The sequence below is a fragment of the Athene cunicularia genome (genome assembly GCF_003259725.1).
Source record: "Athene cunicularia isolate RWA chromosome 12 unlocalized genomic scaffold, athCun1 chr12_part1, whole genome shotgun sequence".
NCBI classification, from domain to species: domain Eukaryota; kingdom Metazoa; phylum Chordata; class Aves; order Strigiformes; family Strigidae; genus Athene; species Athene cunicularia.
Genome location: NW_020799116.1, coordinates 2,457,541 through 2,601,719, shown reverse-complemented (window position 1 = coordinate 2,601,719; position 144,179 = coordinate 2,457,541). Strand labels below are relative to the sequence as shown.

At 43.1% G+C, this 144,179-nt stretch overlaps 1 long non-coding RNA gene across 2 annotated transcripts in view; it reads left to right on the top strand.

Moving 5' to 3' along the window:
- The window catches only part of LOC113484762, a 3,752-nt gene extending 352 nt beyond the window's left edge, over positions 1–3,400 (top strand). Inside the window, exons 2-3 of one of the 2 annotated variants that reach the window (XR_003399285.1) lie at positions 489–1,883; positions 1,992–3,400. This is a non-coding gene — a long non-coding RNA (uncharacterized LOC113484762). Of the gene's footprint in view, positions 1–488; positions 1,885–1,991 lie in introns of those variants that run through there. The other variant, XR_003399284.1, reaches the window with a different exon arrangement.
- Positions 3,401–144,179: the final 140,779 nt, after the last annotated feature.

Below are 144,179 nucleotides of genomic sequence, written 5' to 3'. Positions count from 1 at the left end.
AAGCAGAGCAGCCAGCCCCCACTGCCCTGCTCCCCTCCCAGGCTTTCCCAGACACAAGACCCCACCTCGACCCCACAAACTAGAACGGCAGTCCCTGGGCAACCCACCTGTGGGGCCCATCACCTATGCAGAGGCTGCCGGGGGCTCAAATTCCATCACTGCAGCTTCCAGGGAGGTCTCTAGAAAAGGCTGATTTTCCGGAGCTGCACCTCGTCTGCACACTCCTTGCTGGCAGGACACTGTGCCAAATACAGGGTGCCACAGTCACGCAATTAATTCTCCCTGACTCCAGTGTACCCTGTGATTTTCCAGTACCCCAGCTGATCTGGAAATTGAGTGAGTCTCCTAACTGAAAAGAAGATAGAGGTACAGGGTCTATGCAGCTCATTGATGACATATCTCCACTAAACAGCCTGGTTAAACTAATAACACGATGTAGTGCGTGCTGCCACCTACGTCTTCTGATTCAGGTTTCTTGTGTACTGCAGCTTCGGATTCGTACTCATCCTCTGAAGGCAGCCGGCAGCGTGTGGGACTCCACCATGGACCACAAGATCCAGTGGCTCTGGCCACGCTAGGGAACAAAACAAAACACTCCTCACCGGCGCAGCCACTTGTTCAGCTGCAGTTGAAGATGCCTCGGTGCAGATTTAAACCCGGCAGAAATGGAACCGGTGAAATGGAAGTAGCGGCTGGAGCCTCATCTGTGCGAAGGATCCTGCCAGCACAGCTGTACCACTGACAGCAGTGGAATATTTTGCTCAAGTTCTCTAGAGGAATCAAAGCCTGTATTTTCTGTCTCTGGCTCTCCCTTGTTCTGTTGCTCCTCGCTCATTAAAAGAAAAGTCAGCCACACAAAGCACATGGTTGGTCTCTGTGTTTAGGAAAAAAAAAAAAGTTTTGGGGAAAAAACCAACAGCCAAAGCTGTTTTGAAGTCAGAGGCATGTAAACAGTACCTGGAACTAAGTGGAATAATAATCATAATAATAATAATTAGTCCTTTTGTGTCATAAATATCGCTGTCTGCTGTTTCATTATGAGACAGCACAACTTCTGAGAATGTGCCCGATGAATATTTGGGGGAACTCTGCCTCCAGCTGCAGCAGCGTAGGGCAGCACTAATGCCTCTGGCTCCTCTGGCTTGCTTATGTAACTGAAATCACAAATTAGAGCCCAAATTACAAAGCATAAGCATGTGTACAATATTAAGCATATAAATGGTGCCTGAAATTACTATCGTTTTCCTTTAGGTCTGGCTTTCATCTATTTGTCTTTTTACTTCTGCAGTTCTACTGATTTCAATGGGTGCTGGTGCCATGCATAGGATAACCAAGCCTAACCCAAACTTAACTAAGACAGACCAAAATCACTCTGGTTACAGGTAGGTGTAGTTTAAATGACTCGTATACCAGATCTTGGGTGTATCCAGCATTATGATGCTATAGAAAGCAGAACATAATGTCCCTGTGGCTGCTTTGCCAGGCAGAGCAGCAGGCTTTGGCACCCCAGCCCAATCCCCTTCCTTTGTGTTTTCTCTCTTTCTTAGAGACTATTTTTGCCATTAACATGCTGAGCTGCTTTCTGGAGTTTTAAGGTGTTGCGTGCTGATACAGTGAGCACCTCTTGTATCTGTTTAATCCAATAACAACTCTTGTTTAATCTCCACGTCTGGGTCACAGGGTTTAAAAAAGACACTGGGCCAAATCCCCAGCTTGGCTACAACGTGTGGAAATCTACCAAGAAGACACAAAAGTCAGAAGAGATTCGCTGTATTTGCACTGTGTAAAAGAGCTCTCAAGGGGCAGGGATGCGAGTGCCTCATTTTGCAGATGGATGCATATTAACACAAGTGTATGGCAGAGTCAGATCACATTTCTGTCAGGTGAGGTGGATGGAGAGAGGGATATCACACCAAGGTCTGAAATATGCTCATCAGCAATTCTCATTCATTTTGAAATCAACATGGATTTAATATTTCTTGCTTTTTCAGGAAAAAACCCCAACTCTTTTCTTTTCCCATGTCTGGCTGCTAAAAGGAATATGATGTTTCACAGACTCAAGACCAAGGCAGGGCAAGAACAAGGAGAAGGTTTTGCAGGGACTGGAAAGATTTTACATGTAAACATTAAAATTTAAAAAGCAAAATTTATCCAGGCACAAAGTCCAGCAGAAATCTAGGGGACAAAGTAAACAGTACTGTCTGTAAAGAAGGGTATAAACAGGAATGGTGAAAAGATGGTCTGAATAAGTCAATCACATCAACAACTCTCCAAACACAATTTTCTATGCAAAACTATATGGGGGCAATCTTCATGGTTCCCCTCTAAGGCAAAGGATCCTGAGCATGAAAAAGGGAGGCAGATTTTGTGAGGGATTTGCACATCATGCAGTGACTCTGGATTGCAGATTTTAAGCATTACTAAACCCGGGAATAGAATTGTTGCTATTGCTATTACATACCAGGATATCTCACTAATCCACTCAATCCACTAAGTTGGTGTAGTTTTAGTCTGTGTTTATTTTAGACGAAATTATGGCCCGGACAGTTAATTTTTCTTAGTTTATCCATTTAATTCATTTATAAATAAGATATCAAACAGAAATCAAAACATGACCTGTGTTTTTGGTACACTCTCCATCATGTGAACCTGCTGGTTTACAAGTCAAACACAAAGACAACTAAAACCCACAGGTCTTCTTGAAAAGTAGCCCCACAGTCTTTAAATTCTATGATCAATGTGATTTTAATGCTACAGGTGGCCTATTTTACTTGTATTCGAGACTGCCTAGCCATTATGGGATTGACTCCACTGGTCCTCTTCTTACTTCAAGTTAATTACATATTAATGTGAAGCATGTCTGAAAGGCTGGACCTGGCCCTTTCTGGACAGCAGTTGAGTTTAGAAATGCCTGTTCCTTGACAGGAGCTGATTCCTAAAGTGAGGGGCAAATTCAGAGGAGCTAAACAGTCTGGAACCAAAGTGGTCACGCTGGCTTTTGGAAGAAGTGGAGCGTCTCAAGTTAATTGATGCTCAGCTACCTGGAAATAAAAAACTCTCATATAGCCCAAGGTTTTCACCATGATTTTCAAGAGCTCCTGAGCAACTTGAAGTCCTTGAAAGGAATCCACTATAGAATGACAAATATAGGTATTATTAAAGAATATCTCCAAACTGAAAGCCAGCCAGTTTCATAAAAATGAGCTAAAACCCAATAACAGATACTCTGTCTTCTGCTGGATGCTGTATGAACCGTATGTTTTGCATTTTTGAAGTCACTTCTAAAACAATGTTTTTTTTTCTTCACTATTGCTATTGGGAAGAACAGTAAAAGAACTGTGCATAAATGAGGTTAAAGTAATCTAATTAAAAAAAAAAACCAACCCCAAAACAAAACCCAAACACATGCTTTCATCTTCAATTCATATCCAGTCACTTGGGATCGAACTTTGAAAAAAACATAAAAATTCAGAAGGGATTTTGAAGGACGACTGTTTCCCTTTAAGATTAATGATAAACACACTTGTGCGTTCAAGGGAGAATAGATCCAGTGTTATGTAACAGGATAAAGAAACAAAATCCTTTTTCCTTAAATTAAAATAACCAGTATGTGTGTGGATTTTAGTCAATCACTGAAAATTCAGGAAACCCATTTTCTTTCACAATTGCATTCCACATGCTAAAATTGTTGTCTTGTAGCTTTTAAACAGAATCACAATTAAAAACAAAAAAGATTTGTTTGTTCTGTTTGACTATGCTTTGCCAATAGAGGATTGTTCCCCAAAGAAAATTCTGCAGCACTTGCCCTGTGCAAAAATCCAAATTTGTGCTCATCTTTTTATTCTATGCGGCATTAGTAAATCCAGTTATTGAAGTTCCCAGTTTTTAATCCGCTTACCTAGTACTAGATGTATGGTAACTTATCTCTTTTAATCATTTTTTGCCTGAACTATTACATAACAGTTCTTATCAAATCTTGCAATGCCTGCCTAAATTTGCCAAAAATGGGACAAAATCAACAAGTATTGGATTTTTTAAAATGTTGGCATTGTTCCTTGCTGGCTCAATCATATAAAATTTGAAAAAAACCTCAAACCCAAATACAAAAGGAAATAATTTTCTACCATATAACCTGCATTTTCCACTTCTGTATTTCACAAAAAAACTCATACCAGAATTTCTGCATCAGAATTTGATACATAAAGTTCCTTTTTATCACATGAATTCAATTTTCCAAAAGAAGGCAAATGATACTATTAATAACCAAGATACAAGCCCTGAAAAGGCTAAGTCTCTGAATGTACTTGTTGAAAAAAAAAAAAAAAGCCATCTTGTTGGATCTAATTCTGGAGTTGTTGTTCGATACAATGCAGAACAGTTTGAGATTTGCACAGAAAGGCACTGCTGAGTTAAGGTGATAGTCACTCTTGCATGAAAGAAGCACGTATGTGTTTTGCTGAGCTACTCGGAGCTTTGTCTGTAGAGCAAAGTAAATCCTGCTTATGTTGGCATGTCCTTGCACACGTCCACACTTAATGTTTTCAGTCCTGAAAGTAAAGCTTCAAGTCTGGGCAGTTTAAGTGTCGTTCCCTCAGTGGAGTAAATCTTCTGTTAGGGCTACTCCAGTAGCACAAGGTGTGCTTGGAGACAATGCACCGTCTGAACATGCCTCTTTCCCTGCTAACAGCATACCCACCGTGCTGCAGCTAAATATTCTGCTGCTGCATGGCCTGCAGAGAGGTTTCCTTGGCTTCATGAGCAGGACAGTTCCTGCAAAGCCCAGATGGGCACCACAAAGGTGACATGAACGCTGGGAAACCGTAGGAAATGTAGGCTAGCAGTTAGGGAAGAAGTTGTGGCAGACTCACGGAAAGCAATAAAAGGCCAGTGGGGTGCTGTGCAGAACCACTTCCATTTATACTTGGAGCTGGTCACCAGGCTGGGCAGGCTTGGCCTGATCGTATCTCAGGTGACAGCGGGCAGCACAGTGGAAAATAGTCCAGAAATTTATGGTGGTGAGCTCACTGATGCAGTCGAGCCCTCTCGACTTACGTGACTGATCCAAGCAAGCCAATGGATTAAACTCACTGAACAGGAAGAAGAGTGATCACTCGAGTGAATTCATACATGCTCATATTTCTTTTTATTTGCTTATGGGTCCCCTGTGCTCCCTTCCTTCTCAATGAGATGGCAAAACACTTATGAAGAATGTGTAAAAAATCACTTTAAGGTACCTAGTTTATTCTGACAAATTATATTGGCAGGTATAGGCAAACAGAGAAAATACTGGAAGAAACAAAACCATTCCCAAATGCATGCTTTTACCAGTTCAAGCAGATAGAATTTCCAGCTAGGTGAATTAATGCACTGCAAGCAGAGAGAGAAAGGGCATCAAATGCTTGAATGTCCAGAAAAAACAGAAAATTTCAAATAAACCCTGCAAGCTATCCAGTAACTGCTTATCCAGTTACATGATTTTAATTAACAGAACTGGAAAGCAAACATGTAATATAAACTTAAAAGCACAGCGCTTCGGTTTTCCGGACTACCGATCCAAATGCAAAACAAACCGCTTGCATCTGGTGGCAGGAGAGGCAGAGGAGGCTTTGGGAGCTTTTCACCGCTGGAGCGACGTAGCAGCATCCACTGTACTACCCACTTACGGCGGCTCAGACAGCTCTTGGCACGTCCGTGCCCGCTGCCCTTTGGCCCAGCCTGGGCACAAACCCTTCCCGCATTGCCCGCATACTCTGAGGAGGATGCCTCGGCTTTCACCTCCGTGGCAGCACGTCGCTGCGTAGGGCAGCAATGTCACTGAGGGCAGGCCAGCGGCTTGCAGGCTTGGGTGACCTTGAGCCTCCCTAAGCAGTTACCTTTTCTGGGCCTTTGGCACACTCTCAAGTGATCTTTCAGCCAGAATCTCCGCTGCCTAAAATAAATTCAGCAATATTCACTGCGGCATCCCTGCACTTTTCTTTCGGGATTCCTGACTCTTCTCTTCCAACCTGGGCAGATACAGGTTTTGGAAAGTTTACCCGGATGCTTCTGGGGCAGTGAGCTCCTGACCTGTCCCAAGGCCGGGGTATCTCACTTGGTGTTTTTATGAGGAAAGGTAGAATTCTAGGGAGTTTAGTGGAGCTTGTACCTATATGTTAATGGTGTGCCTATCTGCCATGTTGTTTAGAGACAGCTTTGACAACGATATCTTTACAAGGCGTTTCCTCCCCACCTCCTGAAAGACTGACCCATTTAGGAAGAAGAGAAGCTGGCGCAAGGGGCATTTCTTTGACATTTTCCAAGCCTTTGGCATGTGGCAGAAGAGGCTGGTGGCAAAGGATGGAGCTGTGAGGCTGCACACCCCTGGGAGCCACACAGCTCCAGAGCTAAGGAGGCAAAAATGCCCCAAACCCCATGAGTTGGCAGCGTGACCCTGCCTGGGCAGGCAGCAACACATGTACACCTTGTGTTCCCAGTCTTCATCTTAAAGGCCCAGAATATCTTCATCGAGTCTCTCCTTTGTATAAACCCAGACAGCAATAAGATGACTTGACAGGACTGATGGACACAACCCCAGGATTCAGGAGCAGTTTGTGTTTGGCTCCTTATTGGTTTTAGAAGTACCTTTCTTTCTGAAAGCTGTGAGTTATTTAGTGTTCCTTAGGGGGAAAAAAAAAAAAAAAGTCTCATCTTCCCTTCACATGAAATTAATACAATTTGCTAACAGTTTACTTAAAATGTCCAGCTAAGCAGAGTAGCATTCAATCACCAAGCTGCATTGATGTACAGCAATACACAACAGGAGCTTGTAAGGTCTGTCTCAAGCTACTCAGGACTCTCTCAATTACCTCGGGCTTAGGTTTATGAGGTGTGCAGGAGCCCCTCTGCCATACTTGGCCCTGCAGCTACTATGTCAAACACAACACAAACCAGCAATGATGGGGGTGTTTGCCCCACTGAGATCCACCAGCACAAGAGATTGCGCCAGGATTCTTCCAGTCTGGCAATTATGCATTCAGATAGGACTGTCCCTGTCACGGGCGTGTTTTCCCTGCCAGGTACCCACCATTGTGCCATGAATCAAGAAAGCGGAGCACCAGCCGGGTCCAGGTGGCCTTACCCTGCCCACCGGGCAATACCAACCCAGCCTTGCATCGCTGCAGAGAGCAGCTGCTACCTGTCTCTCCCAGCCAGAGCAATCCCAATTTGTTGTCTCTACATGGGAAAGGGAGGGGGTGGAATAGGCTTAGTGTGAAGCACCACAAATCCAGATTTGTGCCTCTAAAGCTCTTTGGCCAGTGCTAGTCAGCTCTGATTTGTATCAAAGCCCAATCTTATCACTTGATGATTGTTAAACGGGCCACAAAGGGTCAATATTTTGTGCACAGTTGGTCACAGGCTGCCTGTAGCACAGCATTTTTTTCTTACTGTCTCAGTCAAAGACCTGAAGTTTTCTTATTTTTACTCCTGCATGTTCGCCTGTTGGGCTCCTTAAGTTCATGGAGAGAAGTGTGAAAACTTGCCCCCAAGCTCCCACATTTCCTTGGGAAGCACATCCCAGCCACATCCCAGGGGAGCAGATTTGGGATGCCCTCAGCGCTCACAAAGACACTCTTAGTCTGTGTTTCCCCACAGCAAATGCCAGCGGGGGGGGCACATGGGTGGCATGGCTGGGGAGGAGCTGGCAGAGGAGCTGTGTGGCCAGGCTGGGTTGTAGCAGCTACCGGGCATCATCCGGAGCAGAGAGGCCCTGGGACTGCCTGAGACAGCGCTGATTAAATCACTGAGCAGAGGCACAGAGTGGAGGGTGTGGTGGACCCCTGGGAACTTTTCCATCCAATTCCTCCGGTGCGGTGTTTACAGAGGCACATCCAGTGGCCTGCTGGAGCTCCAGGCACAGGCACCATCTCCAGCCGAAGCAGCGGACGCTGCCACGTGCCCACTCCACCTGGCTTAAGCTCAGTTTCCCCTCAAGCTGAATTCAAGCCACCCCAGAGCTCTTGGAGTCTTTGGAAATGCTGCTGCCTGAATTTCACTTCTCGACTGGGACAGTGAGCTCCCCAGTTCTCCCAGTAAGATACAGGTTCAAATCCAGTTCATATTTCTGCTGTTCTCCACCAGCATCACAGCTGTTTGGTCCAAACATGAAGATATTTTTGTAAGAGCAAAAGCATGAATTATTTCAAACTTGCCTCAGGATGAATATTCAAGGGTACTGCGGAGACTGTTTCCACAACAAAACAGGAGCTATTCTCCTGCTGAATTGTTCATGTTACTTTCATGAATGCTAGAAAAGAAGCTGGCTTTTTTAAAATGTCAGCAGATACCTGGAATGGGAATTTGTTTCAGTTAAGTCCTTTGGAAGCTATTGTTGTTGTTGATGTTGTCTAACCTGACTGAAAGTTCAATTTGGCAATTTTTATTAGATCTGGCTTTTAGGCATAGGCAATTAGCTTAACAAAATATCAGATAGGATCTCTGCTGTGTTTGCAGTGCCTGTTGCTCTGATTCTTACCTGGTGGGAAATGGCTTTGGAGAAGCACAGCCACGTCTATACAGCTGTTTACATCACATTTCTGACAGAGCTCCACCCTGCTTTCCCCATTTATACTTTGTTTTGCATGAATAAAGGTCATGGCATTGGCATCACAAAAAATATTGTTGCTGTAGAAGGAATTCAGCTGTCCCCTCTGGGTTATAAAACAAATCACATGACGGGACAGTAATGCAGTCAAAAGTTGGCAGGGCAGAAATCAGAGATGAAAGAGAAGCCTAAGACCCACGGAGATTTCTGCAGACTTCCAGCACCTCACAAGTCAGCTGTCTCCCTGCCTGTGCTGGGCTGCTGCGTACTGCGTCATCTCTAATATTTTGCACAATCTAGTTTTAAACCTCCCCCAGCTGTTAGCAGTGGGTCTGTCGTGGGTACCTGCCTCCCAGCCTAACAGGTCACACTGCTGGAATTTGCTTTCTAATAGACAAAGGGCATTTTTTTTGCATTAATATCATACCATCAGTCCAACACTTTCCTGCAACCGTTGTTGGGCCAGGGGATGTGGTTACAAGACACCTGGCCCCACTGTGGTGTGATGTACAAGGACGTGCTGTGGCGAGGGCACCCTGGTGCCAGCAACTAGTTTAAGTCCTTGGCTCGCGTGGGACCCTGACCTGGTTGTACCTCAGCTACACAATACATCTTTTTGGCCGTGTTGTACCTACATCAGGTATAAATGTACTGTAACTACATCCCTTGACTCAGCTATAAAGTAAATGAGATCTTTCTGGTGGTTTTGTATAAATATCCACACTGTCCTTCGTGTTTGTGCTTGTGTCAAAATCACCACTTGCCTTTTGGTTCAAAAGCCATTCTTCTGATCTTTCGTTGTGGGTGAGTCTCCCAAGCTTTCTGATGTTTTCCCTTCAGTCTGCTGATACTTCCCAGCAAGGTGGTATTTTAACTAGCTTTAATATTCCAGGAGTAATTCCATCACCAGTGCTTGCAGAAACACAGCCCCAAACTTATGGTCCATGTTTTTATGATTCTCTTGGCATATATCAAAATGTGAATTGTTCTGAGGGGAAGCCAGCAGAAGTTGCTGTATTATTGTCATAGCCAAGGACACCCGACAGCCAGTGAGGAAAAGCTCAGCATCAAAGCACTGGGAGCACTTTTAGCAGGAACACTACTCAAGCAATCCTCAATTCACAGGATTTAGTAGGAAGTGTATTGGAAAATAAATTCCAGGTTAAACAAGTCTTCACCTTTCCTTCCCATCATCACACCGATACAAGTGAGTAGTAAATCCAAATTCTACAGAAATAGTTGGGGATTTTATTAGTAAAGAGCCTAGATGTGAACTCCTCGGGGTTTTTTTTTTTTGCTACAGTGTCATGGAAGATATGTTTGAAACTGAGAACTGTCAGAATAATAATAATAAATACTAGTTTTTACACAGTATTTTAGTGTAATCCCAGAAAATATAACTTAAGGAATACAGATCTTCCTTGCTGCAAAGCCCTCAGGATTCATGTGGCAATAGCCAGCAATCAGATAAAATAGAAGCAATTAATAAAGTATTTCATCATTAGAAAAATTTCCAACACCGGAAGATTTTGCAAATCACCCAGCAGGTTTTGCACATCCTCTGGCATTTGAGATTTTGTCAGTAATGAAAACTAAATGAATGGTGAATACAAGTATAAGGCTTAAATCAATGTCACACAGGCTCAGTGTGCACAGAAATAATGTTTTAAGGGAGTTGTTAAATTTTAAACAAAAGTGTTTCTTTTCTTTATAAAGCAGTCTCCTCTTGATTATTAACAGAATAAAAGTTGCCTCAAAAACAAGTTTTTTAATATAAAACCATCACACTCCTATTTTCCTTAGCATTGGCTAAGAAGTGGTTGAAGTTACATCTCCATTTAAGGTTTCCACACCTCTTAGTACTTTGCATTGTATTTCCTCCATGAAGTTTCATAACTTCTGCTAACTATGTAGGTCTGGGAGGCCTGCAGAGCATATCTACACTCTATAGGAAGTGGTTTTAGTGTTGCTCTAGCAACCTTAAATCAGTACTGAGTAAGCAGAGAAATAACATCAAACTCTTGTCCGTACATCCTCATAATTATTAAGAATGGAGGCAGCAGTTACAACGATCAAGCCTAATACCCTGCAAGGAAATTGCAGTTCTGTCTCTTTTAATCCTCCCCTACGTTTTAATTGGATGAAATTTCTAGTCCTGGTGCTGCCTGTTGCAGTACACTCTCGATGACTGGGGAACTGTTCTTTCCTTTGCTCACAGTGTCCCCAGACATGAACTAAGTGGATAATAAATCCTTTGTGACTTTGTGGGTAACGTAAAGGGAGAAGGATCTCACCCACTGAACAATCCAGGTCCTCTTTTACTTTACTCCAGAGCTAACTGCATTTTGGGGGAAAGAAATTAATCCTTTTTTTTTGTTTGTTTGGTTTTGTTTTGTTTTTAGCTTTTTGAAGCTCCTTTAATTCACCCTTGTAAAGCATTGAGGGATCATCTGATGAAGAGTCCTAAAGAAACCCACGCTGCTTGGGTTGCAAAGCGAAGGCTCAAGCTCTGAAAAAAAGAAGTGTGCTTAGAACAAAAAAGTTTTGAACACAAAACCAAACCATGGCAATGCACACTGACAAACACTTCATCTGCCTGCTGCCAGTAACATTTTTCAAAAACACAGAGTATTGTTGAGGACCTTGGCTACCTTGGTCTGTCACCGATCCAAGTCTATTTAAGCTTTCTTCAAAAACAGTTCCTGTTGCTACTCAGGTATTTTTTGCTTTTGCTTTTGTTTGCCATTCATCTTTCTGGTATCAGAATTGAACAGAATATTTCAGGCAGTCTTCTAAGGGCACTGAAAGAATGTCTAAAGCTTCCTCCTCCACGACTCTTACATAGTCAACCCATATCCTCTTGATGCCAGACCTTGGTTTAGGTCTATACAAGAAAGGCTTTGCCATCTTTGATCAGGTTTGGTTGGGTTTCTTCCCTTTGGTTTTGATTTTTTCCAGTTTTCTGGATAGATTTCATACAGCTTGCCACCACAGCTCTAGTGGACAATAAAAAAATGTACGGGAACTCCTCCAAAGTACGTGTTTGCAAGAAGTGCTATGCCAGGAACATCATTACTGCAGTCCCAGTAACTAATCCAGAACTGATGCCATAACTTTTATGTGTACCAGGGGCACTGAAACCCATGCTGAAATACTTGGCAAGTCTGCTCTTAAATTAGGATATATTCTATTGATATTGGCTATGATCGACCACAACATTCCTTGGTTTTGAGGTAGTATTTCGGAAGGGGGAGGGTTTGCGATGCCAGTTCTTGTCATATGTTTTCCTGTCTCACCCTATCTCCAAGCCCAGATAATCTGATGATATCCAACTGTCCTAATGAGCTGCATCTACTTCTAGACTGAAGCGTTGACAGCTGCCTGTCCTACTGCCAACAAAAACTTCTGAGACAACTGCATCTCATTCCTGCAAGTACGCAAATTGCTTAGTTTCCAGCCCAAATATGAGACATAATGATACTTCTTTTCATTGATCCAGGTCTAAAAAAAGGTGTGTCAAGAATGCACTTGATCATTTCCTCACGTGCAATTTAATCCCTCAGCTGGAAATAAGGTTTCTGTCTACTGGTTACAGAGGAGAAATCAAGGGCTCGTGTCCCTTACAGCAGAGGTACAGTCACACGGGCTAAGGTCAGTGAGAAGGACATGTTCCTCCAATTAATGTTGGCATGTGTTTACTTATATTTTTATACATTGGTAATTCTTCCATTTGCTGCTCTTGGATTCAGAGCACATGGCAAGAGTTCATCTTGTTCTCATTCAGGTAGGATTTAACACCCTTAAATCTTCACCAGAGCCTAGCCCATCTCATTCACACAGGATTTGCTTTCTTCCCCACAGATAAGGCCCGAAGCTGATGGACCCAAGGGCTCATCAGCCCTTCCTTCCCCCTGACCACAGGTCCAGAGCACCAAAATTGGGTAACAGGCGAGCAGACAAGACCAGGCTCCCAACAAGCCATTAAAAACTAGTCACAGCCTTCTAGAGGAAAAAAAGCTACCTAAACCAGAGACTGAATTTGCAGGATAAATTTTTTCTTGGGTGACTTCAGTGTCCACAGGAACAGTATACAACAATCCCCAGACAAAGACAGAGAAGAGACACACAGAAATGCTGATCCAAATGTGGTCAGAATAAAGAGAAGTAACACCTCCACTGACAGCTGATCAGGGCAACTCGTCTCCAGGCAGAAATACTAGTTTTCCTTGTCAAGAGAAAAACCCACATCTACCCTCTGCCCCTCATAAATTTTACAACTTGCCAGATAGCAGGAATCATGGAAAACACTACTGAGCCAGGGGCCAAGGAGCAGAAAAACTAGGGGAAACACTTCTAGTCCCGGCAGACTCCTTCAGCAGCCCAGGTCACCGTTGCGGCCTCTCGCGTGCCAACCTTTCACATGCTGTTTTCGCAGCTGAAGGTAGGACCCGCTTCTTCAATTCAGGTTTTGCTCAGCCTCAGCAAAGTTCCTCACACACATACAAGCAGAAACACTCAAGGCTTTTATTAAGACCAGTCTGGGAAGGATGAAAGAGAGAGTTTTGATTGTTCTAGGGGTTTTTCTTTTTTTTTTTTAATTCTTGGGATGTGCTCAAACATTATGATGGTGGAGACCATATAAGTAGCTAGATTAGAGCAACAGACATAACAGTGGTATTGGATACAGAAATAGCAGCCATTGCCAGTTCCATGGAAAGAGAGGACAAATGAATAAACATTGATCATAACATCGGAAACCACCAGGCTTGGAAAAGCCTCTTTATTTTAGGAATAATCCACTGAAAGATGCCAGGGCTAGATCTGACCAGCTCTGACTTTTTCTCAGGAGCATAACTGCCATTGAGGAAGAAAAGGATGTTTGAGGATGGATAAATCCAGGAACCTTCTATGCCATCATCTTTTAGTCACTAAGCTCTAGGGACAAATACAAGGGCTTGTTTGTTTGGTAGGGCTTATTTTTGTTTTTATTTTAAATCTGTAGTTTTTCCTAAGCATCTTTTCCAGATGTTTTTTCATGCTGAAAAACTGCATGCAGTCCCAGGATGATGTACAAGTTGAATGCAAAGGCAAGCAAAAAATCCAAATAGTTCTCAACGTCTCTTGAGTACAAGATGGTCTCACCTCTACAGGACCTTCACCCCACTAGCAGAGCTAATACACCGTCAAGAGTAAGGCAGGGAAGAATCCAGAAGGAAACGGTAAGCATGCTGAATGAATGTCAGTGCAACTATACTCTAAGTCCTATCCCAGCCTATGGGGCTGGAAAGGTATTTTCAGTGTCTGGTGTTATTTAGGAAGATGTTTCTGAAGGAACACAGGCTGTGCCATTCCGAGGAGGAAGGAACTGGCTTCCTTAGGGTTACTGAAAACTTACTAAAAAAGCAGCTTTCTGTATTTCCTCACAGCTGGAGACCAATCATTGCAACACAATTAGAAAAGCTGGAGGCTGAAAGAAGATAAATTCTCTGATTTGACCCGAGTTCCTTACGTTATAGCTGGTGTGTGCAAAACGCATCTGGGTTCTGTGAAGTGCAGGATACTGAGTATCTCTGTCTGCCTCAGCAATATTTTGAGCTTCACATTGAGCTGAGTGCTCAAATCCTGGAAGGTGGCATTGTGAGGCCAATCCCTTGGGACATCCTTGATGTCAAATTCTTTGAGGATACTTGAGTAGGCTATGCAAAGAGATCACTTAATGCATTATAGGGAGGTGATATTTACCTGCTATAGAGCACCAAGAAGGCCACACATTATAAACCTGTGCCCAGTTTTGGTTTCCCCAGCAAAAGACAAGTACTGAAAAATAAATCCAAGCATTTAAAACTGCAATACAGTTTTAAGAGTCTTAAGATACCGATTCAAGATGGGGATGCCAAAAATATACATTATGGGTGAAGCGCCAGCACCACGAAAATCAGCAAGAAAATCTCCTAGTGACTGCATTGGGACTGTATCCATACAGTTTGTCCAGACAAAGACAGTATAAACACCAGACGCTCAATTGTCCCTGAGCTAACAGCGCTCAGTTGTTTAAGCACAGGAAATGGCCCACCCTCTTCCCACCTTTGTACACCCAGGCAGGGGTCAGACACAGTGTAGCTGCCGTAAGGGCAAGGCTGATCCAAGGTGACCAAGGCAGGGAGATGGCCCAGCCGCTGCCCTGGAGCTCTGTGAATGATTGCAGGGGCAGCCACAAATGGGGCAAATGTACAGTCAATCTGTGAAACTGCCCCGTGGCCGAGCAGATGCATTCCACCAGTTGTCCTGGAGAAACTGGTTTAAACCCCTGCTCAAGACACAGTTTGCTCTTTTAGAGTATAAAGTCAATACTCAGGTGAAAGAAAGGTTTCAACAGTTGCTTTTACAAGGGGAAAAAGCCCAACAAAGCAGAAGTACCACTGCCATCGACACAACACATCCCACTGCCTTCCAGTACTTTTTGCCACCATAACAGGATCCTGAAGTAGTTGTTTTTAATTCAGGATTGAGGTGATTTCATCCTTCACGTTCATTATCTGAGTAAGCAAGTACATACTTCTCTCATTCTTCATATTTCTCTTGATTATTCACCTTTGGTAATGGAACATGTAACAGGAGAGGGAACGTGTGAGTTCACTGCCAGGGAGTGCCTCTGCAGGCAAAATGAAATGCAGGTACAAAAATCAAAAAGTGCGATGAAAGAGAAAACTATTTTTTCATTTTTCTTAACTTAAAAACTCAAGGCAACATAGTTGCCCAGCCCTCTCCAGGAGCTCTCCACAGGTTAAGTGTCATGAAGCCCTCATGTTGGGAGTAGCAACAGAGAGCTGAATTTTCATGCTACACAGACATGCACACATTTAATCCGGTTGTGGTTTTCTTAATATGCAAAGATCCTAAAGTCAGCTCTGATTCAACTCATCAGTTCCAGCTAATTTCCAAGCTAAGGGCTCTAATAAGCAGATTCAAGAGCATCTGGGCAAATTTAGCTCCAACCAATTTGCCTCTGGAACATCCTTTGAATACATTTGCATCGTCTGCGTTCACAGAGCCCCATAAAACACGCCTTGCCAGATGCTGGCTGGGCCTCGCAGCCTGGCATGCTGCTGTCGCTGCTGAATAGCCGCTAAAGCCTTGACTAAGTGCTTTCAGTCATTCACCTTTCCTTCAGCTGATATTAAACGTATAATGGTGTGCCACAAATGTCTGGAATAATGATGATTTAACCGCTAGACAGGCAGTATGCAGGCAGAGGGCTCACCGCCCCACGTCACTGGGCCACAACCTTGACCTAACGATAGGATATCTGAGGGTTAGAATGTAGAGCAATCGCTACCAACTGGACTTGGCTTTCCCACTGCAGCTCGGTGCCAAATTTGATAGTCTCTTTGGTGATCCAGGCACATGCCCATTAAGACAAGTGTATTTTAAAGAGGTCAGGTAGCAGCTGATGGGTGGTGGGAATCTTTTAGCATTCCCAAAACAGGCAGCGTTTGAATGAACAATCTACAGATGCAAATGTCAGCAGATGTATTGGCAATACCCTGTGCTAGAGCCTTCATGAACTTTGAGTACTTGCTGTTTGGTGCCTAATTATAGACCCTATAGCAGCTCGTTACTTACGGCACGTTGGGATCTAGGGATCCCGGTCAGATTTGGAGTCCCTTTGTGCCAGGTGCTGCACAAGCACAAATGCCAGTTCTGGTAGATCCTATGAGCTGAGGCCCTGCAAACTCTTTCCCATGTACTGAACTTTCTGTACAGCTGTAACTTCACTTGGTTCAGTCTGATCTGTGCAGATATGCAGTTCTATTGTGTTCCAGTTCATTATCTATTTAACACCTATTGAACTCTCTGCAACTGCTTAAAAGCATAAAGTAAATCATGCGCATAAATGTTTGTAGAATGTGGGGCTTAATAAAGACCAGCAGCAATATAGGCAGAGGAAAGCTTGAGAAGGAGGGCAGATAAAAGTAACCATAAAGGGAACTTGTGATTACATAGACTAGCTACATACATAATTTGTGGGCTTTGCGGTTTGGGAATTCTGTTTATTTGCTTAATGTAAATGAGCAAGAGAATTTAAAGAATCTCTGCCACCTACTGAAGCTGAGAACTGAAATGTTGTAGGCCTCATCCAGAGCATTTATAAGTCCTTCCTTGTTCAGCAAAACACTTGGCCATGTTTTGCACTCTAAGAGAATACCAAATAGCGTGTTTTCTGCAGGAACTGGGGGCTGCTTGCCCACAAAGTGCAAACCCAAATAAACATGTTGTCCCCCAAATACTCCTGCACAAGGAACATAAGGAGGGAGCACTCCTGGGAGGTTTGGGGTGTTTTTTCTTTCAATATTTGTGAAGTCTTTTCTGCGTTACTTGACTAGCTCTAACCAAAAGCCACCTTTGGGAATGTTCTGCATTCAGAGTCTAATTTAGACGTACCCAATTTAGATGCAAGTTCTCACCATGCATCACTTTCAGAACAAGTTTCTTTGTAAGTTGTTGACAGAAAATGTTTATAGTCCTATTATACTCAAGTAAAAAATGTGAACTGAGTAATGGATGTAATATCTTTTCCTTCAGTTTACTGGAGTTTATTTCCCTGTTGTGCAAAGTTTTGCCCAGATTTTTAAAACAAATTCACTTTGTCTTGAGTCATGCTTTTTATTCTCCATGAACAGTGTAACAAGCTGAAGTTTGGAGAGTTTGCAGAGTGCATCTGTTCTGGAGTGACAATATTTCCAGGGAACCAGGATTCCTAAAACCAATTATGTTAAGCAGAAATGTGTTGTAACTCCTCTGCTTTGGGGAACATTGAGATAACAGGTCACCTTTAACTTACTGACACACTTTGAATTTTGACTACTGAATACTACCAACAATCTACACATTGATATCAGCTATTCGTAGCACTCGGTAAACAGAACAAAAAAGGTGAAACTCGGAATGATTTTTTTTATCAGCTCTCTGCAGGTCTAAAAGTCTTATTTAACAAAGAGTTTCTATACTTGCTGAAGTTAAGCATACACTGAAGATAAGCATAAGCCTGAAAGGTTTGCTGAATTCATACTCAGGTACATTTTCACAGTTTTTGCTTAATCTGGGCCACAGTTAACAGAAGAGCAGCGATACTGAGTGTAAGACCGAGACTCCAGGGAGGGTGTGGATGCTATTTTTGACCCACTTAAATTGATTGCTGTTCAAGTTTTGTGTCAGTTACAACATGTTACAAAGATACAGAGACTCTACAAACAGGCCCAAGTTATCTTCTGGGTTTGACACCACACTTTCTTATAGGTCTCCAGAGCCCTTTAGCTTTTTACCTTCTCTGGTGGCTTTCTTTTCACTCCAGTGTCCCAAGTTGGCTGATCTCATGGAATATTGATACACTAAAGGAACAGGCCTTCCCCTTATTTAACATGGGACTTGTTTGCTCGTCCTGGCATTGGATCATCATTACGTCTGCAGGGAGGGTTAGCTTTTAATTTGTGTGTTATTCTAACGTGTCTCCATCAAGATAGAGGCATGTCCCAGCAGGACAAGGTGCTGTGAAAGTTCAGGTTGTTGCCGTTAGCTTCCAGTAAAGGAAATTATTTTTCAGCCACCCATGTTGAATTGCCAGTGGCCAACACAGAAACTTTTGTTGAACCAAAGCTACCGGACCATTGACATTTACAATGCCCAAGATGCAGCCCAGCCAGACCAGCAAATCAAAGGCAGAGAATCTTGAATTTCCTACTGAAGGCTTGATCCTGTTAAGCTTGACTTGCCTAAGAAATCTTCCTTCATGATATTAATCCTATTGATTTAAACATGAACCTAATCCTTTTCCTACTGAAATGCCCCATGAATAGGGTGAGGAGAAGCCAAAACTTGTGGATTACACCAGTGAAAGAATATGCTATGAGTGGGCATTATGGGCTCTGGGAGGAACAGAACAAAACACAGTGCACGATTATGAAACACAGGATCATGCTCTTAAACCAAACACAGGGTCCTTACAAGCTTTGCTCTGAAATGAGTGGGAGGGAGGCTGTTGAGGAGAAGTCAATGCTGTATTGCAACACACCTTTGTCATAACTCTGGTTGATGGTTCCCCCAGTGGACCTGCCTGTGGACAAACCACACTTTCTGAAGGCTTTTATGACCTTCACATAGAGACCTTTCTCTTTCTAACAAAAGCAAATCAAGCTCCCAGCTCATGAGGAAAGACACTTAGATTATGACAACCTGCTGACACACATGATAAAAGTGCTTTTTTCAACCCAAAATAGCCAGAATATCCCTATGAAATATTCTTTCTCACACAACATGCTGTTTTCTCATTATGTGTGTTGACATTTTTCAGACTGACCTCAGCTAGATATTTTGTTCCGGAGTCCCCATTTAGTGGAACATTTAAACAATAACACTTTGAAGCATGCTCAGTCTCTCTTTTGAAGTCCATTCAGGCTCTGCCCTAGGGTCAGCAGGCGCATTCCAGCAATGATGCACGGACCATCTGCTGTACAAGTTTAAATCCCACTGGTCCTATACCTAGAGGTACTAACATGTTGCATAACTCGCACTGAAAAACAGCCTGTCAGTTCAGACAGGGTTTGGATTTATTCCTATAGTTCTCTTCTCCTCCCGCTGGAGGGCCTGTGCACAGTAACCTTTGAGTGTGGTTTCTGGGGACTACAAATTAATGAGATAAATAATAAGAAATGACATTAAGTTCTTGCATTCAAAACTTTTATTTTCTTTGCCCATCTACACCTGGCACTGTGATTCTCAGAGCTCACTGTTTGGCATCTCCTTTAAGTGCCTTCCCATTCCAGGCTTTTCACTTAGGTGGGTTCTGGCAAAGTTACCCTAAATAGTGGTCCTTGATTTCGTGTCAATTGCTGAACAGGGGAAAACCAGGATGGTGCAATATGAAGCGTGATTTTCCAAGACAATGTCAATGATTCAGATGACCAATGACCATTTACTTGGGTAGGAAACTGGCATCAAAAACATGACAGAAATCTCTGCCAAAATATGTCTTTGTCTATATATTTTATCCATTGTGCTTTAATGTTAACCAGTCATTATTAAACTTAACAATGCATTGGCTAAGGTTAATGTATTTCAGACCCAAGCACTGTTGGTCTTATTGATGCTATGTAAACATAGAGGAAGGAGTGGTCCCTGCCCTTGGGAGTTTAAAATCTAAACTTGGACAATACACTTCAAACATATGGTATATCCTGCAGTCTGAATTACCAAACTTCAATCAGCATTAGCCTTAACAATTAATTTATGTCGCACATATGTTCTGCATTTGGGAGCATTAGCCCCGATGGGCCCCTTGAAGGAAATGTGAGTGTATGTACAAGCTGACCTGTTAATGATGGCAGAAGGATACAGCAACAGCCGAGAGAAGGCCAGTTGAGACCTGTGGGATGGAGCATGTCACAAGGGTAAGCATGGCAGAGGGATATAAACAGGGTACAAAAGAGAGATTTACAAGTCTTGTAGCATAAGCAAAGGAGAACAGCCATAGCACAGCAAGTATTTCAAAGCAGCTCTAGCACTAGTTAAGCACCAAAATAAGTGGGCACATTTTCACTTTTGACTATCTGTCACTTATTTAGATGCCTCCTTGGAAACTGAGCTCTCCGGAAAAATCTGTCCTCAACGGTGGGTGCTGAGCACTAGACAATCTGGCTTGTTCGTTTTCTCAGTATGTGGTTCATCTGTTCTAAGGAACAAGTCCTTCTGGAAACGTAAAAAAAAAAAAAGGCAGAAAGCAGCGTTGGATACAGAAAAGCACACAAGCTGCCTCGTGGGCTAATGATCAAGAAAGGCAGAACAAGCAAAATTCCATAAACCAGATGAAGTCAAGTGTCTAGTCACCAGGACCCCTCACAAACATTGCAGTAGTCCAGGAAAGATGGCGGACACGGGTTAAAGCACTGAGTAGGAGTCAGAAGATGTGAATTGACTGATTTGCTTCATCTCCCTGCTCAAAATGTTCTCATCTGTCCAAAAAAAGAAGTAGAACAGGAATATCTGCCCCACTACCCTACAGGAGAAAACTGTAAACATTAGTTAGGATCAAAATACAGCCTCAGACAGAAGCAGCAGCCCATGGGATTGAAGGGAGGTCCTCTGAGGCTTTCTGCTCCCACAAAACCGAGTTGAAAACAGCATAAGGGAGCATGAAGGGACATAAAGCTGAAGAGCATAATGTAGGACACGCTCCCACGAGTGCAGAAATCCAGCCCCCGGCTGTGGAGGGACATAAATCCCCCGTCTGTTAGCCATGCCTTGTGACACAGCACTAGTGGCAGCCAGTCAACCTTTACGTTAGACCTCCTCAGACCTTGCTGTCACCACTGGTCCCCGTGAACCAAAGCGGTTGCCTTTTGCATAATGCACCTCTCTCTTTTGTCACCTCTGAACTTGCCCTTGCATCTCCCTGGTGGGATCCTCTAAGAGGATTGGGTGGGCCAGGAGGGATCAACTCTATTGTTTGAGCACAAAAAGCCACGTTCATGAATAGGCAGGCATCTTAGAACCAGGAAAAGAAAAAGAGTGGATTTGCCATTAAATCGGATATTCTTGGAGGTTTTCCTCAGCACAACTCCCTCTGTTAAGCTAACAGAAGCAACTGAGAGACCTGCCCAGTAATTCCTGAGTTCCAGTCCCAGCTCTGACGCCAACATAATCCTCTTGTTCCTTACAACAAGGCCTGAATCCTCTACTGCCATAAATCAGCCTAACTCCTTCCACACAAATTAGTGTTACCCCTTTTGAAGATTTGATTCAGAAATTAGGGCACAGAGCAGGATCCTGCAGAAATATCCAGGAAAGTCTGGTCCCCAGAGCAGTTTACACTCCAAACCAGCAAGACGTGTACCTCTGAGCTGTTCTCATGACATTTTAGGCCCACAGAGTGGTTACCTCCTGACAGGACATGTTCCTCTGAGATCCAGGCTCACGAGTGATGGATATCTCACAGGATAATTAACCATCTTCAGTTGTTGCTGCCAGAGAAGGGAGAGAGCTTTGCAGGTCCCACTGCACAACCATAGGTTAACTCTACAAAGGAGCTGCCGGAGACTTGCTTGGTTCTTGATCCAGTTCAAAGGGGCTGGATCAGGATCTGGTAATTACCCAAAATTTAAACAAGGTTCCTAGTTCACATCCATTGCCATTTTCTACTTACATTTGCCCTCCTCTTGGTAAATAGCAAATATTTTCTTGGAAACAGTCTCATTTCTTATGCCAATGGCAAAATAAACCCCAGCTCATCATGGGTATGTCCTTTCCAAAGAATTACCACAAAAATGTCTGAAACCCTATAAAGGCTGTTAATGACTAAATCTCCATAGGGCTTTTTTTCCCCCGCCTTCCTCTTCCCTCTTTTCTCCTTGCTCTGACAAGCTGGTGAGTTGGGAATGGTTTAAAATACCACAATAGCCATGGCAGGACATCAAGAAAGAAAAAGAAACGGGGTTTTGAAATACTTTGTGTAAGGCTGCAAACACTTGAGTTGGTGCTTAAGTGACTGGACTTTACCACGCAGCAGTCAGATGATCTCTGCAGCTTTGGGAAATAGGAGAAACTCTGGAGAAGGGTGGGGGGGAAACGGTCTCTGCCACATTGGTCTTTATTGTCTTATGGATTTTATCACAGTATTGTTCTTTATTTCCTGCTATTTATAGGCTCTCATGTTTTGTGCTGCTTTCATGTTTGTGTTATCTGCCTTCCCACGACATGTTTCACCCCAGCCCTTGCCTACAGCTGGATCCATAAAGGCCAGACCGATGGTTTTGAATGGCACATCAGGGCTCATCTTCTTTCTCTGGGAGATGCAAACTGCCCTTTTCTGAAGCACTAAACAACCCAAGATGGGTGATTTAAACACCGGTGGTTGCCTGCACACTCCTGCATAAAGGAGCCAAGGAGTCTGCCACTGAGCTTTTGAGTATCAAGCAATGACATTCTTTAAGAGCCCCAGCCAGTGATGCTGGAGCTGTTTCCTCCGAAATCCATGTTTTACAATGGATTTAAACCATCAGCCCATCAGTGCATAACTTGATAACCACTCCGGAAACTTCACCTGAATTATTTTATAAATCTTGTCTTTGTGCAAGGTACTGTACTGCAGAGAGAACGTGCTACAGGGGCTATTCTCATCCTAATTCCTCATGGTTTAGGGATGTAACTCCACTATCTGAACTAGCAAATATGAAGTTAGCTCTGGTTTGAAACAAATGATGAGGTTTATAGAAGTCAGATCCCTGCCCTAGTAAACTTACTGCCTAAAAGTTTACTGCCTAAACTACTATCCCTCAGGCCATGGGGATAGAAATAAAAATGAGAGAGGTGCAAAATAATGATGAAATCACTGAAGTCTGTGATTTAATCCTATCAACATACTTGTACCTCACCCCACAGCAGTTTCCAGGCAGCCAAAACACTTAACGGCAGGTACAAAGCAGAAACCAGGCTGCTGGTTAGGTGGGCTGGAACTGAGGGATTTACCCCAACAACGGCCCCTTCCTGTACTTGGTGAGTGACAGCAAGGCTCTCGCATCAATCCACAGCTTGCATCACTTCTCGTGTACGGAACAGCCTGCCTTGGAAGCAACCACAATGCCAGTAACAACAGGGAAAAACCCTTCACCTAATCAGAGAGGAACAGCAAGCCCAGCTTTAGGACCCTTTCAGAATACACATCCAGCACCAGCACCTGCTATAGGCTGCTGGAGAACTATGAAGAGAATTAAACTCCCGCTTAGGGATGGAGCCAGACTTGGCGAGCTTTTGCTTATGGGATTTTTGGGCAAGTTACTCCCCTGTTTTAGCTGAGTGCGTGCAAAAGGGCTGTGGAACATCATTCTTCAGTGCTGCAGGGCAGCATAAAGGCACCTGTTTGTCAGTGAGAGTCATTCTGTTTTGCCTGAAATTGTGCCTATTCTGGGAACATCCCCTGGAAAAGAAGAATTTTTCTGTAAGCAGTGTGAAGCACAGGTTTCTGTGGTTATCCTTCACTCCCTATAGCAGCCAGACTGAAAGAGGATACATGATGGAAACAGAAAGCCTCTATGATGTACCAGACTAAGCAAAGATAGAGCACAGTTCAAGGAGAATTAAGAGGTGGCAAAGCGCAAGCTCATGTTGGCGAGTCCCAGGATTCTTTCTAAGGTGATGCTAAGAAGCAAATTTACATCAAGCCATAAACATCGCTAAAGCAAAGGCCTTGTCTCCCAGGCACCAACCAGTCCCAAAAGCTGCCATTTAAAATTTTTAGCGGCCATTACAGTGAAATAATCCATTTCGCCACATGCAAACAATGTGGGGAAAAGCTATGTGGCAATCTTTTTTCAGGGTGGGAGAAAATGAATTGCAACTAGGAACTCCATAACACTGGAAACCAAAGACCAGACCAATTCTCATCCCATCTGAAAGACAATTAAAAGTGTGAAACAAAAGGTTTCCAGCAGAGACTGCTGCAGAGGCTTAAAAGATAGTTGCTCTGGAGCAACTGCTGTAAAAACACAGCCCCAGCCCTCCCAACCAGTGCCTTGGTGTCCATGGGGATCAGCATGGATGGGGGGTGTCACCTCTCCCAAGCCCAGCAGTTACATTTTCCTTCTGCCCTTTGTTTCAGCTGATGAAAATCTGACTGTTTTCAGCTCAGTGGCTGGTACGAGCCAAGTCCTGTTTATCTCCCGAGACATGCTTTTCAGCGTGTCATCAGATGCCCTCTCAGCCACCATCTAAGGCGCATTGACAGGTTGCGGTAGTTTTCCAGTCAGACTCTGAAATGGTTCTTCACACTTTTATCGTGGCGAGATTAGATTATTGTAATTCTTTATTGGCCGACTTCCCAAAGCGGGCTCTGCACAAACTCCAGATGGTGTGAAATGTGGCCGGCAGGATCTGAGTTAAGAAGGGACAATATCATCCATTCTGTTAAAACCTCCACCTTGGCAACTGGTTAGACAGCAAATTGATTTCAAAACTGTCCTTTTTCCCTCTGTGCATGGCTGAGGTCAGGTCTCTGTCAGCAATCTTATGATTCGTTACGTCTTGAGTACGTTACCTGGGCTCACACTACCTGGTGAATAATTCTCTGAGGAGTGATTTCAAGAAGGTGAAGGTAGTTTAAACCTGATTTCCATCTGCTTGTTCTCCTCTAAAGCCTGTGCAAAAGCTGGGCGGGATACTGCAATTACACCCTTTGCAAACATTAGCCAAGGGTGTCAGGGAGTGGTGGGCTCTCCTGCTTTTACTGCACCAAAGCTGCAGCCTGAAGTTTTGGTTTCCCTTCCTCTGTGAGCAACTGCCTAGAGGTTTAACGAAGAAAACCACAGCCCTCCTCCGAGCATCGCTGGGGAGAAATGGTGATGCTAGCCTGATCCCACAGCAGTAGCCATCTAAACGCAGCACATCTCTAAAGGTCTAAACTACAGGTGGTTAACCTTGTCCCTTCTAACCCCCGAGTGAGCCGCCACGGGGACACTAGAACAGCAGCCAGGCTCCCTGCTTCTGCTTTTAGCACTGCAAAGCCTCATCAGAAAACACAGACTGCTGATACGTGTTCTTATGTGCCATCTTTCACTTGTATAAACAGTGGCTACACAGACAATTGATAGGATAACAATTGGCTTCATACAGACCACTACAAATAAAACCTTCCGGTGTTTTGGGCTTTTGTCTTCTTCAAACTTTCTTTTTCTGGAAGAGCACAGTATGGAAGGTCTATTCCTTCATATTTGATTTGGTTTTGTATTGAGCCCAAGAGTTAAAACCTTCCCTGATTTAGCTCGTGGTGGTTAAATTCCTACAGGCCTTTGGTGCAAAGGAAAAGTTTTGGGCAGGCTGTAATAAGAATCTAGTAAGAACGATCATTTGGCTTCTTTTTATTAACTGCTATTTACAAAGCAGTATGTGATTTGCTGCATAAGAGGGAGAAAGGCTGGGGACAGCTTTTGCTATGCAGTGGAATGGCATGGCAAACACGGTGTGCTCTGAGCTGTTTACCTTCCCTGTCACTTCTGAAGGGAACCTGTGACCTGCCACTCATGGATGTGAATATAAAAGCTCATGCTGTTTTGGTTGGTTTGTTTTTTTTGTTAGTGGGAGACAGCTGACACAGACTGTTTGCTTTGGGAAAACAACCAAACCCTTTTGTTTTGCATGAAGGGGGTGAAAAAAACCTGTATATAAAGAATTGCACTGACTCTGCAAACAGCTACTGCATAAGGAAGAGAGAGTGGTGGTCAGCTCTGGGGTCACGCTGACTGTCATTTCAAACCTACAGTGTCACCATCATTTTAGAAATTCAGAAGCCCAAGCTGTTGAAGACACAAAATACTTCCCCAGATGGATAAAAATACATTATTAAGAAAAAAGCAGTGTGAAAGAACAAAGTCAGGATGGTTTACTTGAAATTGTAAGAATTTTGAGTTCAGATAAAGTCAGATGCTGGTCTCTGATCCTTAAGTGTAGCTGATCTGCACTTGCCATGGGACTGGGAAGTATATAGGGACCTTTTGTATGACATGCACCCACCATGCCAGGCTGGACCAGATGTCTGGACATCTTAATACAAGAGAGCTACCAGGAATGGCTTCAGGATTACTGCAGCTTGTATCACCCTAAGGGAACAGCTTCTGCAATTTAAAACCAGCACTTTCATACAGACCTGCCTCCGTGCTTCCTCGAGCACAATGTCACCTATGAGAGCTGCTGACACACACCTGGCAGCTGCAGGTATCCATTCATCCCATTCTCAGGTTTCCCCAAATCAGGAGACGGCTCAGCTGCCGAGTGAAGGTGCTGATGGTACAGCCTTAGCTTTAAACTGGAATGAAAATGCTACTAATTTTACGAAGGATCTTTTACTTTCCGACATCTCATTTTAAAGACAAATTGTACTGGTATTTGTTCAGCTGAATCTTTTCACCAGCTGGTGGATTTGAGATGTCTGGATATAGGCATCTAGAGTTATTTTTAAAGTTTGTGACCACTTAAGGCACCTGCATGGGCCTGGCAGGTAAAATCCAAGACCTACAGGAGACCCACATCCTTTTTTAAGGACAGAGCTCGTGTAGGACACACAGAGGCACTGTAGTATATCACAGTATCTTATATAGTGCCAGAGGCATATGCATGGGCAACTCCACTGCCTCCTATGCGAGTCAACCAGATGTTTGCAGAGAATCTGCTCCCTGCTTCTTTCATTGCTGAGTACTGAGCCACGAATGCATTTTCTGCCTTTTAGAAAACTGTCCAACATGAGTGCTGGGAAAGGCAACGCCTGATTATGCAGAAAATCACAGACACTTGTACCTCAGCACGTGGGCCTTATTCTAGTGGGAGGTCACTAGAAAGGTCTCCGCGATGCCAGCTACCATGGCCTTGAGTGGCTGAGCCATGCACGGTACGCTCAAGTGTCCATGCACCCAAACACCCATCCATCAAGGGTGAGAACCATCTGATGGGCCACAGGATAGACTAGAGAATCGGACAGCAGACCTCACCCCACTGTGTGTCCCACAGCCCTCCAGCCCAAACACATGCCATTGCAAGCCAAGTTTTTTACCAGATGAAAGGAAGGCTCTCTTAATCAGATCAAGAGCATAGTAAGTGCTGTGGCCCTCAGCTGTGAACATTAATGTTCAATATGCCAGGTGGCTTAAGCTGCAAGTATGTAATCTCCTGTTGCTGTGTAGCTTTCAGGCATCCTTCCACATTCTTAATTCTCCTGATAAATGTGTAGATATTTGTATCCAAAGAACACATTTTCCAGCAATTCATAACATAGAACGTCACACATTATGAACTCTATCTACCTGACTACAGCCAAGAGCTCAGATATCCCTATAGAGCCACTTCTAAGTAGCTGGGAGAAAGCACATTAAAGAGCTGCATGCTGTATTCTCTATATACCAGCACTGTGACCAAAAGTGTAAGTGACTACTTGAACCTCAGGTTATTTGCAACCTAGCTGGAGAAAGAGTAGAAAAATAAATAGATCATGAGCATTCATACAGAGCCTTTAATTAGAGAGAGGAACATGGCACTCTGTGAAGGAAGGCCATACCTTCACCTGGTGCAAATCAACGCAGCTCCATTATGGAATTACATCAGTTTGTGCCAATAAGGAATTGGTCCAGGTACATACGAGGATGTCTGCCTTTACCATGGAAACACAACACCTAAGCAAGGGACCACACGAGCAGCTTAACAGCAACTGTATTAATACTTGACAGGGCAGGAAAGAAAAATGAAAACAATTGCTCTAATTGAAACTACGGGGGGTGTGTAAGCAGGGCAGAATGCACAGTAATTACCTGATTTGGAGTGGAGCCAGAACACCAACACTAATGCTCCTGCTCTACGGGACTGCAAAGGAGCCTAAGTAAACAGGATTTTGGTTTTCCATCTTTGGCTAAAATGGTTGTTTATACAGAAACAGAGAACTGTGTAAAAAGACAGGGTGCATGCTCAAATCCGAGGAATGAAGCGGGGCTGCAAGCTGAGGAGCTGAATATTCCACCCACAGTTCCACCAAATGGCAAAGAGATGTGATGCTCCCTGCCTGGACAGTGGATGTGTGCATAGACTCAGCTTTGTCCAGCTACAAAAAGGAAATGTCAGGTTACTGCACATGAAATCAAGGCTCTCTTTACATCGAGTGTTAACATGAACCTCTTGGAAATCCTCAGGCTGAAGGTGCTACCACCTCCCAGCTCTGCAGCAAACACCTCCGCCTGGCTCACCTCCCTGCAGTCCACTTGCCACGTGCCCACCCCTGTCCCTTCCTCACCGCCATCCCCAGCAGCCCCCAGGCCCTGCTCCTCACTCCTCACCCTCTCCACGTGCCCTGCAAAGAGAGGCAAAGCTGTACAGAAAGCTTCCCAGAGATCAGTTACTAGAAAGGTCACTTCCAGCTCCACGGTGGATTCCCAGGCATGAGGTGCACAAGAAGCACGGAGACAACAGTTAATAGCCAAATGAGGCTCCACTAGTAGAAGGGATGGGGGATAACCTGGCCTGGTGTGACCTAGGAGTCAGCTTGAACTATTGGTTGAGAAGCAGCTATAGTGTCTATGGGAAAGACTAGATGAAGGTCTGGAGGAACCAAGCTCCTTTTCTGAGGAAAAAACAACGAGCAACGGCTTACCCAGCGATTCCCCATTCGTGGTCCAACAAGCATGTCTTAGCCACACAACAACTTCAAGCATCTGGCCCATCATCAGTCATTGCTTCAGGACTGCGCCAGCTCTGCCAGCGAGTAGCAACCGCCCCGGTGCCAAGGCGGCGTGACAGAGCCACAAGTCCTGCCCGCTACCAACACACGCTTCTGACCCTCGGCCCCACAGGTTCTGCAGACCATCGCAAATCCCCCGAGACATACAGTTCCCCCACAGCCTTACAGGTTGTTTTTAGTTAGACAAACCCAAATGGCTGCCACAAAAGCTTAATCTCTTTCCAGCCACACTCATGCTGAGTGTCAAGAGGAAAAAGTCCTATGAATACGCTTGATAATTACAGAGCCGTGGCTGTAGCAAAGAACAAAGTATAATGCAGGCTTGAATACTCAGGAAATTGACTGCTGATATGTTTCCATTCATTGTTTTGTTCTCTGTTCTCAATGTTATATTAAAATCTCCTACCAAGAATGAGCTTTCTTGTTTAATGGAACTTGTCAGTTAGAGGAAATCTGCTTGAGCTGTTTGATCTATTCTTTAAAATAATATTAATTGCAAATTTAGCACACGTCCCTATCTTAGTTAGCAAGTCATTTGAAAACTAAAGCTGATATTTTTCCAACTTTATTTGTTACCCACAAAAAATCATGGCCCATCACTTTCTAACTCGAAGGCATTCACCATCCCTCTGCTCCGACTATTCAGCCCTGGCTATTCATTAGATATGTTGGATCGATCGTACCAGTCACCTGACATTGTTTGCCTGACTCTATTAGTGAAAAGTGATAGTAGTGAATAGCAAATAGTAAACACGGTGTGAATCTCTGGTCATGAGAAAATTCATGAAACTTTGCAGTTTGTGAGCATTTTCATAAAGTCCTGACAACCATATCAACTTATTCAAGTGTGACCTCGCGTCTATAGGAACTCACACTCAGTGCTTCTGTCTGCCTCTCCATTAATGGAACTAGCTGTCTATTTTGATTCCATGTGACTCGTAGTTAAATACTGAATTGGCATGTTTGCTATTCATTCTGATTCCCAGCATGTGCACTCACAATAACAAATCTTAACTTCAGGCTCCGAAGCTGATGTACAGCTGAATGTGGATTTCCAAAGTCCTACAGTTCAATGATATTTAAATCTGGAGGTTTCACTTGATTCCTTGCAGACACAAAAGAACCATTTAGTAAAATCAGATGCAGTGGCCAGTTTAGACTCTCTAAGTCTGTAAGATTATTTCAATTTGCTGGTGCTGAACCTTCAACGAAAATCTGCAAAAATGGGTTGCATTGGGTAACTCACAGAAACAATATTTCTTTTGTGAATGTCTTCCTGCTTCCAATTATATCAGAATGACGGAAGAAAGGGGAAATAGCCGATTCCAGGGTTCATATAATTAGACATAATACGCTCTATCATCATCAGTACTTGATGCTTTTCTTCAGGCAATCTCAAAGACTTTCGGAAATGCTCAGAAACCACTGTTCATGTCAGCATGATCACAAGTGCCATCACTCTGAGGAATTTGACTTTATAGACAGAGAAGCACAAGCCCCTTCCCCAAGAGGCAGCAGCATCATCTCTGCACACAGACCGTGAGCATCCTCCCTTCCCCTCTGTTTTAGCCACTCTGGCAGGCAACAGGAGATGCCTCCCTTCTCTGGCAACAGTAGATTTGATCGTATATGTGCTTATTCATGTAATTTGCTCCACCTTGACCTTGCTAAAAACATGGCCCTGGTGCTGTGCACCTCCATCAGCCCTGCAACACTGTTTGCTGATGCAGAACAGCTGACTACAGATTAGGGGCAGCAAGACACCCCTACAGAGGTTCCTTAATGTCAGGACATGCCTTGGCCACGACTGTTCATGCTGTTGAGGGAGCCTGAGCTCCCTGCCTATGTATTTTTTTTGGACACGTACCATCCTCCTCTGCTCCATCTCCCTGGCTCCTGACTAATTCAGGCAGCTCAAGTCACAGGGAATTCCTCTAACATAAAACCATTCTCCCCCACCCTGATCTTTTCTTAAAACACGGGCAGAATTGTTCAGAACAACCCAAGGGAAGAAAGCCAAATAGGAGGCGACCTCCTTCCAACCCTCAGTGCTGGGGGCCGAGGTGTGGCCCGCACCCCAAGCTCCCAGGGTCATTCCAGCACCTTTGTCTCATTCCCTCCTGGAGCGACGCCCTCCCGCGCTGCCTCCCACATGCTCGTGTTTTCCTGCGGCCCATGAAGAGCTCTCTGTTCCCCCACATGAGTCATGCCTGCGGGCTGTGGGCCAGCGACATCAGCCCCTCCGCGGCCCTCGGTGGGGCCGAGCACGCTGGCTGCCCCTCGGCGTTTGTTTGGAGCTTTGTGCTGAGTATAACAGCCGGGACTGTTTGTCGGGGAGAGTGAGGAGCAGAGAGCGTGGCTCGGCACAGCACATGGCTACAGCCAGCGATCTGTTGCGGGGGATGCCAGCCGGCCAGGAGGAGGAGGAGGAGGAGCAGCCCTGCTTTCACACCTAGTAGCAGGCAACCCCTCTCCCGGCATCCCCGGAGTGGTGGCGCATGCTAAAGGCTTGCCAGCTGTCGCTACCTGTGCCAGCCACCCTGGGACACTGGCACATGCTGCAAACACCTCATGATTTGACCGTGTTGGCACTTCATCTGAGACTAGGACAGAGAGGGTGCGGCTGGTTCTCAAGACTGCTTTAAGACTACAATAAGATCTCTTTATGGGCATAAAATTACCACTCTGCAATACTGGCAAACCATTCCCTTTTCCAGGAAAGCTGCTTTGTAGTACCGCGGGAAAGTTATCCCTCCGGTGTTGCTTGCAAGCTAACCCAGCAGCAGTGCAGTCCTTAGCTCTGACAAGAGGCTACTACAGGTATTTCGGTCAAGGGATTGAATGACTTTATGACCTTGATGGATGCGGAGTCAGCTCAAGAGTGCTCAGCTGTGCAAACAAAATGTTGCCACCCCAGTGATAAGACGGGAGGGTGCCCATGCCAGGGCAGAGGAGGGGAGACGAAAGGATGAAGCAGATAATGATGACCTGGGAAGACTGCTCCAGCCCTGGGCTTGCCGTTTCAGGGAGATAGGCACCCCACGTGCTTCAAGCCAGTCCCCTTCCCTCTGTGGCAGGACCAGCCAGCCCAGTTTGCCAGGCCTGTGCTATAACCAAAATGCGTAATGAAGCATTTTTCTACCCGTTTGCTTCTGCTAACATTGCTGGAGATTAGAGCCATGCCGGAGTGGTTTGCTCACCTATGGACTTGGTTTAAGTTACACCATGTCTAGTGGGAAAGGGTGCTGGGTGAGCTCCCCCAGTCTAACATTGTTTTAAAATGTCAATAAGGCAATTACACAGAGACACACAGAGCAAACTTCTCCATTCCAGTGCAAGGAGAGTTCTGCTTTTGCTCTGAATCACTGATCTGTGCTCGCTATTTAGTTCCTGTCTGAGGGTTAGACTACAGCTCCAACCTGCAGTTCTGTTTTAGATTTGACTGAACTTCCATGAAAAGGTCAGCTACGCTTATGAGATTCTAGCACAAGAGATGGGAAACACCTGATGGCTGCTATTGCTTTCTGAGGCCTTTTTTGCCCATGAGACTTCAGTGCCCTGATCCCAAATCCTTCCCCCAGTTTGTCCTCCAACCCTGGCTACACACTCTGTAGCCAAATAACACATCCCCCCACTTTCCCCCCCCCTTTTTTTTTTTTTTTTCCTTCTGGAGGCACAGCAGCTGTTCTGTTTTGCTGCTGAATGAAGCAATGTTTTACCGGCTACGGTTTACTGATTTGCAGATTTTGGTGGCAACGCTGTTACGGAGTTCCCACCATCAGCCCCTGCCAGCATTTCCCGCCTGCCACACAACACTCGGGCCTTTCAGCCGGCCGGTGCAGTTGTTCCCGGGGGCCATGCTGATCAGGGAACTGATCTAGCTGAAATAAATTGCAAAAGCAAAAACCAAAACAAACAAAAAAGAGGAACATAAAATCCTTACTATTTTTACAGGGCGCTTTGTTCGTTGTTTTTAACCCCCATCAGTTCCTGATGCAACTCACTGCAGAGTCACAGGAAAAGTTATTTGGGCACAACCAGGGCTGAGCTGGAGTAAAATGGTGGGAAAAATGCCCGGGATGGGAACACCCCGAGGCAGCATTACTACTGAAGCTTCCTTGTCCTTAAACCACGGCCAGGGTTTCTTATCTCAGACTGACATTATCCACGAGATCACCATAACTTCCCAGTAAACAGCCAATTCATTTCACAATTTATACATCATTACATACCCTGCACACACCAGAGAATGAGTTCTACAGATTCCTTTAGGGCCTTAAAAGGATCCTTAGGCTTCAGTTTTTATTTTTAAATGAATACAAGCATTCAACTGAGCTGTAAACTATTAAAGCAAGACACTACTTCAGTGATAAACAAAATATTTTCCTAATAATTCACTTAATTGTCCCATTCATGGACCTATGCCTTTGGAACAGGACATGCTTTGGGATTCCAAATGACACAAATAATAACAACAGCAGCAGCACATTCCATTTTACTGAACGAAACAGTGATATACCAAAAGGCTCATGATACATTATCACTGGCTGTGCAGGAGTGTGGGTGGGAAGCAGGAGGCTGCAAGAAGAGACAGATAGAACAGCTCCTACATGCGACTTTTTCCTCCATGCTGCTATTTGCCTTTTTGCTCAAGAAGTGCAGCAAATATATTAACACCCGCATGAAAAATGAGCTGAGGTAATTCCATCTATGAGCATGTGATCAGTCCTGCTGCCACAAATGTTTTCCCTCTAGGTCTGTATCTGAATCTCACACAGACTGACTCACGCTGCACTCGTGTACGTCACTACTACCCGGCAGCGTCAGACTGTCATTTGTTTCCTTTTGGAACGGGATGTTCTATAAAAGCTTCAACTCCCACTCCACAGTTTATGAAATTGCAGTTCTTTCACATACCTCCTTTGTTCCTGAGCAGCGAGGAGTTTTCGATTTGTTTCTAAGGTGCTAAAACAGGAGCAAAGAGTGGCCTGAGCTCAGAGATACCTCACCCAAAGCTCTAACAGGATGTGTCCTTCATAGCATGAAGGTGTGATGGTTCTCAGTGTGCTGTAGAGTTTGTTCTTGAGGGAGACAAATGAGGCACAGAGCAGAACTGTTGCTTCCAGAGTTGCTGCTTGTCATACAGCCCCACATCTCATTCACAAGGATCCTTCTCCCAGAGCCAGGGAGAGATTGTCAACAGAAGCTGAAGCTCTGGATGTCCTAACGGAACGATCAAAGCAGAACCAGCTCTGCTTCAGAGTGCCTCATCACGATGCTCAAACACCCCACAGTTGCTTTTCAGTACTGGCTAGTTTGATCCTCTGCTCCTAAAACGCTAATCTACATCTGTAGCTTAGTCTGGATCAGGTGTGTGCTTCAGAAGTGAATCCCTGACTGATTGTGCTTCGATTCATACCAAGGCACAGCTTCAGAGCTCAGTCTACAGGACTAAGCTAGTGCTAAACCCCAAGTGTCAACAGTATAGACATGGAGTCCTCAGCACCAACTGGTTTGTTCTGGTTTGGTGCTCCTGCTACATCAAACTACCTGCTACTTACCTTTTAGAGCCAAAAGTCCCGGAGTTGTTAGACCCCAGCACAAAACTGCAAAAGAGGAAGGTGATGCGGTTCTAGGGGTGCAGCAGAAGAGAATAGGCTACAATTCCCCAGGGATCCCTGCCCACGTAAAGTTCACCAGGATACACCCATAATGCTGCCAAATTTCCTGCTGGGAGCATCCAGACAGGCAGCTGATACAGGACAGAACCCAGGGAGTGGGGAGCCAAAGAATGAAAGGATGCAAAAGATGATGGCGTTTCTCCTGATTACTTTTGGGATGCTGCTATGATTTAAGGCAGGCTAAAATGGATTTGTCTTCACACTGGGTGCACTGTAAAATGGATGCACCGCTATGCAGAACCCAGTGTCCCCTGCTTACCAAAGAGCTTTAACCAAATCGAGATCTTGGATTACTTCCTAAGGGTGTCACCATTCCTAATGAGGCAGTCAATAACAACTCTGTGTAGTAATAAGAGTATTCCTAGCATTCTTCCTAGAAAAACATTATTACTTACTATCTGCCACTGGGAATAAAATGGGAAGCTTAAAGTTGATCTAGAGAAAATTTGGACATGCGAAGCTTCTATTGTATGTGCAAATTGCGCATAGTCTTTCTCTAAGAAGCAGAAAAGTTCCTGAGGCTAGTGCCTGCAAGAAGATGCCCTAGGAGTCTCTCAAGTTGTTTATTCTGACCTCTTGGACCTTTGTCCAAGGTACATTCATTGGGGTTAAATAAATAAGCATTAACAAACCCAAAGTTCCGGACCTTCTACTATCCTGCATTGAGCCCAGACCTTAAGTAAAGAGGCTTAAGGCACATGTATATTTCCTTTGACCTGAAGACCAAGCACAGTTCAGTTCACCCCAATCACTGAGTGAAAAGACCTTTATGGCTGCGCTACCTTGCATTCAGTTGCCCGAGAAATCTTTACAAGCCACTGTAAAGGCAGATCGTTGCAGCCTGGCACTCCCTGCTCGCTGCAGACACCTTCACATGCAGCACAGGCTGGGGAGAGTAGGCAGCATCCCAGCCCTGACTTACTCTCACAGCAGCCCTCAGGAATCCTCCTGGTACTGTCCAGCCAGCTTTAGGTAATGCTGCACTGCAGGAAAAACATTGCTCAGGCTCTCAGTGCCGGCCCTCAAGCTTTGGCAACCATCAGGACAAAAGACAATCTATAAATGCAAGTCATTATAATCTTACAGCCATCACTTATAACTTTACCTGGACTTACCTGGGTTGATGTGGAGGACAGTGTTTCTCCTGACATTCAAAATGAACGCATGCACTAAAGAATACGAGGCTTCTCGTGCACAGGGTATTGTTCTGGATTTCGTATTTCTTCAGGGTTGTCTTGGCAACGAAGAGGGTTTGCCGCTAGAGGTGTGTGAAACACTGGGCAACAAAAAGCAAAACGACTCCCACTTGTTTCATTCCATCACCCAGTTAAACCAGAGTCTTTTTTAGCCTTCTGGGATGTTATTAGTGTGCTGTGTGTCGGGAGGGGCAGCACTAATCAGCACAGACTCCTCCACCCCCGGCAACACTGTGATTTTGAAAATAGCAAAAAAATGACATTTTTCATTGGAAAATGATGTCTATCCAGACATGCTTACAAGCTCTGTTCCCTTTCTCCCTTCTGCTTTAGGAGTAGCTCCCTGGAAGGCAACGGAACTGATTATGAAGGGTTTATAAGCAAAATTAGTTTGGGTTTTTATTTTTCAGTTTCAATTATGGAAATTTTAAGTGACTTCAGTGAAGTCAATGGGGTTACTGTGGACTGATTCCAATATAACTGTGTTTGCCAATTTGCCCTGATCTAAATGAGTCTTTCCTTGGTGAAGAGAAGAGATGCTGGACAGCTAATGCTACACCTGGTCAGTGGAAATGCCCCACTTGCCCTTCTGGCTCAGCTCCTTCCGCAGACAACAGCCCTTTATTTGCTGTGGATGACGAACAGGAATTATTCTGGAAAGTTTTTAAAACATCTTTGGAAGCAGTTTCACATTGCTTATTCATGTCATTTGCCTTTATTTTTACTTACTGAAGGCATTAAAAAAATTAACCCAAACAGCTGTTCAGATTCCTCTATTTTTTTATGTAGCAAAGGGAAAAAAAGTCTGAACAGCTGTGTCAGTAAAACACAAGCCAGGTGGCCTCCCTAAGGCAAAGTTTGTATGAAATCTATAAGATAATGTTTTTATTATCTGAGTTATTGTATTTCTTTTTTATTACTTTGCTCTTGTGGATTCTTAAAGAGGTACTGGCCGTTTATTTCTTATCTTCATCCTCCTCCCTCAGTATTTGAGCTGTAGCGTAACTCAACACAGATGTTATGGTGATTCAGCCATGAAGGGTGAAAATCGCCCTTTCAGCACAATCCTCCTGAATCTATTTTGAGAACTTGAATGGGATTTAAGGCTGGCTAAGGAGCAGCTTTACAGATCTGGCCTTTCTGTGCGGAGAAACTCAGGTCATGGCACCAAACATCTCCCTAGGGATGTGCAAGGGACTGCCCATGAAATGCTGGAGAAGGGAATTTGTTTTCCATGTTGTGTAACTAAGTCACCTGAGATGCACAGTTCTGTTCCAGTTCCTTGACAAGGTACCTAGATCACCCTCAAGCAGAGGCTAATGACTCACGATTACACAACAGCCTGAAAGAACGGTTGTTTTGTACGCCAGTGTGTGAAGCATTGGGGATTTGTAAGCTGCTAGCCAAATTCTCAGCCGGGTGGTGCTGAAATCCATATAGCCAGATGGATTTACCACGGTTGCTCCACTGCTGTCATCTCAGAGCATATCCCTACCCACAAAGGCTCATGAACTTCTCCTACTAAGGTTCTGACTTCCTCAACCAATCTCCCATCCTGCACGGAGAAAATTTTAGCCTTCAAATCTCTGGCGCTCCTCCATGCCCTCGCTATCGCCATGAGAAGGTTCCAGCTGCCTGCTCCAAGCCCTGTTTCATGGCACCATGCTCCAAACGTGCTCCAGGCCATTGCGCCACGGTCCCAACCCTAAGCCTTGTCCATCCACCCAGTGCTCAGCTACTAAGTCCCTTCATATAAACCCACCTAAGAGCACACTTCTATTGCTACAAGGAAGCTTCCTGATTTACAGACACATTTTCCATAAACTGCTTATCGGTATTTTCTTCCCCGACCTCTGTCCTTGATTATGAACTCTGCAGAACAAAGTAAAAGCACTGAAGTGTCTGAAAACTGCCAGTCACATTGCAGGTCTTACAGCAAGTGATTTTCTTAAGAACAGCAATGATAATTGTAGTCATAATGAAATAATTTGTTGATGTTATTATAGGAATGGGAGAAGTAATAACATTTGATATATACAGGCACCAAATAGTTTCTGAGCCTGAAGAAACATTTTCAGATGACAGAGCGCAAAGAAAAAAGTTTTATATTATTACAAGCACATATCTAGCTAGTATTATTACATATTATTATATAGTAATTTTATATTAAATTATTTCGCTGAACTTTCTATGTTTTAAAGTTGCTTTTCAGCTTATAGTATAGTGATAGTATATAGCTAAATACCTGAAATTTCTTTATATATCAGTAGGATTAGGATTTATTTTTTTTTGGCTTGAGAAAGAAAACATGTAAAAATGTCCATACATGAGAAGGACCATCTTCTGGGGAAAACAGAGCAGAATCATCACTGACTCTAGAGGAGAATGAATTCTCCTCTAAATCATTCCCTTTTGGTACACTTTCCTCATATTTAGTAGCTGGATGCAATTCCCTCTATATGTACTGAGCCTGTATTACTACAATTCCAGCATGATATATGTTTATTTGGAGTCTAACAAGATCATGAATCAGGAAATAGCATTTCACTTTATATTACGTATTTATTTATTGTGTTAGGATGAAATTTACCTGGGTCCAGAGAACAAAATTAGGCTGTTACAGCCCTTGGTTTCATATAAGTTATTTTCCTCTCAATGCCTATGCCCTGTGGACAGAAATTTATTTCACCAGTGCTGAATGAGAATTCTCCCATTCTCTCACTGCCTTCAGGTATGATTTCTCTACCTTTCCTCCTGCTTCCAATTTTGTATCCATTACTCGAATGCTTGAAAACATGAAATATAGTACCAACAATCACAGAGTGTGAAAGTCTGCAGTGTGTAAAGAATATTTTTTGTTCCTATTCAATCCTTTTGTAATTAAAGAAATCCTACTCAGTAATTTGATGTCTTCAGTGACATTATCATACTGATCGTAACCTTTCAGTTGAATTTTAGGGGCTGGTTGGCCATTGGAAAGTCTACTTTGCAGATAGCTTATGGGATGCAGGTTTGGAAGATCTCAGTTCTTCTCTGAAGTCTGTCACACACTGAACAATGAAATTAAGTGGAATAAATGTAAATATGAAAGTGGAAAATTACATCACAGAATATAAGAAAATCAATGTATTCAATAATAGTAATTATCTTCAATAATACTAAAAATATAAGTGAAAAACATTATGAGAACTTTGTTAATTGTCCAAACATGTTCTGCTTGCTCTATTTGATAACTTCGCAAGAACTTAAGTCTCAAAGACTTGGAGTCTCCATGAGATTAGATAGTATTCATACACAAAATGCAGGAGAGAAGTTAAATGAACAAATGGCAAGTTTATCTCACATAGAAGAGTTATAAAATCGTTAAGCAAGTAAAAGTTTATTCAGTTAGTTGGCTAAAGCCCAGCAAGGATTTCACAACACTATCAGCAGGGTGTTGAAATATTAAAAAAAACCAACAACCCCAAAACAACCCAGAAACCAAATGCTCAGTTTCAGAGAAGCATTCTCATTTTAAGAAACACTCTCAAGGATTTCTTAGATAAGGAGCTATTTATCAGCATATCTGTATGTTCTTCCTGGAATCAAGGTCTGTGCAAGTTTTTTCACATACACCAACATTCTCTCGGTGTTTTGTGATTTCTTCTTGCTCAAGCACCAGGAACAGGAAAAGTGGAAGTAACAAGCGTATACAGTTACAAAGTGGTATGACATATAAATATTATTTGCATTTACGTAGTGATTGGAGCTAAGATAGAGAGTATCACAGTGTAACTAGTTAACCAACAGTAATTTCTGTCTCTTTTTCTTGTGCACAGAGAAAAACCTCTCTTCAAACCACGGATGGATAGGCATATATCAAAGCAGGAGCACAAGGGAAAGTAGCTCATGCAACTGCTGATATAATAGAAAATTGGAAAGCTCTGAAATAACACAGAAAAAAATTGAGGTGTAAAGACAATGAAAGACATGCTCTGGACATCCAATAAAACCCCAATGTAACTGTATTGATCAGGTAGCATCCTTTGAAATGGAATGTGTCTGAATTTCTGCTCCATGATAGTCTGTGATAGTTAGGAATAGTCTGGCCATCTAGGAAACATTCACAAACAGAAGTTTAAAAACAATGTAAAGGTAAACACTTGCTGATGCCTAACACTTCATTTACCAACAAGAAATGTTGCATTTTGTATCAGGATTATGTTATAACCAAGATTAATTTTTGTATTGTCTTCGTCAATTCTTTAACAAAAACACCTCCTGAGGAAACACGCGTAACTCACAGGTTTTCTATGTTCAGGGGAACTTCTCTCAACAGCTGACTTACAAATGTTCATACAAAACAAGCTGTACTGTAACCTGCTTTTAATCTAGCTGCCAGATACTACAGAGGTAATGTCCTTGGAGATGGCACCAGGTTTTTGAAGGAGCTACCCAGTGATAAATATCTTATTGAAAACAAGAGCAATTTAACAAAACCAATCAATGAATATACCCCAAATTCTCTTAGGAGAAGCAAAACATGTCACATCATAATGTAAAGAAATCATCATCCAGTAAGAACTCAGGCCAAGCCTCAAGAGGTGCATCACAGCATGAATTATATTACAAGGTTGCTTGGTACAACTGCACAGATTGACTGATCACAAACATGCCTGCAACTTCTGTATCCAGGTCTACTCTCTTGCTTAGTAAAAGAAATCAATCTCCATTAAAAAAGCAACCACTTTAGATATCTACATTTATACACATACATTCATCAATATTCAAAACCAAACCTATAAATTCAAAGGTTAGTTCTGGAAACAAAACAGGCATCACTGAAACACAAATCTAAGAAGAAATAAAAGGGAATAGAAGAAAAAAGGGGGACAATTGACAAGTGGTAAAGAAATAGTGAGAAAATATTTGTGAATATGTTGGATCATTATCAGATGGATCTTCCCTTGCATTCAATTTTAGTTACTTTTGAGAATAGCCGCGTGACTAAACATTCACTCATGTCTGTCATTCTCAAGACATGCTCCGTGCAAGATTCAACCCTGGAAAGCAAACAAGCAGGGCATCGTGCACCATTTGAGTCTTTTTGACTCCTACCACGGCAAAACTCTTTGATTAGAAGGAAATTTCACTGACTGCGTAATGTGGCAGACTCTCCTTCCAACAACCAAATGATACTTTTCTGAGTCAAATGCAGTTTATAAGGCTTAAGTCATTAAGCGTGACTGAGCTGACCAATCACGCCACTCGAACGTGGACTCATCACCACTAAGTGATGTCAAAAAAATAACCACATCAAAAAAACCAAAAGCTTAAAATTTGGAACAGCACAGAGACTGAAAAAAATCAGTTTCTACACAAGCAATTTGCCAAAAGAAAAAACACTAAACTTGACATGGAAATTCCTTTGCTGAAAATTACAAGCTCAGTTATATGACCACATTGCTGGTGTTCCCCTGCTCCTCTTCTCCCTCCTGAGTTTCTATCTAGGAAGTATTTCCAGAACTTGCTGGTTCAGTTACCTTTTTCAGAGTCTTGGCATTCAGCAACAAAGCGTTATTATTATAAATACTTCAGCTATAACATTTCTAAGGAAATGAGACGGAGTGTCATAATCTCCTGCTGACTCTCACCTAGCAATTTGAAATCCTTTAGTGTGGGAGAAGACTCTGAGGTCAACACACTCATTTTGTTATCTCATTAAAAGCAAAGAAGGAAAATTAGGATAAAAATTCCAAAGCCTGGGAAGGGAATTCAAGAAACAGTGAGATGAGAGAGGATAAAAGCCAGCACTACATCAATGACTCTAGAAATTCTCAAGTCAAAGTACATCACAAATTTCGTTTTGGTACAGGACGATAAACAGTACACCTGGATTGTAAAGACTTTTTTAAAAACGTTTTTTTAGCCTTTCTCTTTCGTCCTTGTACTTGAATAAGAGCCCATCCTTGAGCTTATAGTCATGCAAATTCTCCTTACTCACACGTGAAGTTACACTGGCTTCCAAAAGATAACTGTTTTGAGTACAGACATCATCCTGAACATTAACTTCTGGCCTTCAAACTTGTCACGTAATATCTATTATTTAGATACTAGCTACTATCTAGAAATGCAGTTTTGACGTGACCAAGGTATTTCATCACCTTGCAGAAGTACATGCAATGAATCAGTGGTAGCATGAGAGATCCTCTGTCAACTCTCTCTTGCACTCAGTGTTGCTTTACAGAATGACATAGTATCAAAGATACTATCCAGCCTCTGAAACAAGCAAATCACAGATTAACTAATACAGAACATTTAAGCCCAAAGTAATTTTCCCTGCCCCCCTAGAGAACTGTAACCAACGCTATAGAAAAGGCTAAATGAAATCTTGCTGAGTCCTGTGTGGAGCCCAGCTGCAAGCCAAGAGTGATGTAAGATTTGCCTGGAGTTTGAACTGAGCTCTCTGCGTTGTTCTGAGAGCTCACCATTAAAAGAAGAATAAATGTTAGCAATAAAAAGTCCAAGAGAATGAACATCTGAGAGCCTAGTCTAAAGATCTGCAAGGGATCTCATAAATATATAGTAAACATCCTCACTGATGGATTCCCCAGCAGAAGAAAATTCTACATTATCCACAAAGCACATTTTTTACAAACTGCTTCTTTTTGTCTGGATACAAAGAAGTGAAGCAGAGCATTTAACATATAACTTGTAAAATTCAAAGTTCAAAGCCAAAGAAAACAACTAAGATTAGAGCTGCTCAACAAAACTGTATCTCCCCCTTCACACAGTTTCTTTTTATTTTTATAATTGTTGATGAACCAGAAAATGAGACTCTTAACTGTCAGTACTGTGAGATATCACGGCTTTGGGTACACAAAGATGAATTAAACACTATGGGCTTGAATCACGTCAACACTACAGGCAACTGCTGTGGGGTTTGCCACCCAATGTGTTGGTAAGGGATCAGGGTGCTTGCTGTCGATTTGTACTTTGGTGCCCTAAGCTCTAAAGAATGTAGTAGGTCCTGGCAATTTTTGTTGGCTCGGGTTCCTCATACATAGGCCATGTGTGACCAAGAGTAGCTTCTCATGAAGAATACAGCAAAAAGTCAAGCACGCTCTGCCAAAAAGCCCCTGGGAAGCAGGGTTTGTTGGCACATCCCTACCTTCAAGCAAGCAGCCAGCAGGGGTGCATCTTAGAGTTCTTCAGCTCCAGGCAAAAATGGCATAGGTCTCTTCTAAGGCAGACTCTGAAAGCAAAATTACAGAGGATACAACTGGTAAACACAAAAGGGAAGACAAGAGAAGCATGCACCAAAGAATATGCATACACAGAACAGGAATACTGCTCTGCTACCAACAGCATTTACACATACAGGATTCTGGTTTTCCTCCTGGCATTCAGCCCTGGTGAAACAGCGGATGCTCTAGAGTACAGTGATCCACCCTTCTTCCAGCTGGTCAGATACCAGCTGAGGGAACCCTGTAAGCACCGCGTAGCTCTGGCAACAAGGACTCGCAAGTAGAGTTTATGCCTGCACAGAGATGCTCGAGGTGGCCTTTAGCTGCTGAAATTCCCACTGCCCTCACACCTACTCCTTGTTCTCTCCTAGGTCACCGCAGAAGAGGATGTGGGTGAAACACAGCTACCCTGATCATGGACTACCTCTTGGGATCCATCATGTTTAGACCCTATATGCTGGAGCTGAAGTGAGATATTATTTGAGAAAAGGAAAAGGAAATGTGCATCTAAAAAAAAAAATAATCTGGCATAAACCACATAGAATAGCTAAAGAATAAGAAGTGACAACAAACTCTACAGTCAAGGAAAGGGTAAAATCCTGGCCCTATTGAAGTCAGTGGGATGTTTGCCAGAAAGCTCTAGACAGCTTGTTTTACCCAGGATTTTTAATTAGCGATTAAATGATTCAATGGCAAGTTTGCTGTTTTAAGAAGAAAAAAAATCATAGAATAGCTCCAGCATGCCTCTCCCTGCCCCACCTACCCCTTGGGAGGTACAGATCATACACAGCTTTTTTTATGGGAGACTTGACAGGTATTTCATTGAACCTTAGTTAAAATCTGTTGTTTCCCAGGGTTTGGGGATGCAGATAGGAAACACCTGCTAATGACACCAGAGACACAGTGAACAGCAGAGTCATGTGTCACCAGAAAGCGCGCTGGAAACCTGCCCCTCCAGTACAGACACAATCTATCTGATGGTGGATAGTATAGATGAAGAAATAGGATGCTGCATTCATTTAATTGATGTACATTTGAATGGATTTGGATTATTCTGGAATGACATACCCACAAATAAATAAAGCATCTTGCCACCTTAAGGCGTAAGTCACTTCGTTAAAAGCCCCACAACCCAAATGATCTATTCACACCACACACTTCTCTTATTCTGCCTGATTTTTCTGCTTTGCTCAGTCTCCTTCTGCTTTTCCTTCCCCAAAGTACACCGGTTTCTATGGAAACCAAACACGTCATCGGAATGGACAGAACTTGGTGACATCCCCAAGCGCAGACAGAAAATGCAATTTAAATAAGCGTTTTGCAGTTTCTAACGTGAGCTGGGGAAGGCGACGGGCGATTATCCCACACACGTGTGTGTACATGTGTTCGGGTGGGCGGCCTCCCGTGTGCTCCCTCTCGCCACGCGATTCACACGCGTGTAGTGGCACCGGCACCTCAGGACAGCGGCCGGCAGAAGGCCCGGCAGAATCCATCCCATCCGATTCTGGTTTAATATAGCTGAAAATTGCTTTGACAGCTGAATGGCTGCTTTGTTTATAACTCGTTCTTAGCTGACTCTGCTGCATTATGTAGCTTTGTAAAGAGATTACTTTGTCAAGAACTGAACATATATGGCCTGAGCATGAACAATTCGACACGATGAACTGCATTCATTTTATATGATGTATAAAGGCAGCAGGATCGCAGCCCCAATGCGTCTGCTTTTCTCTGTGGGTTTCTTTTTCTGATCTTAAGGTTTTTTAAAAATTTTCTTAGGGTCTTTAGGATTATCTTCTTTACCCTTTCCCGGACAGATGCAGAGAATTTTCAAAATATCAAATCTCAATACGTTGTATCTCACCTTAAACACTGTACCAAACCAAATTTTTTGGCCGCGTATAACAGGAGACCATCATTATCCAGTTAGCTAATTATCCACCTGCAGATATATTCCTACCCTAAATTGCTACAGTTTTGTTAATATTTGAATTAGTCTTTCAACACAGCAATGCTGCAGTAAAGGCTTAGAAAATGAACCCCGCTATAAAGAACACCATACAGAACATACACAGCTTCTTGTCTTGTCCCTTCATCCCCAGCCCTAAAAGCAATCCTAAGTAGGAAGATCTCTGTCTACATGACTTTGGTACAGCTGCACAAGCCAGTCCCTTGTTTTTTTACAAAGCCGTACAAAAAATATTGAAGGAAAACCAGCCTACACACATTACTGGCACTATCAGGGCTTTGTGCTGTGCACTGAATGAGCTTTACAGACTCTGCTGGCCATCGCCTTTAATGGTGCTTGAGTTGACTGTACTGGTGGTCTCTTATCATCGTTGCAGTTTCTACTCCTAGCCATGGCTTGCTTAGAAATGACATTATTTCAGATTCACTCTGTGCCCTGCCCGGAGACACAGCACAGACTCAGGGCATTTTTCTCTGGTTTCTCCTGGCTTTTTCTTTTCTCCCTCCCTCATTTTCTTTAAATAAACACCATTACTTCTGATGGGTATATGATATGGTCTAGTATAAAGATGACTAAGAACATTAATTGTCCTAACGGCAAAATTCCTATTGACTTTGTAGTAGGTGTTACATTGATCTTTTGCAGGCTGAAGACTGAGGGCTTTACTTAGAGACATCACTGGAGGTTTTTCTTGTGCGGGACAGAGAGCTGGGCCTTGAAGCATCTTGCATTTCAACAGTTTTTGCTCAACCCATGAACTGGCAGAACTCCAATTTACACTACACCCTGCATTTTGCACTCAGTGGTATTTTACCACTTCTGAAAATACAAACCTTCTCTAAAAACAGAGGGGAAGTTTGTCAGACAGACAAAATCCCTCCTTATCTCTTAGTCATAACCATGATCCACTTCAGATGATTTAAAGAGCTTCGTACATATTAACCTTTTTTTTTTTTTAAAAAAAAAAAAGACAAGAAAAAGACTTCTTTGCAAATCACTGTTTGAAAACAGAAGCCGCAGAAAGATTCATCACAACCTTATTTGCTCCCACGCATACTCCTAATGTGCACATATTTCACAAGAGTTGGCACACTACATGCTAATTTGTTGAATATATATATATTTTAAATTCACCATCTGTGTGGAAGTTCTTTGTACTAGAAACTAGTATCTTGACTAATGAATTTCTTATCTTCCACCCCTCCGGCAAATGATGGACTGCTGTCTATCACTGACAAAAAAATGCCACTGACCATGCAATATTCAGGTAAAGGATGAAAGGCCGTACCGGCAGTTCAGAAACAATTATTCTTGTTGTACTGGGAATTTTCAGATTTAGCAAGAAGTCATGAGATCTTCAGAGAGTCAGTAAATTTCCACAGAAGGTTTCTGTTCTTCACCCCCCCTTGTGGCAAACCTGGCTGAACCACCAAACATGTCTCAATCGGTCTGCAACCTGCTCTGCCGCAGGAGCCCTCGGAAAATCCCAGGCCAGCAAACACCAGCTGTATGGGCTTATGGCTGGTGCCAACACAGGCAGCAGCTATTTGTGCCATCATCGATTGTGCGTGGTGGTGGGAGAGGGTTGAAGTCAACTGGATGAAATACACTAAAATCACTGCGCAAAAAACGGGCACGAGAGAGAAACAAAGATAGTCATGGTTTGCAGAGGAGACGTAAATAATTTCCAAGATCAGAGGGCCTTGATACAGACAGAAAATGAGAAGTAGAGAGGGGAAGGAAAGTGTGTCATCAACTCAGAGCAGGATCTTTCTGGAGTAAATAATACAGCTTTGCATATTCTAAGTGTGCCTCGTGCTTTACTTCAAGGAGAACTCTGCACTGTTAATATCACAGGTGATGGATTTCCATGTTCATATAGCTTCTCATTTCAGTGCTGCTGGCATCTAGAAATCTGAATTTAAGTCTCAAAAATCTAAAATCCCTGCGTCTGACTCTAGTCTTAGTTGTTCCTTGCCAGTGTATGAACATGACTATCCTTCTGTAAGTTAGTAACAAGCTAAATATGTCTCACCTAGAGGAGCATCCACGGGTCACAGTGTCAGTCTACAATCATACAAGAAAACATGAGAGCTTATTAAAGGTCACTTTTCCAAAAAGCACCTTATATTTTAGACCTTGACAATGGATCAGCGCATAACTCCTTTCTGACTAAAGGCATGTAACTCAGATTAGGTGCTTCAGTTCGGAGAAACATGAATGTTTTGAGCATAGCATCAGTCAAGAAATGATGAATAAAATTTAGGGGAACATTCTGCAATTTAAGGAGGGAAGTAACAATACAGAAGAATCAGGCAAATTCAACCACCAGTGAAATGATGAGTTTTCTCCATTGGGTGTATGGTGTTTTTGTGTTTTCTCTCCAGGACTGTGCCAGGGAATACATTAGACGGTGGATTCCAGCTCATGCCACTTCTGACTCCCCGCTGGCTCACTTGATTGATTTGCATCGAGTTCCTCCCAGACATGAGACTTTATTTACCCAGAAAGGAGATCTTGTACATTCTGGTTTCCAGAAAGATACTAAAAGTGCAAGGGCTGTTGCTATTAGCAGATGGATACTTTCCTTGTTCAGAGTGCTTTAAGCCTGACAAGCGTGCATGGTGGGAGCAGACCCACAGGCCCAGCTCTGTGCCCATACACTGGTGGAGGTAAAGGTGCTGGGCATGAACATATCACCGGGAGCAGCACGTCAGACCACTATCAGGTGGACCAGAGCATTTAGGACTGCATCGACAGAGCAAGGAAGTCCAAGGCTATTGTAAATGAATTTTTACTGTCAACTACAATTTTTTCATAAGGATTTGCAAGCTTTCTGTGGACCTTAAATAGTTTCTAAAAGTAACTTTGGAAATCCTGAAACAGAAAGAATCACCCCAAAGAAGCTCTGATGTAGTTTCCTTTGATGAGAAGGGATGGGAGTAGGTGCAAGAATTTCCTCATTCTCTCATCTCCGAGACAGACAGTATGATTTTGCACAACCGCAACAGCCCAGCTCAGTCACACATGGGGTGTTCTAAGTTCTCCCTCAGCAGGGCAAAAGTCCACCTGAAAAAGAAACAATGGGGAAGGAATCCCCGACAACCCCTGCTCTAGAGTGTGGATGCAACCAGGCTCTTCCAGTCCTGCTCTGTAAGGAGGAATTGCCTTTGGACCCTTAAAAAACATGCACTATATCATTCTGGAATGGTGTTAATCTCTCTGTCAGGGAGGTCAAAGCAAGCTTTCTATTATAAGCTCTGTGAAACCCACCTCCTTCCCAGCCACTCACTTTCAGGGAACAAAATCCAGTCAGCCAAAACGGTATATGTGTAACAGGGCACCGGAGCAGCCACTTGAGGCAACATGGGTGAGGCATTTTGGAGCTGTGAGACCTCCAAGCTGGAGGCTGAGCCCTCGATACGGCAACACTGGCTCTGTGCCACAGTTGAGGAAGAAGACAAGACAGTTTTCTCTTTGCTTCCTTACAAAGGACAACGGTCTATTCATGGATAAGACCAGCTGGAGAGGGCCCTGCCTCACCTCCCATTCAAGGTCCAGAAGGGCCTTGCCGTGGTGCTCCCCAGCAGCAGCCACACTCCTCGCCTGCCCCTGCCATGCTTTCATCTTCCCCAGCATCTTTGCAAGAGTCCTTTTTAATCCATTTCAACAGGATTTATAACAGCTAGAGCCCAGGTGAGAGTGGGCCTTGTGTTTACAAACAACAACATCCCAGCCTTGCAGTCACACTGGCTGGAGCAATGACTGACACGTCCCACAGCACAGACACCGATACCCAGGGCGTGGTGAGCTGGGGGTTAGCTAAGGACCCTCAATTTCTCTTTCTTTAACACATTTTCTGTGTATTTTCCTAGGGGTCCAGAATGCACATTGGCTTTGCTGATAAACTTATCAGTAGCAGAGTGAAACATCCGTTTCGTTTGTACTGTTTACACAGAGCCTGTTTCTCCAGTTGGTAAGTCAGGATTGAGTGAACAGGGTGACCCTGTTTTTAGTTCCATCCCCCGTGAACGTTGCTCCTAGCAGTGTGTGGTAGGTGTCAGAAGATGGGGGAGAGATGCTGCATCAGGGGCCAGCCCTCCCCCACCCTTAGTCTGGAGGTCTTCTATCCTTATACATCATTCCCAGCCCCAACCCCACCCCTAAAGATGAGGAAAGGCTGTGGCACAGTGTGTGGACGCCGATTACATCTCCAAACAGGAGGAACACAATCGGTGGGATCCGCCTGCTTTCTAGCCCCTTTGTGCTCAGGGGCAGAAATACAAATAAGTCTCAATATCTTTTTCCTGCTTATATGAACCAAGATCCGTTTTTCAATAGCAGGCCCTGGCAGATAAGTATTCCCTTTTCTTGGTATTTATTTTTGGGGAGGGAAAGCCTTTCACTGGCTCCCATGGCATCCCCTCCAGCACTGGGGAGGTGCTATGGGTCAGCAGGTAGAGCTGTGATTCAGGGATGCTCCTACACCCCTCAGAAGCCGGTGTTGCCATGCCAACCCCACACACCCTGTGCACAGGCAGCCCAGGGCACAGCAGGCTGCTACGGGTCTGTGCTTTTGCAGACAGATTAGTCCCAGGACCCTCCAGAGGAGGGCTGGGTTGAAGCTTTGACTGCAGGATGGATGACAGTGTCCCAGTGCGTTCTCAGCTCACCTTCTCATCTCCTCTGCCTTGCGTTGTCTCAGGGAGAATAGGACCATAAACTTTACAAGTGAGTTTTCCTCCTAAATGAATTACATCATGCAACCATTGCTAATAGCTTGTGTTGTTTCAAAAAGACCACAGAGACAGAAATGTGTAGGAATGGCAACAATCCTCCCAACAAGCCCAGGCACCCCCTGGCAGCAGCCGCACCCACCCTTCACCCGCTCAGCAGGTAATGTCATGCGCCGCGTGAAAAATCCAGAGCCCATCTCAAGCAAAACGCACAGGACAAAAACAATTACCTTTCCTCTGCTTAGGCTCACCAAAAGGGCTATTTTAAAAACTGTTCTTTCCAAAAAGCACTAAGTGTCAAATCCAGCTCTGTGCAAAGCCAACAGAGGTGGAGGGCCCTGCAGACAGCTCATAGGATGAGAACTCAAGTTTGAACTTTATCGTCTTATTGCGCTTGGACAATTCCCTGGGTAATTTTCTGGGTATTTTCTAGGTTACTTCCTTATAGCTCTCTGGGTAAACTAGGTCACAATGCTTGCCTTGTCTAAACCTCAGTTTGCCGACATATAAAATTAAGGTGATGGGACAAGTTGACCCCTGCTTTTTCTGGAGTTCAACCTTATGCAAAAGCCATGCAGTGCCCCTCTACTTCATTAGAGCCAGAAAGACCTTTGAAATTCCCAAATTCACAACAGCTGAGAAGTGCTGCATATTGCTATAGGAAGCTCAAGACAAGCACCTGTGAAATGTGGAGAACAACTAGACTGATTAAAAAAGATGTGCTTGGGGTTGGGTACCTTTCTGTCCCCTAAGAGCAAAGAAAAGGTGCATCATTATAATTGTTTTCTCTTGATCAGCCTGCCAGCTAAAGCGAGAACACCTTTACAGATCACAATATCGGAAATCTCAAGAAGCACTATAGAACAAAGAGATTCCAACGCCCACTGTGCTGCATCCCAGAGCCGGCTGTTTCCTTCTGAGACTCTGCAGTACATCCCAGTCTCATTGGCTGCCACTCTACACACACTGCTCCTTCACCTGCACTGACCTTCTCAATCAAAAGCTGAGCATTTACAACCACCGTAATGCTTGGCGGTCCTGCAGCTGTATAGTGGGATCTGATTAAGGGAAAGCTACTGCGAGCAGACAATGCAGAGACACAGAGGCTGTCAAGTGCCTTGAAGTCTGAATTGATAGACACAGCTACCAGGTTTCCCTTAGCAAAAAGAGGAGTCTACAGCACCATAGATAGAAAATACAATTTTTTTTTGAAGGTAGACTTTTTTTTAAAATAAGATGTCTGGCAGCAACAAGGTTTTACTGCACTGTTAACATGCAGAATAAAATATACCAACTAACTGCACCCAAAGACATGAGGCTGTTCTTCAGAGAGCCTCAATATTTCAGTGTCTGCATTAAATACAGCAATAAACCTCGACCAATTTCAGTGTATGTTACACTGCATCAGCACTCTCATGCTACCTATAGCTTCCCATCCTTTCTCACATAAGATCCAGCAATCAGGACAGACTTTTTTTTTATTTGAGTGACTCCTTACTCTCTTACTGTTTCAGAATTTAGGGGTAATTTTGCCATCAAGTCTTTAAAATATATATCCACAGTATTTTCAAGGGCAGAGATAACCAAATTAACAACTGTAACTTAGCAAGACCACTACAGGGAGGCAGAGGAGGAAAGCTGTTGTCACAGCACTACTGCCATGACTTGTTTCCCACAGCATCCTTTGGCTGCCCTCCACTCTAAGTGCTCCTTGCCTGGCTTCTCCATCTCAGTTCTCACCTATGAACTATGGATTTTCTGTTCCATGGCCCTGCACGTGCTGTCTCCATTTTATGGTATCCTCACAAGTCATTACTATGACTTACGTAGCCAGGCTTGGTACACAGGTTCAATGGCGCAAGTCCTTTGAACCTCATTCCTCAAGTCCACTTTTCATCCCATTATCAGATTGGTACTGAATAAAGGCCAGGTGGAAAATTCCAGTGTGAAACACGCTCCTGTGGCTGACATTCACATAATGGCTATGTTCAGAAAAGGTTTGGTAAGAGACCTCACCATATAATGGACTGTTTTATTTATTAATGGTTTTGTGTTTAGTCTAGTTTGAACATCTCAGTGCACCTCAGGTCAAAATTTCACTTTTCACAGGTAAACTTTTTAGAGGACTCGCATGTTAATGACATATCACTAGCCACAATCAGAACTAGTTCAGCTCAGGTAGTTACCCTAGACAGGAAAAACATTCACCAGCGACTCTAAGACATGAATTGGCTCCAGGCCTTAAAATGAAGACTACGTGCCACACTGCCTAACTACAGCAATTAAACAGTCAATACAAGAAAGCTATTTGAAGACGTTAGGATGGTCCCTCACTGACTGTTGAGAAAAAAACCCAAAGAATAGCTAAATTTTGACAGTTTTAAGGCTTCTTTGCTTGCTACAGTAGAATAAAGCGCCACAGCGATGGCTGCAGTCACCTGATTATAATGATCTTTGGCCACAGCAGGTCCTTTAATGCACGTGTGTCTGGTGTTGCACTGAACAGAGCTACAGATACCTGCATCCTGAAACACCCTGCACATACAGTCCCCAGGGGGGGTTTGCAAACTGCTCATATGAACTGTTGCATTAAATTACATTTAGCTGGAGCGATCAGTAGCTCATCACTTGACCTCTGGCTCCGATTCCTAATAACTAGATGCATCTGACATAAAGAAAGCCTGTAGAGAAGACACAGGGAAAGAAAGAACTGTGCTAATTAAGCTATGCAAAGTGCCTTGGAGAAGAGTGCTCCACTTCAAGGATACCCTGACATTTCTGACCCATTACAAGTAGCAGCAGAAAAATTTCAAGAATTTAATGTGGAGTGTTTAATTGAGACAGAGGAAAAGAAATCGGTAGCATTTAAAACCTATTTCTTCCTTATAGCTAAACCATATCAGCTTGGAAGACTTAGTAAATATTCTTAGCCACTAATGTGTCTTTATTTTGATTGTACAGGAGGTAAATAATCCTCATAAACATGATAGAAAACCATGCTGGCCTGGCACATTTCTGATCAATTCTTTGCTCGCAGTATAAATGTAAATGGAATAGTCCTATTGCCACATCCTGCTTAGCACTTAAATACCATTTTTCTAATTTATTTCCATCATTTGAACCTAAGGACATGGAGGAATGTTTTGAATTTTACCTATGATAAATATTTATTTCTGAGAGTGAACCTGTAAAAATGCAGCCCATTTAATAATACACTAAGTATCTTTCACATCCAAAAAACCCCAACTTCTACAGTATCCTCATGGGAAACATATTGGTTTATCCATTTTAAAAACATTTTTAAACCGAGGCTTGAAAAAAATAAAGTGACTTATCAATGCATGTTAGGTACAGAGCTGAGGAGAGAAATCCCGATTCAGATTCCTAGTTGTCTGCTCTACTGGTGTGCCTACATTTAGGAAAAGATGATCTGGATGTCCCATTCAAATAAAAGGTGTTGAATGGGAGACAACTCTTCTTCCTAGGATGGTTTGGAAGCCCCCAGAAGAATTTCTAGTTGTTCTTCAAATGAAAAATGCGTGAATTGTTATCTGATTTGAGCAATGATTTCACTAGTAGACAAAATTCAAGCCTCCTGTATTGTAAAATACCTTCTAATCTGCTACCTGGCATCTGTACCTTCATCCAGATTCACCACATCACTGAAGAGTGTCAGAGTACCCCTTTTTATAGCTATAAAAAGGAACTCAGAGTACAGCCCAGGCTCTGAAAATGTGGGAATTCAGAGTTTAGTTCATACTCATCACAGGCATAAAACTGGGATAGCCTTTCTGTACTTTGCCATGGTGCTGAAGATTAAATGAATTGGTTGCAATTAATACAGGAAGGTCATAACTAACAGAAGTCCTTTCTATCCAGGTGTTTTTATTCAATGTTTAGAAAACACAAACACTTTCATCGAGTCTCCCTTGATTTCTCAGGTTTTCCTGTCAGCGGGAACACAGGACTGGATATGCAATCTCCTAACACTCTGGTTTGTGCCTCCAGCTATTTTTAATCTATATACCAGGGCAACAGCTTGCTACTACTACCAGCTGAAAGAATTACAGTGGAAGTGACTGATGAACCTGAGAAGAATCAGAATAACGACAGCTGACACTTTGAGCATTTTCTCCCTCTGACCCCTATCCAGAGCAATATCCTGTAGAGAGAAATCTAGATGGCATTGAATAAGAGAAGGTTGACTGGGAAGGGCAGCAGCACGCCTTTGGTGGCAGAGCCAAGGAAGAAAACGATCTAACCCTTCCATTACAAAAGTTCCCAGTGAACCAAAAACAAAACAAGCATTCAGTCTGGTTACACTTGAGACTGGCTTTTTAAACACTTATCTGGGTCTCCTGATTTTCTGGATGCAGCATGCTGTGCCTTCGTGCCTTCACTCCTCTCCAGCAGCCATGCAGCCTGGAGAAATCTCTGTGCTCTGACTCGTGCTGCTCTGCATTTCCTAATGATGCCATACACTAGTCAAAGCTGCCTTATAGGGTAATAGGTTATTTGCAGATTTAGTATGATAAAACACAAGGAAGAATATATTTTTGTCGTTTGAATTACATAAACAGCAATGTAACTGGCTCTCCCTTGTCTCAGTCTTGTGCTATTAATAAAGTCCATGTAAAGAATATACAAATTTACACCACGTGTAGAACCTGTCAACATAACTAGTCTCTAGCTAGAATACTTTCCATGCCATCTACTCCATATAGCCCATCTTTCTGGGACATGTGATGCAGAAATGTGTCATCGGGATACATGTAGGCACTGGACTGATGACAGGAATTCAATAGAAACAGAAACAACAATGCTGCTTCTTCCAACCTCCGCTCAGCTTGTAGCTGCTGCTCTCTGAAAAAGTTAGCAAGACATGAAAAAGACGTCGCCGTCCCAACTTGGCCCTGGTTTTATCTTTCATACAGCAGGCTTTTATGAAAAGCTATATTTTTCCGTAAATTATTAAGAAAAAGGGACTAAAAATCTACAGTTGTCAGTTTTTAAAAGTAATCACTCCCACGCAATGGCTGAAAGGCAAACTTGTACCTAAAGACTTGCAACTGGCATCACTGACATTTTTCATTGTTCAATCAAAATGTTAAAAATAAAAATAAACAGAGCCCACAAAGAGAAAATGGATTTTAACATTCTTTCACAATTCATAACCAAAGCTGCGGTCAGCAACATGGAGTGAGAAAGACGCTTGGTTATAAGTCATGACTTTAATCAGACAGTCTCACTGGCATCTCCCGGAAACCTTCCAAATTAAATGGATGTCCAAATTAGAGACATTCAGACTACAGATGAAATATCACAAATAAGCTCTTTTGTCTAGAATAAATAGAACCAAAACAGTCAAATGCTCAGGAAGATAACTGATACAACATTGTTCCCTTGGGCATCTTTGTTAGTGATTAACCCAGTGTGTTTTAAATGCCTAAAACAATGAAACTAGTGGACAAGCTATTCTAGTCCTCGGGGCACAAACTGTCCTTCTAATCTCTGCTCACCAGGTCTCCCCACAGCCACATCCTTCTAATGCCCTGCTTCTTCCTTTCAGCCTCCAGCTGGTGACTCACTATTTAATCAGCACAGCCATCAGGATATTCACCTACCAAATCAGAGCAACCCTTGATCTCACTGCCGTGACCTCTGCCATGCCTAGTCCCAACTTTTGTTTATTACTTTCACTTATTGCGCCAAATCTAAACTTAGACTGTCAGCACTTCAGGGCAAAGCTCCCATCATGCGTGGCACAAAGCCCTCCCATCAGTCTCCGCTCACCTTATGTAAGCGTAAGCATCTTAACTGCCCAAAGGGATAAAAGAAAGAAAGGACCACAGTCCTGAGGACTGATTAGGTTTGAAATCAAGGGTAATACTTCCACTGGCAACAATGGTGCTGGGTCATGCAGAAAGGGACTGATCCGGGAGGTACTGCCCAGTGCCTCGTGAAGGGTCTGCATCTTCTCTATGGTGAGGGATTTCATCTGGCAGATTAAAGTCCTAAAGCCAACAAACCATTTTAACGAGAACCATGAAAAACTCCTTCAGCAACTTGTTAGAAAGTTACCTGTCATGAAAAACACACAGCACTAAGGACTCTTGAGATGTAGGGGTCACCAGAGGGTATTTTATCTCTCCCTCTATATTTTCTTCAGAAAAAATGAAGCAGACAGAAGATAAAAAGTGAGATTATGCCACAGAAGGGGATGTCTCCACTTATAAGATACACCTTTTCCACTGAAGTCAGGTAATCTTCAGAAGATGACCGTGAGCTGCATTACCACGCACTACACAGTTTTGTACATTCTCTCCGCTTCCTCATTAACGTTACCCTTGTATTTCATGTAAAAACCTACATTACATATTACACTGTATAGCTCAGCTGAACTTAAATTTATCTTCAAGTCCAGTGACTAATTAGAATGAGAAAGAACGTCAATGTAAATGGCAGGACTTTTGATTATGTCAGACTGAAAAGGATACATTAACAAAGGCAACAGTCAAATCATGTCTTGGACACGGTGTCCGATTATCCACAGACAGATTACCTGGGCCATGGATTGACCCACACCCCCACGGACTTCCCCCTGCAGCTTCAACAGCCTGGACACAGACTCATACTTGCTGACAGCTTCCTGGTGCCTAAGGTTACCCCTGCGCTCTAAGGAGATACACTTACCACATTTTAAAAGATGAACACACTGACTAGTCACTGTCTTACCAGCACACGCTTTGTATTAGCTGTGGGTAATCTCCCCCCCTCCCTTTCCCTGCCCTTCTTCATTATCGGGATAAGTGGCTGCAGACCTTTTCCGAAGGAGTAGTTTTGGTATCATCACAGGGATGTATTATGAAAGAAGGAGCTCAGTCATATTAGTATCTTAACTATAAGAACAGAAAGGATGCATAACACCAAGTTTCTGCCTTCCTGACCCCCATATCTCAGCTCTCGTTCTGCATCCAGCAGTCGATGCTGACACTGCTACACAGACCTGGCTCCCTCCACCGAGTTCACCAGCCCAAGGTTTGTCTGGAGGAAATCCACACTTCAAACATGGATTTTGGTGAAGTTTGATGATGCAGAAATGTATCAAAGCAGCAGCCTGCAGAAAAGCAGGGTATGGGCAGCAGTGACCTACATTTCTTTTTGCAAACATCCTGTTGCAAAGGTCCTCTATTTCGATTTATGTTAGTAAGCGACAGAGCGGATCCAGGGTGCTAAGGCACTTTTTGAGCTCTACAGCAGCAGGAACTCCTTGCTCAGTGGGGTGGAGCTGGAAGCCTCAGGCTAAAAAATCTGGTTGGTCACTATGCAGACTGCAAGGATTTCAAAACTCACGGTACCCATGGGCTGATCTACCCACTTGCAACACACTGCTTTCCCCCTTCCAAAAATCCCACAATTGCTTTTATTGTGACTTAGCTCAGCTCCCTTCTCTGAAGGGAAAACACACAGCACTTCTGGACCACATCTGATATAATGATTCTGTTCACAGTTTCTGAACTTCCCTGTAACCATAGCCCAGGGAGTCAGGAAAAAGACAAGTCACAGCCAGCTTCACAAACACCTTCTCCACACTGCATTCATGGGTATCCTGAGAGAAAGAGAGTGCACACACCTCAGGAAGAAGGGTCTGACTCAGAGATACCTAGGAAAAGTCAGATGAGACACCAGGAACATCTCAGCCCTGAGGAATTAACCTGTTTCACTGAAGGTTTAAAAGGACCTCAGCCCATGCAGGAAAGATTATCAATGAAAGCAAATTCACAGAATCAACATTTTTGCATTATTTATCCAACACTGTAAACATATATCACATTATTTCAGAATACCTCTTCTTAGCTATCCTATCCTCTATAGGAAATGGAAGAAGCAAAACTTGTAGTCATTTGGGAATAACAGGAGGTGAAGAGTAGGTAGAAAATGCATATCTTAGAGTTATTAGCTAACAGTAGGCCCTTCCTTTTCTAGAGGCTACTTTCCTGATTCTGATAAAGTTGTTCCCTCTGTTACACAGTTATTTAGCTGAGATTTACTTACTTAGCTATTAACAGTCGGGTACACAAGGGGTTGTACTCTTCTTCCTACTGGATACAGCCGCGGTGAGCTTCCAAAGGAAAGTCACCCCTGTATCAGCTCGACACATTCAGTTTGGGACCGTGACTTCTCCGAAATATCTAGTGATATAAATTCTTGGAACAAAGGGGGAAGGAGCCTTATGCCATACATATGGGAGCATGGCTATATAGAGATAATACATGTCAGCCTCAGGAAACTTGTAACGGCAAGTTTTTTTCATTGCTTTCATCACCTAAATGTCTATATATGGGGTGTTACTGGAAATCACGTGACTTCCTGAAGTTCAGCTTCTCCTGCTTGTAAACATGTGTAAGAATTTCACTTTCTGATTGCTGGAAACTAAAAGTGAGGTAATTCTCGGTAAACATTTGCTCTACAAAAAAAATTATGTTAATGAAAATAATTCTTGTAACTTATGCTAATCTTCTAAAACTGCGATATTCAGCAACACCCCTTACAAAGCTCGGATGTGCTGGCACGAAGGTATGAGATTTCATAAATTTCATTATTTATGATGACACTGTCATCCACAACAAAAAATACCTAAGTGAAATTATAATAATTAAGTACACTCAGCTGCATCTTCTCTGAGAATTTCCACACGCTATGAGTGTGGGAGAACTGACTCATTCTTTATGAGGAAAATGCAGTATATATCCTGCTAATTATTGCTGCTGAGAGTAGTATCTACAATTCACTTATTATATGAGAGTTACAAGGCTCTGGTACTTTTTCAGTAAAGTGCCATTAATACTGCAGCTGGCTACACTACAGACACACTGCAGGATCTTGAGAAATTATGTTTCAGATTGGGTGGAAATGCTTTAAATATACTTTCATTCAATATATTTTAGTATTTCTTCCTTGAATGTACTCCCCTTGTCAAATAAAACAGTCTCAGCAACTCCAGCAGGATGAAAAAGAAAGCCTCAGCTGCAGCTGGAATTCAGAAATAGATATTATGAGCACCAAGAAATTCTGTGCGTTGTTAAAGGATTCTTTGAAGGAGTGCAGGACTGGAGGTGCCAGTCCTGCCATTTATTAATCCCCTATTATTAAAGGCCACATTCCAGGATAACTCTCAGAACTAGCTAACAGGTTGTTAATTAGTAGTCACTGTTATATAAAATTAGAAACGAGGGAATAACAACGCAACAGAAACCATGACACACGTTAGACCCCACACAGACCATTTCACAAATGGTCTCTGTGTTGAGAACACTGCCCATGCCTGGATCTGCCCTGAGCCTGCCCAGTTCCAGCACTGGGCCAGCCACAGCACAAAAATCTACATGTAGCAGTATGCGTTTGCATAAACTAAGAAAAGATGGCAACAGAGAGAGAAGAAGAAAGGAGAAGGGAGATGAGGAAAGCAACAAATGAGATGACACAAATTACATCAAACTTGAAAGAACTTGTCAAGGCCTTATCCTGCTATAGATCAGTTGCTGGATTTAGCTGAGCTGCTCCACCTTTCCGATAAACTAAAATGAATCCCACTTAATTTCAGTGCCATTTGTATCCAGGCTTATGTGTGTGGCTGGCTGTCTCTAGGATATACATTAGGAAACTAATGGAAAGTACCCGATAGCATCAGTCAGATAAGATGGCTGATGTTCCCTCTACAGCCCAAAATGTTATAAAAATACAAAATAATATTTTGGGCTGAGATGACTCAGAAATCAGCATCAACTTGCCAACTTGGAAGGCCCTAGGATGTTTGCTTCAAATAGTATCTTGGTAACAAATTTGTATGCCACATTCACATACACAAATCCATACATAAGGAGATTAAAGGTCACAGCTCCTTAGGAGAAGCCCTGTTAATACTGAAATACAAAAGTAGTCTGCTGTCTACAAACAGAAAATTTATAATCCAAAAGGTACTTCATTAAGTGAATTGATCTCTTACTACAGCTCCGCTCGTAATAGCCTATAGCAAGAAGAGCCCCTTATTTTTTCTCTTTTTCTCATGTTTTTTCATGTGGCATTTTTACCATGCCTGGCTTTCAAATGGGAGCATTACATTTGGGGTAAAGGACTTATTCTGAAGATCTAAAGACTTTTGATAGGATCAAAACTTTTTTTTTTTTTGTGTGTGTGTCCAGGAAAAATTTCCCTTTGGTATCTAGGAGCTCTGTTAGGAGAACAGGAACAAGCCCCTATATTCTGTATTGACAACTAACATGTGAACCTGGTAACAGTTTATTTCAAGGGTGCCATCAGAGACGAGCTCTAGAATCAGCAGTAACAGGAAGAATTAAGAATGGGAATAGGTAGACTGTATGTGAAAATCAAAAATTCTTATCAGTCCTCTAGAAAAATTTCCCTGCAATGAGAATGCCATACACCTGCAGATGTTTACAGATAGTCTCAAGGAGAAAACTGAAAAAAATCTTAGCAGATTTGGAGATTAAGTTTACCTAAAGCGATGGACTGGGTCAGCTATATGGCTAGTTTATTACTTACTGTACTAAAGCCACCAGGCACTTGAATCATGAAGCCAGCTGGATATCAACATCCTATAACATGCCCCTAGACCCTTTCTTTACCTTTCCCAGTCACTAGTCACATGTGAAAACGATGACAATTTCAAGCATCATGATGAGATCTGTACTTTTCTTTTCCCCCAATGGTTATTTTGTAGACCAGAAAAAGGTATTTGGGGAAATGTTTGGGAAGTTAAAGTCATGCACTTTAATATGAAAAAATAACCTGCTTGAAATTATAAATTCTGAGCTCCACATTAAACAGAATTTATCAGTTTCTTTAAAAAAACCCAACCCACGGTATGCTTTGGAAGTTAAAACAAAGTTCCACATGATTGGAACATAAACCTCATTCTTGATTTCTGTGCATTTGACATGAAATACAGAAACCTCTGATTTAGAGTTTAGCACGTTTCAGTGAATTCCAAACAGCCTTATAAGGGCAGCTCCAAAACTAAAGGTAACTGTAAAAATAAAAGCTCAAATTTCTCAAACAAAGCAAAGGCTTGGTTTAAACCCTGAAAAGAAATTTGGGAGGACTGGTCCATGCTGAATCACCAGAACTGTAGATAATCTGCTTCTGCACCAACCTGGTCACAGCTGAAGCACATCCGTGAACCATCTCTACTTGCGCTTTAGAGATGCACACATAGAAACCTTAACTGAGTCTTCCTACAAATCCATTCGGGAACACCCTGCAAAATTAGGTGTTTTCAAGAGCAAAACTCCCAGGGCCCTCAACACAGAGACATGAAGACTAGGCATCACCTGCTTGACCTATTAGCTGCTATTTGAAGATATACAGGCTTGGCATAAATTCATTTAGTCATTAAAAAGTTGACAAAGTTTTTATCTTGCTAGAAACAAGCAGCAGCAGAGAGTTTGCTTGCTCAGAAATCCCTAAGTCTGCCCCTCCAGTGGGGCTGAAGGCTCAAGAAACCCTACCTCTCCTTGCTCTCAGGGTCTTGCTCACACCATCATCTCCCAGCTTTCTCTCTCTAACATCTATGGTTGTAGGTCAATAATTCCTATAATTGTAATTAGGGCAAACAGGCAACTTACTTTCTGCCTTTCCCTGTGGCCAGCACTGGCTCACAACACTTCGCTCAGCACTGAAGCAGGACCAGTCCCCTCCATCTTTGAGCCTGAAAGACAGCACCCAGGAAACCCACTGGCTGCAAAAACTTCCTGTCCATGAATACTTCCCAACACTATTAAGTAAATAACACATAATGGTGTTGACTTTACATTGTACCTAGCACGTAGCCACAGCTAGGTATTGCACCACACGCACCTAATGTTTGCTTTTCAATGATGGTCTGTGTTGACTTATCAACCTTCAGGCTTATTTCCCACCCCTGAATTGAACCAAATTGCTATACTCCCTCCTAATTGCCCCAAATCTATTGCTTGTCTCCTCTGTGCCCTGGGATTGTTCAAGTTATCCATTGCGTGATGCTGATGCTCCTCCCGTACTGATGCTAGTTTGGTATTATAAAAGCCCACCTGATTACAAGCACTCTGTTTAGTTTCTGTGATTTCCAGAAGAGAGTTCAGCAGGTTCCCACAAACATCAGAGGCTTGGCTACAAGTAGACTGCAGAGACCCTGGCATGGGAGGTGTGACAGCAATCCCATGCTCACAAGGTGGTTCTGCGGGGCGCTCTGAGAAACAGGGCTCCCATCAGTAACAGAGGCACTATGAATCCCTGGTCTGGGATGAACGTTCATACCATCACCAACTGCTTATTAGTGCTAGCATGAAAAATCTTCACTATTCAACATAGAGACCTTTATCAAACATTCTTAACGCTTAAATATTTTATCAATGACCAAAGTTCCAAATAACAATTAACACATGTAAATTCAGGGCCTAGCTTTAGTAGCTTTTGAAATACAAGGACAGTAAAGGAGGCCATTTAGAGACTCAACTCAAAGACCACTACCTTATTTCTACATATACATTAGCTGTACAGACCTTACTCTGGCCACATATTAGTTTCCCTAAAACCTATGTTACCTTCCACACCAAGGTACCCAGGCTCAGCACCCAGGGGCTTTTTACAAACACAAGCACATCCCTCACTCCTCTTGGAAGAGGAATCTGACCTTCCAAGTTAGATTAAAAATTCACTACAACGTTAAAAAGCCTCTATTTCTTCCCATCAACAGTGTTGAACCTTACTTTTGCTTGGCAGCTCCTGTTTCCCACAGACCTGCCTCTCCTCCCCTTCTCCTCATTCCACATCCTTTCCTCCAGAGCCTTCCTTGCTCCCATCTCCCTAATCATCTTGGGCTCATTTCCAGAGATCTGCTTTTGAAAATACAGCAGCGTGCTATAAACAGGCTAGTCTTGTCAGCTTTAAAACTTGCTCAAGTTACTGTTTGTGAGGCAGAAGAGGGGAAAAAGGGTATTCCAAGGGGACTCCTTTGACATGACCATTCATCTGTCTACATCAGCAGTTCCCAAGCTTGTCAGCCTGCAACTTCATTTCCGGGCTCGTGACTTCTCCTCCATCAGCGCTTCTCGGGGTCGTGACCCTAGCTTTGGAAACTTCTTGTCTGATCAGTCAAAAGTGACACCTCAAGAATAATTTCCCAGTTGGTGCCATGTTTGTTTATGCTCCTGAGTGGCACGATTACACTGAAGTTCAGGTTCAAACTTGTCTCTTTGCTTGTTTGTAAGTCTGGAAAGAATTTCTGGGTGTCACTCAGACAGCAGATAGTGAACTCTAACTTTTGACTGTTCTGGTTAAGGACAATTGTATCCCAAACTGACCTGGCATGGCATTAAGCACTTGGCTGCAAAGTTTAGCTGTGTCTAAATGAAGTAGAGATTTTGCTTCTCTTCAGACTGGAAACGTCATTGTTTTCTCTACTTGCATGTCATGATCATTCAGATATAAATGTTATTATACCCAAATCACTTCTTATACAGTAATATGTTTTCATCTACCCCACCATGCATCCTCACTGCCTCACACACATGCAATTGGATGAACTCTCAGAGCTGCTTTTCTGCACATCAGTTCGTCTTTCTCTTTAAGGTCACTGAGATTGTGGGGTTAGTGAAAATTTTAATATTCAGATTTTTAACTCTGCTTTGTCATCTTTGCTCACTGGTAAAAGGGTAGTGGAGGGGAAAACAACGGTAAAGTGGCTTGAAAAGATCTTGAAAACACAACTGAAAATTCTAACCTTTCAGAAAATTTGCAGCTTGGACGTGCTACAGCTAGTCATGCTTTGGAATTTCCCTGAATTAAAATCATCGGGAATTTTTCACCTACTGTTTCTCCTATTTTCACATCATTTCCCTACTCAGTCTACAGGTCTCTGTAGAGGTGGTTCTGCTCCTGCATTAAAGACCAGTTCCTTTAACTTTGCTGCCCAGAGAATATTTCTCACATGGTACTCTCTTACTCTAAGCCTAAGGCAGTTGTTTGACTTTCTATTTGACCCCAGTGTATTTCAGTGTTACTGTTTTTCAATTTAAAGAGCCAAGTGATATCTGCCTAGACACACCAGGCTGGAATTTGGGGAATGTAAAGTGGAAGCTGGAAACTTAGCAGCAGTGGCAGCACCTGGGAGTAGCCAGCTTCATACCTGCCTTGGGAAAACACAGAATATCAATCTCATGTCCAAGGGGAACCAAGTAATGTAAGTGCAAGAAAGGACCCACCACCACCACCATCCATGAAGCTGAGGGCAATTGAGTTACTGAAGGCCAGTAGAGGAGACGGAGAGGAGTAAGACACTTGGGGTCTGTGGCTTTGCACTGCTCAGGCACGCGTGAGGCAGTTGGGTACAACCCCTTTTCAGTTATTCAGTCTCCATGTGAGGTTTAAACATCTGACTGGTGCTGCCAATAAAAGTGATTAGGCTGAAAACATTTCAGCATGAAAGGCAACCAATGAAGCCAACATCAGGGCTTCTCTTTCCCTCAAATATGAGGGCAAAGCCCCATGGCCTGGCAGTGCAGGCCAGCAAATGAGGAAAACGATGTCGTACTTTGTTAGAATGAAACTTGGTGAGTGCCAGAGCACATCATCAGCGAGATCATCTGCCTTGAGCCTGTAACAATTTGCACAAGACCATCACTTGTTTGCTACTGTACACCACCTCCAGGAGGGTTGCTGATCCCTACTGAATTGCAAATGGTTTTCTCTTTCTTCCTGTCTTTCGTTGACACATTGTGCTTATAAGAGTGCACCAAGGTCAGGTTGGCCTCCCATTTTCTCTTGTGTCATTATGAAATGGAAAACTGGTGGAGATGTCAAAGTGATCAGGCTCAAGAAGCTGGTGTGGTTATTGTTACAGAGTTGAACACACTCTGAAAAATCCCTGCCTGAGACTTCTCCAATTTCAGGGGCTCAGACAGACAGGAGATTTCAGGTTTGTAGGGAGTTGTCTGATTGTGGGAGGGCTTTTTTGGTTGTATTTTTGTTTTGTTTGTTGTGGTTTGGTGTTTGGGTTTTTTTCCACATATTTGGACTTGCTTCAACTAGGACAGAATTTAAAATTTTTCCACAGAGGATGGAGCATTGGACAGATCCCAAATCTGCAGATACTAATACAACCTCATGGTTAAAAAACTGTGCATCTTCATTAATAATGATCTACATAAAGAAAAAACCCTGTATTGTTAAATGGAAAAACAATACCAAAATTAAAATAACATTCATCCTGGTAATGCACATTAAAGGAGGATTGGTGGTCCCCAACTCCGCATAGGCTAGATAGAATTTAGGGAAAAAAAAGCAGATGGACAACTGAAAAGATTTTGTTCAGTATGGAGATAATCCCTCTTTAAGAAAAGGCCTGCTATCAAAGGTTCATGGCTGAAAAACTGAATCATAGCTGTTATAGCTATGTGGTGTCTGCATAATCAGGTTAGACTCCCATTTGATTTATTAAATGCACAAGCCCCTGGTTCAGTGGTGTATAGAAGCACACTTTGAAGTGCATATTTCATATCTGGATGAAGTTCTCACGTACAGGTGCAACATTTGTAAAACGTCCAAGAAAATACAAAGGGGCCTTTTAAGAAAGACACTCCTGCAGCTTGGAACAGAGGTTCTTCTCTTGAAGATTACAAGACCGTTGTAATGTTTAGGCTCTTCCCACTGATTCAAAGAAACCAAACAGCAAGTGGAAGTGTTGAAAAGTAGTAGAGATACATTCAGGATTTTTTTTCAGTAGCAACTTTATATGCTTTATTGATCCACTAGAGTATGACACTAGCAAATATTTTTTTAAAAAGGTGGATGTCAAAGGATAAGGGAGTGGCATTCAGCCAGGTCTCCATCACAGCTTTCAAAACCACATATAACCATAGTAGTTCATGTCATTAAATGCCCAAGGTCTCTCCTACCACTGTCAGTACAAACAAGACTCCAGAAGACACCTTTAATCTATGTGTTTTACATTTCAGGGTACAGAAGGCCTTTCCTAAACAGAATAATCTGGGGAAGGGTGGGTGGAGGTTGGAGAGATATGTAAAAGATGGAAGTGCTTTTGAAAAAAGGAAAAACCTTGCATGCAATCATGTAGCAGCTGCAAAGGAAAAGATGAAGAGAAAGTCTAAAAAGAACTCTGCTGGCCAATCTGACAGCCCTCCCAGAGGAACGAGAGTTGAGCTGGCACATCTTGGTAAGGCTCCCACTGCCAAGGGCTGTAGACAGAATGATTCTAAGGGACCCATTCTGCTCAATTTATTACAAGAAAGATAACGTTTGCTCACCTTACTCGTATATCAGTTCTGAATCTGGGCCCATTAACCATATAAACTATAGAGAAAGGAAAAAACAGTGGTGCAAGAATCTTGCAAAGTGGCAAGGGAATTCACTCAATCTCTAGTTTTGAGTAAATACATGACTGTCAAAGTTCACAGCTCCTCCTGTATCTGTCAAAGGGAAAGGATCTAGACAAAATAAGATCTTATTTGTGAAACTGAAAAATCCACATAGTCCTTGAAAGGAAGAGCTGAACTCTCTGAAACAATAACAAAGATGCAAAAAGAATAATTCATCAGTTTGTTATTACTTGCCCTTTGTTGGCATATTATTCCCTAAACCAGCACAGCAAAAAAGAGACCTGGAAAATGAGGGCAACTAGGTATTGCCGTAAGAGTAGTGAGACTTACTCCATCAGGTCTCAAAGTAAGAAGCTTAACTACATTATATGATGATAACAGATCACATCTGAGACACCAAATCTTCAACTCCAAAGACAAACATTTTAGCCACATCTGGGAAATGACAATGATCCTACAAAGTTGAAATTAAAACAACTTTTTTTGAACATGCTAAAAGGTATGAATGCTGAAACTAGTAGTGGATGAGACAATATGAATCAATGGAACAGCCCAGTGATGCTGGGGTCAAGCAGCTGGGAAGGGGAGGGAAGACCTCACAGGCCATAGGTATTTGAATATGTACCTGAACACGTTTACATTCGGTGGAGCATTATCCATGTGTCATGTACAAAAGCAGAACTGTGCTCTACCCTTGAGGAATGCTGCAATACTGCCTCATGACATGATCCTCACAAGATGGGCACTTCTCTAAATTAAGTGCTTTCTAACACCAGATAGTCTTTCAGACTTGCTTTTTTTAAATAGCTTGCTGTCCAGTGACTTGGAGTCACATGTTTGTGCCACTGATCATTCAGAGAGTATTTCATAAATTCTTTGGGAAAATTCTCTGACTTGCCCAGATAAATAACAGAACTATGCCTGTCACAAACTCCCTTCTCTGCCTGGAACAAACTGAAGACAGGGGGAGATGTTTCCACAGTCAGCACCAGAGCTAAGACTAAGGAGTGAAAGGTGGTTCACCTGTAAGTTTGAACTCCAGGGCTATTGCTGTCAAGCAGAACAACCAGAATAAATGGTTGGATTGACATAAGATATTACCACATGATGGTGCAGAACTGAAAGGAAGGCTGGGATTGTATCTGGCAAACTCCTGTTGTTTCAAAAAAATGCATCTCTGCAGAAAAAGCAACAGAGACTGGTCAGGGGATGCAGACTGACATGCAGTCAGGAACAGGCACAGCCAGAGCTAAACCCAAGCGGGTGGCAGAGACTGCTGGGTGGGCTCAGTCACCTCCTGGGAAGAGCAGCAGGGACTCCCCTTGCCCTTGGCTAATGCCTGGCTGCGCCCAGTGTGAAACGAACTCACAGCAGTGAGATTTGGGGGAGCTGCACTGGTGTGCTTTGAGATCTTATGCTTTATTAATTTCCAGATTTATGTGTCACTGGTCTGGAAGTGTTGGTGTATCTGTGGAAAGGCAGTTCCCCGTTCTCAGCTATCCTACTGGCATACACATAGCAAGGAGAGAAAGGGGGGCACAGCAGTTTAAAGGGACAAAGTGACTTCTGGATCCTTGCAGGTCCCTTCCTTTTCTCTGGCATGAACTAGAGCACCTTGAAGATGTGCTCTGTTTCCCAGTGTCCACAACGGGCCCTGCACTGCAGTGCATTTCAGTATGGCCCATTTGCAGTGTCCCTGTGTGGCATTTCATGAGCTGGAATATACAAAATGGGTTGCTCTTGCCTCCTTCTCCTTTTCTACAGCATCTGAGAGCTGTCAAGACAGCATATGAAAGACTAAGCACAAGTAGGAATCAAGTTCTGTTGCAAAAGTGACTGAGTTTATTAAATTAACTGGCTGGTAAAGGTGACTGGAAAGTCTGAAGTGTAAATCTTACAGGACGGATCACCCTCAGAAGCTACACGCCTACAGTTATGTCTGAGATCAACACACACCTCAAGCAAATACTCCAAAATGCACCAGGAATTCACAAGTACGAATGAAAGCTGCTCTGCTGGATGCTGTGATCCACTGCACAGCAAGCTGCCACAGAACTAAACCGCAAAATGCTTTGGCAGGGCTGACCACACAACCCTCTGCAACACCACCGAGGCCCAGCAGCCTTCATCTCCACCACCTCGGGTTCACTGCATAGGTGGCCTCACACATTCTCTTAGGTATACCTGATGGGCTTAAAAGAGGATTTAGCCACCCAAAATTAGGCCTCAAAAATGCGCTGAAGTTAAAGGGCAGAAGCAAATGGTGCAAACAGCCCTTCTCCTTGTCCAAATGTAAGAGAGGATGCAACGGAGAGCAACAAGTTCTAACTCATGACCAGAAGCTGCTGTAAAACTCCTTGAGGAAACAAGAGATCTATTATATTTATCACAAGTTTGCTAAGTAAGGTTAATACCCTAGCATTGACCCTACCTCATATGACCTTAGTAATACTACCATGCTTTGTCCTGTTAAGATTTTACAGAAGAGATAACACACGGTCAACAACCCATTATAAACAGGTACTTTTCTTCTTCTCCCCACCCCATTGCAGCAGGTAAGATAATGCTTCAGCCAGAAAACTTGTTTCCAATGTCAGCCCATAACCAGCTTATGCCTGATGAAAAAAAAAAAAAAAAGACTGATCAGCCACTGTGGGTCTTTATCCTGGCAGTTGAATAGCCTGTGCGAATATCAACATTATCATAAATCATTCAACTGCTGAAAGTCATCTTACCGTCAGAAGGAGCTGAATAGCAACCATTTCTAAATCCTTATACACATCCATTTACAGCAGCTGAGCTGTGGGAGTATGCAGACCTATTTTTTAGCTAGCATGATAATCAAGCTATTCCTCATTTAAGAGTGAATTCGTTTGCCTTGGTATTAGTCCCAAAGAACAGTTCCAGAAATTGATATATAATCTCCAACTAAAACTAAGATTGAGCTGAGGCCTCCAAACTCCCTTCTTCCTCAAAACATATTTAAAGTCCCCAGCCAGAATCAGATCTTGGTGTGAATCTGAACATACTGAATTAAATTTAAAAGCCACTGCTTTAGACTCTCAGTAGCCCCAGTGTAGCCATAAAGACCAGAATCTGTCCTTAATATCTCTGCACACTGGTACTGTGCAGAACTGGCTCCAGACTATTTATAGCTCACGCTATATATATATATATATATATATATATACACACACACACACACACACACACACACACACACACTGCAGCTTTCAAAAGCATATTTTATCTTTTAGGAGGACAATGCTTTCAGAAATGTAATAAAAGGCAAAGTTTTGTTTTAAAAAAAAAAAATCTGCTCAAACCTTTAACCTGGAAGATGGCCCCACGCTGCCAATCAGATAATAAGCTTAATTCTTACATCACACTTTATTTGTAGCTCACTGTGTAGTTAATGGTTGCAGCTTATCTAACAGGAGAAATGTGAAACCAAAGTTTTAGAACAATAGAAACAAGGCTGTCACCAGCAGGCTGCCAATGAATCATGTCCCCACAGTCAAGTTCTCCCAGAAGGTCATTTGTAACAGAAATACATCTCAGCCTGGAGCTGGCAAAATGCTGAAAAGTGTTTCTCAGTTTTACCCTAATAAAACATGGAGCAGATCAATTACCAGAACAACTTCACCTGGTAGTATTTTTAAGTTCTGCTGACTGCAAGACTTAACAGTAAAAGTTACCATGTGAGTAGGCCTGTTTGCTTCTGTGTCAGGGATTCTAGAGGAGGTTTTACCTTGAATTTAGCTTGAAGGTATCTAAAAGCAACCTTTTACAAGACGTAAAAGTGATTTACCATTCTTTCACATTTAAAAAAAAACCAAACCACTAAGTAACTTTATTCCATACCATTCAGAATTGAAACCACTGAAAGACAGTGAGCTCCGTAAAAAGGATTTGCCCAGAAACAGAAAGTAGCACTGCCAGTTTCTCTTTTGTGTCCAGAGAGATATGCAAAAAAAAGGACAAGTATAAAAAAAATATCAGGTACTACCTGTATCATAAATATGGAAGCTGTTTTTTCTCATACATAATTATTTTAAAGTAACTGCTCTGTCTGCAGCTTAAAGAGGAAAAAAATCTCATCTGCCACACTTGCAAAAGAGCTCCAGATTTTCTGCAAGAGGGAAAAGAACAGATGATGGGGGGAGCTATTCTTTTAAGAATGTCATTGGCACAAACAGCTGGCAGTTGGTGGTGTATTATTTATATGTGCAGTTGCTCATGTTTTTTAACAGATAAGCAAGCAACATCTCATTTGCAATTCAGGTGAGGAACATGAGTGGCTCTACAGCGCCACTGGCCCCTAGGCCATGTTTCTTATCATATCAGAAACATCTGTCACAGTGCAAATTAATTCATTATAAAAGCACATCAAATATGCAGTTTCAGGATGAGACAGCAGTTAGCAAAGGAACCACAAAACCAGCCTCCCCCTATAAAAGCTGAAATGGTCTGTCCCTTATTCACCAGTTGGGATGAGGGCAAACACTAGGAGGGGGAAGGGGGAGAAAAAGAGAGAGAAACCTTGGAAATGTCATGATTATAAATTATCCTTTCTCTAGGAACCAACTGTGTCTGAGAATAGGCTTGCTCGCAAGGGTCTGGCAGTTCACACGCAGAGCGTGAAGGCACGCTGCAAAATTATTATCACATCACTCCAGAGTCCTCCACTCCTCTGGGCAGCAAATAGACCTGACTGTAATCCTGGCCTTCGTGGTCCAGAGGACTTGACTCGAGAAAATACCAGTGGGCTGGGGTAGAAAAGATGTGTGGAGAGGTGGCCAGCATGGGGGTTACCATCGGAAGTGCACTCGTGGGGGCTCCACTCAAAGATGGAAATTAATCCATTTTAAGGGCAGCTGAAGATGAGATGATAGGGGAAGGCACTTCTAGGGAAGGCAAGGTGCATCTTTAGTTCTTGCTGAGGAGAAAAAACAGATCAGGTTGAAAACTGCTCACGCATCCATGTTCATCCCTGCTGTACCACTGCACCTGGCACAAATTCAGAATGCAACAATCTGTAATATGGGCCATGTCTGTCTCCGGTGTTGTTCTCCAGGGCTGGGTTTAATACCCCTGTGAGTACAAGGACATTTTTGTGCTCCTCTTTAGCAGGGACAAAGACTACCCAAGGTGACTTCAAAATCCCTCATGCCTAGAAGAGGCCTAGAAACACCTCTGCAGCTCTGGAAGCAGGCAGCTGGATTGAGACCCTCATCTGTGTCGCACTGAGTGACTGCTCCCTGCTGCGCCTTTGGGCTTTTATTTAAAAATGCAAGAGGAGAATGACTGTGCCTTTTGCCCTTGCTGAGAACCTCCTCTGAACTTCAGCTGACACACAAGGCAAAGCTACAGATGGGCCCTGGACTGCACTGTTACTTCTTCAGCCCGTGCACAGTCGCCAGGCACACACCGACTCTTCTGTCCCACCGAAGACCACCTTGGTGAGCCTATATGGATGCTGCTGCAGTTGTGGATGAAATGGAAAATATCCTTGTTTTGCCCTCAAGGAGTACTATAACCAGGCATGAAGCTTAAAATAGTATTTTTCCTCTATTTTTCTTAACTTTGCTTCTAATCACAAAACATATATTCTTAAATATGCATACATCAGCAGAAACAGTGGATAAGGGCTCCCATTCTAAAACAAACAGACACATGCACTTTGAGCCCTCATATGAAATGGCAGTAAAAGCCCAACCCAATAATTATTTTTCTTGATTTCCAGCCAGATGAGGCACAAGACAAATAAGTCATCAAGGACAAATAAAAGGAGGTTCATTCATCGTATTCAGGGCTGGAATCTTTAATGGTCACCAAATGAACTAAGATAACTAAGTAACCATTGTAAATATTAATCTTTAAAGGAAAACAATACTCCCAACAACAGGAAGCCTGATAAGACATTGGATGTTGCCATCAGTGTTATGGAGTCTCTCTAATTTCCTTAGTTTTTTCTTATGCCTGTAGAGGGATCAGGAAAGGGAACATATGGTATCTCTCAAAGGAAGTAAATTAACATTATTAATAGCTAATGTGGGAGAGGTGAAACAGTGATTGTTCGTGGTGGTTGTTATTGTGCTTTTGTTGGGGGGGAAGCCTGACTGCTAGTGAGTTTAAGCACTCAAGCCAAATTAAAAATCTTGTATTTATAAACGGAGATCTGATAAGAGTTGCCTAAGCATCCACAATGCTTTGCCAGTGCACGCACATCAAGCTGATCTGAAGGGACCATGTCTTGGGGTTTGCCCCAGGAATTAGCTAATGCAGATGAGAAGTAATGTCACAGTCCCTGCTCCCGAGTAACATCTCACATTGACCCTCACATTTTTCTTTGTGTTAGTTTGAAGCAGAAGAAACAAGGGTGGGTAGACCTGCACATCTGAGGAACAAAGGCTGTCCTCTGCCATCCACTGAGGCAGCAGATCAAGAGCCACTGAGATGGTGAGTTCTTGCAGGCAGCGGTCACTGATGTGGGGCATCTACTTTCAAAGGCACAGAGACGGCACCAGCAGGTTTGAGGGCTGTACATCAGTGTGGTACATAAATAGCAGAATTATTCTGTGGGACACAACGATAACAAAGTGCTGTATTAGGATGGATTGAATTGGTGACCTGGAAGGGTATTTTGGAGTCCTCGGAATCCCTTGCAATTTCCCCACACTAAGAAAAGATTTTACCTTTCTTAGGCCTCTGTTCTCATCTCTCTCCCAAATACTTGGTATTTAAATAACACTGACACTTACAGAACATAAGCTGTGGCTACTTGAACGGGTGGGACCTTGATCCCAACCTCAGTTCGGTTTGTCCCAGAGCACCTGAAAGCCTAAAATGCATTCCTTATTTCTTCAACAGATCATATACATCCTACTTTCTTCCCAATCATGAAAGCCTGAGGCAATTCGTAGCTGGCCTGGTAAAGGTGGACTTCATGACACCTATCACACTAAGACAACTGGCAAAATAAATTTGGCAAATGTTAGTGTAAATGAGAGGACTTGATTTAAAATTACCCAGTGAGCTTGGTAGATACAAGCAAGTTTTGGGGGAAATTAGTCAGTAAACTTCAGAAAGAAAACAGTGAATTCTGGTATAATTAACTCACTAGATCTTAATAAAAATTAAGTAGCTTAATAAGAAAACCAAATGCTTCAGGGCACACGGTGATTGCTTTATAGAGACAAAAAAAAATTCCCTCTGCCCTTGAATGCTTATAGCTCATCTGCAAGTTGACAGCTGGATTTTTGTTTCTAGGCCCGAAGAGGACACCTTAAGACAGCACAGACTTTAAATTTAGACAGGTACAACTGCTCTGTAAGAAAACTGTTTCTCTACCATACAACTCTACTTGAAGAGATAAGTCTGTAAACTCTGATTCAGCTTGTGCCTTAAAGCTGGCCTAAAATACCTCTTCCTGAGTGATGATGGGATACTTTATTTCTTAAGAAACTCATCATGTTGACCAGAAAGTTCATGAAAGGCTGACAGAGCTGTGCATTGTTTGCTGGCACTGTGGAGTTATATGACAAGGATAAATTGTTCTCTGTGCTGGAGCCTGGATGGTTTATAAAGTTGTGCAGTTTTCCACACTGCCAATTTTAGGGCCCTTTAGTATTTCAAGTTATGTAAACTTATAATAAAACTGTTCCTCCTTGGCTCTGAAGAATGGGGCTTTCTGCTCAGTCAGGACAGGGCTGAATTCCAGATGTGAAAGGGAGGATGCTTTTATGATGGCTTAGGAAAGGACAATTCCAAAACATCTATAGATGACGACAGATATTTAGCCAGGGCAGTTCTACAATCCGGCAAGACAAAGAAATTAAATGCATCAGGACAGACTCTTTAGTGACTCTAATACCTTCTAAGAAAGGTATCAAATCTGCATATCTTCATAATCTTCACTACCAATACAATGACATCACTCTGATGATTACAACTCATTACATTGTGGTCACACATTCACTCATTGCCTGTCCCCACTTTCCATCCACATCAGGCACCAAGCAGGGTTGTTTGATGGTAGCAGATGAAAATGATCCTACTCTAAAACCACCATAACCTTGAAAAGCAAGTTACAGTGCACTTCCAGGGAATTACACCATCAAGTCTAAAAGTTCAGGGATCTCAAGAGATAGGTAGGACCCTATTTTACTCTGGGTCCTGAAGGGTGTTAAGTCTGTGGCAGCTGGAGAACGTGAGCAGCACTGGGCCATGCGAAGGACACACACGTGTGCTTAACCCCTGCACAATGCTACTTCTATTCTTATCATGTAATTAATCACGTTTTGTGGAAGGAGTGAGCTGTCTGGGGGTGGCTGTGATTACTCAGTTGTAACTTGGACTCTCCACCCTGTTGGGGGAATATGGGGAAATACAGCACTCCCTCCCTCCCCACTCACCCCACCTCCGGCCAGGGTGCAGGAGACATCCCTCTTCCCCTGTGGCACACAAGAGAGAGAAGGGCAGACTTGGCTTCTGTCCTGCTCTTGACCAGAGCAGCAGCACCTGGAGTGAGACATCAGGTGATAATAACAGGTTATTTGTGGTAAAGCTCAGCAACTTGATTACTGATCTCTGGAAAAAAGGGGAAGCTGAGGAAGGATTTTGACCCTGCTGGCATGGGCACACACACTGCCTCCCAGGGCCACCCCAGGGAAGCATGCCTTCAGGGCACTCCCCCCTGCACCCCATGCCAGAGCATGCCTGCAACTGCCACAGGACAATTTATAGGACAAATATTGAGGATAATTAAGGATAATCTCTGCTTTAGGTGTCTTACAAAGAAGGTCAGGTACTCTCTTCCCTTGGCAGATGTGATGAAGTTAGGCAGCTGCCATTAATAGCAGGTACTTGTTTCTCAGAACAAATAATAATAAAACCCCCTAATTATATCCTAAACATTTCCTAGATTTAATCTTCTCAAAACTCAGACAAGATCATTATCATGAGTTTTGCCTCTAAAGAGCTGTAACAGTGAATTACATTACCAGCATCAATCTCCTGCTGGTATGCGTTTTCCTTTCTGTACCCACACTAGGCAAATGCAGAGAGGTGCTATAATGTTTATGTCCTGAGCTCAGACAGTAAGATCCTTTCAAATAACTTGGCAGGTCAGGGTAGATTAGATAGTCACATGAAAGCAAAGGAGGAATCTGCCCCAGCAACTTCTGCTATTTTTTTTGTGGTCTGTTGATTTCATAATATTTGGTCACAAGATGTTGTTTTCAATATTCACTTATTATCATGCCATGCTTCTTCCTAAATAGCCTTTGGGTAACAGACATTTGTATCGCTGGCAAAGTGGAAGAGCTGGGACTAAACAATTCCTGCTCTTGAAAGATCCCACTACCCCCCACCCAAGGAGACTTGAGAGGGCATGTGTGGCATGATCTCTTCTGCCAATGGGTATGACAGCTGACACAGGAGGAGGTCTGGTAAAACAGCACATCTGTTTCACAATCCTTCTGCACCTAAAAGTCCCATTCCCAAGGAATCAGAGCAGAAGTGATGATTCCCATCCCTGTGACAAAGGGATATTCCTTGGGAACATCTGCCCTGTGCCATCAGAGGTTGGATGCTGAGGGCGAAGGATGAGCCAGCTGGCCTGTGGTCAAGCCAAGACTGTGCTCAGGCAAGAGGTGAATTCAGTGATTTCAATGGAAAGGTTGATCTAAACCACAGGAAACACATGTGGCAACACAGACACAGAGAGATCACTATTACCGCAATGCCATTTGTAGCACTCCTGGCCTAGCCATCTCCTTTATCATGCCTTCATGTGTGTGTCTCCTCTTTTACATCTAGGCACACTGCTGCAGTACTTGAGCAGCTTCAACAACATTTCTGACATCTCAGCCTAACTATATGTTAATTAAGCTTATGGAATTGAGAGCAGCATTTGATCTTCAATGCTGCATACAGCAATTGAGCTTTCACAAATAACCATGCCTGCATAATTATGAAAATAGGAGCTGAAAGAGGCATTTCCATGCAGTCCAGGTAACTGCAGTTCTACATACTCCATAACATTAAACAAACGTGGGTTATTTATCTCTGTACTGCTCTGTGCTTTTGTGATCCTTTGAAAGCTCAAAGATAAACAAGAGTCCCCTGAAATGACCTGTCTACACTAGATCAAAGAATAGGCAAGGGAAAAACCCTTGCAGTGTTAGGTCAGTCAAACTGTCCATGGCTGCAAGAAACTTCTCACTAAAGCAGGTTCACCCCCACTTATCCTCTTCATGTGACACTTCAGCTCAGGCGGACTGGCCCTAGTGCCCTTACTGTAAGCTTTCATTAAGCCCCAGGCAGCTTTATAAATGAATGTACCAATACAAGCACCAAGGCCTGGCCACTGCCAGGTTAACAGATTAAATGGGCTATTGATCCAGCCTGGCACCTGCCACCTCCCCCGATGACTTACAGTCTGGTACAGACAGAACTGAGCAGACATGGTATCCAGCTCCAAACTCCTCTTCACCTGGGGGAAGGGAGGAGGGAAGGATCCTGGGCCTCTGGTTTAGCCCTCCCTAGAGAAGTCAGGCTTAGTGATGCGTGGCGCCTAGTGTGCATAGGCAGAGCAAACCAAGAAGCCAAGGGGTGAGCTCACTATTGTGCTAGATACAACAGCAAGGCCATCGTGTACAAAGCAGAGAGAACAACGTCACTGTCACTATTTGTGATAACACCAACTGTCTCTGCTTTGTTGATGCATTTTAAAAAAAAAAAGTGAGCAAGTCAAGCAGCGCGCTCCTTAGCTCTAGCTCAGCTGATCTTGTTGCCCACCACCAAGTTCTGTGGAAAGGCGGGTGGTGAGCTCACATGGATGCTCCTAGCAATGAACAGCAACTCACAAGCAAAGCTCAAGGAGCAAAGGTGACTTACTGCACACTAGTCTCCAGGTTTGTGGGCTTGGTTCTGGTGGATGGTGGGACTCCCTGGAACTCTAAGATGATCATTACATGATACTAGCCAAGAGCTCCCCTCAAAGCCTCACCAGCATCACGTTAAAAGCCTCTACAATTAATCTTGTATTTTGCTGGCTCCCAAAATGAGTTACATGACAGGGCAGGGGGCTGATGCTATTTTTAAACCCTAGGATGCTGATCTGAAGCTTGTCAGATTTACACTCCAGCTTTTTAATTCAACTTGATGAGCACTGAGTCCTCACACTAACTGTGCCTCATACAATAGATGCTTGTGTTCAACAGATTCACCCGATTCTGTATCTCCCATGTACCGACTACACAACAACAACTTAAACCTGCAAGCAAAAAGGCAGAGAAAGACAAGCTCTGACACCCTGTCTCCCTCTCAGGAGCCCAATTCAGCTCTGTTTACAATGAATTTTGTATTCAGGCAATAAAAGGCACTTGAGCTAAAGAGCAAGAATGGGGCTAATTTACCTCTAAACAACAGTACCACTCAAGGGCTTCTTGACTTGCAGTTAGCCCTATTGTTTGGCCAGTAATAGTTATAGATCCCCCCAGCACACATTCAGACCTTTCAACTCCTAGACCTTAAAAGAACTACTTATAAAAAGACAGATACCATCATATTACTTTACAGATTGGAAAACACAGGCTTGAGAAAAGTATCAGATAACTTGTCCAGAATCCCATGATAGGAGAACTCAGAATCACACCTACAGCTCTCTGTTCTCTAACTAATGCCCAACTGTCTGCATAATTTTCAGTCTGTCTCTGCTGAAATCTTTTGTTGTGACAAGAAACTAAATGCTTTATATCACTTCTGACTCAAACTATGAGATCACGTTAGTAAGATGTAAAACTATATGCAGTGCATCCAAATTCAAAGTTTTCTCAAAGCAGAATGGAAACGTTTTAGTCAAACTGTAAAAATGGGGTGGGCTTACACTATCAGAAAGAAAAAAACATTTTGTGTTCAACATAAGGATACATTTAGCTTGGCAACAGAACTGTCAAGTCTGACTTTTGCTTCTCACCCCATCTCTGTGATGAACCAGATTAAGTATTTTGTGTTGCATCTCTTCCTCACAGGGCACTAGAGATAGCTAATAACCCAGTGCCAGTAACAAGGCATGCTCATACAGTAAGTCAAGTGCCTAAGCCTGAAAAAAAACACAACTATGTGCACCTGCTTGGAAGCACTACCGGAAAATTTGGCTTCTACCATGTTTCATGGCTGTGATTTTAAAAAAAGAGACAAAGAGCTGAACACCCAGTGAACATCAATGCGCAATGACTGCTGACTGCATTTTCTGAAGTCCTTCGAAAATACCAGCCCTTCAGTGCCAATTAATTTAAAATACCAGCCAAGAAGAATAGTTCTGTCCGTAATATAATCATGTAGTCATATTAATTAATGGTAACTTCACACCATTAATCCCAGAGTGAGAGGGACAGCACAGTCTATACAGTACCCTAGAAATTCACCGGATGCAATAAGGCCTTACAGCAAAAGTGCGTTCTTACCATAAGTGACTTGTGCACAAAGCTGTGTCAGGCTCGGTGCTCTTTGAACGCTCCCTCGGCACCATCGCATTTGAAATTTTGGGTTGGAGCCCTGCTTATTCATCCATAATGAGAAAGTCAGACTGATCTCTGTTATTCCATCCTGAGCCCAGCTACTTCATTAACTATCAGAACAAGGTCATGCTCTGTTAAATTTGTAGTTTCACATCCCTTAGTAACTTTGAATCATCCTAGCTGTCAATGAACTGACATTTATGGTCTTCTAGTGTCACTCCTTTGTTTATGTTCAAAGTTCATTCATTGCCTTCTTCCATTAGGGCTCTGTAACATTCTCTGCCCTAGTACCTCCTGCTACCTTCTTACTCAAACCATCAAAAGTTTCTATTTGTCACTGAAGAAGAGATAGTTTCCATGGAAACTCTGAAGAACAGGCTAAGTTAATGAGGCATAAAATGAAGAGTGTCCTCAAGCTCACCCATTTTTAAAATCTAGGTCAGCAATGTTTGCTTAAAACATTCCACTCTTCTAAAACCATGTTCACTTGACTGTTAAGGATGTAATAAAAAGAGAAGCTCCATCATACCCCAAACTTAGCATGTTTAATATAATACCATATGTCCATGTGAATAAAACATTCTTACTATTTCTTCCAGCCTGTTTTCCCTGTTTAGTTTCCTTGGATAACCAATGGGCAATTTAGTTTTATCATCCAGTTATTTATCTTCACCAAACATTTACTCTGGCCATCATAATCTGACTTTCAGGTAGTGTTCAAGTGACCCGCTATGATTTCACCAAGGGCAAGGGGTATTAGCTACGTCATCCATTATAATCTCATTTAGAGGATCTACAGGAATGAAAGGACTGCGAAAGTCAAATTCAATCTCAACCTGAACAACACACAGGCAGAAGCCAAGGAATGAAACCAATGCTGAAATTCTGAAATTTGAGTTTGCTTACAGCAGTTGATCTCAGCCACCAACTACAAGTAGCAAACACTGATCTGTTGAAGTGTAACGGACCATGCTACAGTAAATGAATTAATTACATTCAGTGGCTTTCCTTAGTGAGAATCACAGTTCCCCTCAAGAGGAGAAACAGACATACCAAGTGTTAGTGATAAAATATGCTGTCAAGTACGTAAGGTTATAGAAGGCTGCCTCAAAAAAAGATGCTGTGGAGGGAAATAACACTGATTTGTTAGTTGTTTCCTCTGCTAATTGAAAGCAGATGTAATTGGTTGCAGTCAAACACCTTAGGATGCAGCTATTTCAAAGGTACCCAAGTTCTCAGGCATGTCTCAATCTGATCTCCACTATTTCTCTGTAATTGATGCTGACTAAGGGCCTTCAGTGCTTTGGATAGCCGACTGATGACCTGTTACTCTTAAAAGGTAAGGTCCCATGCAACAGGAAATTTTGCTTTTTCCATCCACTGTTGACAGTGATGGGATTTCAGCTGTTGATGACAAACAAGAAACAAAGGTTAAAAAAAAAAACCTATAACCTTATGACTTTCTGAGAAAGCAAGGTGCACGTGATGACAGCTTACAAAAACAATCTGCTGTCCTACTAAAGTTTAGTCTATTGCAATCCTTATTATGTTCCTCATGTTATTAAATATCGAGTCTGAAGCGAATCAAGAATTTTTCTGGCCAGGCCCTTTTCCCTGCCTAAACACCTATGTAATATGTTGGTTTAGGAGTGATCTACAGTCAGGACAGTTTGAACAGCTTAGCTGAAGCAGAACAGCAGCCCCCAAACACACTTTGGTATAATCCAATTACACTAATTAAAATAATTATTTCCACTTAGCTTGCTACTGAACTGCTTGCTTGGCACATCTAGAGCCAGTGCATATAAAGGTCAAGTGCAGCCTTCTCCAAAATCTAGGGAGGACAGAAAAAAAAATATTGTGGGATACAAGTCTCTAGATGTTGGTGGTGGTTTGGTTTTGCTCAAGTATGTAAGTTAAAAACAGGCAGGTGGGGAGCCTCTGACTTGTTTCATCTTGTCTACACACATCATGCTTTCCCCCTCAGCTCTTACTCCACTCCTCAATTGTGCTGTAAACTGAATTCCCAGCCTGGGAAGTTTTCTCCAACAGTAAGTTAGGAAACAAAGCGTGCTGAAACCTTGTAATTTCTCAGCAAATCGGTACTTTGTGGTGGTGATTCTAGAATAAGAATCATAAGGTGGACAGCTTGCCCTCTAAATTTGCAATTGAAGCGTCTGCTACTCATGCCTACATCTTTTGCAGAATCTCTGGAGGAAAAAGCAATCCATTTTAGAGAAGAAACAAATAAAGACATAACTGTCAAACTTATTCTGTATTTTTTCAGCAAGTCTAAAGGAAAGTTTCCTTCAACACACTCCATGTTGCCAGTATAGCTTTGTCTCGATCACTTTATAGTTTTCTAGCATGCCTGTCTGCTGCCAAATCTTTCCCTTGACACAACCACAGAATAAAAAAAGAAATCCTTTGCCTCCCTCACTTGAACCTCCAACAAGCCACAATGGCTTTCTTAACTACAGCCTTCTACAAAGCAGCAGAGAAACAGTCCTCAGTCATTCCCACTGGACAACCATACAAAACAGCCTGATTTAATTTTTTTAACTTGTCTCAGAGCTGTAGACCTCTGATATTACCTTGAATAATGCCTCTGACTGGCTGCTCAGAACCTACTAGGTTTTTCAAAGGGCCACCATTCCTCTTCCCCACACAAGACAACAAGCCATTTTTAACTTTGCTAACCCAGGCCCATGGGATTGCTGCCTCACCATTTGCATTTGGCCAAAGCAGGTGTAAACAAAACTGGAATTCTGGAGTTCCCAAATCAACACTGACTTTGGTATAGTAGGTGCTGCTGTAAAGGAATCTGTTGGCTATAAAAATTGGGGCATCGGGGTCTTTCTCACATGACCTCATGTTCTCACGCCCTGCTCTTATCTATATCAAAAGGACAAGGCACACTATCAATATTCCCACGTGCCTCGGATTTTTATATTCTAATGACATCTGGGTCTTTATGCTGCACTTGTAAGATAACCTCACGTGCCCCCCAGTGACTACAGCAAGTGTTAACTGTCAGGGTATGTGTCTTCATTCACAAAATATATGCCCAAACTTCCAGATGAAAACCAGATGAGCTTGAGCTACTGTTTTAACTCCTGGGTGAAGTTAAGGAAATTAAAAGCATAACACAGCAAAACAAAGTAATACAGTTATCAGTCAGTTCTCCGGTTATTATGATGATGGGGAGAAAAAAATTGCCTGTTCAGTAGATCAATAGACCTATTGATCTATCTGGAGAGAACATAAATAATGGAACACATGTCAAGCACATGCGGATACAAGGCACAGAGTAATCCATCTCCAAATGGCACCTGCTGATTTGCTGCACATATAAAATATGCCCTTGCAATCTATTGATCATCATAGAATTGGATCAAAACACTGATCTCTCAGCACTGGCAGTAGTCTGGCCAGGGACCAAAAAAACCAAAATATATGACAAATCCCAACTAAGAATCTTTTAGGTTCCACCTCTTCTGTCTTTCTCTTTCAGGGGGGTTTCAGTGCATTCAATTTACGCGGCTCCAGAACCTCTGGGTTATCTTTAATCAAGGCTTATGCTTTGACGACACACTGCATTCCGTCACTCAGATGTCCTGCTTCTATCCCAGGAATGCAGCTGAATTAGAGTTTGTGTTATCCCAGGGAGATTGTGGGATGCTAATTCCATTCTTGTGTTACATCTTGGCCTCACTCCTCACACTCTTTACTGACAGCTTTAACAGGCAGGGCCATTAATTTATTGCAGCTTAATCCAAATTTATCTGCAAAAGATTCCACCTGAGACTAAGCATTCATGTATCATTTTTGCCTGGCATTAGATCCCATCAACACACCCGTCCGAAAAGAAGTGTACTGGTATTAACAATTTCTCTGTTAATGCTTATTGCCATTCATTTGTCTGATCCTCTGCATAAGCATACATTGCTCCAGGCTCATCCTTTCACTTTGCTCCTGGTGGACCCATTTAATGATCTGAATGAGAGTAGAGAACATACTAATTAAATTCAGATATCAAATCCAAATCAGGAGATGCTGCAAACAGCGCAAGCAGAGAAACAATCCAAAAGGAGTTCATAAACCAGGGATAGAATGGAAAAACCTGTGTTATCTGAGAGAATACAGACAGAAATGTTTTGAGAAAAGGGAAATAATGTGAAAAATACTTTCATAGCAGAATCCCTGCAAAATGGTAATGTTAAATGGTCTGTAGAAAGTAAATCAGACCAAGTCTTGATGTAAAATATAGCATCAATGAAAACAACACACGGCTAAAGAAACTGGAAGCTTTCTTGATCAGAAGCAGGACACATATCTATATTCAATTTAATCCTGGGGTGCTATAGGCCAGAAATACAGCCAAAAAAGCAAAAGGGCAAGAGGAAAACAAAAAGTGATTTATAAGAAGAGATAAAGGACTAAATGTGAGTGGCACAGCCAGATGGATGGGGGAGGAGTAGAAAGGCTGGCAAGAGCTTGCTAAGAAATCTACCATGGAAAAAAAGAAATCTGCAAAAGCTCCGGGGGCTCAGCTGGAAAAAATACCCAACCTGGAGTCAAGCTTTATGGAAAAACGAAAAAGAGGGTCCAGGGTTACCATCCAGAAAACGGTGACATATCTGTCAGTCTGAAATATATTGAGTAAAACTAATGGCTAATAAGTCAGGAATGGACTAAAGAGCAATTAAACCCCCCAGAAACTATCATATCTTTTTGTGCATATAATTGCTAACTTAAAGCACCAACGGGCAAATCCTCACCTGAACTAGACCACTGCAGCTTCACCAAAGCCTGTGCCAGTTTACACCAGCCAAGGTCTGGCATAGCTATCGTAACTCATACGCTGAGTTGGAAACTGTAACACATCCTGACTCCACCAGGCAGAGTCCCCTTGCCCTTTACATTTGTTACTCAATACCTGTTTAAGGAACACAGGGCCGGAAGGGCCTTCTGGATTGTCCAGTCCTGTCTTTTGTTATTACAGTGAGCAATACTCCAGGTGACAAAACTGTAAAACGACCTCAGTTTCTTGCTCACACTGCTTTTTTTCGCAAGGACCCCTCTATATCTCATATTAGGACTTTGCATAAAATAACTATATTCACTTTAAAAAGTTCCCTCTCTCCTTTAACAAGGTTCTCATCCTACCCTAGCATTTAGTGAAACAGGGAGATAGTGAAAGAGGGGTAAATGCCTCCTCTAATTACAACTGATATATTGGAGGGGAAGTGAATTTTGCTAGAGAACTAAAGATGTTACTAAATGGCTCCTTCATGATCATTTCCATGAGTGATGCTTTGAACTTGACAATACTCACAGGGCCCCAGAATGGCCATGATTGCCAGGACCAGTCATGACTTTTTTTTTTAAGAAATTCAACAGTATTGAGTGGCTGGAGATACCAGACTGAAACCCTGATCCAGATGAAGTCAGCATCAGTTCTGCCACTGGCAATGATTTTGCTGCATCTGCATGCCTCAAATGCGTACACCATCTGCCATTGCTCCTCTGCACCAAAAAAAATTCCTCCCCAATCTGAGGCTCACAAGGAAAGAGCTGTTGTCCCTCTCCATTCCAGCCTTCCCACAATTTCTGAAGGCAAAAATAAACAACCTTTCACCAGGCCAGAATATTATCCTCCACATTCAGCGGTGTCTAACTTGCCCTGGGTCATCGCCAATAGGTTTTTCACAGGGTTAATGATTTTGGGAAGCTTCAAAAAGTATTAGCACTGAGAGTGCAGCGCAGGACTAAATTCATGCCAGTGGAAGTCAGAAACTTTATGAGACTGGCCTGACCACAGCTGTTCCAGGAAAAGGGCATTCACCCCACCTCCAAGAGGAGAAAGAAATCAGACCCTGGCTTATAAAAGGTAACAAAATTAATTAGAAGAAACATTTTACATTAGGTGCAAAGAATTGCATGGACCAGTAAAAACCTTTATATGGCGGGGGAGAAGTTGACTGCAGTTAAAACTGGGGAGCAGATCCACCCTTTGACACAGCATCCTACAATGCAGGAGGAAATAAAAAGGTCAATTGAAAACCATTTTTCCTGCCAGGTATCTTCAATGACCAAGCATCAAAGAGATTATCAACACAGGTATTTCACTAGACAGTAGAAATCCAACAGATTTGTGGGGAATGATAATAACAGATCAAGTGATCTATCTGGAAAAATCAAATAAGATTTCAAATGACCTCTTCAACTCTGAAGCATAAGTCTCCAAATTAACATTAAGCAAAGGTTAGGGAAGCCACTCCGAGCTTACATTTATGCTCAGAAATTCACCTTTCTTTTCTTTCCTAGGGCAACTTTCAGCTCATTTCAAGGCCTAAGCAGCATCACATACTTTCTTCTGCACAGGCTTCCCCTTCCCCCTTCTTCTCAAAGAGAAAGTCTCTGTGAAGAATGGAGTTGAGACTTTGCTGTTCCTGTCCAACAGCTGAAGACAGGAGAAGCCAAACAGGAGAAGGTTGCTGTGTTATGAGATGTAGATTAGAGAGGAAAACCAGCATCCTTTATCAGGTCATGCAAGTTAAATAGGAAGGAACTGGCTCACAGTACTTAATATGCTGCATGTCCATGAATGCCTTGCAAATATTAACTAATCCTCACAAAACCCTTGTGAGATAGGTTAATATAAACCATTTATACGTCTGCAAGCAAACAGCGAGACTGTCCAGAGCCTGCCTGTGTGCTCTGTTAGTGATCCAGGAACTGAAGTAGTTCAGTCAACTACATCTTTTAATGCTCTCCAGTCCATCTGGCTTCTGTGTCAGCCAACATGGCCAATATCACGTTGAAGTTTCAAGCATGGCCCAACCCTCTCAGACAAGCTGGGACCTGAATTTCATGGAGATCTGTGCTGGGATCATGGGAGGAGCGCCAGTTTAAAGGATTGGGATGAAAAACTAAGAGAAAGGCTAGCCATTTCAGCTCAGCTTTGGAAATTTTGGGGTTGGTCCAGGTGTGACTCAAAAAAATTTGGGTGTGTGGCATTCCCATTCACACAGACACCAAAGACATTCTCCATTTAGAGAATTCTCACCAAGACTGACAGGCTAAAAGGCATTTTCCCATGAAAGGCATGTCCTCCTTGTGTGTCTAATCCAGGAATTTAATACAGCACTTCAATAACTAATTTTACACCCTTATGTTCTGTCTCCCCAGACTGATTTAATTTCCTTGATTACTGAGGAATTAATTCCACTCCTTATTTAAGCTAGTGAGCACAGAGAAATGGATTTTTTCTTCCTTCCTGACAGAAAAGGCTTGCACTGGCAACAAGAACCTGGCCAGATTTATCCTATTTTCCTGCCCAAACTATGAGACTGAGAAAAAGTAGCAAGAGAAGTTCTTTAGCCTCCCACCCTGCAGAATCCAGTCTCTTTCGGCTAGAGGAGTGAAGTGGGGCAGCTGTGACAGTGGGGATGGTCCAGTGCAGCAGAACTGAGTCCTCAGCCAGCTGAGATAAAACCAGAAAACTGATCTATTCTTGACTTTCAGCTGACAATTCAAATACTTTAGAAGTTACCTTAGTAAGGGAAACAATTGCTCAAAGCAAGGGCACAACTAGCGATTTGATATGGGGACAGGATCCAGAATTCCCAGGGTCTGTTCCAAGCCTTGCCACTGCATAACTGCAGGTTAGCAATCATTCAACGTCTTTTCCCTCAGTTTGTTATGTAACACCCTATAAAGAAGAATAAATGCAGGACTTCCCTGAGGATATGTTCCTACAATTCATCATGTGGGGTGCCACGAACCAGCTTGCTGCTTTGACATCATAGGCTGAATAGTGACTGAATTGCTCCATGCCTTGGTTTTCCACTGACATAAAGAGAATATTCACGTGCTTTGAGATCTTGGATGGAAGAGAGATGCAAACAGAAAAGTGCTACTCTTCTGTTGAGAGGAAGAGACAGGTTAAATTCTACCCTTTGGTTCCCTGCTCCGTTGAGAGTGGCATGAAAACAAAGATGACAGTCTGGGCCCCATTCTATTAAAATTTAAATTTAGCAAGGAACTGGAAAATTACTGGGAGCCTTAGGTCTAACCTCTGCCTCAGAAGCAAATATGCATAATTCTTGTCTCATAGCTAAATTTGAGTGAATTATAAAATGCCAGGCCAATAAAAGAACCGTCCAATGCAAACCTTATCTGTCCTAGATACACATATCTGCTTACAATATGCTTTGTTAGTTAAAACAAAATCATTGTTGCTAAGAAGTTAATATTGTTTAAGATTCACTGGCTAACACTCAGAACACTCTCCTGAGTTACCCCAAACACATTCTTATTCTATTCTTAGTTCCTTCTCTCTCTTTTTCTTTCCTTCCGACTTGGCTAATGCTGAAGTTCTCTTTAGGTGAACTTGCATGCAAGCTGATATGAAGTTTGAGGTAGGCAGATATTTCAGTTGATACAGTGGAGGGTAAACAGCTGTTCAGATCAGAGTAAACAATTAATTTGAAGAGCACAATATAACTAAAGTGACTCCCCAAGCATTTATCAAGAGCCTATTTGCTCTATCTCCTACCAGCTCACCTTTTTCATGATTATTTCCCTAACCTGCTTGTAAGCCTTTTAAATCTGTGTTGCCAGTGCCCAAAATTCCTTCATCAAGACAGTGAGTTAATGTGGAGTAAAATCAGCTATAGTGTTCCAGTGCCCCTATGAATAAACACCCTGAAATGCTTTCTGTGATGCATTTGATTTGATCGTTTTTCCTAGTGCTGGGACAGTACATGACAAACATCCATACAAATGAAAATAAAAAGCAGCACTTCATTCCCAGAGCGATATTGGTTAAAGGACCAGATATAAACCACGTCCCTGGCAGAAGGATATCACTACGCTGCAGGAGCAGAGTTGCTAACATCCATCCGATGATGCCAAAAGCTGCACTTTATGTCAATCTCCTAAAACCATCCCGTTGTCTCCCTACATTTCCATGCCCCGCAGCATTATAAGGCCTACAATTAAAAATACACTGTCAGGATAATTTCACCTGCCCTGGAGGTCTGCCAACAGAACTCTGTCTGCCCAAGAGGTTACCACTCCACCCCTCTGACTGATGGAGCGTACACCAGCAGAAATCCAGAGAATGGACTGGTCTGTAAGCTGTGATAGCCCTCCAGGATCCTCGGCTGCAGCTATCTTGCAGAAAGCTATGCAGGGTAAATGATGTCACAGCAAAACTCCATGCCACTGTAACCAGACATCCTGAGCATCTCCACATGAGGCTGCAGCCTGCAGTGTGGGCAGGCACAGATATGCTGAAGCTCTGTAGGCGAGACATACTTACAAAATCCAAGAACATCTTTCTGCTTTCACAAAGACAGCATTGATAAGAGTCACTTTTTACAGCATGTGCTTCCCTATCAGAGGTAAACATCTCAAATATTTGGCTTCCACAGACTACCAATTTTTCTAGCCTAAGGATTGATGAAAAACATTTGACAGTCTGAAAAACGAAGTCTTTCATTTTACACACAAAACAGGCAGAAAATTGGAGGCAGCAGCGGAGACTTCCTGATCTAGGGATCAGTCTGAGAGTCCATGACAGACCTTTAAAGGGTTTAATTCCAACAGGCTGGCAGTGAAAAACCCCTTAAGCCCCAAGCAGTCCTTATAACCATATAAATAGCAAACTCCTCTTCAGCAAGGGGACCAAAATCCATCTAAAATTTGTAGCCCATGCACATATTCACTCTGAATTTCTGCTGGCATCAAGTAGGCCTCATCATGAAGATAACGTTCAGACCTAAATGTATAACACTGTCAAGTGGTGACAGGTAAAGTGGACTGTCTCTGCCCTGAATGCATTTGACACCATTTGCTAACTCTTCAAGGCAGAAAGGTATGAGATATGGCCCAGCATAGTAGAAATGAATGTCAAAATATGATCATCAAATGTGTTGACTGAGTTTATCTTGCAAAGGAAGTTTAAAGTCTGGCTGTCTGGGGGCTCCTGAAATAGCATTTCACAGAGATTAGCAAAAAACTGCAATAGTCAGTGAAGATGCATCATTGCCCCATACCGGGCAGCATTAGAATACTTCACTGCATGTCATCAACCACTACAGGAAAAAAGCTCATGGTGACTCATCCTGGCTGAGGTGGTAGGGATCTGTGGCTTCAGAGCACGAGGAACTAATCTGCTGCACAGTTCTGTCCACTGTGAAATCACACATGTCTATGATAGAGCACAGGCCAATTGTGATGCTCCCACATGACCCTGAATTATTCCTCTTTTTTTAAAATGTATCAATGCTGGGAAAGTCTCAATTCTAGTATGAATTTAAGAGCTAGACAGAAGAACATGTTCCTTTTCAGACCAAGGAAGATCACTCAACAACATGAGACATTAAGTGGAACAGTTCCAAGTCCAAGAAAAGTGATGCCAAGATCAAAGAGTATCTCATCTCAGAAATACCTCCCTACCCCTCCACAGTTAGATACAATCACAGAGCACAACATAACTAAAGATTCAAAGCATCCATAAAAAAACCCCACCACCCTAGATCTAAATTGAGGAAGGACTATTCCCTCCTGCCTTCAAATCATTTCATAATCTGCATTCTCGATCGATTGAGATATCGTTTTTCAAAGCTGCAGAGCACTCTCACTCTCTGGAATCAGAAAGCAAGATAAACCTCCCAGGGACTAAGGACTGCCACAAGTCTCCCACTTGCTGATCCAAAACATAACTCTTCCAGCAGCTTTCACAGCCATAAGCACAGAGGATTATAGAAACACATCCCATGGACACATCTCAAAGGTTACAAGGATGGGACACTTCATGGCACAGCCAGCCTATCCTCACAAGGAGCACAAAGGGAGAGCAGGTGACAAGTGACAGAAGTCACTCGTGTCCCATCACTGCATGGTGCTACGCTGGTGCTTGGGGCAGAGGGAATAGCCAAGCAGGAGCAGGCAGGAGGTTTCCAAGTCCCAGTCCAGGGCAGTATGTAATTCCATGAACCCATCACAAACCCAGATCAGGAATCCTCCTTTACAAAGCCCTTCCTGCCTCGCTTCATCAGATGCTGCACTCATCCATCTGTGCTCTGCGTGCAGGTTTATCTGCCACAGACCCTTCCATGCACATCTAGTCTGGCTCTACAACAGCCCCTCTAAGTTTCTCCTTTCCTTCACCTCAGCTTGTATAAACTACTACCTACCTACCATTTTAGATTATACATAGCAACATGATTGGAAAAACAGAAACAACAAGTTTGGGGATGATTTCCCTCCCTCCCCTCTTTGTTTGGTTTTCTGGAACTGCTTCATCCCAAACATTTGTAAATAGTGCCTGGAGTTACATTCCAAGTTCCAGCAGTAAACACTAAACTAGCTAATATATATAGAAGGATTCCTGTTCTTCCAGTGTATCCAGGCAACCTTGTAATACAAAGTTAAAGCACAGCCATTTGTTCAAAAAGTGTTTTCACAGCCATTTCCTCCCCCCCCCCCCCCCCCAAAAAAAAACCTTTTTCCACTAGACACTATTTATCATTGGGAGATTCTGTTCCCCTTTTCCTTTTTAAAACCTTTACAACAGATCATTTTAAGAGCAAAGCACAGACATTTAACTTATAATAATGTTTGATTTTATTTACAAAGAATGAAAGAAAAAGAGCACCTGAATAACTCCTTCGTAACATGCCGTGGTAACTGTGGAAACAAGATTATTTCCAAATGCTAAGGAAACCAGAATGCTGTAGGAAGACACATTTACACAAACACTAAAGCAAGCTGAAAACATCCTTTACTATATCCTACCTAATACTAGTTGAAGTTTTCAGAATAAAAAAAGTTCCCTCAAAGAACATAAGTCAGACTGAACTAAAATTTCTCCAAAGGAAAAATATCAAATTATTAGATTATCCAACAGAGAGTTTTGGAGTAAAGCCAACATCTCAATAAGAAGTGGTTTTAATTTGAAAACATCAATTCAAAATGAAAACTGTTACTCTGATATATTGGGCACCTTTACTTTGCTAGGCAATGTTGACATTTTATGTTGATGTTTCTTATTTGAAAGACTCTTCAGAATGCTTTTCTACTATATAGCTCAAAATTTCAACTGCTGCTTCCTATTCTGTTTAGAAATCATTTTCCTACTATTAAAGCTGGGCTAAAGTAGTGTATTTTCTGAACATTCCCTGCTCTCAGTGCCATTCTTTTCTCATGAAGTGCTCTACAGTACATAGTTGAAATATTTTATCTGAATAACAGTCAATTAAATACTTATTTAAAAAAAAATATGGAAACATTTATTGTTTTCAGCCTTTGGGGTGAGGGTAGAGGGAGAAATAAGGAAAAATCTTTGAAGATGCTGTCGCCAAAATCCATCATTGCATTGTCATGCCATTTTTCGCAAAGCAGTCTTAGTGTTTTCCAGATATCCTAGTGTGTGCACCAAGCTAAACAGTGGGTGACACCAAAGTTAAGAAATCAACTCTCACTTCCTCTGCAGAAGCAAAACTGACTTCCTAAATGACAGTTTTTGCCTTTACAGAACCTGTGGATCTGGGGTCATGTAGACAAACGAGGAAAACCAGCCTGACATGAGGAAGAGCTGGAAATTAATTTGCCACATTTCTTAGAGTAGTTTACACATCTCAAGTGTCCAGAATGAACTCCCACTGCCTTTGCCAGGCTACTCAGCTTCCAGAAAAGTGTCTTTTTCAGATTCATTCTTCCTCAATTTACCAGAAAGGAAGCAATGGGTGCAGGAGCAGATGCTGATTTAGTAAACGCAGACTCCTATTGGGCAAGTTGCTTTTCCTGAAGTTGTTTATGCTGAGAGCTCACTTTAAGAAGCTGAGGTCAGCAAAGGAATATAGTTTATGGTTTGGCCTCAGAGTTGCTGTGTAATTTGTCTTCCAAATCCTGGTGTTCAGAGAAAACCAGCTTCACAGTCACAGCATTTTTCTTCACCTTGGCACTAAATCTTGGCTTCTTCTTGAACAGGTGAAGATCTTCAATGATTACTTACAGCTCGAGCACAAAGGGAGATATCCAAGATCAAAAGCAGCAGGTAAGGCCCACTACAAATTTCTTCTAATTTTGAAGAATTCCTTAATTCTAGCAGCTTCACTAAAGAATATGGTGAATTCCACTAAGATTGATGGGACTGGTGAAACAAAGCTGATAGTTAAAATGTAGCATCAAAGTCCTAGGGGTTCCTTTTTTTTTTTTTTTTTTTTTTTTTTTGACATACCACTGACAAATCACTATCTAGTTCCAGTGGTAACACAAGGAGAACATCACTAGTTTTTTTAATTCGGTTGTGAAGTACCAGGCAAATAAAACAATGATACAGCTAATAGTGATATAAGAAAGATGCTGTTACAACACATCAGTTTTCAGGGAACTTATTACAGCAATGATGAAGTGCTGAAAATCAATAAGAACAACCATAATCATGTGTAGGTTCCATTTTCCCATTATTTCCCAATTAAACCCAAATAAAGCAAAACATTTCTAACAAGTGAATTTCCAAAAGTCTCTAAAAGATGTCAATGGTTGTTGAGCCACTGCAACGTATTTTCTATTTCACTGCTCCCATACATCAAGGGAAACAGTGGTTAAAAGGAACAATGTTCTCATGGTTATAAAACACAGGACTGAGCCAGAAAGCTCTGTTCATGTTTCCGGTGCAACTTCTACAGAGTGCTTTCTCTTTGTTTTGATACCTCTCTTTTTCTTTTAAACAAAAATAGTCATACCAAACAGACTAGCCAGAATGGAAGGGAAACAGTTCAAAAGGTGTTTTTAAATCACTTTTCCATCTCAGCTGGACAGCATGACAGAAATTCATAGTATTATTTGCAGAAACAAGGCTGGGTGAGTACAAACTGCCTTGTGTGCTCCCAGGCACATCAGGATGGCAAGAAATATTGTTTTTGCTGGTGATGATTATAGAATCAGGGCTGAAACGTTTGCCACCTTGCTTTTAATGTAAGGTAGTTGCTCAAGCTTTGGGCACACACAAACATCACTTCCCTTAAGCTCTGTGTAAACAAATGCCTTGGCAAGAGCTCACATTTCTGGATTACCTCTGCACATAAATATTACTTCATTTCCTTAAAAGCAAAAAGCAGCTAGATGGGGGTTGGAGCTTGTTTGGTGATTAACTCTGCCTTTTCCCCCTCATGCACCAAAAGTTAATATAAACACAAAAATAATTCAGATACACAGGCAAAATAATAGCTTGGGAGAGGCAAACTTTTCCAAAAGGAAATGGAGATTCATCACCCAAGCAAGGTGTGGTTCTGTTGTGGGACAGGGTAGTGTGTTACGATCGATGCTCCTCTAGTTACCTGAACTCAGCAAGTATTACAGTCCTATGCCCCACACTGCATCACCCAGATGGGCAAGGGAGGGCAGACCAACCCTAATTTCCTATTTCTGAAAATAGGATCTGGTCCTCAAGCAAGGGCTAGTTCAAAAGCTCTGTGAAATAATGTACAACATCCAGTTATTTTGGGCCATACCTACTACAGAAGGCCAACAAAGTTCTGAAGACACTGAAAAGCCACACATATAGAAAAAGTGAAAGAGTGGGAAAGGATCTAGACTTTTTGGCAGAGGGACTGACTCCTTCCCAACTGATTTTTACAGCTGCTGCTATTAGATGCTACTAGGAGGGGCGTCAACTTGGTTGGTTCACACAGCAACACCAAGTTTTCCCAGACATGGCAGAACTGCTGCTATTATAGGATGATAGTGAAATCAAAGTCCTCCAACTCCTGAAAGTCAAGAGTAAAATCCATAGACCACTTGTAAATCAAGGATACAAACCCAAGGGGTAACCACTTAAAAGAGACGGACCAGATCTGCAGTGTGCTTGGATACCACCATGTCAATTTATACCATGTGAGGGATCCATCCTGCATATTTTAAAGCAGCAAACGGACTAGATTAGGCTGGCCTTAATCATGCAAGCATTCTCTTTAGGGAATGGCTGTCACCCAAAAGAGAATTAACAGAGCACAGCCATTGTTAGCAGGAGAACAGAGGCCAAATGCTTTTCTGGCCAGTCCCTGTGGAAGGGCTGTGAGGTCAGAAGTGAGAAAAGCCTCCTTGCTAGATCTACCAGCACTCCAGCAGGACTCCAACAGGTTGCAGAGCTACTTTTCTTCTGGACCAGACTGCACATGCTCCTTCAAAATACATACTTGGCAAACCGAAGAAAACTTGGAGAGGAAGAAAGAGAGATTCAGAGAATTGAAACTCGGACTAGGCACTGTCTTCGCACACTCAGCCAGCAATCTGGAACTAACTTATCTGCTAGAAAAATGTAATTGCTGTCATCAGCAGTCCTCATGATACACTTCAACTGCCCCAAACTACCACATAATTCCTTCCTTCCTTTTCATGTACTAAGTAGCTAACAGGTGTGCACCCACCCAGCTTTCCCCATGTGAAATAGCAGAGTGACTGCTGTTGGGAGAGTCATGCCCTCTCCAGCAAATCTTGTCTCCAGGATTCTCAGAGGTACATAATATACACCCTCAATGGTGACAGAAGCCTTTTCCACACTCCTCCATCAATAGCCACATAGGATCCAGCAATGTTGTTGAGAGACAAGGCAAACATGCAAGACAAAGAGACATCTTGCCAACTGCAGAGCAGTCTGGATCAAGACATGAGATTCATCTAACACACAACTTTGTTGCCTCCATTTGGATTATGCAAAGAATAGACTTGGCCTAGAGACCAAATCAATCCATCTGGATACAAGCTGATAGCAGCAATTAGAGCTGGTATGAACTACTGCAACTGCTGGCATCTCTCTCTCCTTGGTCCTCTGCTGCCCAGCAGTCTAGTTTAGTTCATGACTGTAGTAAATAATGAAGCTTTAGCAATAGTTTATGCTGCCCAAAATATTGTGTTCCAACCACATGGCAAACCTGGAAAGAGTCTATAAATAGACAATGAAAATGTGAGACAGATGCCTCCACACAAAGGCACGAAGGAAAGGCCTACACAGTTCAAGGTGAAGGCAAATATTGGGGGACATGACAGAGCTATATAGACTAGACAACAACATAGGGAAAGCTGGCAATGTCATGTACTCATGGGGCAAGCAAGAGCATCAAAGTCTTTATTTATACCACAAGCACTAACTACAGTCAAAAATAAAATTATCTTTTTCTCCAAAACCAGAGTTAGACACATGGATAATAATTCATAAACAAGTAAAAGATGTTGGCAAAAGTTAGAAAGTTTGGGTACTTTAGACCTATGAATAAAAACTTGATTTAGAAAGAAGATTCCACCTTTAGCCTGGTCGTTCTGTTATCATCTACAGGATTTCTTGGGTCTGTCAAGAAAAAAAGAAAAATCTGTGCTTTGGAGAAGGGATGCTGGTCTGTGGTCACCGTCTTGCCTGTCTTGTTTAGGAGTCCCTGTGCTACACCCCCATGCTGCAATGGTTGGATGTAGAGGGAAGGTAGGTCCAGAAATTCAATAAAATTAAATCTGCAGTTAGAGCATCTGAAAATTCAGGCATATTCTGACCTGGGAATCCACTGAAGTACACTTTAACCCAAGTCCTCAGCGAAGCAAAGATGTCTACTGACTTTTATGGGATTTGAATCAAGCCCTTTATGTGACTGTCTCAACTAGATTTCCCTCTCATTCAACAGTACTCTCTACTCTCCATCGCACTCTATAGCATACATCGCATACATTTCAGCTCCAGCAACTGCTCTTTATCACACTCCTTAAGCTGCTTTCAAAGCGTTCCAGACTTCAACAACTAGAGGTCCTTCCTGTGATGAGGGCTGCAATTTATTCTGCTCCTTCTTGTTAAAACCCTAAGCCAGTATCTTAAGATGAAAGACCTCCTTGCTGCTTCTCATCAGATGCACAGAGTTATTTCAGCCACAACAGGAAAAAAGTCAAGAAAATTGCTTCAAGAACCACAGTAACTATAAAACCACTGTTTATTAACTTATAAATTTGTGTCTTCATTCTAATTTTAGGCAAAACTGAATCAGCCTCCTGCAAGCACTGGCCTGCCTGAAAACTAGATCTAGTTCAAGGATCCCTAAACCATACCATTTCCAACAAGGGAAAGAATAAAGAATTTTAAAACATGAATATTTGTAAAAGAGGGAATGGGTGAGGCAAACCTATTGACTGGAAGATAAAACCACTGGGTCATGCATTGGCTTAGTTGTCCCATTTGACATGCGCTGTAACGCAAGGGGAATGGTTAAGTTCAAGTTGGAACAAATTTCCTCTGAAACACCTCCCTGCAGCAGGGAGATGAGCTGCCACCTGCTCAGGCCCCACAACAGCGCAGCCTCTCAGAGAGCAGTTGGCATGCTGAGGCCTGGCACGCTCCTTGCACACGCAGAGGTAGTAGTGCAAAATCAGAAGTGAAGCACTGGGTGTGTTCTTGCCAGCAGCAGCCTGCTGAGAAAGGACATCCAGGAAGACCTCACCACAGGGCCCTTGGTGCTTTTGCCTTCCTCAGCCCACAGAGTCACTGGCAGACCAAGGGGGTGCTCCAGTTGCTTTCAGGTGGAGCCCAGGGACTGCGGGCAGGCCAAGCAGGAGCCCCAGGGCCTTTGGTTTGTGTAAGCTCTCCATCAACTCCCAGGAGCAAGGTAAGGGGTGGCCTAACCATGCATTTGTGGTCTCCTGATGTGTTCAGTTGAGTAGGCAGCACCTCTGACCAAAAGCACTTCCAAGGAGCAGCTCTGAGTTCCCAACCGGCTTGTCACCCTGGGATTCCTTTCTCTGGTTGACAAGAGCATGCAGAGGACACCAGTCCAACCAGTGTTGCACACACAATGCAGGAGTAAACCACAGGTGTTTGAAAAGCTTAGCTTCTACTCTAGCAGAGCCACATTGCCTGATGCAGTTAATTGGGTTTGCAATTTCTTTTTGAGGGAGTGCCAAGAGATCCTAAGGCCTTATACTTTATCAGTACTGCACCTGCCAACAGCTAAAATCCAGCTTGTCTGGCCCCTTTCAGTTCCACCAAAGGTGGTATTGATAAGCCTCCAAACCCTTTTGTTTTTTCATTTCCTGCTGACCACTACAGAACCTGGAAAGTCACACATCGGTCTCTGCATACATGGCCATGGGTGTGAGTACACACATGAGTGTGCATGTACCCATCTGTGTGACCAATGCCCTCTAGAGGGAATCGATGTCCCAGCAACAGTTGCTCTAAAGCCAAGGGTGCCAGAACTGGCTACTGCTGGCCACAGCTCCTGAGACCACTCTCATCACTGATGTTCCCAGCTAAAAACCTACTGAGAAAGGTATCCCATGGGGGGGGGAAGTTAAAAGTGGGTTGGGGTTTAAAAAAACAACCAGAAATTTAAGAAGTGCCATTCTCTGGCAATTATTAAAGGCCCCCTTGGAGAATATTTGATAGAGCTGACTGCACAGTCTACAAGTTTCGTCCCCAGACACTATTCTGAACAATGGGGCCAGGGAGGCAGAAGAGATGAATCAGAAGCTAATCCTCACCTGATGACACCTTTGAAACAAAGGGATGGTTTAAGACCACCAACTGCCTTAAGGTCCTTTCCTGCCAGCAAAGCATCTTTGAAGAAGCTGGTCCACTACTCAGGATGTGTCTGCATTTGAGGAAACGTGTATCAGCTGGCCAGAGAGATGGGGAAACACTGAGTAAAACTTCAGTGAACTCATTTCCTCTACTAATGGACCCTTTCAGCCAGGTCAGAGTGGGCACACTTGTAGAAAGGAGATAAATGCTTTTGGTATTGGCATCCTCCTCTGCCAATCCAGTCCATGCATATATCATACCTCTCCACACATTTCTGAACACTAGTTAAAGAGAGGGAGTCTTATCTGATTTGGCCTTTCTGAAAGCATCTGCATAGGGAATTTTCCAAATGCAACCTTGATCTAACCTTTCTGTATATGACTTTGATCTATAGACCCTGACATGAAGACAGCTTTCACCAGGGAGATGTCATTTTGGAGGAAGGACCCAATAGAATGAGTATATTTATATCTCAAACACTTTGTAAAGCTGTTACATGCAGTACAGTCTATTCTCTTCCATTGCATATGTATAAATAGTTTCCTCCCCATCTAGGGGTCACTGGAGCCTGTATCTCAGTGCCTGCTCCAAACTCAGAAGCTCACTCAGTGTATCTGCTTGTGCCTATCAACTGCTCTAGGTACACAAGTTTCTGCTGTCACACATGCTTAAAATCCTGACACCACAGATCCAAGGAGCCTCCAAGACTCCTTAAAAACCTAAAAGGCAGGTGCTTGCCTGAAAATCCCACCTGTAAACCTCGTATACCAGATACTGTGAAAACATACTGGGTTGGGCCTGCCACAAAAACCCCAGCTAGGGACACAACAGTCAGAGCACTGACTGGCTTCTGTTCCTACTTGAGCCAGTAATTTTGTGGCCAAGAGCATATTACAGGATGTGGGAAAGCAGAATTCATCCCTGGGCTTCCCAGTTTAGGGCCAGGGGCTTGCTTCCAGCTTTCCAGTGTCTGTGCATACACTTGGCACAGTACAGCCTAGGTCCCACTGCAAACACAGCCCTTTTGGTAACAAACAGAAAACACTGAAATACCTTCCTTGACTTTATAGTCTATTCTATTTATGGATGCCAACACAGGATACTTTTTATTTAGTGCACACTTCACTAGCTCCTAAGGACCAGTATCCTTATTATGGTAGAATCTATAGTCCCGCAAGTTAAGAAGGATTCTAATGCACTCAAAAGGCCTTTAATTCATCAGGTAAGACAAAGGGCCTCCTGGCTGGTGGGCATCCCACTCACCCCAGCCTTTTACTGAGATTGAGAGAAGCTGTACCAAGGACTAGGTCCAAGGGTGATGCTAGCTTAGAAATGGAGGAACCTCTATTGGCTCCTGTACTGTTTATCTTCCCTTTAAAGGCTGCACAGTATTTATCCGCTCTCCAATACTTTGTACAGTCTGGCTTTAAATGCCTTGAGCATTGAAGCTCCTTGAATTTAGACAGACCAACAAGCCAGCAACAAGGAAACACTTTGCCAAAAGCCAGCTTACATATTGCTTTTGCCTCATTTTTATCATCTTGCTGCTCTTGTTTAAAATGTTTATCCCTCTTTTTTTTTTTTAATGCTTTCTTTTTTCTTCTCAGAGTGGGACTTTGTTTCCCAAAGACTACTGACCTTAGCTTAGCATTTGGGAAACTGAACAGAAAAATCACCCAATAATGTTTTACAGTTATCAGTAAAACTTCTAATGCTTAATTTTAGTCATTCTTCAAAAAAAAGTGCAAGGACTGATCTTTCCAAATCTCTGGCCAAGTTTGCTGGCTAGATTTATTTATACATGATCTCAAAATCCTGAAATCATAATAGTTCCAGGAAAAGAGAAAAAAGGAAAGAAATGCACTTTATGGGATCTTTGGTTGGTTAAGTCCACATCTATTTCTGCTTGATATCCAAAGCCAATTTGAGCTCCCTGACCACCATCATTCTGTTTATTAGACTTGTTTATGCCATTTCTAAAAATAGAAAAGAACTATATTTTTGTTACATTAGAACACAAGTTTTTTCTTAAAGACTGGGATGTTAAGGAAAGAAGCCACTAGGGGAAAAGGCAGGAAAAAGTTAAGAACATTTCCTTCAGCCAGCTTCTAAAACACACTGTGCATTTCCTCTCCACATGAGTTGGAGAACAGTTTTGGAAAACTGTTGTTTCTCACACGCTTTCATCTCATGGCTGGTTTCAGAGACAAGTATTCACAGCTGTATGAAACAACTGAGAATCTTCTATTTTCAATTATTGTTCTTTTCTTGATCTATAAGAATCTGGAGTGCTTACACATGACTCCTTTTGTCCTTTCAGTCCCACTCCTGTCACTGGCCTGCTGGCTTTGTGCAGGATGGCCCATGTCTCGCCCAAAGGACCCCCCCCAGATACAAAGCTGGCAGGAAACCACATCCCTACCAGTTGCTCTTGCAAAAGGGTCCTGAAGACTTTGTAGTTATAGCCAAGTCATCTCAGTCAGCTACATGGACACTATTAGCAGCTCAGTCCACAGCACTAAGATCCATTGGTACCAAAATTGCTTCCTTTTTCTACTCCTTTATTTGCTGGATACAACAGACTACTTGTAGTTACATTTGCTTTAAATCCAAGCAGAACCAAACATTTCACACATGCTCTCCTACCAAGGGACTCTGTATTTAGGAATGTGCATGGCAGTTTCCCTTCTAAGGACTTAAGAGCTTTGAAAACATAATTAAACATCATTCCTGAAGCTGGTAAATGTTAGATTATTATTTTTTTTTTTAAAGATGTGCAAACTGAGGTTCATCAGCTGGTTCAAGTTTACACACTTCCATGGCACAGGTGAGAAAACTTCCAAGACTGAGTGTAGAGCCTCTTTTCTGCTCTCTGTGAGCCACAAGGCACTTATGAACAGCCCCATTTTTCTCCCTGACTCTCTCCCAGCAGTGCTCAGTAAAAAAAAATATTATCTTATCTTTCCTGGCTTGGCCTCTCACATCTGTAGGCACCACAAATCATACCTATCAACCCCTGAAAACACAAGTTACTCCTATTTCAGAAACATGTTATTTTCCTGATAGCTGTTCACTTGGGCTGTCAATGATGTCTCCTGGTGTGTATTACGTGCAGGTTGGGAGGTCTGGCCTCTCAGACACCAGCCATCACATCCTGACCCCTTGCTCATAGCAGAGCAGGCCCTTGCCATGGTACCAAGACAAGGCAAAGCACTAAACAGTGCTCACAAGAGTATCTGGATTTGGCCCTGGATGAGTGCTAAACACCCAAGCGCTGAATATGAATGGACTAACCTCAAGGAAAACTCGTGTTCAACTCAGCTATGATTCCCATAACAAACATGAACTCACAGGTCCTCCAGCAGGCCAGATCAGGTCCCCATCTAGCAGTAACGGGTGGTACTAAAATGAGTTATCTTGCTCCTTAAACATGAATCTTCCAGTAAGAAACTAGGCTACCTTACACAACAGTAGGAACAGAACTAACATCCCAGGAGTGTGTTCTGGATGTGGTACTTACAGCCAGGAGGGGTAAATTCCACCACTAACACCAGGCAAAATTCCCATGCCTTGTTTGCCCCACAGATCTCTCTTCTGTGTAACACCAGCCTTCATGCTCTTCCCACTCACCCAGGAATTCTGAAGGCTGGGTGATGGCAGCACAGAACTGGACTGGGTGAAACAGCCTGACTTACTCCAGCATACAATAGCAGCTTATGTGGGTAGTTTATCCTACCTTCTTCCTCCAGCACCCTACAAGTGCACACATGCAAGAGAATAAAGGTATCTGTCATGAAATCTGCAGGCACAGCATTTCCCAGGTGGGACACAAACAATCACCAGACAACACTAGAGACCTTTATTTGTCTTCTGGAGAAGTACCTTCCAAGTGCCAGCAGAAGGGCACGTACTTGGTAAGTTTGCCAGGTCAGCTTTTAGCCCAAGCTGCTCTCGTTTGCCTCCTCCTCCCCTGTTCACCATGTCTTCTCTTCCTGGCATGCAGCAGCCTTGAGAGGAAAGTTACTGTGCCCAGGACGGGCTTGGCACTGCACTAATGTACATTGACAGTGTGTTTTCTTCCCTGGCACCCAGCCACACACAAATCCCTTTTCTGAGTCACTCCCAGTGAGAAAACCAACACCAACATTCTACTCTGTTGAAATGGTAAGGCTGAGGGAGCAAACATAAAAGGAGCTGCCTATCAGAAGGGGCCAGGGATGAGCCGATGTCTGGAAGCAATGGAGGCAAGGGGAGGGAATTCCTATAAATGCAGTGTAATGCTGATAAGGAGGTAGAAAAAAAAAAGTAGTAAAGGATGCTGGAAAAATACCACTTGGCAGAGCAGATGACACATACTTCCATCAGTGACCTACAGCAAAAGTCAAGCCTCACAGTCCAGATTCCCACTTTCTGCTTTTCCTCTCATTATTTTTATTGCCATAATATTTCTCACAGACATCAGGGCCAGTTTTGCCCTGCTCTGTATAAATGTGACAGATGCCATCTTGGCAAGTACCAGGGTTGAAACAGGGACCAACACAGCAATAAAAGCAGGATTCTCTGCAGCTTGAGGTAGAAAGCCAGGCCAGCCAGCTGGGAGCTATAACAGACCAATATCCTCTGCAGATCAGGCACAGATGTGGACATGTAACCACAGACCAGTGTGTTACACAAACACATCATGTGGACAAACTGTGCCCCAAATGCTTACAGCCTAAACAGGCAAGAGGCAGACGAAGAACATGACAAGCAAGAGATTGCTAGCTAAGGTGAGAAATGAATCTCTTGTTTTCTTGAGTGAGAGATCAGATAATGGAAGTTAATCTAGATCTCTCAATTGCTAGACAAGATTCATTCACAAAACCACACTACTTCTAACAGAGTCTTTGCATATGTATATGCAGGATCCAGAAATGAAGAGGAACCTGAGGTGACATTTTCTCAGTAACCTAGTTACCCTTGGGCTGCTTGGTCAGACTTACTGAAGTTATTAGTGACTTACTACTGAAATAAAACAGGTGGAAGGGAATAAGTCAGAAGCTTGCTTGGCTAAAGGTAACCTGTCATCTGCCTTGGAAAAAAAGCAGAACAAATGTCAGCAGGGCTCCATTCAAGCACTCCAATGACTAAGTTCTCTCAGAAACCTTTAGACACAGCCTCTAATACACATCTCTGAAGGCAGAAAAACATGGCAGCACGTACAAGTCATAGGTCACTGTGCAAAGCCACCTCACTTCAAGCCAGATACTAATAACAGGAGCATCTCAGGCATGTTTGGGACCATTTACAGAATTACCAGCTGGCAATCCCTTCCCAATCTTTCTTCACAGCAAAGACATAAAAAGCAAATATATAAACACATAACTGATTACACTTACTACATACTTGAAAGCAATCCTATCTCTGAGCTATAAAAGCTAGGCTGTAGATTTATGTTTCTCCAAAGCTCCTCTCTGACCAAGTAGTAATTAGATGCTACAAACAGAAGGTCCTTGGCTGTGTCTGTAAGCCATTTCTCCCAGCCCCTCCTCCAACTCCTATAGACCCCGAAGTTGCTTTCTAGCAGCCCCAGTTGCCCTTCTTTCTCTAGAGATGCCTTGTTTCCCCATCATCCTACTCCAACAACTCCCAAGCCTCCTCTTCTGCATATCACCATTTGACCAGGATTGGATGTGTCAGCTTTGGCACACTTTCCTCTAAGAGGATGGACAGAAGCACTGATACCATTGAAGCATCAAGATAAGTAGTAGGAAGAGCTGCCTGAGGAATCATCATGACCTCCTGCAGCATTTGTACCATCAAGTAGTTGCTTGATAAACAGGTAATTGTCAAGGTGCTTGAAACCATGGCTGTACTAAAACATGACAGCCTGAATGCATTCCTCTTTCTTCCCTTTCAGATGCTCTAAATCAAGAGGTGCCTTATCTTTAAGACTTAAAATACACTCTGAAACTTTGGATTTGAACAGATGTAGCCACACAAAGTTACTGCATTAGGGATGGAGAAAAAACTGCTAGCATATTATAGCCTTGCAAGGTAAAAAGGCAGAGGAACTAACCTATTCCCATAACTGCAGTGTTGTGTGCTACACACCAAACAATATACAATCCATACACCAGTATATAAGTTATATAAGATCTCATATACAACAGACCAGGATGCCCCAAGTATAACTCGGTGGTTTTAGACAGATACTCCAGTCTACACAATTCTGAGAAGCAGTGAAGAGTGAGATAAGTAAAAATATGAGCAGACATTGAATGAGCTCAAACACCCAAGAATAGCACAGAAGACTAAATCTTTATCACGTGAAAGCCACTATGGAATGGGAGGTATAAATAAAACTACGTGAATATGGAGATTGCACACAAGGCATAAACTGAATAGAGCTCAACATCTCCCAAGATCAGGCTTCATACTGGGCATCAGCAGCACGACTACATCATCACAAGTAGCTGTCCCCAAAGCAGTCAGCCTCATCCTGCCTCCCAACACTATTTCATGACAAGAGCATCTCCCCTCGGGCACATTCATGCTCATGTTTAAATGTTTAATCACACAGGCCCTCACAACCAGTTTCTTAACAGTTGCACCAACAGAATTTCTCTTGGAAAGGGAATGAAGCAGAAAGAGTCAGCCCACAGCAAGTCAGGGTTAACTAAAGCTATGCACTCTGTATACAAAGTGCAAGAGGAAAGCATACCTCTGATGCATAGTATGAGCCTTCACAGCACTTCATATTACAGTAAGAGCCTTCTATACTCAAGCTACATAAAAAGGTCATCAGTTTCTCCTAGAGCTGGGGTGCAGAAAAATGAAGTTGGAATTATCTCCAAACCCTATGGCTGAGGACCCTCACCTGTGTGGATATTTTGTTGCCTTCCCCTCCTTCCCCCAGCATACACAGACAAGCTTAGACTACTCTGTATGACCTCTCTGGGACAAAGCCTTTGGTTTTTCCAAAACATGGCTTCAGACTTAGGAGATGTCTATACCCACACATGTTTATCTGTACACTAATGCCTAAACACATGTGCACATCCACAGACAGAACACTCAGGACTGGCTGTGTTGAGTCAATGCAGAAACACCACCAGAGTCAGGTCAGCGCTCTGCAAAGCACAAACCATGGGCTGGGGCACATATGTATCTGAGGTGCATGAGCACAGATATGGGTTTTTTTCACCACCTGAGGATTTAACACTAAATGCCTCTTTTTACTCATTCAAAACAAACTGAAAAGTTACAGCTCCTAGGGGAAAAAAAACCCCACATGCTTGTTTAAAGACATCGCAACCATCTCATGCTAACAGCAGTACCAGGTGCTGGAGTGATATCACTACCCTTGGACTTACCCTTGCATGAGTCATCTCTGAGATCGTTGAAGCTGACAGGTTGTTTAAAATCACTGCCCATGGATTACATTCAGAGGGAGCTGTAAAATATTCTCTAATTATTTTTGCTTCCACTCCACCGAACATTGTTAATCAAGAGCTATTTCCAAAACACAGTATATTGTAGTAGTGCTGTATTCCACAGGAGATGCACCAATTGGGTTGGACACCTTCCAGCTCAAACTGTCAGATGACCCAGCTGTTCTCATTCTTAGAATAAGGTGCTCATTATGGGCAGGAAACTTCTATTTTTTCTTTATTTACACAAGAGCCAAAGGAGAATGCATGGATGTGGGGAAGTCAAGCTGCCTAGTTTGATTTTGCATTTTGATGTCTTTTCGCTATTGGTGATATAGGTAAAGCTTTTCTTCATTTATTCCTTGCTTCATTTCCCAGGGTGTTATATCTTCATGCTGCACATAAAGACCTGGCTTGTACTCTACCCATGTGGGCACGATGACATGCAACACTCAGCACCTTCCTGTGAGTACAGTAGGAGCAAATTGGAAGCAATTTTACAGCTCTAAAGTCTTGGGATCCAGCTCTAAGACTTGCATCGATCCTTGGGCTTGGCTAACCAGCTAGTTAGTTTGGAGACATTTCATACTTCTACTGGTTTTCCTATACTATGCATTCCTAGTTTTTTTTAATCCAAAGCTCAATATGGGGAAAAGCATGAATACAACACAGAACAAGCCTTGGTGCTTCAAACACAGAGTTACCTCAAAGTATCCTGGCAAGTGCAAAACTCAAAACAGGCTCTAAGAAAAAAAAATAATCAAATTTGTCTAAAAAGTAACCCTTTTCTCTTTTGAAAGTTTATGAACTTCAGAATCCTTTTCATGATCTCCTTAATTCAGAATTGGTAAAACACATGAGGTTATCCATGTTTCATTGAAGTTTCATCCCAAACACTGTTCCAAGTTTTTTTGAAAAAAGCTTCACCATACATTGCTAGTTTAAATTAGAATTATTATCAATGTGTAGAGACTGTATATACAGAAATAGATCAAAAGTACCCATTAAAATAACTTCAGTAAAAATGGCACATATTAATTTACTCCAAGATGTTCTAAAAATCAATCAGTTTAAAAAGTTTATTTTCTAAGCCTCCAAACTGCTTTTACCAAAATAAAATCTTGAAAATTAATCTTTCTTCAGAAGCTTTCAAAATTAATAATTTCAAAAGCGCTGTTTCCCCCCCCCTTTTTTTATTTTAAATAGTAATACTTGTTTGTTAGCTAAGCTATCAAGCAGCAGCTCTGAATTTGATGAAAATAGGCCCAAGACACTAAGTGTAATCTTAGATCTGGATTCTTACAGAGCTCAGTTTTACCTCCACAGCCATGCATGTTTTCCTGATCACCAAAGTAGGTACAGAGATCTGCAGTCCACCAAAAAACTTCATATCTTCATCTTGAAAATCATGAACTGTTCCAATCTGGAGTGTTTGTTCAGTTTTACTACTATTTTTATTGATTTAAAGAGTGTTTTCACACTGCCTCTCCTCCCAGGCATGTTTAAACAAGCAGCAGTGTGCAGTGCCAGAACTCAACAGAAACATGTTCTATAGACAAGTAAACAAAATACCCAATGGATTTAGCTACCCACACCACGAAGGGATTTTGAGCAAGTCACTTCAAATTATGTTTCGGTCTCTGGACACAAAGCAGAGTTGGTTTAGAGTACTTCGGCTGTGTTTTGGGTTTTGTTGGTTTGTTTTTTGTGGTTTTTTTTGTTTTTTGTTTTTTGTTTTTTGTTTTTTAAGCCATTGGCTGGCCCACACTCCCAAAGATGTGGTCTATTCATTCTGTTCCAGCTTAAAGACACAAACTGGACTTGATTTCAGTAAGAACTGCGTGGTATGTAATATGGTTATAATTTAGCCTGGAAACACAGGGAGTCATCTCTGCCATGCGTGGCTTGCGTGCCCTGTGACTGCAGGCCAGCCCAGCCAGCCATCTGAGCAAGCAGTCTAAGCAGGCTGGTTTTGATAGGCCTTAATTACCCAGAGCGCTGGTCAGAGCGCAGTGTCACAGCAGAGGAAGTGGGAATCGCAGCCCCAGGGAGGGCGATCGGTCCAGTCACGCTGTAGTCAGGTTAAAAAAGAAAATTCAGAAAGAAAAACAGCAGCTTTCTCTGAGAGCCAAGGTTAGTCTTTGCCATAAATCTACTGGCAGTGGCACAGAGTGACATCCCACCTCCTCCCGCGGGGAGCCAGGGCCAGCCCGCAGGAAGCGGCCGCCTCCGCAGCAGGACCGGGCAGCTCCCGCTTCATCCAGCCCTGGGACACTCCAGCAGTAAATTCCCTGCTGTGCAACAGTGCAGGCGGGAGGGAAGAGAGCAACCCACATGTGGCTCTAGCCAAGATCGCAGTTTTGTCAGCAAGAGCTGAAAATACCAGCTAGCTGGCACTGCTTTGAAGATAACGTCCTTCCCAAGCACCTTTCCCCAAATCATATTTTAGCACAAGGGGCTCCACCGTATTCATCTATAAACTTTCTGTAAGACTAGCACATCCTGCCCTGCGATCAGCTATTTGCCCCATCACTGGCATGTCTCCTTGCTTTTTGTTGATGATAGAATAACCCTTTCAAATTTTTTTTTTCTTAAAAATGGATTTTGAGTCTTGAAATGACTATCTTCTGCACCACCAGCACCTCAGGGAGCATCAAGCACGGGCAGGCCATAGGGCATTCCTGCAAGGAACACAACTGTAGCTTCCTCAGCAATAGCCTGCAAGCTTCCTCTCACAGTTCAGTGCCAATAACCCAGCACAAGAGCTGACAGGAGACCTCGTTCCACCAGCTGGCAGATACTGAACTAACTCTACCCCATCACAACTGTGATTCGGGGCTCCCCAAGGCTGAAGGTCTCAGCAGCTGGTGAATCTGCTCTAGAACAGCAACTGCAGTCTGAGCTCCAAGGTGGAACATGTTGGCAAGAAAGGAGGCGAAACTGCAACAACCTGTATCTAGTTTTCCAGCACAACTACTGGCAACACCACGATAGGCTCCTGTGGACACCTCCCTACTGCTTCTGGAAAAATTTTTGCTGGCAGGCACTGCCTGTATTTCATGTTGAAGAAAACAAAGTTGCTCCAAACCTGGAGGACCTTTTCCCCCACCCCTTTAATTCTTTTCTCTATGCTCACATCTCCCTCCTGCAAGAACATTTACTGTTTTGACATCAACTCACATCAAGAGCCAGGAGGCATCTGACAGCATTTTGTCAGGGACATCCTTCTCATCTGGTCCCTATTTTGTGAAATACAACTCTCCTCACTTGAAGCAGACCACCACCAGCTCAGCACTTAGAGCCTAAGCGCCACATTAGATGGGAACATTAGGATCCTCTGCTGTGTGAGATTCTGGCATCTCCTCATTTTTATGGTTAAGAACTGTTGACATCATGAAATAATACCTAGAGCTGAGGTTCAGGATGTTTATTATGCTGCGGAAGAGAACTGCATGGTGTGGGAAGTTTCCAATACAAGTAATTATGACCATCATTTTGAGCCATGGCCACACCATGTTCCATATTTGCAATTTGAACTTTGGTAGATTTTGTTACATGACAGCACGTCCACCAAAACCCACTGCACTGTGTGCAGCGGCAATATTGAGAGGACTCACATTAAGTATACTGGACGCAGAGTCCTATGGAAAGCTCATGAGTGTCACTGGAGCTAACAGGACAGAGGAAGAGGTGAGAACAGCACCACGACAGAACATTTGAGGAGCTGGGCAATCATTAAAGGAGAACAGAGATGACTGAAAAATAAAAAGTCCCTGAAGGACAGCATTTCAGCAGGCTTTCCCTGCACCCCCTCAAGCTTTTTTGGCATTATTCAAACAGCACCAAAGCATAATAAAATTATTTTTAAAATTATTATTACTTCTAATAGTTTCTTTATGGCCAAAACCAGCAACATATTTACCTCCTTCCTAAGGTGTTTGCACTTCATCACCTCACCGACACTTTTCAGATGAACTGGCTTTTTATTGTGGAGCTATTCTAGGGCACACAATATTTTGTCAACTAACAATTGCTGCACACAGCAGTTTATTACTGTAGGGTTACTCATAAGTACCTGGTTTTAAAAAAAAAGAGCAAGTGGGTTATATTTTTTGAAGGGAGGTAAAATTATTATTAGAGCTTGTAAATTTAAAATAAGCCACATTAAGAGTGGTTTGAATATGAGCACCAGGTATTTACTTTTAGAGCCCACAGTTATTTCAGTGTGGCACTTTTATTCCAGCCAACAGATAGGAAGAGAATGTATTTGGAGCCTAACTACCTTTCTGCATGTCTATAAATGTAAGCAATACACGGACTCGAAATGCCAAATTCAAGGTCTTTTGTAAATAGTCCTATTTAAGCCCCACTCCCTAATCTACAAACTCTTGTCCTCCTCTGCCTAAAAGTAAAAAACTTACTTGGGTTTCATGGTTCTACTCACAGTAGCAGAGCTGCATGGTGTTCAAGTTTCAAATCTTGCAAAGACTTTTACTAATGTGTTTCGATTCTACCCAAAAATGATCAGAGCTGGGTAAATAGTTAAGTTTTCAGTCCAGTGCAAAACTGAAAAATCCAGGAAATGCAGTTTGCATTGACTCAAAATATGTATTTTTTTAAAATACAAATTTAACTTTAAGTCAGAAATATCTGACTCCTTCAAAAGCTCTCTTCAGGTTATTTAACCATACTGAAAGCTTGTTGGATTTTTTTGGGGGGTGGTGGGGAGGACAGATAGCAGGAAGGAGGGGCTGTCTGCTCTTTATTCTAAATTTAGACCAAATCATCACTGAATTTCAAAAATGTCAAGATGTTTTGGCATTTCTGTAATATTTGTTCTGAAAACACTGAAGCAGAACATTCAGACTTTAAGTCATGGCTTTTTTCAGCAGAAGCTATTTGTAAACAACCTGAAAACTTCAGACAGGGAAGGGAAGAGTCAAACAGAGACTTTCTTATTTCCCTGGAAGACTGCTGCCCCCACACCCCCAAAAAACCTCAAAAGCTCATTATTTAAGCATATGAATATGCAAGGCTTACACATTTACAAATTTGAAACCTAAGGACTTGCAAAGTCAAGCTATATGTGAATCCAATCCGTAGATTAATTACTATTATTGGCATCCAAGTATCTCACAGTACAGGCATTCCCAGATAATTATTCCATCTATGGTGTCAGATGTCTGTGAAAAAAATAAATCCCATTCTGATGAAAGACAAAGCAGTATGGCTTCTCCTGAGTTTCATGCAAATAAAAGCAGAAAACAAACATTTTTCACACATCAACCGTTTGAAAGCATCAATTCACACTGTGAAAATGGTGCCATTCCGCAGGCAACAAACACCCCCAGGTTTTTGCCATCCATCATCTTTTCTGTTATAATATTATTGTTAATGACCAAATCAGCAACTTTCTAACATCACAGCTCTGCAGTTCTCTACAGTAGAAACCCCTGGATCAAAGGTCTAAACAGACCATACACACCATCTGCTACATCCAGTTCGCAGAACATTTTGAACTTAATTAGCAGTGCATACCGCATTAGCCCACTTGCTCACAAGTCCTGGTAACGTCCATGTGCAAATGAAGCATGTAACTGCACCAAACCCACATCGCACGGCTCTCTGCAGAGAGCCCAGTGTTCCACAAAGCTGTGGAAATAGATGACTTGGAGTCTACCAGGAGCCCTTCTCCCATCTTTACCATCATCCATCTCTAACAAACTGACCTCAGCATACCTGATTTACACCTATAGCAAAAGCTCAACACTCCCCTGCTCCCCAAAACAAGAGAAAGCGACCCCACCTGTGTCTGGGCACCTAAGCATTACACAGAGTTTTGCTCCAGGTATTCTACTTATTTCACTCCCCAGGAAGTAGATACAGAAAACAGCAACCAAGCCACCTGCCTACATCTCATACTCCAGCAAACAAGACACTCTCCAGACGCACAAGAGCAGCAATACAGGGCCCTCCCCGCTTCTTTCTAGAGAAATAACTACATCAAAGGAAGCAACTCTAACCTTCTGCCATATCATCCTGCCAGCACACCTGAACTTCAGCCTTCAGGGTTTCCCTCACCACTGGCCATTCTGCTGAGGCTGCCAATAAGAGCAACAATTAGTGTCAGTTATGATGGGAGGATCTGCAGAGCTGACATATGACCCCACGGAAACTGGATTGTGCCCAACACTTCTATTTCCACAGGCTGTCAAAGAGTGTTGATCTATAATTCTTCCTATCCCATCCCATGCAAATTCCAAGTTGGTGACAAAATGTGAAAGGCTCTAGGTACCCACAGTCACCCAGGCATCGAGAATGAAGAACCATCTAATCCACGGTGCCGCCTGTTCAATGGCTGAAAGGATTTTTACAGCCAAACACACCTCTCTAGTTTCCAGCCTGCTGCAACCTCAAGGGCAGGCAGTCTCTCCTGCTTTATATAACAAAGGAGGAACTGATTGATTATCAGAAAAGATGTCAGAGATCCAGCTGCCACCACCTACCAAAACAGATTGGTCACCTTCAATTCGGGCAGAAATCTCCCTATCAACAGTGCATTTAAATGTCTTCCCAGCCCTTTTAATATCAGCCTGCCCCAGCAAATTCTTTTAGTCTGGGTGGCTACTCTTATTTTAATATTGATATTCATAAATGAAGAGAAAAAAAAATCCGCAGTCATTTGGCAGTGATAAAATGCCTTTTCGATCATGGGTTTTTGCAACAATTTCTTCCCCAGCAAAACTCAAGTAGACGCTGTAGGACTGAAGGTACAGCATCTTAAGTAACAAGCTCTCCATCTCCCACAAATTTTTTTCTTTCCACTTAATTGTTTACACCGAGCCCTCTTTCCTCATCTTTTCTTCCTCCCCCTTCTTCCATTCCCACCCTTTACTGTGCAGATATACAATATATATGTGTTAAGGAGGATCCTGATATCATCCAACATGCATATAAAACAAGATCTCCTCTCAGAGCACACATTAAGACTGAAATTTGCACAAAAAATTCACTTCCTAACCTCTCCCTTTAAACCACTACTAATCCTGCCCTACTCCCTTTACTTCTCATCTCCCCACCTCTGCTACACATAATAGGTGTTCCCCATGAGTGTGAATAAAGCAGTGGCTGGGACAGGGCTCCTCGATGAAAGCCTGTTATGTGGTTTTTTTATTTATGTCCTGTAAAAGGCAACGTGCAGAGTTACATATCAGAGACCCTGTAAACAAGGTGAGGGCCAGTTGCTTTATACAGCATGGAAAGTTTCTGCTTCTTGGAACAGACAGGTCAGCTTGGAGGGAAGTCAACCCTCAAGGTCTTTCTCCCTCTTTGGGGCCTATCTGAAACACCAGCTAACCCAGAGAGCACTGCCCAGAAGCCAAACAAACAAACAGATCAGTGTAAGGCGCAACCTCAGCTGTGGCAGTTTCCATTTCTTGACTGGCCAGGCACTCAGAGGTGGGGTTGTGTCGTCAGACAACTAGTGTTTCCTCAACTGAGAGGGTCAGCAATCTGGAGATTGCTGCTAATCAGATGCACAGCTGGGACTGGCAAGCAGAAGTTGTCCCAGGGTTAATATATGCCTGTGTGCCTCTCCTGACAGACTCGGGAAACCAAGGAAAGAAAACCCGAGAACTGTTCCAGAATTAGATCCGTTGGCTCCATGCCAGCTTCCCAGTGCTGGGTGCCCAGAGGACAGGGGGTCAGGCTCAGATGTGCGCTTCGCACTGATGGGCAGGTCCAGCACCAGTGAGGGCGAAAAGGAAAGTTCCTTTGCAGCTCAGCTCCCCTTTCCAGCCTGCCTCTTGCACCAGCTGAGCCTACTCTTTCTGCTTTGTTTCCCCTCCTATACCCACCAGTGCTCTGATCTCCACCCCCCCTCCATACCTACATCAGCTCCAAGCTGTCACTCAAATGGATGACACTTCTGAAAAATGTCCAGATGCTTCAGCTATTTCTATTCTCCCTAGCATAAGATGAATATCTGAGTCAGCTGGCTGTGCTCTGTCAGGTCTTCTACAGCCAGCATCCTGCCCCTCAAAAACACCCACCTAAATTTAGAAACACCAGTCCTGACTTTGGTGCTCCCGATGAGAAGCAGAAAAACACATTCAGCTTAATCCTAGTTGCAGAAAAGGATCCAGAGGAAAGAAGATGCCTGAATAGGAAAAAAAAATACCAGCTCCTGCTCACTTAACAAGCATTTTATGTAGTTGTTATGGGAGGAAGACAGAAGCCTCTTGCCAAACACATTGTCTTGGCATAATTATTCCTCTCTCCTATTCTTCCCGCCAAACTAACCTCCCTCTGAATCAGGCCATAAGGGAGGAACAGAGCCAGAAAGGACTTCTACACATCTTGGCTCAACATACTGCAAGTGTAAGCTGTGAGGCAGTACTGTAGCAGCAGGAACGTGTTGCTGAATAGTATGGGAATATTAATAAGCACGAGATGAACTCTAACATCTGTCACAAAGAATCCTTCAGAACCACAAAAAGAATAAGAAAGGAAGAAAAGAAGAAAACAAACTAATCCGCCGTTCAGAGGAAACAAAGTAACCCCGGACCAAAAGCTCCAGCATCACAGTGGTCATTTGAAGCGACTAGTAAGGCTGAGACTTGCAAAATTTGTTTAACTCTGCTCCCACTGACATTAAGAGTGAGATATAGATAGCTTTCAGTAAAAATAGATATAAATCAACAAGAAGCATTTTTGAAATGTTCACTTTTCTATTCCAAGCCCAAAAGCAATCAAAAAACCCAACTCAACTCATTTCCATGCCACAGGATTAGCTCTACCTTTGTCGTGCCTTATCAGCACTTCTCCAATTGCTCTCAGAGGCTCCGTGAATTCCCAAGCAGACTGTTCTAGGACTTCACTGCCTTGAAGCCCTATTAAAGCATCTCCTCCAGCAACATAAACCCATTCCTTCTTGTTCAGTTTGCCACAAAACAGTTAGTTCCCTCTCTTCTTTTCAGGGATTTCAGTAGGAAGGTTTCTTTTTAGTATAGGAAGGCCATAAAAGCTGGGATCAGTTATCACAAAAACAATTATGTGCAGCAATACTACACTCTCACATTAATATCCTTTAGAAAGCAGTAAAATACAAACAACACCCCAGCTCCTAGGAAATTACTCTCTTTTACTTACTAGCAACATAGCCAGCTACCAGGCTCTACTCAGACTCTGAGACATCCTTCCCTTATAAGACATAGCTTGTACTTGCCTTTTTTCTAATAAAAAATAACAATCATAGCAAATTCTCAATATTACTCACCCTTCACACCACAACCACCTCTCATTGTTCAGTGGTGCATCTGCCTTCAAGCCAAGTCCACAAATGAAAAATTCACAGCCTTAATACAAGAAACAGGAGGTTCCCTGGGCAGGGCCTTTTCAAGCTGCACCTCATCAGGTTAACGAGGCTGCCAAGGTGGCGTCTCCTGGGCTGATTAGGTGTGCTCTGACCTTCCCCCAGAAGTACTGTGTGGACTGCAGAGGGGGATTTCAACGTGCTGCTTCATCCCCAACTATTCTGTGGGGCTTTGTGGTTTACAATTACAACTGAAGCCAGAAGGAGCCTCAGTGCTATTTCCAATCTGGTTGTGGATCTTCTGGTGAAAAGCACTGTGTATTTCTAATCTTTGAAACCCTGGCTTTAACTCTGAATCAGCTGTGAACCCTAATTCAGATCTGAATCCTGGTTCTTCGTCTTTTTCTAAGTAATATTATCACCTGTTTGTTATTGGCAAGTCAAACAGATGTCTGCCATTAAAAGTGGCTCCTGCTTTGTAGTTTCATTGAAGTATTTGGGAGATGCTGCCCTGTATTAGCTAGGGACAAAATCAGGAAGAAACTTGGATTTTATGGTCTAAACACAGTGTTGGGGATGAAGTACCATTATGCTTTTCATCATGTTCTGTTAAGGCATCATTTTGGTGTCACTGAGAAAGTCAGTTAACATCTCTGCGCCTTCTCTAGAAGATCATCTCCATATTGAAAATAAAGCCATTGCCTTCAGTTACCCATCCCTGCAGGGGGTGGAGGAGGAATCACGTTCGCACAGTGCTTTGTAAGTGTATGTTTTTAAGAATTACCTGCTAGCACCAAAGTCAGAAGCTGTAAGTCATTCAACACACTCCAACTAGGAAATTAGATTCTACTGACGTCCCTGGGAATGTTCTCTCTGGCTTGAAGCTGTTCTTATTTAGGTATCATCGCAAGCGTGTCTTGTAGCCAGTATTGTTTTGTGGCCAATACTATTGCTATAGCTCTATAAATCTGCAGGCACTCTGCAGTAGGAGTGTAGTGCCAAAAAAATGCAGAGTGCTCTGCTCTGTTTCCAGTTTAGGAACAAATGCTGGAGCAATCCAGCTAGACAGATGTGGTATACTGACCACCTGATAAAGCCAATCAGTAACTGGAAAGCGACTTCTGCATGTCTCTCACCTGAAATGATTTTTCCTGATCAAATGTCACAGCAAAGGAGTGAAAAATAAATAGGAGACATTGCATATTAGTATTCCTATGACCCATACCCAGAAGAGGTATAGTTGGCAGTCACTGGGGGTGTCTGTGTGTTCTCGGTCTTCCCTCCCTGCCAAAACCAGCTACCAGTCTTACTTTCCTTTGTAGTATGAAGAGAGTAGCAGCGTGCTGAAAGACCGCGTACTGCAGGGAAAGCAGCCCCTTTACAGAGAAGAATGAGAGAACAAGAAACATCAATCCAAGCTGAGGGGGCCAAAGGGGACTTTGCAGTGCTGCAAGAGCCACCTTCCCATCTGTGAAACAACTGCAGCAAAGAGCTGGGAACCCCGGGGATGCTCGTTCTTGGCACTCTCCCAGGTTCTCAGCTGGCTGCTCCGCTCCCGCTTGGTGTGAATGAGAGAAACTCTGGCTTCAGATGCTACCCTGCCTCTTTCCAAAACCCTGCAGTCTGGCAGGAAAGGAGGTGCTTTAGCAAGGGGAACTCAAATTTATTCAGTGCAATTTAGCCTGCTGAGGAGGACAGCTCTTGTAGAGCAGGTGGCAGCATTACAGTGATAGGAATACCTATAATAGCTCTGCAGCCATAAGTAGTATTACGCCAAAAACCGTAGCATGGCACCTCCTAGGCCTGTCTGCTCCACTAACCAGAGCTGCCACTGCACCCATTCTACCACCTGCTGTGGTCCAGCTCCAGTATTGCCACCAGGTGAGCAAGTATAATGACTGTCCTAATGTGTGTTCATCCTGTCTTCCCCAGCATACCAACTGCCAGGCAGGACAGTGTTCCTCCTCCAGGTCAAGCATTAACCGTTCACGGGAGAGTGGCAGTCCTGTCCTTGGAGCTGCTACCTGCTTAAGAAGATGGAAAGGAAAGAGGATGGAAGGTTGCCAGGGCTGTACTGACACCAACTCTCCGTGTCATGCACTGTAGCCATGGGATTTTGCCCTTTGGCTGGCTCTTAAATGACTGCTCAGCTGGAGTGGGCTACTGTCTGGCCTTGCAGCTCACAGCACAGGAGGGAATCTGAAGAAAGCGTCTGTTCCGCTGCTGAGATGGGGACTGTGGGTTGTTATTATTTATACTGTGGTGCTGCCTAATACGTTCTGGGCGCTTTCCAAAGGCAAAGAGAAACATGGGCCCTGCCCTGGAGAGCCGTGTATAATTGAAAGAGCAGTCAGTGCATTATCCAAGCTGCGGGCTCTACGAACAAGCCGTCTTCCCATTCAGAGAATTGTTTGAGGATGAAGGGAGTGCTGGGGATCATGCAAACCACCCCAACTACTGCCACGGACTGGGATTTATTTAATCTTCCCAGAGCGACGGCTGGAAGCTTAGAAAAGATTCCACAGTGTCCCCTGATAGTTTGCTCCAATTGCTGTAACTCTTCTTGGAATTATGAATTTTTTTCCTAATATTTATACTAAATGTTCTCTGCTGCAGCCTCAAGCCATAACAGCTTCTGTCATTTTACTAATGAGAGTATTTGATGTGTGCTCTCCCTCAGAACATCCCTTAATGTATCTGAGCACAGCCAGCCTGTCTCCTCCATGGTACGAACCAGCCCAGGGCTCCCAGCGTTTCCTCACAGGCCACAGCACTTTCGTGGGTCAGTGCACAGCTCCAGTCAGCTTGCCTGTCTTCATCTCAGCCTGTACAAATGAACATTAAACACAGGAATCTCCTCCTCTGCCTTTCTTAATACATACCACATGGCCAATGCTCTCAACGCCTCCAGCATTCAGGCCCTCTGAGCTCTTTGCAAACCATCATTTAGGAGGCTTCACAACCACTGACACAATGTAGGACTCTTTCGTTGTAATTGAACTCTTTTGTTCCAGAAGCAGTGATTAAGTGGGGTTTCATAAGGTGTTTCAGCAAAACAGTGGTGGAACTGAGACTGGGATCCAGTCTGCTGCACCCTTTTCTATACATACAGCTGAAGAACCATACGGATGGGATGTCCGGCTCACATAGCTCTAGCAAATCAAACTCTTAGACAAAGGCAAATAATCTCTGAAGCAGATTCATGTGGTTGTTATTCATGAACTGGGGAAAGATTTTCTTTCAATTTCTCATTTTCTCTTGTAGATAAACTGGTAAAAGTATATATGTTGTGGACTCAGCTGTGAAAAGCAGATGAATTATTTACTACAAGTCTTCCTGGGCAAAGCCTCTCAGAACCACTTTCTAATCTCTGGTACCCTGTCTGAAGCCCCTGGCAAAGAAACTCAATTTCTGGGAGCATTGTGTAGCCATGCAAGGCCATTATTGGTGTCTGGGCACCCAGAATCCTAAGCCCCTCTGAAAAAATTGGGTCATCTGTTGTGCTTTAACCCCAGCCAGCAACTAAGCACCATGCAGTCACTCGCTCACTCCTCATCTGAACCCATGAGTTTTACTTTTTTTCTATTCTTCTCCCTCCTCCCACTGGGGGAGTAGAATCGAAAAAAAGTTAAACTCATGGGTTGAGATAAGAACAGTTTAATAATTAAAAAAAAAAATTATTATATTATAGAATAAAATATAATAATCATGATAATTATAATGAAAAGGAATATAAAAAAAAGAGAGAGAGAGAGAAATAAAACCCAAGAAAAGTGATGCACAATGCAATTGCTCAGCACTTGCTGGCCAATGACCGAGCAGCGATCTGCCCCTCCCAGCCCACTCCCCCAGTTTATATACTGGCCATGACGTTCTGCGGTATGGAATAGCCCTTTGGCTAGTTCAGGTCAGCTGTCCTGGCCATGCTCCCTCCCAGCTTCTTGTGTACCTGCTTGCTGACAGAGCATGGCAAATGGAAACTTAGGATAAACACTACTTAGCAACGACTAAAACATCAGCTTGTTATCAACCTTATTCTCACTCTAAATCCTAAAGACAGCACCATACTAGCTACTAAGAATAAAATTAACTCTATCCCAGCAAAAACCAGGACATCATCATTATGAGAAAACTGGTTAAAGTGTGCCACAGTGCCCGAGTCATCTGATCTGGATACAGTTACATAATTGTGATTTTACCAGGAGGGGTCATGAACAGCAAAGACTAGATGAATGAAACAAAGACTGCACTTGCTGGCGATTTATCTTGATTGACAGAAATCTATGAGGAAAGAAAAAAAGAAAGGAGAAAATTAAAAAAAAAAAAAGGAATCCAGGACACAAGATCTATAAAGAAGGATCTTTTGCAGAGTTTGCTATGAGGTTCTGGGTACCCTTCTCCTGACTCAGAGAATGCATGAATATGCCTGGCTCTAGGAGGACAGAATTGTGTTGCATAATGTTATCCTCTCTGAATTTGTGCTCTGAAATGCATGCATGAGCTTCACTGATGTTCTACCTTTGCTACAGAGTTTAGTACTCACACAAAAAGGTATTTGCTTTTGTCAGGTTTACCTGTCTTCTCTTGGGGTCCTGAATCACATCTTAGGCAAGCTTATAGGCACTCAAGCAGGAATAATCAGTGACTTTAAATGGTCATTAGGCTTAAGTATTTAGGAAGAACAGTCAATTAATAATCAAGATCTAGAGGATATTCCATCGATTTATTTCCAGGGCCTGCCTTGAAATTCCCCATGAATTTAGGGCTTGCAAAGTAGTCTCATCGTTAGAGAAGCATAATTGGTCTCATAAAGCCTGATACTTCTTCTCAGCTTAGTACCAATGTGTCCATGTAAACATTTCATACTGCATTTGGCTGAGCACCCGAGGTTAATCCCATTTTGGTCTTGCTGTTCTCCAGATACAGAAGCAGGTTAACCTATCACAAGGCTGCTGGGAGCTTTTGCCACCCACTGTGCGCATCACCATTTGCAAATTTAAGTGTTTATACTGTGCAATGTTTCATGAAGAAAACTAGACCTCAGCACATAACTCCAGAGACTGGAAGCCTTTAAAAGGGGGCAGCAAGCTGCTCTGTGACCAGCCACAATAACCACAACCATCATGATGACACCGATCAAAGGACAAGTGGAAGAAGCAACTGTGGGCGCTCACTGCATACCCACTCTGAGGATGGTGAGATAAGGACCTGTACTGCCCAGGGAGCTGTGCAGGGGCCGTAAGTGCTGCAACACGGCAGGATGCTCAAAATGCCAATGCAAATCAGACAGGTTGTGCAGGCAGAGCAACCAGTGAAGCCCATGCAAGCCTTCTGCTTTGGAAGAGGAGGATGCTGGGGTTTGGGTACTCCCAGGACCAAGAGGTTGCAGCTGCCTCACTGTCATTTGCTCTGGGTTAAAGCTGACAGCTGCAAAAACATTCCACGAACTGGCTGTTCTTTGCAGGGTTTGTCACTGAAAGCCAGCGTTTCGCTATACTCAGAGGAAATCACAGTCTCTCTGTTTCCAGCACAGGGAGCAAAATGAAAAGCCACAACTAGAACAGCTGCTTCCTTCAGCCTCTCTGACCCCTCAGGTGGAGACCAAAGCAAGTTGCTTCCCCTGTTATACTGACTGGCTCGGAAGTGGGGGGCAGCCCTCACAGATGCTATTAATTCTTAGTAGGGAGGAGGAACCTCCTGTGGGACCTCAGGTAAAGTTGATGGAAATCCAAAACATAAAAAAAGTGAGGTTTCAGCAACTGTTTTTTGTTCTGCACAAGAATTAATTGAGACGTGTATCTTCCCTGCAAAATGAGTTTATCCTCTACCTATCCCAGGTGAGTGCCTTCATGGCTGGGCAGAGACTCAGGATGCTGGAGCTTTTCCAAATCAGGCTTTAGCATTATTATTCCAGTTTCTGGTGAGGAAGATGTCCCAATGGTTCAAATCAGGGAGTGCCCACCCTACTGTGGTGTCCAATGCCAAGGGCTCTTCTGTTCTCTCCTCCTCTCCAGCTTGCAAATGAGAAACTCTTCCAACAGCATGTTAGCTGAAACTCCCCTGGGACTGTTAGTGGAAGAACACTGACAAATTTTTAATGTGTGACTGAGCAGGGATGGAAAATGAGCACGAGGTGTTTTGATGGGAGCGTATTTAGAAAGAGCGTTAGATATCTCAAGTACTTTCAGAACAAATGAGAAAGCATGGTTTAACTGCTTCCTTATGTTAGGTGACCACTCACTGAGGGCAGTGGGCTCAGAGTGAGCCTTCACTCAAATTCTAATTCAGCTGCTTAGACCCTTAGTGGGTTATCTGAGAGCATGCAAACAAGTTGGAATAGGATGGGAATGAAACCCAGATTCCCTGTGTCCCAGGGCTCTATTCACCCTTGTGAATTGTCATTCCTTGCAGACACATTGCATGTGACTCATATCTACAATGTCAGAAGAGAACCAACACATCCCAGTAAATGGAGGAATGTTTCCAGACCTGCTGTGACCTAAAGTTTCTCAGAATTTCAGTCTCCCTAGGAGGGGAGGCAAGAACAGACAATATGGACAACTGGACAAGAACAGTCCTCATGCATCAGAGAAAATCCTTTCATAAAATGATTAAATGTCATCTCAGAAACTGATTTACTCCTCCTGAATAGTCACACCAGAACTGCACTCTTCTGAAAGCCTGAAAACGTCTCTAATTCCCAGGCTAAACATATATATTTTTAGTAGAATATAACAATATTATTGGCCAGTTCATGCTCTTCCATTTCTGTGCCAAAGCTGATCCTCAACTTAAATAAGTTTTAACACCCTGGTTCTGCGTGCCAGAACAACTGTATCCCCTCTTGGCCTCATCTTTTTAGGCACAACAAGAAAAAGTTATTTTAACATTTTAAATTATAGCTTCTTTACAAGGACCCGCCTGATAGACCACTTCATTCTAATTTGATTCCTTGTTTCTCCTCTGTATTGACAATTTTTCCCATCTTTGTGTCATCACCAGATTTCACTGAGATACTTTTAAACATGCTATTTATGAAGCTATTAAGATAGGCATCAAGCTTTATTTGAAGAACTGTACTGGTAACTTCCCTCCATCCTTTTTTAATGTTACACATGGTCACCTCCCCTCTAGCCTGCTCCTTTTCCATCTTTTCACTCCTGTGGTAATGCCCAACTTCTCCAGCTCTGCTAAAAATTCCCCATCATGACCTTATACCTTTATTGTTTCACTGATGTCTAGACAGATGTGATCTATCACATCTCCTTTATCCAGATCAGTTATCTTTGATAAGATAACCATGAGGTTAGTCAGACATGATTTATCCTTGGTAACCACTTGTATTTTATCCCATTTTTCCATTACTTCCCTGTCTTTAATTATAATTTCCTTCAAAAATTGTTCTGATAGCCCTATACACTATTGCGGTCTGATTGACAGGTTTATAATTTTCCATATTGCTTCCTCCTTCCATCTCAAGTGTAGGTACTACATTTCCTATTCTCCCATTGTATAGTACTGACTTTAACTTGATGGAGTAATTAAAATATTTTCTAACAAACCTATAATTTTATGTACCAGGTCAGTTAAAATTTGAGAGTGAAGATTATTTGGTTCCTGAGCACAGGTCAGTTAAACACCCTGTGTTTTCCTTCCCACTGATCACCCTGCATTTTTTCCACATTCAGTATCTTTAAAAGGTACCTATTACAAGTTTGGGTCATTCCTGGACTCGAAGTTCTAGTGACCTCTATCGCATCTCATGCACATGTAGATTGGGTCAGGCATGCACCTAAAAAAAAGGTAGGGTACACCCACCTTGTTCTGCACCAAATCACTGTTACTGTGTCTGCAAATCTTTGCCTGCCTTCCTCAGCTGCCACCCTTGTATTTTTCTCCTCCTTTCTGCCTTTAAAATAAGAAGGGAGGAAAAAACTCTTTATGTCTCCAACAAACTTCTTTTGCTGTCTGTTGGCTCATATGTGCTTAGCTTACCCAGAACAGCTTATATCAAAAGAGAAAAGAGTAACTCCTAGAGCGAAAAGGAGAAACTGATTCTGATTATCCACTCTGAACGGAAAGAAATATTCTGGCTGCTGGCAATGCCTTCCCAGAATGCTTCTGGACTGTCTATAGGCAGTTCATTTTTAGCTCTATAAGTTGAAACCAGTGTTATATTAGATGACTATTTGATTTCAGCTATAGTGTAGTAACCTTCAGAACGGGTCCTAAAGTGAGACGTGCAAATCATAGAGATAAGCTCAATCTCCCTGTTTTAATTCTAGCTACGGGATCTTTGAGAACACCCTGTCCCTTTCCCTACTTAGAAACCTTAGTAAGTGGCCCCCGCTCAGTTCAGATGGGTTTGTTGCCAGATGTCTCTACAAAGCTTGCTTGTTAACCTCATTCTAATAATAAATATGAACACTGCTTTCACAATACCTTTCAGCATGGGAATTCAAAGTGTTTTAAATATGTTGAGCATTTTAAAAGCAATGAAGAACAAATTTTGTAAATTTTGTATTAACCTTGTAAGAGCAGATGAAAATTAACACTGGGAAAAGTATAAATATAATGGGAGAGCTTTGGCATTCCAATGGATGACAACCTACATAAGATCTTAGGACAAATGTAATCTTTAAGAGCCTTTTTCAAGCTCATGGTGATGCTACTGAGATCCCCTTCAGCCCACAAAGATGGCTCCCAGAGAACAGTTTGTATAAATGTGCTCTATGCAACCACTGAATAGCCTATCTTCACCAAAACAAGGGAAAGCATCCCCTGGGACTCTGCTGTAGTTGTCACTGCTTTCCTGATAGGTTTTAGTTAACATAAAGTGAATTCATTAAGTTGGTATTTGCTCCTCAGGTATGTCCAAGAGCTTCAGAGATCAGGAATAGGAGGTCATCCTGCATAACAGTCTTCTTGCTCACTGCCAGGCTTTTCTCCAGGTAACCATCCTATCAGCAGTGCTGCCCTGCTGCTGTAGTGAGCTGGCTCGGAATTCAACTACATCCTTAAGTAGTGAAGGCTTGGCTTCTTCAAATTTTCTTTATTCTAAAGAAAATGTGATAGGAGTGCCTCGGTTCTCTCATGGCCCTCCTAAGAACTTGTGCTGCCTGTGACAATAGGTTATCTATGTGCTGACAACAACAGTACTACTCCTCCAAAGGAGATGTTCTGCATCTGGAGCTGAGCCATCTGTAGCATTAAGTCCATCTTTGAAAAGTGCCTGTCCTAGTACATCCTGGTGAAGGAAAGACACCAGCAAGGCGTGATGGTTCCAATCAACCAGACAACTTCTCTCTGCTGGAGGACAATGTGTGAACAAGGAGCAATCCAACAACCATGATACGAGAAGCTTTTCATACTGATCCAACAGTTTGGAAACACTGGAAGTTATTTTCTGGGCTCCACAGCATCCAGTAGCAGTGCACTGCCTTTCCTGCAGAAGGGGAGAAGTTTGGAACCCTAACCTATGGCTGTGAGGTGCAGGACTCCCAAATCTGCTTGGTCCCCTGGTTGTGCAGCTGGGAGAGTGGAAGCTCTGGGAGCCCCAGGTGAGCATGGCAGAGCTACTTGGGAGCTGGAGACCCTCTGTGCCTGCCTGGCTTTCTGCCAGTCAAACTAGCAACCAGGCACAGATCCAGGGGAATTCAGCCTGCATTTCAGTGGGAATTTACTCATTTAGATGAAACAGAGGTTGTTTGTTTTCAGCTAATCATTTCTTTCCAATGAAGAAAACATGTTGTCAGAGAATTCCAAGCAAACTCTACCCATGATTCACTTTCTAGATTTCAGCAGTGAAACTCAAAATCAGCTCTGATGACCTCTCCTAACTGCACACAAAGCTCTTTAATAGCCTTTGCCTCTGCAAAGGCCCCCTCGGGACACACTGACCTTGCTGCAGTTCAGTGGTGCTGGAGAACACAGCACCCATAGAGATGGGGCATACTTTGTAATTTGGTTGTGTTTTAGCTTCTTTAGCTTATTCCCTCACTTCTTCTTCAACATTTATTACAAAGCCCCAAAACATCATTTTCTCTTCTGTCTCCCTCCAGAAGAACACTTGCATGCCTGGTCTATTCTTTTCTGAGATAGCAAATTGGCTGGAGACCTCAGAAAGTGCTGACAGCTGCCACCATTTTGTCACAGATTCTAAAATCTACTGTTTTTCATACAGCTCCAGCAACCAGATGGATGTGATAATTACAAATTTTCACTTTATCTTACTTTTGTTCCCACATGGTAGTAGAAAAAAGGTGCAATAATTGAATGGCAAAAATGTGAGAAAAGAAAAAAGAAAGAACTCCAGGTCCTGAGTTTGCTAGTCTAAAGCAGGGCTTGCAAAGGCCTCAAAGACAGGAAATTATCTTACAGTTTGTGCAAATAAGCAGAAGATGAGGGATAGAGACACTGTTAGTTCTCTCCGAGGGAAAGCTGTGGCAGGATTCGATGATCCAAAGGGTCTTTATGGTTGGACTTGATGATCCCAAGGGTTTTTTCCAACCTGCATGATTCTGTGATTCAAACCATATCAGAAATGAGAGAATCCACACTGACACAACCACAGGTGCAAATCCACCATGCCCCGATAATTAGTTCTTGTACTCATGCAAACACTTATTTTCCATTTCATTATTTTGAACTCACTCTTCCCATGTGAAGGAAGGCAGATTCTCAGGGTTTGAAACAGTCAGCAGTAGAGATGGGGAGAGCTCACTTTCTTTTTTTACAGTGGCAGATTGCTGAATTCTTTAATAAGCAAAGATTTTGTTCAGCTGTCTATAAGATGCTTAACAAAGGGAGATGTTAATGTGAATAGAAAATATAAACTGAATATAACTTCCTCTTGTGGTTTTCTCTACCTACAGGTTCTTTAGCTGTCCTCAGTCTTTCATGAAATATAAGTTAGGCAGGGCACGAGCTGCTAGTATATACTTAAAAACCACTGGCTTCTTTTCACTCCATAGAGAAGAAAAGGAAAAAGAGTCTGGGGCCAGTTTTCTTCTTCAGCATCATCCTATGGAAATACACACCAGCCTTGTGGCACTTGTCAGTGCAGACCCCTTGCATTACACTAGGTGCTGTGCATTTTGCCCTTTGTGGAAAAGAAAAAGTGACAGTGCTTTCCATTTCTTGCATTAATCCTCTCAGCTTGCAGAGTTATCATTATCATTCAAATAAAATGATAACAAACCCAGCCATCACTTAAAAAGCCCAGGCTGATCATAAATCCACTGGGTCCCTTAGATTTAAAAGAGGAGAAAATGCTCCGAAGCAAAGAGGCTCTTAGGCAATGCCAGCCCCCTCCCTGGCAGTGCTGAAACCTTTCATCACCTAAGGAGGGGGAGACCCACCGAGGACAGGGAGCCCCGTGTCAATTTTATTCCTCTTACATAACATCCTGCTTTATTTGCTGATTGAATGGGCTTTTTCGTTTTGGTTTGTTTTTTTGGGTTGGGTTTTTGTGTGTGTGTGTGTGTGTGTTGGTTTGTTTTTTTTGTTTTGTTTTGGTTTGTTTTTTTTTAACTGAACTTGTCCCTCAGATGCCAAAAGAGCTTAGTGGTAAATTACAACCCTCCCCAGAAAAAAAGCAAACCTCACCCACAGGCAAAAATAAAACCCCCTTGCAGATTGAGATTTGCTATCTAAAACCAAAACAATCATTAACGACAGATAATCCAGCAGAGAAGGTACAGCAAGCAATGGGCACCTTGCTGACACAGAAAATCAGGGCTAGCCTGACAGGAGAGAAGACAGAGCTCTCCCTCTCCCACACAAACCTGAATCACCCACTACATATTTTCTTTACCCTCCTGCAGGGAAAATGTTTTATTGATAAGGCCTCTCCTAGGCTTGTGATTACCCCCCCAGGGCTGAGAGAGATTCAAAGCTGGTCAGCTTGACATCATGTCTAGACAGTCTCATTGGCAAACACTCAGTGCACCTGAAAACAGACCAGTGAGTCCAATAATGTGCAAAACGGGGCAGGAGGAACCTTCAGGGGCATGTTGGACACACTGAGGAGACTGCACAGAGATGCTTGCATACGTGTGTACCACAAAAAATCCTCTCACATGGGCACACACACAGCTCTGCCCAGTCCTGCCCAGGTACCCAGCTTTGCACAGTCTGACATAATTGAAGCACTACCCAAGTTTCCTGCAAGCAGACAAAGCTGCCCTTGACGCATACGTAAACCCGTAGTGCCAGCGGGGCAGCTACCCACCACATCTCCGTGTACCCCCACGGCGTTGACTTGGCAAGGGGGACTCACACTGTGCTAGTGCATACTGGCCAGTGACACCTCCAGCTCTCTGCCCTGGGCCTGTTCATCCATAGATGAACTACTAGGGAAATTCTTCTGCAGTTTACAACCGGATACTTTAAGGCAACGAGAAACAGTTTTCCTTAAAACACAGCAGCTTTGGACTAGCTTCCCAAATCTGGAAGGGGAAAGCACCGTATCTGCCTTCCAGTGAAGACTACAGTCCCTTTTATAGCAGATCCCCGGGGTCAGTGATACACACCTGTAGGTGCTCTCTCACTGTACATCCTTGCATGTAAACAACCACATATTTGCACATGAAAACAGCCCTACATCCTTTGTCCTACCCTCTTCCAGGGTAAGTGCACCCACAGGCACCAGTGCTGGGTCCATCAGCCCAGCACACGGGGTCTCTTCACTCTATTCACTGGCATTCATGTGCAAGAGAAAGGGTGGAGATCCTGAGATACCCCCAGGACAGCCAGGCACTATGATTGCCCTTGTCATCTTTTAGGCTCACATGATAAAGCTGCTGTCTGCAGACCAAGCCCATGCCAACTGAATTGTTGTCTAGGCCAACCAACACCCACAGGGCCCAATCCCTTTTGTGCTCTCCCTCTTTGAATTGGGTAGAAATGATCGCAGTGAAAACCTCTGGTATTTTTAGGACAGAGCAGAGCTGCCTCAATGGCTCATGGCTGGTTCCCTGCTTGTCCCAGGGGAAGGAGGCATGCAGAAGGCAGGGAGGAAAAGGCACGGTCACACCACGCTGTTTTGCAGCCGTCCTCAGCTGCCTGGGTACCACAGAGAGCCTGCGGGTAGTTTATCCCAGAAATAACATAGGCCTGAAGAAACTCCACACATAGGAGGAGTTCAAAGGTGGCTCAGAGTCACCTTTGCTAAGAAGTGGGACCGGAGACCTGAGAACAGCTTCCCTCTGGTCCCGGTTAGCAGCTGGCTGACTCAGCTGAACATCCATCATGCAGCAAAATGCGATAATTGTCTTGATCTGTGCTCCCCAAATCTGCCAACTGTGGTCAATGCCCACTGTTAGCAAATCCGACCCTCATTATCTGCTCTCCACCCTCGTCTTTCCAAGGCGCCGAGCACTGCAGTGCACAATTAAGCACCCGCCATCAAGTTGCTTCTAGGCCCGTTTGTCATCGCCAGCATTTGTTTGGGAATGTTTGTTGGGAAGCACATGGTGGCAGGGTCAGTGGATGTTGTTGAGGTTTTTCCTCTTGTGCCTGGGGGCCAGAGAGCTTTGTGCATTTCTCAGTATGTTAAACTCAATTAAAAAAAAATAAAAAAAACAACATCAGGATAACTTAAAGCAGATGTGAACACAACAAGCCTGAGACCCTTCTGAGCACAAACACGGCCATTTCATTGCAATTCCAAAAGGCTTTTCTGGCAAGCCTCCCCTCCATGTCCTACATTCTTTCATTCCAAGGAAGACAAACAATTCAGACTGGAGCAGGAAGGCACGTTTTTCAAATAAACAGGTTCCCTCAAACAATTTTTGCCTTTATATCACGCCAGTACATGCATTCCTCTCCTAAAGGATCTTCTGGGATGATCTAACTGACAATTTGTGTCACACCTTTCATTCAAGGAGTTCAAAGCAACACACTCAGCCTAGGTGAGCCTTTCACATCCAAGTGTTTTCACTCCCATATCCCAATACAGTATCTTCATGACTTGAAGGTACAGAGAGAATATGTGGCATTTGTGGATGCTAAAACCAGAAATCCTGTAGAGCCTTTCACTGCTGGAAGAGGAACGTGGCTGGAATGTGCACTGAGGACTGATCCTCTGAAAAGCCAGTTGCTTGGTCATTTCTGCTCATCAATCACCACAAGGTATGCAGTTTTTAAGAATAGATAAATCCTATTTTACCTTACAGGTAAATGGTACAAACACAGGGATGTTTTTGGATAGAAGTACAGTCCATAACATTACCTGATTCACTTGTTAACTTAATTTCATCTCTGTCATTTCTCACTGTGTCCCTCAGACCAGCAGCTGCCTTGACTGAAGTCACTCACTCCTTCTTCCTAGCTTCTAAGTTTTGTGCTTACTTTGCCAGCTACTTTTGACTCTGGCTTTGATTTCTCTGACTAATTCCTGGACTTTGCTCTGGAGTCCAGGAATTACTCATGAGCTCTCTATTGCTCCACCTGTCTCTTGATGGGAAAAACCAATGCCAAGTGTGAAAGGATTTTATTATTTCAAAGTTTTGGTTCATGGTATGTTTTCTATATTCTCCTCCATGAGAAAAAACAGAGGTTGTCTCTGGAGAACATCAGGAGATGGGTAGAGACAATTCCAAAATCTACACCTGGGATTTAAACTGCTTCTCCCGGACCTTCCACATGTGAGAAAACAAGACGGAGCAGACTCAGTTTACAGCTCTAGCCTTCTACCCAGGGAAAGCAGTCTACTGGCATTTCCATTTCAAATCAGGATTGCTTGCAGATATGCTGAGCTGCTCTGTGAGGGCAACTTGAAGGATTTCTTATGCCTTCCAGCTGAATGGCATTTAGATTAATGAAACAGACTATAAATAATAAATAGTAGATGTACTAAATATAATAGGAGATAGTAAATAGTAGATCATAAAATGGATTGTTTCACACAAAACAAATAAAGAGGGATTATAACAAAGAAGGAGTGCCTTCTGCAGTGTGGCCACAGAGGAATGGCTTGAGGACAAACAGGAGGTCAGTTCACAGGTGAACACTTTCAATCCATACCACTTTCTTCCCTGCTACAAAAGATTCATCACAGGTTTCAAAGCTGGACTAAGCAAGGTGCTGTTCAGTTAGTGGCACAGAGGTACAGATGTGATGGTTGACATAACTGCAGTCCAGTGTCTCCAGTGGAAGAGGTTAAGCAAGAAAGATGAGATGGCCTTCACAGCCCACTTCTTACAGGAGGTGGGTTGTTGCATCCTCTAAGAACAGAAATATCTGCTTTACCCTCCTAATAGGATTTTCATATTCCTCGTGACATTAACGTGGGAAAATATGTACAAAAAATAAATTTATCATTCCAAATCATGATGACGAAAAATCTTTAAATCTCCCAAATCCCTCTAAATCCCTTTACAGGATTCTGTATTTCTCACAGTAAGTTCCTTCGGTTAATTCTGCCACTGACTTAAGGTACCCAGAGGAGAAATAAAAAAGCTGTGCTTGAAAAACATTTTTCTTTGACTGCTGGACTTCACAGGACCTGAAAAACCAAGGGACAAGCACCCCACATCAAGGACAGCTGCATAAACTTCCTGAGCACAAGAAATTAATCATAATAAAAGGCTTTTAAATTTTTTTAAAATACAGTTAGGTACCAAAGATAAAACGGTTATTTCCCAGAATTGTTCCTGTTTGGCAGAGCTCCTGATTGCTTAGATGAAAAACTTTTATTATTGAGCTTTTCATAACCTCTACCCTCAAAATCTGGGGAATGTCTTACATGGAAAATACAGAATGCACCGAAATCGCAAGCATTCCTGGCTTTTGCATTCCCTCACACCAATATTCCTTCCTCCTCTTCAGCAACTTACCCCAGGGCCATGCAGGCAGCAGTGTCTGAAGGCTGCTTCTAATCTGACTTTTGGCTAGTAGAAACGATTCTGAAAGTTGGATGAGACTGAACCGAGCAAAGCAAATCTCTGTATAAGCCTACCCATGCTTGCCTCTGCTTGCATAAGATGGTAAATTGTGTGCTTAAGGGTTTCAGGCTTTTCCCATATTGATTGATGTTTCAGATATTCCTGCTTACAGTGCTCAGAAAGCTGTTTGCTGCCAATATCGGTTATGTGTTGCTCTCTAGATGGTTCTACAACACAAAACCACAGCTCTGTTCCGCTGCATGAACAGATAGGAAATGAGAGTTCAGTGCCTATTGTCTGGAGCCAGCTCCACAAAATGACTTGGGAATGACAGCCCAAACCTGAGCACACTCGTGTGCACTGACAAACGAGGCTGCAGTTGAAGCTGGTGCACAGGAGGCAGAAAGCAGCAGAGGTGAGATGCCCTCCTGCTACCGCCCCTCGATTCCTGGGTTCAGTTTTGGGCCCCTCACCCCAAAAAGGCCATTGAATGACTTGAGCATGGCCAGAGAAGGGCAACGGAGCTGGGGCAGGGTCTGGAGCACAGGTCTGCTGGGGAGCGGCTGGGGGAACTGGGGGGGCTCAGTCTGGAGAAGAGGAGGCTGAGGGGAGACCTCCTGGCCCTTGGCAACTCCCTGCCAGGAGGGGGCAGAGAGGGGGGATGAGTCTCTGGAGCCAAGGAGCCAGCGCCAGGCCCCGAGGGAATGGCCTCAAGCTGCCCAGGGCAGGGTCAGGCTGGCTCCGAGGAAGGATTTCTGTGCAGAAGGGGCTGTTGGGCGTTGGAATGGGCTGCCCAGGGCAGGGGGGAGTCCCCGGGATCCCTGGAGCGGTTGAAGAGTCGGGCTGAGCCAGCGCTGAGGGATCTGGGGGAGTTGGGAAGGGTCAGGGGGAGGTTCATGGTTGAGCTGGAGGAGCCTCAAGGGCTTTTCCAACCCAGATGATTCTGGGATTCTATAAATACAATATGAACACAAACACTGAAATCACTTTACACCTTTGTTCACCCTGAATCTTCAAACAACGGGGAAAAGAAACTGAACTGAGAATTGGGCAGAATCAAGTCCTACCCTGTTGAGGCTGGGACATGGGGCAAGGGATGGGCAGGACAGCTGGGACCTCATCAGGTGACACTGGAGCACAGCACAGCACAGCACCTGGTCCCTAGGCAGGAGGAACTGGGGAAGCTGCCTCCATCCCCATCTGCCAGAGCTGTGTCCAGTCCTATGATGTAATTGCGTTAGTATTACTTCAGCACGTACAAATACTGATTCTAACTGCTAGCTCATCCCATAGACTATATGGGCAGAAAATAAATTTTAGGGACACACTTGATCTGTAATGGCCTTTAACATCAAAAAACAAACATAAAGCTATTAAGTGCAAGAGGGGACACTCGTATTTGGGGGTGAAGGAAGAATTGCAGCTCAGTTCTACAGGGCATTCACACAGAGGGATACTTCCTTTGAAATTATCATGCAAATCTGGAGGCTCTTCAGCAATTTCAGCTAAGTCTTTCAGACTTGTGCACACAGAGAGGTTAATTTGGTTTCAAGCGGTATGGATTAAAAGCAGAACAGTGATTCCTGATTAATTCCCTCTGTGGTCACTCCTATTTCGGAATAAAAATGCCTAACTCTGAACCAATGCAACTCGTCCCCAACCTGGTTTGTTCATTAAGAGTCAGTCAGTCTTTTCCAACTGGCAGTGTTCATAGAGGCAATTGGTTGGGAATAGTCAGGAATTGCTTCACAGGCAGTCAAACCTTTATTAGGTCAGAGAAAACACCTGAAATGTGGTATATTTACTAGATCAGACTCAGATATCAACTATATCATTAACAAATTCAGGGTAATTCTGTTTTCCTCCATGAGCCAACTTTTGATCAAACCCAGTGTAACCATGATAAGAATCTGACCACTGACTTTAGAGGAAGTTTTTCCAAGAACTGGAGGGAAAAAAGCATTATCAGACCTTCAGCAATGATCCAAAGGGAGTTATTCACACAGGAAAAGGTGGTAAGACTGACCCTTTATTTCCATGTAACTAGTTTAATGATTTGTGATTTGGAAAGAAAGTTTCAGAGAAGGGAAAGCACTGAAGGTCTTGAGTTGCTTGTAATTTATTTTTCTAGCTTGAATTTGTGTTTAATCTGTTACAACAAGCAATGAAACGTTTAATGAACTTGATGAAGTGAAAAATCCAAACACCACCAGTCAGGAGACTAAAAGTGCAGAGATACCTTGAATGTTGAAAAGCCGGCTGAAGGGAACGTTAGAGCATAGCCAAGGCCAGCCAGAGCTGGAGGTAAGGTAGGAACAAACTACCTGTGAGTTCAGGGGATGCTCTGGGGCTTAGAAATGGAAATACCTAGAAACTGGCCTACTGGGCTGCAGAGCTCCCAGAGAAAGCATTGGCTCCACACCTGCCTTCTGCCCTGGAGTAAAGCCTCCACAGGCTACAAGTCTGTGTTCTATAAATCATCAATCTCCCCCTGCAGAATACAGTCACCTCCAAAACAGTATGGCAACGCTTTGAACGCTTATGGCAACATGCCAGGGCAGGCTAAGACAGAAAGTAAAGGAAAATTATCTGGGATGGAGTATCTGGTCCTGTGGCAACTCATTCAGACAAACTCCAGCAAAACATCTCCATCCTCCTGCCCCGCAGGTAGAACTTTTGCCTACCAGATTCACATCCCCCTCTCACCACAAACAACTTCTCTCTCCAGGCCAAAACCACACCTTGCAGAAACAGAGCTTAGAGGCTATTCCTAAAAACTACCTTTATAAATCTCAGTGTAGTTGATTAAGAAAGAAGAAATTAAATTACCTGACTAAAAGACTAAAAAAAGTGAGCGGTAATAAGGGAATCTTACAAATCTGGGCGTTTTAGCCCAAAGCACCTTCCAAGTTTCTGCTGTCACTCTCAGACAGGCTTGCTGCTGTGTCCTACAAGACTTTGGGATTGTTAATAATATACATCAATTTACAGATCTCTCAGATCAGGCAGATTAAACTAAAAAGTATATTGAGTAATTTGAAAAATAAAGTTAGTATCTTTGGGTGGTAGGCACCATCTAAACATCAGTCACATCAGTCACTGTTATTTACTGCTTCTGAAGCACAGCAGGGTACACAGAAGAGGGCAAGAGGGGCCCGTCACCGGGCTGCAGATGGACAGAGATGCCAAGCTATAAATATGCTGATATATTTTTACATTTGTTGTGGCAAAGTCAGGATGGTCGTTGTGATGCTGGGACGTTGCTGGGGCTGTTTTCTAATTATAATTAGATTCTGTTACTTTTCCAGTGTCATTATCAGAGACACAGTCATGTGTGCTTGCTTTTAAATGCTACCAGCCCTACTCGTCATTTTGGGCACAAGGGAACTCCACAGGCAGAGGGGAAATAATTCCAGTCCCAGGAGCGCCTCCGTCCGCTGTCAGATAGTGGGTGCTACTCTCTGATACCATCACAGTCCACAGCAGGGACATGCTTGAAGATGCTGTGATTGATTTTCTGACACCAGTCACAGCGAGCACCCCTCCAGCAGCACACCTCGGGGGTTGCTGGCGGTCTCCCTGCAGGTGCTCTTGCCTTGCCCTTGCTGCTTGCCCTTCCATGCTGGTGCCCTCATGTCTGTAGGCTTTTTTGCACCTGTGGATTCAGAGACAGGATTTGAAAGCAAATGTACTGGAACATTTTCAGAATCCAAAAATAAATGACACCTGTCATTATAAAATGACTTGCTGAAGCAGCCATGCTTGAACGTCTGTGCCTGATGCTGAAAGGGCTTTTTGCTGCTGTTGCTTGCCGTACTCTTGCTCTGCATTCCACAGGTGCCAGTATGGGAACCTTCCCAAACAAACTGCAAGGAGCTGTGCCTGGGAAAAACATCACCCTGGGCTTTGTGGGTGAAGCTGATGTGCAGAAAGATGGGCCAGCTGAAAGCTCTAGAAGACTTACCGGAGCAGTTCCTCATCTACAAATCCACAGGAATTAAATGATTGGACTTGACAGCTAGGGAAAACTACACTGTCTCTGTTTAATCTTCCTTGTAGGATAACACAACCAAAGCAAGGGCAGGAAACAGCCTGTCACACTAATACAACACTTCAGGACCTTTTTTTTTAAAAAAAATTGTATGCTGCCAAGGGCATTTCTGACATTAAGAAAATAGTAGGAAGAAGATGGAGGTGGTTCTGTACAAATGTACAAACGCTCCTGGAAGCCTTGGCCACACAGTCCCGGGCACTGCTCTGCCTGATCAGCTTTGATCGATAGGTACCTCAGTGTGCACTTCATCTCCTTGATACCGCGCCAGGAGATTCCAGATGCTGCATTGGAGCCATTCCCAGGATGACTCCCAGGCTGTGCAATGGCTTCTGAAACTGAAATGTAAACTTTGGTGCATCAGACCCTGCAACCTTCACTGTATTCACAAAGATGTATCTTTAGGGCTGATGCATTCCTTTATGTTTGTGTCTGAATGAATTGTTGGAGCTTCAGAAGGAAAAAGCCTTCAAGATCATCCATGGTATTGGCTCTTCTTTACACAGTCTCTCTGTGTGTCAGAGCAAGAACTGACTGACCTGACTCTTGCATTCAAACTTTGGTAATAAGTATATATGGCTTTCCCTAATTACACTTGGCTTTATGTCCAGAAAACAAGGTATTAGTGCCCACTGTATGTCTTCCTTTGCTCAGCATCAAGCCCTGAGTTCTATTTTCCTTTTTATCAATAGCTCTTTCCTGATGATGATTCCTTTCAAACATTTGTAGACTGTTTTAAAGTCACCTTTTAATCATCCTGTAGAGCTAGGCCACGTATACTTAGCTCCATTAAGCTTACTTTATTTAGCAGCTATACTGCAAGGCAAGATGCTCCCATCAAATAACCCTTCACGTTCCACACTCTGTCTGAACATCGACTACCCTCAATCTAAGGGACAAGTCACCTCTGCAGCCTGGGGTGCTCCACACGTGCAGGTGGGCCAGGGTGATGGGGAGAGCATTTCATCCGCTTTACAGCTTGGAAATACAGGGAGACAATCCAAAAGAATCCTTTTTGCTTTTAAGAACACTATATTCACCCTCCAAAACAGGGAAGCTAATTAGCCTGGCTGCTCTGACAGTATTTTCTCTTGGGAAAAAAAGTTGCCTCCAACATTCAGAACTTTTTAATCCTGGTGCCAAATGCATTTCTCTGGATTAATATTGGTGGAATGAAAAGGCTTTCTTCTCTGCTTCAGCCTTCTCTCCCAGGATAAATCTTTTTGGAATTTGCTTTACATATTGTGCTTTTGAAAGTTCTTTTAAATGTTAAAAAATGACTCTGTGAGAATGTCGCCTTCTCATTAGCAGAATTTACTACATATTTTCCTCCATTGTTACCAGTACAGTTCCAGCAGTGTTAACAATGGGAACCCTAGAGCAAATGGTCTGGCACCAGCACTTGTCATCTAACTATGGCTGGTCAAAAATGTGTTTGAAAAGTGCTTTTGTGTTTTTTAAATGTGCTTGTTTTGAGTAAGCATTTCCAAATTAATTTTTAAAATTAAAAAAAAAATAATCCAATTTTTAGTTATATTTTAACCAGGAAGATATTGGGGTGCTTGTGCTTTTTTTGGGAAAACCTGTGGTGGTGAGTGAAAGAGAGTAGGTACCCTATTACATGCCTTTCTCTTGACTGGGGGGAGGAAGTTAACAAAAAAAGACCAGGAGGGTATGATTTTCTTTATCAGAATGAAATTAAACAGTTCTTTTTTAATTCAAAATTTCTAACAAAATGGAAAAAAACCCATAAACTTTCTGATGTCTTAAAAAAAAATATTCTAGTGTACATCCCTTCTCTTTGTAACACAGACCAGTGTCAGTATAATGTAGCCCATCACAACAACATTGTGCTAGCAAGTCCACAAGTTTTCACGAAGCTTTCAACACTACAGGTAAAGAGATCTCAGCTAGATTCAGCAAGGGTAGGAAATATTTAAATACTGTTTCTAGTACTGGTGGAAGAAGTGTAGCAACAATGCTCTCTGGTGAAAGCTCTGTGGGAATTCAGAAGGGTCCCGTCTGATATTAAAAATCAGTAATCTACAAAAGCTGCCTCCATTCACTAGAAACTACTGCGACTTTTTTCCCTTCTGCAATTTCTTAGATCTCCTTTGTTACCACAAATCTTTGCTGTAACTAAAACATAGCAAAAGCACATGCTCTGAAATCCTTCAGTTGTGCCTTCCTATAGCCATGGAAACAGTCTGCATGCCCAGGGCAAGGCAAGGTGGGTATTTTTATTTTTTTTTTTCCTTGCAATCTGTCACAAAGTCTATCTGCTTCTCATGAATATACAAATCAAGATCCTGGACTGAGGCATTTTTTATTTCAATTCAGACCAAAGGTCACACCTGCACATGACCTGAACTTGACCAGCCTCCCTCAGCAAACTGTTTTTTACACTGTTCTCATAATGAACTTAAGTCATCAGCTGTTAATACTTCTGCAAACCTACTGCTTCCTTCCTGGTGTTAGACAAGGATTCGGAGGACCCAGTTAATACTCACAGCTCTATCCAATTTAAGAAGAGGATTTGGAGCTCAAGTAGGTCCCTTATTGGCTGCTCCTGAACTTGAGCTGGGACTAAACTGTGTTAGAACCTTCCATTAGGTCAGACCAAAATAACCCAAGATACACCTGAACAAAAGCTCTGCTCTGCTTCCCACTTAATGCTCTACATTCCCAGTGCTCCTGTGGAAAAGAACTTACTCAGTGAGAATGCAGTCCCTTTTTTTTTGATGCTGGCATAAAGTGATATTATTAATAGTTTGTGATCTACTGTGCCTTTCATCTGAGGATCTCTCTGAAAGCATTTTAGAAGGCTGAATCAATTTTCAAAACACTCTTGTGTAATACTATCCCCATTTTACTGGAGGGAAAACGAAGGCAGTGGGAGGCAATTTTCCTGAGGGTTTATTGGTAGAGTCAGAAATAGAGCCCTGGACTCGTGCTCCAAATATAGCCTACATTCTCACCCCCTTTGCTGAAAACTGAATGCAGGAGTCCCCACTTTCAGTGCTAAACATACCTTCTGCCTGGTGGTTTATGCTTCCAAAACGTCTGCCCGTTGCCTTGGGAACTGCAGTTCGGATCACTGGACCAGATTTGCTTCAGTTACATCAACGCAAATCATGAGCAATTTAATTGAAATTAATGGAGCTACTCCAGATTTCCACGGTGTAGGGAGGATACACAGCAGAATCAGTCCCTTTGGATTTAATATAAGAAGGTGGTGATTTCCTGAGAGTGGGAAAAAAATTCTTTGATCATTACAGGAGGGAAAAGGATGAAGGATACCTTACAACAAAGTTATAAAAAGTAAATCTGAGAACTTAACTTTACCTGGGGTGACCTGACACTCTCAGACCTACTTCTGACCATTACCAGTAGAAGCTCTTAGAGTTCCCAGACAAATTTAGTGCTTCCTCCTTGCACTGAGCAAAGACCAGATTCATGCTTTTACTGGGAGAATAAGGATTGGTGAAGAATGGTGTCAAAGCGTCTACAAACAGAAAGTGGAAAGGACCAGTTTGTGCTGCTGCTTGCAGGACGGGTCTCACAGGGATGAGGAGCCGTGTAGCAAGTCCCCAGGCTGCCTCCCTGTGGCCTCTTCCTGGAGGGGAAAGGAAAGCCTGATGGAACAGGAACCTGAATAGACAAATGAGTTGTTCAGTGTGTGCCACAACACTACGAGGACATGGCCTGCTGCTGACCAGGGAAAGAGAAGAAATGTGGGAGGCAAGATGTGAAACAGAGAGACCTCTTCTAGCAACAGGTACCATCGCCCCATAGCGTCCTCGTTATCTCGCAGCAGCTCAGCTCCCTAGACCAGAGAGCAAAACTCAGGCTGGCACAGCCAGTGTCCCTTCTGCTTTGTGTGCTGGGAGAGATGGAGGCTGGCACTGAGGGAGGAAGAGTATGGTATCCTACAAGGAAGGGGCATGTCGGAGGCTTGGATGTTTGTCACCCTGCACCTGTGCTGAAGCATGAAGTCTGATTTGAGATATGAAGTCTAATTTGAGATGAACTTCTCCTACGATACTGAAAAGCAAGCCATACTGTGTCCAAAGCTGAGTAAGCAGCTACTGTTTCATACAGTTCACAAAGACACTGGAAATATCCTCCTATAAAGCACAGCGGCAGGGGATATACTGTTAATCTTGCTGGACATTGAACAATTTGATCTACTGTTAGTTAACTTCATGAATTAACATTCAAACTTCCCGAGCTGCCAGCTCTATAGATTAGATTGTTTCTGACCACCCAAGGAAAACCCTTCAGATCAGGCAGATTCAGTACTCGGAGGAGGTGTTATCACCATGGCAAAACTGATGCAGATTTTCTGAGTGTAGACTCCGGAATAACCAAGCAAGAGATGGGAAGCCTATGAGCAGCAAGGTTTGGCACCACCTGCTGTTCCTGATGACAAAAAAATCCTGCAGAGCTTTCAGATCTGTTTAGAAATTTACTCTGCAAAAGCTGTTGACCTGATCTCTGGGCAAGGGGCACCTGGCAGTGACACTAGACAGTAGTAGGGCTCAGCACCCCATTTGGAGGACCACAGCCATGATTTCAGGGGGACATTGCAAGATTGACCCTTGCGTATGTCAAAGATGTAGCAAAGACTGACTTCAAAAAGCAGAGCTAATCAGACTAAACATTGTGGTGTAATAGCATGGTGAGTGACCCTGCTAAACACCCTAGAGCTGGATCTGGGTCACGCACGGTCAGCCAGGCAAAATTTTGGATACGTGTTTCAAAAGCCTCAGTATTTCTTGCAAAACAAATGTTACTCTTTTGCCCACCTCAAAACAAGAGGTCAATGCTCTGATTCAGTATCTCATCACATGCTAAAATTTGGATTTGTCCCATCACTTTATCATAAGCCTGACCTGAGGTTCAAGCTTTTAAAGAAATCCCCTCCTACACGTGAACATGAGGTTCAGGCTGAGGGTTCAAGGTGAGCACTTTCCCCACCTGCTGCTGGAGCTGCTACCAACCAAAACATGACCAGAGATAATACAGAAATTAATTTTCTATGTTGCTAACATCTTCCAGTTTCTTATCTCCAGTTCTTGGGAAGATATTAATCCAAATTTTCTTTTCTTTTCTTTTCTTTTCTTTTCTTTTCTTTTCTTTTCTTTTCTTTTCTTTTCTTTTCTTTTCTTTTCTTTTCTTTTCTTTTTCTTTTCTTTTCTTTTCTTTTCTTTTCTTTTTCTTTTATTTTAAGCAATTTTCCAGTTCAAAAGATTGGGGAAAGAACTTGAAAGCAACCTAAAATTGAGTTGTGGTAAGACTAATAACAAACTGTGTTCTTAAAAACAAATTAGTGATTTTTATGTCCACTCCATTACATTTGTGAAGACTCAACATATAAGATTTAAATACTTAAGGTTAGTAATACTACAGATGCTATTACTATGAGACAGCACAGAATCATAGGAATCACAGAACGGTTTGGGTTGGAAGGGACCTTACAGATCATCTAGTTCCAACCCCCTGCCATGGGCAGGGCCACCTTCCACTAGCCCAGGTTGCCCAAAGCCCCGTCCAACCTGGCCTTGAACCCTGCCAGGGAGGGGGCAGCCACAGCTTCTCTGGGCAACCTGTGCCAGGGCCTCACCACCTGCACAGTAAATTTCTTCTTTATATCTAATCTAAATCTCTTTCAGTTTAAAACCATTCCCCCTTGTCCTATCGCTACACTCCCTGATAGAGTCCCTCCCCACTTTCCTGCAGCCCCTTTCAGCCCTGGGAGGCTGCTCTAAGGTCTCCCTGGAGCCTTCTCTTCTCCAGCTGAACCCCCCAACTCTCTCAGCCTGTCCTCACAGGGGGATGCTCCAGCCCCCCAAGCATCTTTGTGGCCTCTGGCCCCGCTCGAGCAGGTCCGTGTCCTTCTGCTGTTGGTGCCCCCAGAGCTGGACCCAGCCCTGCAGGGGGGTCACCTGAGAGTGAAGCAGAGGGGGGGAATCCCCCCCTCGCCCTGCTGCCCACCCTGCTCTGGGTGCAGCCCACCACACAGGTGGCTTTCTGGGCTGCGAGCACACATTTCTGGCTCATAGTCAGTTTTCCACCCACTAATACTCCCAAGTCCTTCTCCTTAGGGCTGCTCTCCATCCACTCCTCGCCCAGACTGTGTTTATGCCTGGGATTGCCCCAGCCTGTGGACAGGACCTTGCCCTTGGCCTTGCTGAACTCCATGAGGTTCACACAGTCCCAGCTCTCCAGGTCCCTCTGGATGGCACATCCCTTCCCTCCAGCGTGTGACGGCACCACACAGCTCAGTGGTGTCGCTGAACTTGCTGAGGGTGCCTCGATCCCACTGTCTGTGTCTCCAACAACGATGTTAAACAGCGCCAGTCCCAACAGCCACCCCTGAGGACACCACTCGTCACTGCTCTCCACTTGGACATCGAGCTCTTGACCACAACTCTCTGAGTGCAACCATCCAGCCAATTCCTTATCTACCAAGTGGTCCATCTGTCAAATCCACATCTGTCCAATTTAGAGACAAGGATGTCATGGGGGACAGACAAGTCCAGTAGATGACGACAGTTGCTTTTCCCTTATCTACTGATGCTGTAACCTTGTCATAGAGGGCCATCAATTTTATTAGGCACAATTTGCCCCTAGTAAAGCCATGCGGGCTATCACCAATCACCTCCTTGTTTTCCATGTGCCCTAGCCATTTCCAGGAGGATCCACTCCATGATCTTGCTGGGCATGGAGGTGTTACTGACTGGCCTGTAGTTCCCCAGGTCCTCCTTCGTTTCCTTTTTAAAAATGGGGGTTATGTTTCCCCTTTTCCAGTCAGTGGAAACTTCTCTGGACTGCCACGACTTCTCAAATATGATGGGTAGTGGCTGAGCCACTTCCTCAACAGTTCCCTTAAGATCCACAGATGCATCTCATCAGGTCCCATGGACTTGTGCACCTTCAGGTTCCTTAGATGAACCTGATCTTCTCCTACAGTGGGCAGTTCTTCACTCTCCGAGTCCCTGCCTTTGCCTATTCATGTAGGATAAGGGCAACAAGTCAACTTCTCTCCTTGAGTCAGACCACATTAGTGTCCCAGACAATCCCCTTGAGGATTTATACTCCGAGAATGGAGACTCTCCACTGACTCAGGAATATTGCCACTCTACATGATTACCATAATTTGAAGAGGTAAAATGTTTACAAAGAAAGGAAAAATTCTCAAGATTTGAGTTTGCTGCTCTTTGTTAAAAATTCAGAAATTGGGTAGTTATATTAATATTAGAACTATACTTTGTAAATAGCTGCTTGAAAAAGGACATCGCTCCAGTAGAAATGGGATTATTTCTAGGTCTGATGGAATAGTAAGTATTTTCACTTCCAAATGATCTAAATATGCCCATTTTCTTTGAGATCTTGGAAGAGGAATATTTGAGGATGACAGTCACAAAAATTTCCAGAATGAGCTTCTGCTCCACACACTATTTTTTACAGACATAACTCTGCTGTATGCTATAGGTGGTAGCTCTAGACATTGCAAGTCTTCTCTGTTTAGGAATGGCAATGAAAATCCTTTAGATCTTGTTTTATCAATACTTTTTGGAAATAGAAGTATATCAGAGCACAATGCAGAAAGTGAACAGGTAACATCCAAACTACAGAGTTTTCTAATTTTGTCCTCCCAGGCATCTCTGACCATGAACCTACACCAGAATACCTTAATTGGGCATCATCCCCCATCCCTCATGGCTGCCTGTGGAAGTTGGAAATCAATGCAGTCTTACCAACTTATTGGACTGAAGCTATAAAGGGAGCTTTGCAAAGTCAAAAAATATCAGAAGACAGGCCTTATATCAGTGACTTTACCAATACAGCTCGCTTTTGCTGACATTGTCCTGGTTTTTTTTCAGATACTGTTCACTGCCATTTTTCAGACTATAACTCTGTTCCTAGGGGCAGAGATCAGTTACATGAACACTCTGAGCTCAAAAGGATGAAAGCTGAAAACTCTATGTCAGCTAAATATAGACACAGTTGGGTTTGCATAAATGAACTTTACCTGTAAAAGTCAAAAGTGCATAGCACATTGACGTATGTAAGTCCCTGATTACCTCTCAGTAACGAGACAGATCAACAAAGCAAAAATGTCCACAGACAAACCGTGTCCTAATTACATGATTGTGCCAAAACTGAAGAGCCATAAAAAGGGAGCAGTAGTAAATTATCTCAGCTGCTGCATGAAAATAGAAAAAAAAGCATTTGGTTATCATGTTCTCTAGCATGGCTTTCACTTGCTAGAATTGGTAATTTGCCTGTTTTGCATATCTTTTTGGCTTTCAGAACTTAAAGTTCTTTTTTTTATCCCACAGACAAAAACCATCTTGTCCTGTTCCCATGGTCCCAATGTGAAAACTGCACCCACCTACAGAATGGCCATGCCCTGGGTCTCTGCCATGCCATGGAGAACCCAGCAGAGATCCCTCAGCTAGCTGAGACCTGGCAGACCAAGCCTACACTAGGGTTTAGTATGTGTACAGCTAAGTCAGGTGCTATGCAGACATGCCATTAGCCTCCTCAGAAGAGAGTCCCTTGTAGTGAATAATCAGGTTCGGATGAATTAAAGTCATTCTAACCTGGGTGCTTACAGTGAGGAGGAGGATGTTGTGGAACAGGGATGCTTTGCTGGCTTCCACGTGAATTTCTAGTGAGGCCAAAGTTTAGACAAACCTGTTAATCTCCACAAACTTCTGTTTTCCTACATAAGAAATCAGAGTTCAAATGCTCCCTTTCCTCAGAGAGAGGCCACATGGGTAAACGCTCTTACACTTCCAATAGAGACCAATTGCCAAAAGCTGTAAAATCAGGGAGAAATTCACAGTCCCATTCCACAAGCATTTGGTCTTTATACTATACCTAGGAATAAAACAGAGAAATAAAGGGTCAAAAAATGGGAAGTTAAAATCTCTCTGATCAAAATGATGTTGAAACATAAACCTAAGGAAGGCCCAGCGCTGCCTGTCACACAACAGCTACTCCCTGCACTCTTCCTCTGGTGCAGAGCCTGACCTACTTGATACGTGTTCCTGCACTAAGGCCCCAGCACTAAGTATCTTAGACCCCTCAAATCGCATTCCAGACTTATAATTGCAAAGCAGCTGTCAGCCTGAGCCCTGCCATCGAACCTGCCCATCTGTTCAGCCCATCTAGCATTACCGCAGAGGACAGCATCAAGGCTGAAACTGTATCGTATGTGAAGACAGAACCTGCTGCACTGCCCACAGGGCCAGATGAGATCACTTGCACTTTCATGGTCTTGAAACCTTCCAGGCTTCACAAGACTAGTGGGCAGGGGCTGATGGAAGAGGGGAGAAGGGACACAGGCAGAAGGATCAAATTCTGCAACATGACTCTGGCAGCTGAGTCAAAAAGACAGACATCCTTAGCTTCACTGGGGAGGAGATGTTTGACTCCTGGCTGGGCTGAGAATCATTTGAGAGCCCCTTAGAGGAAAACCTGATACTGTGACTTTCCCCAGGCCCTCCCCCTCCACATCTCTTGCTATTAACTCTTTCGTAGCAGTTGATTTTACATAGTCTTAAATCATCTGACCTGACATGTATACCTTGAGCCTTCCTGAATTCATGTGCTATTGCTCAGTGCATTGATGGGGGCATACCTGTCTCTGAGTCAAACCAAACAGTGGGCTCTGTCCTATAGACTTTACCAATAATATCAGCAAAACTCCAGATGAAAGCTGATCACTTTTCAATCTTAAGAACAACTATAAAAGCGTAGAGTAAGAAGTTCAAGATTTGGCTCCAGCTGATTCGCACTAATTCAGTTCCAGGGGAACAAACTGTATTTTGTCCAGGAGCTGGATGTGCTTTAACTTGCCAACACTTAGACCATGAACAAGTAGTGTCTATAATCCACATCTCCTGACTCCCAGGACTTTTAGATCCTCCCTACCACCAAGCCACTGCAAGCAGTCAGCAGGTGCTAAGAAAATGGGAGAAATAAACCATGGTGCCATTTCCCTCCCATTGAAACTGAAAAAATGTCCTGTTGCCCCCCCAGCACCACCCACACCAAGTAACGGTGCAGGCAGCTCTGTGCTGAGCTCCAGTGGTCCCTGTGCTGACAGATGTTCATGCTGAGGGCTACTAGGGTCACTTCCCTTACTCTGCTTCCCAGCTGAGCTCTCCTCCTTTAACCCTGCTGCTAATGCTTCCAGGTGACCTAAGAGCCCCACCTGCTCTCAGGGTAAGCAAAGTTGCCAGCTGATCTTCCTGAGGAGTTTCTGCAGGTTGGGACCGTACCCATAGAATCCCAGAATCATCCAGGTTGGAAAAGCCCTTTCAGCTCCTCCAGCCCAACCATGAACCTCACCCTGACCCTTCCC